Raw genomic sequence first — 144,179 nt, 5'->3', positions numbered from 1 at the left:
TTTCTTTTCCCTTTTCTGTTCGTTGGCTTTGGGGTTAGTGGTAAATTCAGCCCCCAAACAATGGCCCCTTCCCCAGGAAACCCAGAGCTGAGCCTCATGCCTCTATCAGCAGATAGCCCAGGATTGGTTAGGAAGTAAGTGTCCAGCCCCTTCTGCTAGCAGAGAACTCCACCCTAGTTTCCTAGCAATCTCTTCCTCTCCCATCCTAAGGGCTTGGGTCCATTTTACACACTGAGACTCACATTGGGCAATGGAGGAGTTCAGGCTTCAGGTTACAACTTTCAGGTTACAACCTCTCTCCCCTCTACCAAGTGAGGATATACATCAAATGAAATAATATTTGTAAATCTCTTAGCACAATGCTCGCCACATAGTAAGCTCTACATAAATGTTGTTTTATATAAATTTATATAAATCCCTTTTCTCATCTTGCAAGTTGATATAGTTTGATGGGTCTTTAGGGAGCAGATTGTGTTTGATTCCTTATGGCTTGCAGTAACATACATCCTTTCCCCTTTATTAGGAATCTGTAAACCCTCTTGCTAGTCCAGTAAGTCAGCAGATGGTGCCTTATAACCTCCAGGTCCTTAAGCCTGGAGATATTAGTCTTGGTGTTCCAGACTTTACCATGATTGGTATGTTTGGATACAAATTGGGGAACAGTGGGAACATTGCCCTTGGGAAGAGGAATAATTCACTCTGTGTAGTGCTGCCTCCCTGAAGAAGCAAATGAGCCTCCTTAGCAGCAGGGATTGTTCTACAGGACATTCATTTGCACATACTTATTTAGAACCCTCCTAAATTTCTTCCATCCTGTCTCACCCCACTTTGTTTTGTATTGCATTATACTCCTGATAGGAATCATGATCTTTCTTGGGTCTGGCTTATGACACAGAATGTGTGTGTCAGTGTTCTACATCATTAATGCTGATCAAAAGGAAACTTTTCCCTCCTCTCCTCTTGTTTCTTCTCTTTCCCCCCTTTCCTCCTTAAACCTCTCTCTCTCTCTTTTAAAACCAGTTCCTATTTACTCTTTCCCCTTTCTCTCCTTTTCATTTCCTTTCTGTCTTAATCTATATATTCCCTAATCTCTTATAGTTCTTGCATCTCTGTTCAAAGCTCTGCATAAAGGGGAAAGAAATAAGCATTTATATAATACCTTCTATATGTCAAACATTGTGCTGGTTTCCTTTTTAAAAAAATTAATTAATTAATTAATTTTTGCAAATGCTATTTCATTTGGAATATCATAATTATATATTACATTATAATCTTCATTTTCCAGTTGAGGAAAGTTCGGCAAACAGCAATTGGTGACTTGTCCAAGATCATACAACTAGTAAGTGTTTGAGGCTGGATTTGAATTTAGGTCTTTCTGACTCCAGGCCTAGTTTCTATCCACTATGCCAGCTGCCTCATATACAGGGACAATCCGCATGGGAAGATGAGTCCAGGGCCTGATAAATACATCAGTTGATCCAATTATATCCCATTATGGCTAGCAGGTTTTCTAAAGAATGTGTCCCAGTGAGCTACCATGGAGATTAGAAGTCAGAAAATATGTTTCTAGTGTCCCCTGACTGTGTGACCTTGGACAAATCATTTCAGTTTTCTGGGCCTAGCACCTACCCATTGTCTATAAAAAGTAGATTTCTTGGAGTCTTAGGTCCCTTTTGTTGCTGATGTGCTGTGATTTGATAATTATATGGTTCTCTATCTATTTTTGAGTATGTTGTCCTCTCCCTTTCCCTTTCTACACTCTCTTTCTCTGTCAGAGGCCTTCATCTGTATACCAGATTTCTGGCTGGGACAAGAGATAGAAGATAGTGACCAGCTGTCCCCCATCTCCACTGAGTCCTAAACAAGATGATAGACTGACACCCCGATGAAAAAGGAATAAGTTGGCCAACCACTTGTTAAACCCCTTAATGGGATGATCAAAGGAGGTTAATGAAACCTCTTCACCTATGGTTCACTTAAAACAAAAGGAGCTTACACCCCACCCCTTTTTGTCTGGTGAGTACAGAACTGGGGAATAGGCAGAATGACCTCTAAAGGACCCTGCCATTTGGAAAAAATCTAATACAAGCCCAAAGATTGCTCCCAAGCTAACGCCAAGACATTACTTCCTTACACTTGAGCACACATCTGGAACTACCCAAACTCTCATTTAGGAGCTATGATGGAGGGCCTGGTTACAGGGAGAAGTACGTATTCTTGGTAACCCTCTGCCTCCCATATCTACCAGTTTTCCTTCCTCCCACTCTCACACCCCGTGCAAACTTGGCCTTTGCCCATCGAGTTGTTGGGGGAGGGATCTGTGCAAGCACTTGTGGCCAAGGGAGGTGGCTCCCAGGGGGCTTGTCTCCCTCTCAGACCCAGGCCACCCTCCTGACATCTTCATCAGGCTCTTGGAGGCACTAATTTATTTTTTTAAATTCCTCTCTGAGCAGCTGCGTCTGAGTTCTTGGCTCTTGCTGCCCAGCTGTTTCTATCTTTTAACATCCCTCGACAGCACAGCTGCTACAAGAAAGTCCACGTCTCCGTGATGACTGAAGTGTGGGGTTAAGGGGAGGTGTGCGGTGTGTGATGTGTGTAGCTTTCTAGCGGCTCAGGAAAAGTCTCCCCTGCACTGTTTCTTCTCCTGGGTCTGGAATCCCGTATCTCCAGAGAGTTCTCTGATGGATTCTGAAAGAGCGCTTTAGGGAGAATGGAGGGTCCCTCCAGTCAGGGAATGAATCTCGCTTGAGTGTGCACTGTGTGCCAGGCTTGGTAAAGTAGATGAGGTCCCCCCCTCCTCCTCCAAGAACTCACAATCTAGTTAGGAGGAGATAGATACACATAAGAAGATAACTAGTCATTGAAGGCAAATTAGGATAAATGAGTTATCAGTACTAGACAGCTTGTATTGGGTAGTTAATTAGAATTAAGACAAAGACCAATACTAGACAATAAATACAAATACCAGATAACTAGTATTGTAGGTGTTCTGAACTATTAGTACTAGGATAGAAAAAGTAGGATCTAATCTGGGCCTTATAGTTCTTGAGTCTGTAGCCAGGCTGCCCCTGGGGTCCCAAGCCCAGAGCCCAGGGCCGGCAGGAGCAGAGTTGCTTATGGCCTGCTTTTTTGTTGGGAGGAGAGGGGAGGCTGTGGCCCTGGGCCTCTGGAGGCGGCCTGCTGTTCCAGAAGGCTACACTAACAGCTCCTTCCTCCCCCTCCTTGATGCCCAAGGGTTGGCTAGTTGAGACATGACCCAGTTTTGAAAGAGGGGAGTTTAGTTTCTCAGAGAGCTTCCTGAGGGAGGTCATAGCCCCACCTTCCTCCATCGGGAGGCCTGGTCTGTCTCGCCCCCCACACCCTCCACCTCCTGTCACTGCTGACAGACCCAGGCTCTCAGAACAGTCACTCATTCTCATGGGCCTCCATTCTATGTCCTCTAGTTATTGTCTCTGCCAGTCTCTGCTGCTTACAAAGGGCCTACAAGGCTCTTGAATGCCCCAGTGCTTGGACATGCTTGTGGCCATTCTCCTAGAGTCAGGTTTTCCCTTCCTTGCTGGGACACAGAGAGATTCTCTTCATCCTGGGAGAGACTCTGCCTTAGCCAGGGCAAAGGCAACTTCGAAGCAGACCCACTTCAGTCTCCCTATCACTGAGTAGTAGTCTTTGCTAATTGGAAGATGTTTTTCCTGTGACTTTGCTGGCAATGTTTTTCAAGGGTGGGGGGGGGGGGGAGTGTGTATATGTGTGTGTATGTGTAGGGGGGAGAGAATATAGTCTCTTAAATTGGCTCCATGTTCTTTGCACAACAGATTTCTACTCTTTCCTTCAGGATATGTCTCTGCAGACCCAGCCAATCTCATGGAATAGTCATCCTTTCCTGCCTCTCTGTTTTCAGACTCCTTCTAAGGCTATTTTCCCCCCTCCCTTTCTATCTTCCTTTCCTTACCATTTATTAGAATATTCCCATAAATTTGTAGTGCTCTGTAGTTTTTAAAAGTATTCCTCCCTCGTTTCATTTGGTATGCAACATTCCTGTGAGTTAGGCAGCACAGGTATAATTATCCCCATTTTATAGATGAGGAAACTGAGGCTCAGAAATTTAAGTGTTTCAGAGTGGGAAGGGACTGCTTAGAGAACATTGGAATAATTTTCCTTCCTCCCATTCTCCCCTTCCTCAGTTTTAATATATTTTTTAGGACTCTGCCCAAATTCCAGATAGTGATTTGGGAGTGATGACTGTGATGTTCTGAAGGTTTGTGGATCAGGGATCCTTGATCTGGTTTGTAGAAATGTTTTCCTGTGAGCCTCTTGGTCCCTCTGCCTTATTTTGGACTTGCTTGGAATTGGAGTTAGTAGCTCTGGGCCACTTGTGGCCAGAATCTGGGAGAGGCTGAATTCATTCTCTTCTAGTCATTTTGCTAATGAAAAACAGTTGTTTTTGCCATGAGAGAAGAGGGTGAGAGGGGAAAAAAAGGAGAATCCAGTATCTTTGACCCCTTGCCTCTGTAAAGTACCTTTGGCTTAGCCATTGGCCTCTGACCTTCAAATCTGATAATGATACATGTCCCATTCCAGAGCCTCTGTTTGACATTTCAATCTCCCCCGCTCTCCTAGCAGCCCCCTGGCCATTTCCTCTTTATTGATTTTTTTTTTTCATTCTAAAGTCCTCTAGCTAAAAGAAGGAGCAGACTGAGATTAGAAAATGGAAGTGAAAAGAAAGATTGCTAAGGAAGAGTTGGGGGTACTCTGACTTGGTGAAAGGGAAACAATTGAAATTCAGAGAAACCAGGTTCCTATCCCACTTCTGTTACTCTTTGGTGAGTTTAGAAAAATTGTTGAACTCCTCTTGGGCTTTAGTTTTCTCAACTGTAAAATTAAGGGGATTAGATTAAATCAAAGCTTTTTAGCTTGGGATCTGTGAAGTTGGGTTTTTTTCCTCCGTATATTTTGATACAATTGCTTTGGTAATCCTGTTTTTATTTTATTTTATGAGGTTAAATATAGACTCATAGACTTTACCAGACTGCTGGAGGAGTCCAGAACACAAAAAAGAGTTAAGAAGGGTTCTTAACTTCTGGATTTGATAATATCTAAGGTTCCTTCTAAAAAATTCTATAATCTCATGCATTTTTATTTTTCTTTCCTCTTTCAAGTGAGGGGGTTGAACTGATTGATCTTTTCTTTTTCTAATTTTCTGTGGCTTATGATTCTCTCTATCCTTTCTCCTTCCTCACTCAGTTTCTTGACCATTGTATATCTCCAGTAATTCCTTGGAGCTTTCTCTAACTGCTCCCCATACGTCAGGACTGTCATTTCAGCTACATGTGGTTTGGCTTAGAGAAAAAGCAGGTCTACCTCAACTTCAGTGTCCTCTGGGGACATTGTAGCTCTGGGGTCTTTCCTTGGCATTTCTGTGGACTTTCAGGCTAGCTTTCTGGTTCAGAGAGTGGACACATTTTAAGCAGGGATTGCCTTCCCTGCTGGGGCCACACAGAATTCCTGCTTTCATTAAGGCCAAGGACAGAGGTCTGGCTGTGTTCTCTTCCTTACTTCCAACCCCCTCCCCAAATCAAGCCCAATTCCTGAGGCAAGCTCAGATGGATTCCTCCACCCTTTCTCTTCTCCCTTAAATCATTCAGGCATCATTAACTCTTCAGCTATCTTTATTATGTCTAAATAACTGTGGCTATGAGGCTTATTAGGGCAGCTTGGGCAGCACAATAGAGTGCCAGGCCTGGAATCCGGAAAACTCATCTTTGTGAGTTCAAATCTGGCCTCAGACATTTACATGCTGTGGAACCCTTAAACCTGTGTGCCTCAGTTTCCTTATCTGTCAAATGAGCTAGAGAAGAAAATGGCACTCCAGCATCTTTGCCAAGAAAATCCCAAATGGGGTTACAGGGTCCAAAACAACTGAAAATGACTGAGTGAAAGTGGGGCTTATTTACTTTTTGAGACAACAGTATATAATCCCCATTTTTCAGGCCCTAAGAAGATGGTTCAAAATATACCATCTGACTCTAGATAAAAACTACATATATAAAAATAAAATACAATAGCTCTATTGCTCTAGGGACTTCAAGGTTCTGTCTCCCTCCCTGGCACAGCCAAGGGAGTCTACATATTGACAACTTTCAGATGTTCTTTTTCTCTTTCATTGAAACCTCTTTTTAATGATGATAACAATAATGATATACATCTTCCAAAGCAACAATGAAATTATAGATTCCTTCTGCACAGTACCCCCTCCCCCAGCTCACATTCCCTGCCATTACTACGACCTGAGAAAGCTGGTCTCACATCTGGCTGTATATCCCATTCTGCAAGTTTGTTGAATGGGAGAAGAATCTGTTCCTACTCCCCACCCCCAACATCCATTTAAAAGCATTGAGGTAATTTGGCTCTCTCTGGGAGTGAAAGGAACTGCATCTTTGGAGGATTATTTTTCTCCCCTTATTGTGGGGCTGGCTTGTGGGACACATTTCTTGAGATAATGTGACTATCAGGTTCTCTGCCTCCAGCCCCGACAGGCAGAATTTAGCGCAGCAGGCAGGATCTTCAAGTTCAGAACTCCTTCAGGAAAGGGGCTTGGTCTGGGTCAGGGGGAGGGGGGAGGGGGAAGAGGTGGGGAGAAAGAGGGAGAGGGGAAGTAGGAAAGGGGAGGGAGAGGGCGTTGCCATTATAGGGCTCAGGGAGGCTTGGAAGAAATCCTTGTCTCTGAAATAGGGAAGGCCCTTGGGTTGACTCCTCCCCATTGAAGCTCTCTGCCTTCCTATTGATGTGAATCAGGGCCCTGACTACAGATTTTTTTTTCCCCCTCTTACTGATAGGCCGTGGTGGTGTTCCTTTTCCTGGCTCTACCTTGTTTTTTTTTTAACCTAGCTTCCTTTTCCCTCCCTTCTTATTTTCAGTCTTTCTTCTTTCTGTGATCTGCATTTGTAGGCCATAATATGTATGGGAGAAAGAAAAAAAAAAGAGACAAAATAGATTTATAAACTGGGGTCATGAGCCTTTGAACAATTTTGAGTCAATCTCTTGTTGGCATAGCTTTAGCTGAATTGGAGAAGGATAGATGTGGGCTGGTAAATGCTTCTATTTATCTGCAAGGGGGCATTAAACCTCAGGCCAATGCTGTGAGGTCATGACATTTTCCCCTGGAATCATTTGTATTCCTAGAACAATCATAGAATGTCAGAAGTCCCTGGAAAGGGACCATGGAGATTAATTTAGGCTCTACTTTTATAAATAAACAAACTTGGACCCAGAAAAGTCAAGCTATACAATGAGTGGGTGAGGGGGAACGAGAATCCAGGCTTTCTGGCTCCCCATTCACCATTTTTTCACTATACTATTCCCTGAAGTCTTCAGTCTTCTGATTCTGGGATTTCCAGAGCAGAGAGGCTTCTTAACATGTGCAGGGAAAGGTCATGCAGGGTGAACTGGGGTGGGGGGTAGGAGTTTTGTTAAGGGCCAGGCTTTAAGCAGAGGAAGGGAACGCTGAGGTTGGGGTGTTGTAATAGAGTCAGGTTTTTCACATATTTGAGTGAAGGGCCTTGGGGGGGGGGGAGGGGAGGCTACAGAAATACAATTAGGAGTTGGAAAAGCCAGTGGTATGGGTTGAAAGACAAGCAGGCGACATCCGAGGGGAGTTGAAAGGCTTTCATAGATTTAAGACAAAGTGGACTTAATTAGGGGAAAGAAAGAATGGTCAACCCATTGTTAGCTTATCATTCCATCACATCATGGTCTTTTGTTGACTTCTCAGCTGCGGTCCTGGGAGGTGGGATTTTCTGGGATCCTTTCCTGAGTCTAACATCTTGGCTACTAAAGCTTGCTGAATCTGAGACATGGAAAGCCCTTATATATTGATTCCTCACAGCAGGATCATCCCTTTGCCTTCATATTAGGGCCAGTTGGATACCCTTTTTCTAGGACTTACCCCTATTCCTTTGATTCCTATTTCTAGTTCCTCTGTCCCACATTTTCTTTTTTCCTGTCTTATTGTCCTCATAATTTTTAGGCTATAATTTGTGTAGCAGAAAGGAAAAATAGACATTGTAAGGGACTAAGTCCATATAAATAGGGATCATGAGCCTTTGAATAATGGAAAATCAATATCAAAGAGAAAGTAAGCCTTGAATGAGATAGGGAAAGGTAGAATAGGGTAAATATATATATATATATTTTATCTTTAATAGGATTCTGAAGGGCCACTCATTTCTTAGGGAGTATTTGGGAAGAGACAGTGTGAAAGGAGCTCTCCAGTCTTGTAGGCTGATTCATTGGCTGTGATATGCAAAATATGCCCACCTCTAGGAAAGAGGGGGATACAGTTATCATTGGCTGGAACCAGTGACCTCTGTTGATTTCACATCTGTCTAGACAACCTATCTTTCCCCTTGTCCGACTATTAATCACTGTCTTACAAGGCCATCTGATGTGGGGGTGCTGAGAAATATGTGAAAATCAGACAAGACCTAAAACATCAGCAGAGCTGTTTTTTGCTAAGTCGGTGCTGAATGTAGAATCTCAATTCTTGATAATTAAAGGTCTCCAATATCATTTCAAATAAAGGAACTGAATCTCCTTTGAAATTGGTTGGATGGAGGGAATCCTTAGTGGAATTCCCTTACCTGTCACAGGTTTGCCCTGAGGGAAGGGGAGTGATCTAAGAAATGTCAGCTCCTGCATGCAGCAAGCATAGCCTGGGAAATTAGATCATCATGAGCCATTCCCTCTTGGTAACTTTTATATTGAGACTTTCTGGCAAACTTGCCAGCACAGTCACAGACACCCAAAACATACCCCAAGGAACATACATAAGACTTGACTTCTGGTTGTACTTCCCAGAGAGAAGGATTCTGAGCAGAGTTCAAGCACATGAAAAAAATGGAATCTCTAAGTTCATGTTGTTTACTATTCTCCTTAGCTTAAATATCCTGACTATATATCTTGACTAATTTGGGCTATAGGATTGTACATGATACTGTAAATATTATGTATTGCTTTTACTTTTAAGTACATGATAAATTTAATATGTAACTTTCATTGCTGCCCTGATTGTCTGTGTTTCCCTGTGATTTCTCTTCTGTTTACTTCTATGCATTTAAAAACATGCTTCAAAGATTCGCTTTTTTTCCCTTTGTCTTTTCATTTGGCAACATTATCATTAACCTCACTCTTATTCCCATTTCTGCTTCACAACCTGGAAAAGAAAAACCCTTATCACAGATATGTACAGTGACGGAAAATAAATCCCTACTTGGACCATATATAAAAATGTATGTCTCATTCTGAACCTTAAGCTCATCATATCTGTGTCAGGAGATGAGAAGCATGCTGCATCAAGAGTCCTCTGGAATTGTGTTTTGGTCAACACATTGATCAGAATGCTTTAACACTTCTTTTTAAAAACATGTTTTAAAGAGATTGGTAAAGATGATAGATTATGAGATAGTATCATAATCCAGTTCTATTCTATAGGTGCTACGGTAAAGATTTAAGAAGATTATTGGATGAAATTGTCATGGTTCAATCCAAGGAAAATCATAGTGCATCATTTTTCCAGCTCAAGTCAGCTTAGGGAGACAGCTTAAAGGTCTGAGGGCATTAGGGAGGGAATCCACTCAGGAAGGCCCTGTGAAGAACTTTTTAACACTAGAACTAGAGACTGAGATCTACAGCTATGCACCAGGAAACACAAGCCAGCCAGTAATTATGTAACTCTAACAGCTCCAGAGTGGTTAGCTCCAACTCAGATCTGATCTGAAGCTATGAAGCAGTTACTATGTGGTACTAATTGAAGTATATTGTAGATTTAGTCCACAGACCATGGCTGAGTTCTGTAGCTGAATGACCGAGGTAGTTTGACCTCCCTAACTTAGATCAGATCTAGGGAGAGCTTGTAGCTCCATTGTTATGAATTTTTAGAGCTTCTCAATTAGTTGATAGTGACTGGGGCCAGCAACAATCTACAGGGGCTCTAACCAGGGACAAGTAAATTAGTATGTCAACTGGACCAAATTTGGGTCAGGAACTTATACTAGAAGCACTTCCCCTTAAATCACAGTATTTAGGATACATTGAAAGTTTGCAAATCCTTGGCCTGAACCACCCTTGAAATCCTGAAAGAACACAACCCTTAATATCAGAGAAAGAAATAACAGTACAAATCAAGACTAAACAAGATCTTGACATTTTTCCTGAAGCATGCAGAGTCTGTCTTTTTTTAATTTTTAAAGCATTTTATTTTCAAAGCATAAGCATAGATAGTTTTTTCATCATTCAACCCTGCAAAATCTTGTGTTCTGAATTTTCCCCCTCCCCCTTTTCCTAGATGGCAAGTAATCCTATATATATAATATGTGCAATTCTTCTATACACATTTCGACAATTATCATGCAGAGCCTGTCTTTAACATAAAATCTCAATCCTGGAATTTGGGATGGAAGAATAAATAGACAAACAAACAAATAAAAAGACTCTCACAGTAAGGAGATGTTATGGTGCCAGAGTCATTCAAGACAGAAATCTAAGAGAAGAGAATAATTTGAAAACATCTTTAAGCAAAACATCAAAGAAAAATACACCTATGTGATTAAGTCAACTAGAATTTCTAGAACAATTTAATCAAGAGTTAAATCAAGAGTTTAAAATGAAATGAGATTATTAGAGGAAAGAATTAGAGTGGAATGAGATTTTTGGAAGAAAGACATAGAAAGAAAATTAACAGTATAGTACAATGAGCACAAAACTTTATCTAAACAACAGATTCCTTGAAAATTAGAATGAATCAGACAGAAGTTAATGACTCCTTGAGACAATGAGAAACATTAAATCAAAGTTAAAATACTAGGGGACAAAAGAATGTACATTATGTATCTTAATGTAAGATTTTTTCTAAAATGAACCTGGAAAATAGATCAAGGAAAAATCATTTAGGAATCTATTTGACTACTAATTATGACCCAAAATATCTAGGTTCTTGCCCGTTTATCATATTTCAAGAATCCTGAAAGAAAATTGCCCAAATCTATAGGAACAAATAGAAAGAAATTAAAAATTAATTAAAATAGAAAGAATCCACTAGTTGTTTTCTAAGTCTTAAAATGAAAAGTCTAAGGAAAATCCAGAATTAACAGGCTAAAGAAAAAACAAACTGCAAGAAGACAGAAAGTTTAGAACCAAGGAATCATAGTCAAGATTACATAAGATTTAGCAGCTACCACTTTAAGGAAGTAGAGAACTAGAAATATGATGTTCCAAAAAACTTATAACCAGGAATAACTTGCCCAATAAAACTGAAGATGATTCAACACAGGGAGAAAATGGACCTTTTAAAATGAAACTCATGAAAAGACCGGAGCTGAGTAGAAACTTTGAAATACAAACATAAAAGTTAAGAGAAACATAAAAAGGTAAGTGTGATTAGGCAATCAGAAAGGACTATGCAATGTTGTAGTGTTTACATTCTGATGGGGAAGATGATATCTGTCCCCTCAAGATTCTAATGTCATCAGAGTTGTAAAGGGGGTTAAAGACAGAACCTGTGAGTAATTTTGTAATGTTTTGTTAATCTTAAAAGAGGAAATTGAAGAGAGAGGGAAAAGAAAACACTAGAGAAGAGGGAAGGGAAATGATGAGAGAACTTATCTCATGTAATCAGAACATATACAAAGAAGGAAAAAAAATGGAAGGAGTGGGAATTGTTTGGACCTTACTTTATCTTAACTGGTCAAATTATGATAGAGCACAGTGTGTGCATTCACAAACACAAATAGTTTGATGCAGAAATACATTCAACTAAACAGGTAAACAGGAGGAAATGAAGAGAAGGAAGAGAGGAGAAGAGAGTGAAAAGAAGAGCAAATTCAGGTAGAGAATAGACGTAAACAAACATAACTGACTTTAGAGTAGATTGTGAAGAAGGATTTAAAAGAAAAAAGGGGGCAAGAACTTGTGATTGGGGTCTGGGCAAAGAAAGAGAAGATGGAAATAAGGGAGCAGAAGCAGATTGCATGAAGCAGAGAATACTGATGATGATCACAGTCCTTTTCTCTTACCATATTCTTCATCTTAAAAAAAGGGAGGTAGAAAAATGTAAGAAAAACACAAAAGAACAGGATGGAGAAAATGCACAATTAATCATCACAATTCAAAATTACAATGAGATAAACACCCATAAAAGAGGAAAGCAGAATTAATTTTTAAAAGTAGACTATGATAATATATGCCATCCAAGAAACATATTTGACACACTAAAAATCACACAGATTTCAAAATAAGGGACTAGAGCAAAATCTACCATGTTTCAGCTGAATTTAAAAAAAGCAAGGACAGTTATTATGATCTCGAACAAAGCAACAATTAAGTTAGACTTCATTGAAAGAGATAATCAAGGAAAATACATTATGTTTAAAGGTTCCATGGACAATGAATTGATACCAATTTTAATATATATTCAGAAAATGACATTGCATCAAAATAGTTTAAAATTTTTTCATTAAAGCTTTTTATTTTTAAAACATACACAAATAATTTTCAACATTCACCTTTGCAAAAACCCTGTTCCAAATTTTCCCTCTCTTCCCCCAACCCTTTCCCCTAGATGGCAAGTAATCCAGTATGTTAACCACGTGCATTTCTTCCAAATATATTTCTACAATTATGCTGCACAATAAAAATCAGGACAAAAAGGAAAAAAATAGAAAAAGAAAACAGAATGCAAGCAAACAATAAAAAAAAAAAAATGAAAACAGTATGCTGTGATCCACACCAGTCCCCACAGTCCTCTCTTTGGGTGCAGATGGCTCTCTTCATCACAAGACCATTGGAAAATTTAATTGGAGACTAAACATCTCAATCCTAAAATATTTGTGGATCAAAAAACAAGTCAGAGAAAAAGACATAATTTCACTATAATGACAACAGAGAGGAAATAACAAAAATTTGAGAACATAGCCAAGGTAGTACTTTCTATCTTTCATTTCCATTGATAAAGAGAAAAGGAACAGATCAATGAGTTAATCACATAATAAAACCAATAATTTCTTCAAAATACATTGGAACACATTAAACACATCAAAATATACATTTTAAATATCAAAGAAGAGATTAACAAAGTTGAAAATAAAGCAAACTACTTATCATTGAATGAAAAGTATTTTCTTTTATGTTTTTGCTATATAAATCCTTTTGCTCTCTCTGTTGATATAGCTCTACCTATAGCCCCTTCAATATTTGTTATTTTATGTTTTTGTCATCCTGGCCGATCTGATGAGTATGAGATGGGACCTGATAGTTGCCTTTATGTGCAATTTCTCTAATTATTAGGGATTTGGAGCATTTTTTTCCCCCTATAATAATTGATGGCTTGGATTTCTTCCATTAGAAGTTCCTGTTTCTATCATTTGACCATTTATCTAATGGGCATTAACTCTTGTCCTTATACATTTAAATCCATTTTATCTTATAAATGAAACTTTTATCCAAAAAACAAGCAAACCCCAAAACATTCTGCAAAAGGGTTTTCCTGATTAAATATTTACCTTCTAATTTTAATTGTATTGGTTTTTGTTTATGCAAAACCTTTTTAACTTTATCTAATCAAAATTGTTCATTTTAACTTCTTTAACTCCCTCTATCCCTTGTTTGGTTATGATCTTTTCTCTTATCGATAGTTTTAAAAGCAATCCTTCCTTACTCCTCTAATTTGTGTAGTGAAATTTTATATTTAAACAGTGTATTCAATTGGAGCTTATTATGGTTTATAGGAAGAATTCTTTTTCAAAACTTAGTCAGCTTTCCAGTTTTCCCTGCAATTTAGTAGTTAGCTCCTTTCCATAAACAGTTTCACATTTTCCTACCTATGTAACTTTATTTATCCTGTTACCTCTCAAAAATCCTACCCATCCTCTAAAGGAGTAGCTCCCAGGTATTTTGTTTATAATGCTTTCACTGATCTCCCCCAATAAAAGGTCTTCTCTTGGTCTTCTGAAACTTCCACAAAACTTGTAAGCTATATGGCAGTATTATGGAGTCATAACTCCTGAAACAACTTTTTTTTTGGACAAGGAAGGGGCAAACTGTTGGAGACCTTCTCACAACTTTCTTGTGCCCCTATTCAGGGAAATTTTGGGAGTACCCATATCTCTCCTGTCTCATTAAAAAACAAACAAACAAACTTCTGGTTAATTCTTCACCTAGAGAAACCCTGGCAAAATTAAGAGTCTATCCTATTTTGCTCTTTCATAAAAGATTCTCAGCTCCTTTTAAATCACTCAGGCTTACAAGATACAGAACATGGAGAAGAATGGATTTACATACCCTAATACACATGGAGAATGGATAAATACCTGAGTGCCTTAACCATCAGGAAAACAATCTTCACATTTCTGGAGGATATCATAGAATATTCCTCTCTGCTGGATCTCCTCATCCTCCCTGTTCTCTTGGTACCTCTATAGTTCATATGATTCTCATTAACAACAAATAGATAGGTCTGAGTTGTATATTATTCCACTGTGAGAATAAGAATGTATGAGATGATTTTCTTCCTTTTTGTTCCTTTCTAATTTTAATATTTTTTGTTGTTGTTTATGTAAAACCTTTTTAACTTCATGTAATCAAAATTGTCCATTTTAATTTCTTTTAACTTCCCACTCCATACTTTTTTATACACACACTATATACAAATATACTTAAGTGTATTTAATATATATGTACTATATATGTGACACATACTTTATATATAGATATAATGTAATGTATGTATGTATATCATACTCCTCCCTCTTCAGAATATATGTGAATGTGATTAAGATTATTTATCTGAAAAAAGGAGGATAATACTGCTGACAGCCTTTAGTAAATGTAGACAGCTCCCACTCCCTAGTATCATTCTTGTCCCAGGTCTTCCAAAGAAAGGTAGGTTTTTGAGTCAGGTCTCTTCTTTGCCAAATTACCAGCCATGTATGCATATTTTCCCCCATGAAGCTAGGGAATTTCCAATCATAAAAGAAAATGAAGATTTTTCAGGAAGGAAAGAGATCTTGGAGTTAAGAAATACCCTGCCTGCTGATGGGGAAAACTTCTGGCCCCCCTCTCAATGTGGGTATCTTTTTATCCTGGGGAGTGGGACCAGAGCTAGAAATCTGTCATTGGTCCTAGAGCTCTGGTATGTTTCACTCATTACTGACTATTTGGTAGAGGATGATGCTGGGATGGGTAGAGAGCTGGAGGGAAGTCTGGAGGTCTGTTGAAATAGAGCTTGAAACAATAGGTTGCCCTGTTCCTGCCCCTGTCTTCCTGGTGAAGACAGTAGCCTTATTTTTTGCTAATAATGCTTTGAAATGGTTCTTTTAATCAGTTTTCCCCTTAGGAATAGTCTGGGGCTCCACCTCCTGCCCACATTTTCACTTGTGTCTCTGCCACATAAAGTGGGACCAGGCAACAGTGAGAGCTGTGAAGTGAATTTAGCTATTACAGCTGCTGCCTTTGGGAGCTTTCCCAGAATATTAATGATCCACTATCCCTGGCCATATGTAAAAGCTTCTTCCCTAGGCCTGAGATTGACTGATCCAATGGTAGGTACTGTTTGGATGATTTTCTGACCTTCCCTTTATGTGAAAACCAAGTTTGTGCGTGTCCTTGTAGAGAGGAGAATGAAGAATCACTTCTGAAGAGTGTCTCTTCAGTCTCCACTTCTGGAGACTAGGCTGAGTTTTATGTACAGCTTGAATGAATAAATATCTCTCTGGAAAGGTCTGTCTGTACATGACTGATGAGCTGCTAGACTTGCTGTTGGATGACCCAACATCGTCAGTCTCAGTGCTCAGCTCGAGATGTAAGACTAAGATCTAATTCCTATCTTGTTAGCTTAGGGAAATGGGACTGGGACACTCAAGGATTGCTAAATTTGGATGATAGTGCTGATTTGTGTGATAGCATGAAGTAGTGAGAGAAACCCCAATTTTGGAGTCAGAACCTGGGAAACTCTCCCTAACTCTGCTACTTACTATTTGTATTAACTTGGGTGGATTATGAAATTTTTTGGACTTTAGTTTCCTTATCTATAAAATAAAAGATTTTGACTTAGATAGCTTCTAAGGTCTACTCCAGTAATAAATTAATGATCCTATGATCATTCCAATCTCTTCTACCTAGTCCTATAATTCTATGAAAATTTTCTCTTAATCTGGTACCGAGAAGGAGGGTGATCTGCTCTATTTCTTGCTACTAAATCCCTCCCTAAAATGTTGTCAGATCCCTGTCATGAACTATTTGATGTAACCTTTCTTATCCTGACCCCTCCCTCTTTCTCCACTAGAGCTAATTATGTTTCTGCACCAAATTTGTGGAGTTTAGTATATCTTTCCTAGACAATGGGCAGAGCTTTGTCAAACACTTGTACATCAAACAGATATGCCTATGGTCACAAGTAACACTCCCTTTCCTGAGGAGTTAGAAGAGAACCCTTAAATTTACGCTTTATCCAATTGCCTAGTAGTGTTTTTATATAGACTTGAGAATAGTTAGTGCTCTGACTTTTCCATAGCACAATTGTATCCTTCTCCATGAGCTCAGACTCACTGTTTAAAATACTTCCCTTTTACCTATCCAAATCCTATCCTCCTTTGAGTTCCAACTTTAAAATTCCAGATTTTCTAAAAAAGATGTCTTTCTTCTCTCAGGAATAGCACTTATTCTCTGTACTCTATAATCTAACACTCCATTCAGTACTATTATGTATTTTCACAGACATGTGACCAATCTCATAATTTAGACAGTTGATCACCATGTGGTATGGTGGATGGAGCATGAAACTTGGAGACAGGAAGAGCTGAGTGAAAATCAAGCTTCAGACACATATAAGCCATATGACTTTGGGCAAGACATTTAACTTCTGTACCCTAAGTCTCCTTATTTGTAAAATGAGGATAATAATAGCACCTACTTCACAAGGGTATTATCAGAATCAAATGTGATAACATTTACAAAGTGCTTTGTAAATCTTAAAGTGCTATATAAAAGTTATGTTAGAAGTTATTATAATTATTGTTATCATTATTACCTCTGCCCTCATTACTTAGTACAGTGCACATACTAAGTGCTAGATTTGGCGTGACAGAATTAAAGAATTTATAGAGTTTTAAGGAATCTCAGTGTCCATCTAGTCCAAGAGTTCTTGTTTTTTATTTTTTTTTGTATTGGACCATTTGGCAGTCTGGTGAAGCTTATGAATCCTTTCTCAGAGGAATTTTTTAAAATTTATAATTGAACATGATAAATATAAAAATGTTTTTAATTGAATGGTACATAGTTAACCTATATCAGATTGCTTGCTGTTTTGGGAAGGGGAGAGGTAAGAGAGGGAGGGAGAAAAATTTTGGAGCACAAAGTTTTACAACAATGAATATTGAAAACTATTTTTACTTGTACTTGGAAAAATAAAAAAAAATGGAAAAAATTTATAGTTGAAAGAAATACTAAATTTCATTTCAAGGTTAGTGAAAATAAAAGTATGTTTTCCATCCAATTTTATAGATCCCTAAAGTCTTTTCCTAGGTTAAGTCTAATTCCCAGGTTAAGAACACTTGATCTAATTCTACTTATTCCCAAAAAGATTCCCTGCCATAACATACTTGACAAGAAATATTTATATGAAACTTCCAAAGAAAGGGAACCCATTGCTTCTAGGAGTGCCCTGCCTTCATTTGGAAGGGTCTAATTGTTGAGAATTTTTTCTGACATCAAATCTAAACTCTCCTCTCTGTAATTTCTACCTACTGTTCTTAGTTCTGCCCTTGGGGATAAAGTCAAATAATTCCTATCCCTCTATATCTTTTAACAATAAATAAATGAGAAAACCTACCTCCAGTCTTTTCTTCTTTATGCTAAAAATCCCTTGCTCCTTTAATTAATTCTCGTGTAGCATAGCCCTGTAGCCTTTTACCACTCTGGTTGCTCTTCTGGGCTCTCTTTTATTCTACCTGTTAGAATAGTCTCTTACCCAAATCATGAAGATGTAATATTCTCAATAACTCAAAGTGAGCTTTAGACACTTTACTCTTGCTGGTCAATAGTATAGATACTCTGTTTCTAAATGATATTCAGATAATAGTTATTTTTTAATTGGAATTTTGATTGCATGCCTTGACTCTTTTCAACCTCTTATCTAAGAAAAGGGAGAGATGTTTAACCTGCCAGTTTTCTGTGACTTGGGCTAGCCCATGAGCTGGACCTTCTGGGTCTAGCCAAGGTTGCCTTTGGTTTTCCTGTGTTGGAAAGTGACCCTACATATACACTATGTTAGCCCACAAGCAAGCATCAAAGCAGATGGGAGAGCATCTGGAACCCAACGGGCCAAACAATTCATCCCTGGTAATAGAAGTGTACTCTGCAGATATAGAAGATGGAACCTGGGCAGGGGAAATGTTTTGGGGAAAATACACAATGCAATGTGAATCCATCTTGGGAATTTGAACTGAACCCTGACCTAATCCCTATTTCTAGAGCCTGGAATAGTAAGTTTTGTTCTCACTGTTGGAGCCTTTCACAAATATATGAAATAAATAAAAAATACTGAATCAAAAATAAATAAATAAATAAAATTGTGTATGCCCTTTAAAATAAAAAATATATATATATTATATGGTGAATCAGATCCTGGTCAAAATATTAACAAATCAATATTGTTAATTATTCTGAATAAACCACAAAATTTCAGTCAGAAAGGCTAAGTGATATCCTTCAAAGTGGGGCTATGGTATCATCACAGAAGAAGTGTGTCCTGACTCCAAGGGAAAGATGGGCTGCATTCCACTCTCTCTACCTTAGCCAATTATGGGTCTTATTTCCAACACATCTACATCTATTCATGTCTCCCAGCTCTTTTCTCCTTTCAGTATGCAAGCTATCATCCTCCCCTCTTCTGAATAGCATGTAGGTTCTTTGGACTGATAAAAATCTAACTGCTTTTTGAGTACTCATGGAAGTAACTTTCCAGTATTCATTGAGAAAATTCCATACTGTCACTGTAGTATATCAACCACTGCCTCTTAGATCACTTCATGGCTGCGGCAGGTGTCCTTTGAAAGACAGGTTGGCATTCTGGGGTATTGTATCTAAGATCCCCTTGCTTGCCTTTTCCTTTGGGTGGGGGTAGAGTGAGTCATACAGAATGAGCATACATGAGATAGATCAAAGATCAAATTATATTATCTTTCCCCTAAAACCTACCTACTTTTCTAAATTTCCTTATCATTTTCAAAGGCAGCACCATCATTCCAATAATTCATGTTCAGTATTGGTTTCATCTTCTGCTCCTATTCTCCTTCACCCTACATAGCCAATAAATTGCCAATTTTTGTCATTTTTACCTCCACAAATTTTCTTATCTGTTCCCATTTCTCTATGCACATGGGACTACTCTAATTCAGCCCCTACTATTTCACCTGTACTATTGAAATAGTCTCCTAATCAGTCTTCCTCAGGTCATGCTCTATTCCTATCTATCCTTCATACAATTGTCAAAATTATTTTTCTAAACCACAAGTCTGATTATGTCACTCCCCTCCTCAATAAAACTCAGTGGTTATATATTCAAGGATCAAATATTATTTAATTTTTAGCTCATCCATTTTTGCATAAGTTATATAATACATATAATTATTAGTATAGTAATACACATATGCAATTTATAAATTGGTAAATATATATAGGGGTACACATTTAAAAACATTTTACTAAAAGTGATGCAAACAAAATCAGCTCGTACTTAAACAAAGATCCTCTTTGAAACATATCTGACAAGTAGTCATTCATCCCTTGCTTGAAGACTTCGAGCAAGGGGAAATCTGCTACACCCCAGGATAGCCCATTCTACTTTTGGATAGCTCTGGTTATTATTAAGGAGTTTGACATCAAGTCTAAATTTTCCCTATATAATTCTGCATCTCTAGTTCTTGCTTCTAGGGCCCAGCAAAACAAATCTAATTAATCTCTTTTCCTTGGGAGAGACTATAAATATTTGTAGGTACCAGAAATGACCATGAACCTCTCTTCTAATAGTTCTGTCTTACCTTACTCAAATAGTCCAATGAATGGACCTGAATCTCATCAAAATGGATCGGAACTTATTTATACATAAAGTCATACAGCCATTTAACTTCTGTTTGCCTCAGTTTTTTTAGCTGTAAAATGAGAACAATAATAGCATTTCCTTCAAAGGGTTGCTTTTAGAATCAGTGGAGATATTTGAAAAACATTTCACATAGTGTCTAGCATATAGGAGACACTTTATATACTTATTCCCTCCTTCCCTTACTGCCTTATAAAAGTTTGGAAATCATTCATTTAAATTGGCTCATACTTAAACAACGACCCTCTTTGAAATATGTTTCACAAGCATCATCCACCCTGCTCATCCCATACAATTTTTGTCTATATCCTTCAATAAAGAGAATAGAGGAAGCAGAGTCAAGATGGCAGAGAAAAGGCAGGAAATTGCCTGGGTTCTTCCCAATTTTCCCTGAAACAACTTTAAATCATGTACAAAATGAATTCTGGAGTCACACAACCCACAAAAGGATGGGCTGAAGCAATTTTCTATCCCAAAAGAATTTAGAAGAACTGCAGGAAAGATCTGTCTCACTTGGGTAAAATGGGAGCAAAGCCCAGAACAGGCAGTGTCTGGTCAAGCTGCTAGGAGGCCCCTAGTCCCGGCACAGATTAATAATTAAGACTGGAGGTTATGGTTCAGTAGACTAGATTATACTGAGCAACCCTAGCACAACCATAAGCTGCCGTCTCCAAAGACTCTGGTGCAGATAGTGGTGAATAGAGTTCTGCCCCCTCCCCAACCTTGGGACAGTGCCCCTGGTACCCAAGGAACAGAGCTTAACTTTAAAGTCACAATACAATCTGGAAAATGAACCAAAAAACAAAACCCAAAACACCCTGACCTTGGAAAACTACTGTGGTGACAAGGAAGATCAAAGCACAAACTCAGAAGAGGACATTATTGTCCTCAAAGAGAAATATGAATTGGATTCAGGCCCAAAATAGTCTTGGAAGAGTTCAAAAAGGATTTTAAAGGTCAAATAAGAGAGGTAGAACAAAAGAAAAGAGAGTTACGCAAGAGAATCATGAAAAAAGAGTCAACAGTTTGGAAAAAGAAAACAATTGTTAAAAAGTAGGATTGGCCAATAGAAAAGGAGGTATAAAAATCCACTGAAGAAAACAACCCCTTAAAAAGTAGAATTGGCCAAATGGAAAAGGAGAAGGAGGTCCAAAAGCTAACTGAAGAAAATAATTCCTTAAAAATTAGAATTGGGCAAGTGGAAACTAATGACACTGTGAGACACCAAGAATTAATCAAACAAAGTCAAAAGAATAGAAAAAAAAATAAAATACCTCACTGGGAAAACAACTGACCTGCTAAATAGTTCCAGGTGAGATAATTTAAGAATTATCAGACCTGAAAGCAACAATGAAAGGGAAAAAAAAACAAACCTGAACAACATCTTTTAAGAAATTATCAAAGGAAATTGTCCTGATATTCTAGAATCAGTGAAAGATCCACTGATCACCTCCTGAAAGAGGACTCCCAGGAGCATAATGACCAAATCCCAGAATCTCAAGTCAAAAGGAAAGTACTATACACAATCAGAAAGTAATAATTCAAATATCAAGGAGCCATGGTCAAGATTACACCAGATTTAACAGTTTCTACATTAAAGAATCAGAGGACTTGGAATATGGTGTTCTAGAAGATAAAGGAGCTTGGATTACAACTAAGAATCAACTCTCTATAAAAACTGAGCATATGGGGGTGGGCATGAGGGAATGGAGGTGGACATTCAATGAAAGAAGAGACTTTCGAGTATTCCAGATGAAAAGACCAGAGCTAAACAGAAAATTCAGTTTTCATATACAAGTCTCAAGAGAAATATAAAAATGTAAATGGGAAATCACAAGGGACTTAATAAAGGTTAAACTGTTACATCCCTACATGGGAAGATGATTCTTGTGACTCCTAAGAACTGTATATTGGATAGTTAGAAGGAATATACTTCGAAAGAGAATGTGGGTATAAATTGATTTACATGGGATGATATAAAAACAGTTAAGAGGGTGAGAAAGAAGATTACACTAGGAGAAGAGGGAAGAGAGAGGCAAAGTGGGATAAACTATATTACATGTAGAGGCTCCAAAGACCTTTTATAATGGAGGGAATAAAGGGATGGGTTGAACATTATTTGAATTTCATTCTCATTGAATTTGGCTCAAAGAAATAATAACATATATTCCAATAAATGCACTTTAGGGCATCATCTAACATGCAAAGGGGTCTTACCCAATTTCTCTTGATAATGAGAAATGTCAGTGGAGTATATGGTCAGTCTACTGATTTCCCCTCCTTCTCAACATATGGGCTAGTCATATGACTAGTCCATTTAGCCCCTCCAATTATTCTTCTGATGCCATCCTTTATACTCTGAGAGGCTTCTTATCTGTTATATGCTTTCTTATTGACCTCTGTATAGCAGTCACTTTTAAGTCTTCCAAGCCTTTAATGTTCCATGACGCAATGTGATACAAAACCTCCAGTAGATGGCTAGAATGAAGAAAGACTGAACTTTTGTAGAAAAGTCATTAAAAGAACTTTTCAATTTCCTGAAAGCAATCCAGCCTGTTCTTCTGTTTAATTCTTCTACCCTTGGAGGGCTCAGCAGAATAAGCTTAATCCCTTTTCCACGTGGTGGCTGTTCAGATATTTTAAGACCATTCTCATGTCTCCTGGATAAGCCTCTTCTCCAAGCTAAACATCCCCTATACCTTCAGGTAAATCCCCAAAAGACATGGATTCAAGGGCTCTGCCATCCTCATTGATCTCTGGATGCTTTCAAGTCATGATAAAACTGTTGTGATGCTCAGACCTAAACACAATACATCAGTTTTGTTGTGATCAAGGCAGAAGATAGGGCCACCACCACTTTCTGGAGTCAGGAAGGCTTGAGTTCAAATCACATATCATGAATCACAAATCATGTCCTATCTGTGTGACCTTAGACAAGCAGTTGCTAGTAGCCCTAGTTTCTTCTACAGTAAAATATGAATAATAATAATTAGAGGCAACACTATTCTGAAGACTCTCAAGGATTAATTTTCAAAATATCTCAGAAAAAAAAGTAGGTAGTTGGTAGACCAGTGAATAGAATTCTGGACCAGGAGTCAGGAAGATCTGAATTCAAATATAGCCTCTGATACTTGGTTGCTTGGGCAAGTCAACTAACCTATTGATTTTGGCTTCCTCAATAGCAAAATAGAGTTGATATTAAAACCTGTCTGCCAGGATGGTTGTGAGAATTTAGTAAGATAATAATTATAAAGTGCTGTGAAGGCAAATAGTAAGCACCAAATAAATATTATCTATTCTTATTATTTTATCAAATGCTTTGCTTTTAAAATCTAGTTAAACTATATCTATTACATTCGCTCATATAGAAATCTAGTAATCCTATCCAAAAAAAAAAAAAAAAGAAATAAGATTAGTCTGGAATGACTTGTTCTTGATGGAGCCATGCTGCTATTTTAAAAATCACCATTTGTTTCCTAGAAGTTCCTTACTAACGAACCTTTTAGAATAAGGTTTCCTTTTTATATATACATTTTTATTTATTTGTTAAATATTCCCAATTACATACAAAAAATTAGCATTCATTTTTTAAAAATTTGAGTTTCAAATTCTCTCCCTACATGGAAAAGGCTAGCATATAGTTGATATCAACTATACATGTGAAATCATACAAAACATACTTTCTTATTAGCCATGTTGCCAAACACACACACACACACACACACACACACACACCCCAAGACAGAGGTCATCACTTCTCTCTGGAGGTGGATAGCATTTTTCATCCTGGGTCTTTTGGAATTGTCTTGATTCATTGAATGATCAGAGTAGCTAAGTCATTCACAATTGATAATTCTTACAATATTGCTTGTTACTGTGTACAACATTTTCCTGGTTCTGCTCATTTCACTTTGCATCCATTCATATAAGACTTCACAGTTTTTTCTGAAACCATCCAGTTCATAATTTCTTATAACAATAGTATTCCATCACAATTATATTGCAATTTGTGGAATAGGTGTTCTTTACCTGGGATCCATGGACTAATTTCAGAAATTTTGTAAATTGAGTTAGGGGGAAATAGTTACATCTTTATTTTCACTAACCTTTGATTTCCTTTGTAATTCAATGTATTTTGTTTTATTCATTTGAAAACACTATTCTGAGGAGCCCATACATTTTTCAGTGAAAAAAGAAAGGTTAAGAACTCTTGCTCTAGAAGTTTCTCAAAAATTGAAGTCCAGATCACTAACCTATAATTTTCAAATTCTATTCTCTTTCCATATTTGTGAGAATTGGGCTATTTATCTTTTTTGGTCCTATAATACCTCTCACATTTTGCTCCCCAGTTACTAATGTTCTCTCTCTGTCTGCCCCTCCCTCTCTTTCTCTGTCTCTGTTTCTTTCTCCCTCTCTTGATTGCTTCATTTTTGTCCCAGAGCAGTATCTACCTTACACTAGACCTTTTCTCTTATTTCTTATTGGATGAGACCCTATCCTTAATACTGTTCAAATAAGGGTGAAAATACATGAGAGGGTATGGGTGGGACAAGTTATTCAAATTTTAAACCACTTCTTTTTGTAATATGTGTGTGTATGTGAACATGTATGTACCTGAATATGCTCACTTTACTTTGTATCAATTCATATAAGTCTTCCCAGGTTTTTCTGAAACCATTCTGCTCATCATTTCTTATAGCACAATAGTATTCCATCATAGTCATATGGATAGCTAAATGGCATAGTGAGTAAAGCATCAGGACTGGAGTCAGTAAGACTTATCTTCCTGAGTTCAAATCTGGCTTCAGACACCTATTAACTAAGTGACCCTGGTCAAGTCACTTTTATACTGTTTGCTTCATTTTCTCCATATGTAAAATAATCTGGAGAAAGAAATAGCAAACCACTTCAATATTTTTGCCAAGAAAGCCCTAAATGGAGTCATGAAGAATTGTCCATGACTGATACAAGACTTGTAGTCTACTTAGAGTACCTAAACATGTGTATTATTGTTTAATATAATCTCCTTGAAGTCAGAAACTATTTCACTTTTTGTCTTTGCATTTCTAAGACCTAGCTCAGTATCTGTCACATAGTTGGAATTTAATGAGACCTTGATGAATGAATGAATGAGGGAAAAAGAAGAAAACCTTTTGGAGTAGGAAAAATGCTTCAGATTTCTGGAAAGCTCATTTGCAAGAATGTTAATTGAATGCCTGCAATTAATTTCACAATAACAGAAGAAGTGAGTGATGAAACTACAGTTTGTGAGCATAGGAGAAATTTTTCTTCTCTCCGATATCTTACCAACAGCTAAGCTGGGTTGGAGTGCAGCTGATATGCTGTACCTGGAAAAAGTCTTTTAGCTTGGTTTATGGTCTCCCGATGCTTTATTTTTACAGTACTATGCCAGGCTCTTATATTGATTCTTCATTACCTGCCTCTTATAAGTATCTGCATATATTAGGGTATTTGTCCATCTGTTTTCAGTTTTCCTTTCTATTATAAATTATAAAATGGAATTTTCACTTATTCCCAAGGTTTCCATCATTTTTACTATAGCAACTCATTTTTCTTTGTGGGTGAGAATCAGATTCAGAATAGAATTTTTAAAATAATAATAAATTTTCTCCTGATTGATTCTTGAAATCCTTTTTTCAAGTTCAAATCCATTCAACAGGCATTTATTTAGCACCTACAATATTCAGGGCACCTAAAGGCCTTGGGAGTGCTACAAAGATAAATGAAACTAAGTTCTTAAGTTAAAAGCCTCTTGCTTCAGACTTAATCCAGATCCTTGAGGCAGTTTCCCTTAATTTGGATCCTTCTTTGACTGAGTAGGAAGGAAAAGACCTGTTTCCTAGGTCAGTGGGAGTGTCTTCTTCTTGCAGTCTCTGTTGTCCTCAGGCAAGTGTCTGTCATTTTTCCCCATTCATAAGAGACTGGTTCCAGTGTTATTCTCCTTAATTGGTTCAGGGTCAAAAGGAGGAACGAGAACTTGGTTTGGGAAAAATCCAGAAGAGTATGGAGAAATAATGAGTAGTGGATGGGAAAAGATATTGAATAAGTTTTTCTCTGTGCTTCAATTTCCTTATCTACAAAATGAGATTATTTAACTAGATGATTTCTAAGTCCCTTACAACTCAAAATTCTGTGATTCAGGGTCGACTAAAATATATCAATATGGGGTAAGCATTGTCAGAAAGGTATAGACAATGTGCCATAAACTTCATGAAAGAAAGAGATTTGAGTTGGATTTAAAGATTAATAGGATTTTATGTTGGAGGTGTGGAAGATGACATTCCAAGTAAAAGGAACAACATAAGTAGAAGTATATTTTAGAAAGAGCACTTTAAAAATTCTTTTTAAAGGGCACTTTGACTAGAGCAAAGGTAACATGAAGGGGAGTAGGAAGAGATGAGATTATAAAGGTATCTTGAGTTGAAGTCATGGTGGCTGGAGATTGGAGTTCAGACTTTGTAATGTACTATTGTGTATTAATAGGATAGCTTAAACAAGCAGATATAATTAAGAAAACTACCATTATAATCTCCCTAAAGATTGATACTTAAACATCTAAAAATGAAGCATTTACAGGACTGCTGAATGGTATTTTACATTTCATCTCATCTTTACACTGTCAATACAATTCCCTCCAAGCACATTTCTTCTCACAAACCAGATCAGAAATTGGGCTTATTCAATAGTTGATGTTTGTCTTCCCCTCCAAGAAGCATTTTGACATATGTAGAAAGGCATCCTTCTATAGTGACTGAGGACAGAGGCTCTCTAGACTTCTTGAACTCTCAAGATGTTTTCCAAGCTAGAAAGGTACACATTGCTTGATCACCTCCAATTAGGTAGAAAGTGAGAAGAGGCAGCTATGGAGGACTCTGAGATAGTCTCAATTTCACTCAGGCAGCATGGAGCTTTTTGTTTGTGTTTTTTGTTTTGTTTTGTTTTTGCCATTTGTTTGAAGCCTTCTTGAAGTTAAGAACAGAAGAAGGGCAGCTTTGTCTCCCAACTCCTTCTAGGAGAGTTAATTGCCACACATTTTAGAGAGCTGAAAACAGATGGTGGAGTCAATCCGTTTTTAAGGTTCCTTAAGTGGCCCACTCCATTTCAGTGGCCATTTTTATCTGATGCAACTTTGATTCAATCTCTCCTCTTGGATCCTATGCCCTTCAGTGGTAATAGGTAGGGACCAAAGATTTAAAGAGCAATTACTTTGTTGTATATCTTTCTCCAGAGGTGGCCCCAACAATTTGGTACATGTTTCATGGGATGTAACCTTGATTATATTCTTTCCCAGTTAAATATTTGTTATCTTTAGCAAATAAAATGGGACACCTTCAATATATTTGTCCATCTTCCCAATGAGTTTTGGTTGTAATCCAAGCTCATTTATCCTCCAAAATATCATATTCCAAGTCCTGAAATACTTTAATATAAAAGCTGCTAAATCTTGTATGGTTCCTTGATATATGAATTATTTCTTTCTGGCTGCTTGCAATATTTTCTTCTTGATTTGGGAGTGCTGGAATTTGGCTATAATATTCCAGGGAGTTTTTACTTTGGGATCTCTTTCAGGAGTTGATCAATGGATTCTTTCAATTTCTATTTTATTCTCTGGTTCTAGAACATCAGAGCAGTTTTCCTTGATAATTTCTTAAAGAATGATGGTGAGGCTCTTTTATTGATCAAGGCTTTCAGTGTAATCCACTAATTTTTAATTGATCTCTCTTGGATCTATTTTCAGGTCAGTTGTCTTTTCAATGAGATATGTTGTCTTTTGATTTTGTTTTATTGTTTCTTGATTTCTCATAAAGCCACTAGTTTCTATTTACATAATTCTCATTTTTAAGGAATTATTTTCTATGGTGATATTTAGTACCCCCTTTTCCATTTGACCAATTTTAGTTTTTTAACAACCTAGAATATTTTATTAGAAACCAAGTATATTGAAAAAAATAAAAAATAAGTCACCCCCCATTAATGCAACACAAATGATTTCACATACAGCCTACAAAGGGAGTAACAGATCCTCCTGCCTACAGACATATTAAGACTATCAATTAGCTCCCACACCAAATGATACTTGTTATTCTGTATAGTACATAGCCCTTTTTCATGAGATAGAGTCCAAATATCTTTTCTTAAGTTTATAAAAGTCTAATACAGTAATTCTTTTTTGCAATTGAGTAAATCTAAATGTTCCTTTTTTGTGTGTGTCAAAAAGCTTTTGTTGACAAGAAATTAGGTATGTACATAATTGAGCAATGGATGCAGGAGTATCATTAGCATATGCCTTACCAGTGACATACAGGTACATTCCATAAAAGAAATAGTCATAGCCAATTCTACTTTATAAACAGTTCTTTTCTTATTGTACCTTTCTTTCCATTTGGCCAAGTCTGCTTTTTTAAAGCATTCTTCTTCTCATTATCTTTTTTGTACTTCTTTTATCATTTGGCCTAGTTTCTTTTTAAGGTGTTCTTCAGTAAGTTTTTGTGTCTCCTTTACCAAGCTGTTGACTTGTTTTTCCTTTTCTTGAATCACTTTCACTTCTCTTCCCAATTTTTCCTCTACTTCTCTTACTTGATTTTCAAAATCCTTTTTTTGAGGTCTTCCAAGGCCTGAGACCAATTGATATTTTTCTTGGAGAAGCGCTTTGGATATCGGAGCTTTGACTTAGTTATCTTCTTCTGACTGAGTATTTTGATTTTCCTTGTCACCGTAGTAACTTTCTATGGGCAGCTTTTTTTTCTTCCTGTTTTCTGGAAGCACCTGCTTCCACTGCTCATTCATTGGCTCCCAAAGTTTGTTCCTGGGACTGAGGCTGTGCTGGCACAGCTTGGACTGAACTGTGTGCCACTCTCACCCAGATGCAACAGATTTTGCTTGCTGACCTTCTGAGTTGTCTTTGGTTGGGAAATTATTTCACCTTATCCTTTTTTTGTGGCTACTCTTACTCCAGGAATTGTTTTGTGAAATTATTTAAAGGTGTTCAGAGCTTTTTGGGGAGAGCTCAGGTGAGTTGTTGCCTTTTTTTCTGACTTCCCAAAGTAATATTCTTTAGAGAGGGTCCAAGTCTACTCCAGCTGATGGACCTCGAAATTATAATCATCTCCCAATAAAAAGTTACACAGCTAACATTTTATAAAGCTTTATAAGGAAAGAAAGCTAGCATTTTATTAAGCATCTATTCTGTGTTGTCTTTAGTAATATTAACTATTAGCTATTAATAATTTTATTATTTTTTTTATTTTATTTTGTTTTATTTAGTTGATTATAATCTCATTGGATACTTACGAGGGCTTGTCCCAACTCAAGTACATAGAGAAAAAGGGAAGGGGGATAGAAAACTAGAATAAAATAAACAAAAGTGTGGGGGGGGAATAAAGAAAAAGGAAAACTGAGCTTTTTTCCTTCAGACGGAAACTTGTTTCAAATGATTTCCCAGTACATGGTGAGATTCTCTTAATAAAAATTAGATACCAACGGTTAACTGGAAATCACTGATTCACCCTCTAGTGCCAAACCAGTTGGGTCCTGTTTTGAATTGAAATTACCATTCCTGAAACATATTGGGGGAACCCCTCCTTTCTCCAATCGTATTCCTGCATTAGAATAATACAAAAGGAATTCCAAACTTACCTGATGATTGGGTAAGGAGGCTTAGATAAAAAAAGAAAGCAAACAAATTCAGATGTGCCTCAAATATAGGTGGGACTTCCAGAAAGGGATTAAGTATTTAGGATTGATTGAAGTCAATCCCTCAAATCCTGAAAGAGATTACCAAGTATATCAATAACTATGTGTTGCTGGGCCATAGGACTGGAGAATTGTGTCCTTTTCCTCTCCGTGCAGAGGCCAGTAAAGGGAATGCTTTGTCATCTCAAAGCACAAAATCTTTTCAGTGTCATGCTATGTACTCTTTTAGTATCCACAAGCTTTCCTATGAGTCCATCCCCATCTGTGTTACAAGGAGGTGCAATGTCTATTTGCACTGGGATCTGTCTTCTTCAAAGAAAATTAAGAGAGGTAGAAATTTGCATGGTGAGTGCTAAAACCAAGGAATTATGGTATTCCCTAGGGAAAATTTAGTTCGGGAATTAGAGGGGAGCATGAGCCTGGAAGAATGAGTAAAATCCATCCTGTAGGATTTAATAGGTTGTAATTTTACTAATTTTTTTCTTTTGAGCACTATCATTTAGGGGCTGCCCTAATATTGATCAAGAATGTGAACAATCTCAGACATTTAACAATAGCTGTATGACCCTGTGTGATCCACTTAACCCCAATTGCTTCACCAAATAAAGAAAAAGAAAGAAAGAAAGTAAACAGCCTTAGCCACAGTGGAGAAAAGGTTAAAGGTATTCTGGGAGGGTGGGGTTAGGGAGAATGACAGGTTTTGTGTGAATGGTGATGGGAGTTTTCAGTGTGATAGAGAAAATAGAACAGAGATGAAGCATCTGAGTCAGAGATGGAGATAAGGGAAAGTACTTCAGGGAAGAGGTATGAAAACTGCTACTATTCTAGAGTTCTAGAGGAAATAATAACCACTATCCCATTCCATGATGCCAGAAGTTACTCAAGCAAAAGTACCCTCTCTTCATATCATTATGATTGTTTTAGCTATGCTAATTGTTTTGATATTTAACACCAGAAATTTGGTGAAGGACCTGACAATTGACTACAGAGTCTGTCAGTCTTAACAGTCTGGATATATAGAACATGATGCTCTCGTAAGAACAAGGTTTCAGCTTTAAAAACTGTGTTACTCCATTAGCTTTGATCTATTCGTGTGAGTCAAGAATATGCAACTTGGAGCATTTGTCTAGGAAACAAATTAGGAAGCAGTATCTGTATATAGGCTAAACAGTTCACAAGATCTTAAGACTTCAAGCAGGATAGAATAATAATTTTTGTCCAATTATTTTGTCCAATCCAGTGAAAATATATATGATAAAATAGGAACAGGGTAGAAAAGTCACATGCTCAAGGTCACATAGCTAGTCAATATCTTAGGCAGGATTCATACCAGGTTTTCTGCTCCAAAATTCAGTGTTCTTTTATTTACTTTTCAAATGATATCAATCAAAATAGATTTTTTTTAATATTTTATTTTTCCCAGTTACATGTACTTTTTTGCATTTTTTGTATTTTTAAAAATAATAATAGCTTTTTATTTTTCAAAATATGTGCAAAGATAGTTTTCAACATTCACCCTTGCAAAATCTTATGTTCCAAAATTTCCTCCCTTCTTTCCTCCTCCCCACTCTTCTAGACAGCAAGTAATCTAAGTTAAACATATGCAATTCTTCTAAACATATTTCCACATTTATCATGCTGCACAAGAAAAATCAGATCAAAGGGGGGGAAAATGAGAAAGAAATAAACAAAAAGCAAACAACAACAACAACAACAAAAAGGTGAAAATACTGTGTTGTAATCCACATTCAGTCTCCAGAGTCCTCTTTCTGGATGCAAATGTCTCTCTCCATCACAAATCTATTAGATTTGGCCTGAATCACCTCACTGTTGAAAAGAGCCAAACCTATCACAGGCAAAACACTTTTTTTTACAATTGTTTTTAAAACTTTGAATTCCAGATTCCCTCCCTTCTTTCCTCCCCATCACATTGAGAAGGCTTATGTGAAGTTATGCAAAACATTTCTATAAAAATCACGTTGCAAAAGAAAACCTACATCTATTTCTCCCCACTCCCCCCGCCCCAAACCCTCAAGAAACCTTAAAGTTTAAAAAAAAAGTATGCTTCAATTTGTACTCAGACACAATCAGTTATTTCTCTGGGTATGGATAGCACAGAATAGACTTTAAAAGAAAGCAGATTCTCTATCCCTGGAAACTTTTAGGAACTGAACAAATTTTCATCTATTCCCTGAAACAGCTACATGATTCAGTGTATGGAATGTTAAACTTGGGGGTCAGGATGACCTGAGTTCAAAATTGGCCTCAGACACTAAGCTGTGTGACCCTGGGCAAGCCACTTAACTCCGTTTGCCTCAATTTCTTCATCTGTAAAATGAACTGGAGAAGGAAATGGCAAAATAGTATCTTTGCAAAGAAAACCCCAAAAGGGGTCATGAAGATTCAGATAAGACTGGAAAATGGCTAAATAACAACAACAAAAGCATCTAAATGCAATTATTCTTTATTATTATTTATTTTGTAATTATTATGCTTCCCTCCAGCCTTTTAATTCTGTGAAAAAAGAACAATGTGAGGGAGAATTGTGAGCATTCCATGCTGAAGGGTCCTGCCATACACCTGGGCTAGTTCCCCATTTACCAAATGCTTTGGTTAATCTTGTCTTAATAGAAGCAGTCAAGTGTAAGGGAGAGACCACAAGGAAGGGAGCCAGAATGTTTGGTTCTTACTTGTGGCGCCGTCATTTGTCTACAGCCAGCAGGGGGGAAGAGAAAGACGCACAAGCAATGGGAGCTGCCTGACCCCAGACATCCTCAGAGATCTCTCCATGTGGCTGAGGATTTGTCTGTGGGTGTGCATGTGTGTGTGTGTGTGTGCTCATGGCTCTGGATGACATCCTTCCTTGCTCCCGAGGCATCCCTCTGCTTTCTTTTGCTCTCTTGTCTGACCCAGACAGCCAACGTGCTCAACGTGCAGTGTCTGTGCAGGATAGCAGCCAGGGCAGGGATGGCAGGGCTCAACGCTGCAGACAAGTTATGGGTGCAAGCTCAGCAAAGGCTTTTCCCTGGCTCACCAGCACTTGTCAGTGCTTCTAGCACCCTAGCAGTAGGACCGACATCAGTGGCACAATTATAGTGACCTGTGTAGTGACCATTTTCCCTGTACCTGCCGTGTGTTGAGAAATGATTGGCACGGATGTGGTGACATGGAATAAGCAGATGCCCCTCTGTGATGTATCCACTTGCTTTGGTCCCTTGGCCAGACAGCTGGCCTTTCTTTAACAGGAGTTATGAGTCTGCCGGGTCTCCCCAGTTTGGAAATGATTCTTGGTGGAAACTAATTTCAGTTTGTAGACTTTAGGGATCTTGGTACTTTGGGGTACCCAGGCAGAAAGCATTTCTCTGGAGTTTGGGCTAAGGCAAAATAGGTTCTTTTGGGCAATTAGGTGATGCAGTGGATAGAGCACCTGGCCCAAAGTCAGAAAAACTCATTTTCCTGAATTCAAATCTAGTCTCAGATACTTACTCTAGACAAGTCACTTAACCCTATTTACCTCAGTTTCCTCATCTACAAAACGAACTGGAAAAGGAAATGGGAAACCAATATCTTTTCCAAGAAGACTCCAAGTGGTATCATGAAGAGCCTGAAATGACTTAATAGCAACTAAATAGGTTAGAACCAGACGCAAGTCCCAATTCCCAACTTTTAACCCATTTCTCCTGGAACCTTGGCCAGATTTCAGAAGGATGCTGCCCTTGGCATTTCTCTGAGGCAATGTCAGACTGGAAAAATTTCTTTGGGGTTGGCCCTTTCTATGACCTTCTCATTGTCATCATGTTTTTCCCAGCTTGATCTGTCGAGCCTAGGGCTGGGAACCCCACCCTTGGTTCTCCTATCACTCAGCAGTCATGAGGACATCCTGCTGCTCTGCTTCCATTGCCCCCATTCTCAGAATACTGTGCAGAGTAAACATACTTATGGCATCGGGGGAGTGGGAGTAGCTTAGTTAAACACCATCTTGGATCAAAGAATCTATCTATAAGCCAATCAATTACCAACAGATATGTGTAAGTATGAAGATTTACCTCATGCTAAGCTCTGCTGTGGGATGCAGAGAAGAATAAGCCAGAAGATCCTTCTCTAGAGAAAAATCTTAATAAAGATGCTTGAGAACACAGGACCCATAAAACAATAAATGTCTTTTCTGACCACCCCAGTTAGAAACTATACCCTTACAATGGTGCTGCTACTACTCACTTGCCACTTGTCATTTACTGCCTTGAACTGGTAGTTGTTTTGTATATATAACTTGTCTCCCAGGCTAGAGTACAAGCTTATCAAAGGTAAGGACAATATCTTATTAATCTTCCAACATTCCACAATGTCTAGTACAAATACTTGAAAAAATAGACATTCAGTAAGTATTTGTTTTTTTTTTTTAAGCAAAGAATGATAGAAGACAATAGATAATTAAGAATTAAATTGTATACTATCTACTAACATACAGACTTTTCAATCTATAGCTTCATTTAAACAATTGCAGCAATTCTCCTGACTGATAAGAATTGATCTTTATTTATTGTGTAAGAGAGAACAAATATGAATAGTATGAATAAAATGATAACAAATCCCTCTTTATCATCACTTTTTCTTCCTTATAGAGGAAGAGCATCTTATAATGCTAGAACTTGTATTACATATTTTTGGTTTGCATATCAACGTGCAAATATTATCTTTATATTTTACAGATGCAAAAACAGAGATTGTGACTTATGACTCAAAGATTGACTTAACTATTTGAATCAGGTCTCCTGACTATTTATCTGTCTTTCCATTATGTCATATTGCTTCACAGTCTTGGGAACAGAACTCTCCCCATGGCTGTCCATGACTTTCACCTTACCTAGAAACACTTTCCCTTGACTGGTATCCAGGGAATGACATTCCTACTCAGGACGGTGGGTTGATGACTGTATCTTGCAATGTCACTTGAGGCACATGTCGAGTCAAGGACAGATGTAAAGAGAGGAGGAACACATTCTTTTGTACTTAAGGTAGGTATTTCTTTAATTTTTTTTTCTCCCTAGACCCTCTGTGAGAGAGAGAAAAAGCTGGGAACTTAACCCTGTTCCATTACTTGGGGGGGAAAAAAGAAAGGTGCCAGGTGAAATATGTTCAGTATTCCCTATGGCAAAAATGTGAGGCCATGGGAAGGGAGAGAAAGAAGTGCATAGTCTGTGCCAAACCCTGTCTGCTTGGGAAAGCCTTGCTGAAAGATTCTTTCTGGAAGAGAAAGATTAGTTTATCCTCCCCAAAGAAAAGAAGTAGAGAAGAGAAGATAGAAATATTTCCTTTAAAAGGGAGCAAGAGCAGATGGAAAGAGAGTTTATATTCATGAAATCTCCGGATATTAAGGGTGAAATGCATGCCAGGGGTGGTCATTATCATTTCATTAGGACACAAAAGGAGAAACAAACACGTTATTATGTTAAACCAAGAAGTTATGAACAAGGGGATCCAGCAGGGAAGTTATTAGCTGGGTTAATTAAAACAGAACAAGCCAGTTGAGTAATTTTGTCTGTAGAACACAATAAGGAAGACATAATTCATCGCCCTTCAGAAAAATACTTGGGGTTTTTTTTCTTCTTTTTGCTCGTTTACCAGAAATTCTGCGCTTTTTACTTTGTCTCACAACCAGAGAGATTTATTCTTGTCAAAATCTGATTGATTTAGCATCAGTAACTAATGAGCTGGAGGAGAGTTCATTTCTGGGCTAAAGAGAGGAGATGAGGGTGGGATGGGGGGGAAATGTTATTAATGACGCCAAGTCCAGGAAGACTTTCCTTGGAAGATAGTCCTGTGAGTAGATTACTTTTCTGTTCCATTATAGGAACTGTGAGATATTAATTGGTAGAATATTGGTGGAAAACTACAGAAGGTAAAAGACCTTCCCTATCCTTTCCCCATTCCACCCCGTGAAAGAATTGTTCCTCTTTGTTATCCCGCTAAATCTTGCTTTCCTGCAACGTTACAGGCATCTTCCTGAAGCTGTCAGGGCCTATCTTTCTAGGTTTGTTGGCAGTCAGGATAAGTAGGAAACATGGAGAGGATTGGGGCTCTCACCATGGGTTGGCAGCACACGGGGTTGGGGGGGGGGTGCTTCCTGATCCCTTACATTTGACTATGTGTATCATGATTTTACTGGCTTTGATGTAGTAGGGGGAATTAGCATCACCAGGTAAGCATTGTGGATCACCTGGAATGAATCTCATCATTCATAGGAGCTAATTAGCCTCTGTTCTTAGGCAATGTACTCTTCTATACTCTTAGGTGATAAGGCAAAAGCAGTATCATTGATGTTAATGCAGCTCAACTTTGGCCAGTCAGTAAATGAGCACTTATATGCACCCATCATGGGCCAGCACTGGGAATTCAGAAAAATCCAAAAGAGAGTTCCTGCCCTCAAGAGCTCACAGTCTAGTGGAGTAAACAAATGATATGCTATGTACAAGATAAAAAGGAAAGAAAATTAAAGGAGGGAAAGCACTGGAATTAAGAAATTGGGAAATTCTTCCTGTAGTCATTCTTCATTGTCATTTTTCTCAGAACACTAGAATATTAGAGCTAGCAGGAACCTTGGAGGTAGTGCAACCTTCTCATTTTCCAGAGGCATCTTCCAGACTTTTCTCTCTTCTCTTCTCCTTCCCTGTCCTCTTATCCCTCTCTTCCCTCCCTTCCTCTCTTTTCCTTCCATTTCCTTTCCTCCTTTCTCTCTCTTTCCTCTCCTTTCTCTGTCTCTCTCTTTGTCTCTATCTCTGTCTGTTTCTTTCTCCTCCCTCTCTCCCTCCCTCTGTCTGTCTCTGTCCCTCTCTTTCTCTCTTCCTTTCTCCCTCCCCCCCCTCTCGCTCCCTCTCTTTCTGTCTCTCTTTTTTTTCTCTGTCTCTCTCTCTTTTTTTCTGTCTCTGTCTCTCTCTTTCCCTCTCCTTCCTCCCTTTCTTCTTCCCCCTTCCTCTCTCAATCTCTGTCTCTCTCTTCCTCTCTCCTTCCCTCATTAGTATTCATTCTTTGGCCCTTTCTCTTTCCTTTTTTTGTATGTGATTTATTCAGTCTTTTGCAATATTAAACATGAATTACTTGCCTTACCCTGGAACTTTTTCATTGTAATCATGTGTTGTGTAAACAACAACTTTATGATGCACGGATCCATTCATAATTAATAAATCTGTATTAACTTTGTATCTTATTTCCTTTAGCATCTAACAAAGTGCTTTCAGCATAATCAGAATTCAATCAAATAATATGAATCAGATTGGGGGAGTCAGGGAATGGGCATACATTAAGCACCTGCTGTGTACCCAGCTTAATGCTGGGAAGATAAAAAAAGTCTACCACATGGTATCTGCTTTGAGTAGCTTATAGGCTTGATTGGGAAGGCAGAATGTATATGCTCACATGCACACACACATATAAATACACAACTAAAGAATTCAGGACAGCAGATAATTAAGTGTCAGATTGTGTGATATTGACTATGAATGCCTTGGTTTATTGTTTATTTTAAGACAAAAATTTCTATCCTATTATCTCCCACATCACATATATTTCTATTAGCAATGATCTCCATTTTTGTGCCATAACTCACAATCCCTTTAAAGTTTCATGAGAGAGTCAAGAGATATGTGTGGGCTTGTGAAAAACATTTTGAATCTACTATCTTCATGTTGCCACCTCGTTCAGGATGAAATTGTCTACCAAATGAAGCCCAAACTTTCCAGCTGGTATTCAAGTCTCTGCATTTGGCTCTGACTGTAGATTTATCCCCTTCTGTTCTGTTCATTGTTCCCTTCATGGCCCCTGTCCTTAGCAAGGTATCTGGAACATTACAGGCACTTGATAAATGCTTATTGATTGATGAATTCTAAGTCATAGACTCCATATTCCAACTAAAATGCTTAACAAATATTTTCTGAATTGAACTTGCTTATATGAAGAACGAGGGGAAAACTATTGTGCTGTAAAGGTTGATCTGGTTACATTGAAAACAAGCCCCACAAGTGGCCATAATGGGAGGGGATCATGTAACCCATTTTACCACCCTCAAAGTGGTCGACCTGTTAGTTATGTGCCCCCCTGAGGTTAGGCTATGATCTCCATTTTGGAAACCTCTGCAGTTACCATTTAGTTGTGGGGGCCTGGAGTTTGAAGCTCATACAGAGATCTGAACATTCTCGGTGTAAATATCATTAGACCAATGGAAGCTGATAAGATCACCAAAGGAGAAAATGAGACCAAAGTGAAAGAGCTTTGGGAAATGCTTCCAATTAGGGATATGCCATAAATGGTGAACTTGCAGGAAAATGGGAAAAAGAAGTTTAAAGTTTAAAAATAGAAGGATAACCAAGAGAGAGAGGGGTCATAAAAACCCAGAGAAGAGCAGACATCCAAGTGAAAAATGTGGCCAACTGTCATGGTCATTGCTTCTGAGAAGCTGATAAAGGTGAGAATAAAGAAAAGACAATTAGATTTGTGGATCCAGAGGTGATCTTAGAGAGCAAGCTTTCAGTTGAATGAGCAAGAAACCAATTTGTAAAGGAAGTGAGAGGAAAGTAAGTAGGGAAACTGAGTATAGACAGCTTTTTCTAGGAAATGATGGTTTGAGAGACAGAAGAGGATAGATTGAGAGTACTGAAAGGTTCTTTGGACAAATTTGGTCATGTTTGTAAGCAGCTAGTAGAGGCTGAAGATTAGAGAGTAGATCACATATGATGGAAGGGGATGGACTTAGGCTGACCTTGGTGAGAAAAAAGCATTATCTTTTCATCAGAGATTGGAATAAAGGCAAAGAGAATGAGAAATGTTGACAAGGAATTTTAAAATAAAGAGAAGAAGGGGGAGACCATAGCAAATGAGCTCCATTTTCTTGATAAAATGTGAAACAAGGTTCTGAGCTGGGAAGTTTGCAAGGGAGTTGTGGTGAGGTATGGAAGTCTCTGAGAACTGTGTTAGAGAATCAATTAGGGAGGAGCAAAAGGGCCCAGGTGGGATTAAATAATATAAATTTGTAGTAGACCCTGTGGATTCAGTTGCATAATTTCCTCCAACTCTGTTCAGTTATGAAAAGGAGTTGGGAAGTAAGATAGTGGAAGCAATCCAGGTTAGAACTTGGCAAGGAATGAACATGAATGGGACAAAGCTACAAAGATGATTCCTAAGGCTTTTGGCGGGGAGGGGATTGTTGTCCAATCATGTCTGACTCCTTGTGATCCCTTTTGGGGTTTTCTTGGCAGATATTGGGGTGGTTTGCCATTTCATTTTACAGATGACTGACTGAGGCAAATGGGATTAAGTGACTTCTCCAGGGTAACAAAATTAGTAAGTGTCTGAGAGCAGATTTGAATTTACAAGGATGTGAGTATTCCTGACTCCAGGGCTGGTGTTCCAACCACTGTGCCATCTAATTTCCAGCTTTAAATCTATAATTCTGTGAGTCTCTTCTGCTACAAAACATATACTTACTCAGGAGAAAAAGGGATCTAGAGACTACAAAGTCCTACCTCCTCACATTCCCTAACTCCATCACCTTGTGAAATATTTATAGTGTGGCTCATCAAGCAATGCACACTGGATCATGCATTTCTTCTTATGTCTCTCTACTTCACTAATTATGTCTACAGGATGTACAATGAGCATGCTTCAGAAAATATTGCCTTTAAGGGAGCTAGGTGGTGCGGAAGATAAGAGTACCAGCCTAGAGTAAGGAACATTTATCTTTATGAGTTTGAATCTAACCTTAGACACATACTAGTGATCCTGGGTGGGTCACTTAGTCTTGTTTGCTTTCATTTCCTTTTCTATAAAATGAGCTAGAGAAGAAAATGGCAAGCCATTCCAGTATTTCTGCCAAGAAAACCCTAAAGGGATCACGAAGAGTTGGAAATGAATGAAAAATGACAGAACAGTAATAGGTGAGAGAGAAAACATACTTCCCTGATCTCAAATGGGCAATTATGTTGGAAGTATGTTATAATTTCATTTTCAGGCACAATCAGATGTAAACAAATCTTATGTGTAAAAATCTGCATTTATGCAAAAGACAAATTAACTATTGAAAGGGATGCCCACATCCATGAGATCAGATCCATTTAAGATCAAATTCAGCACTGGAAACACCTCCAAGTCAACCTTGGCAATGCTTATAGTAACAGGCATGGCCCCTGAAGTTTTATCTAGCACTTTGAGTGCTTTGCTTCCATTATCTCACTTAATCCACATAATAAATCTGTGAGGTAGGTGCTGTTACTTTATAAATGAGGAAACTGGGATTTAGGGAAGCTAAGTAACTTTTTTTTTTCCCCTAGAGTCCCAGAGTTAGTGTCTAAGGTAGTTTTCAAACCTAAATTTTCCCAACTCCAAACTCACTTTCCTTCTCAGAATAAGTTCCTTTTTCTGGTTTTCCTAACTTTCCGTTGAACAGTTAGCCAGGTTTAAAATCTTAGAATTATCTTTTATACTCCTTTTGTCCTAAACATTCATTTATTCAATAAATATTATTAAACAACTACTATGTATCAGGCTTTGTGCTGGGGAAACAAACAAAAAAAAAATGCAAAAGACAGTCCCTGTCATCAAGGAGCTTAATCTAATGGGGGAGAAAACATTCAAACAAATATATACAAAGCAAGGTATATACAAGACAAATAGGAAATAATCAACAGAGGGAAAGCACTAGAATTAAGAAAGGCTAGGGAAATGCCTTCTGTAGAAAGTGAGGTTTTAATTGGGACTTAAGGGAAGTCAAAGGAGAGAGAGCATTCCAGGCACAGGGAACATGCTGAGAAAATTCCTGGAGCTCAGAAATGGAATGTCTTATTCATGAAACAGCCAGGAGACTAATATCAAAGAGTTAAGTTGGGATTAAGGTATAAGAAGACCAGAAAGGTAGGAGGGAACCTTGTTCTAAAGGGTTTTGAATGCCAAATAGAGCATTTTGTGTTTTCTCCTGGAGGCTATAGGAAGCCACTGGAGTTTGAGTAGAAAGGTGATATGATCAGACCTGTATTTTAAGAAAATCACTTTAATGACTGAATGGAAAATGGATTTGGAGTAGGGAGAGACTTGAAGCAAGCGGACCTACCATCAGGCTAGTACAACAGCCTATCAGTTATTTGAATTCTGTTGATACTTGCTTTTTCCTATGTCCTTTATCATAGAATATAGAATTTCAGAAAAAAAGGGTTCTTAGCAATTGCCTAGTCTAAATATTAAACTGTGAGTTGCAACCCCATATGGGGTCAGTAACTGAATTTGGCAACAGTAAAAAATATCAAGTACTCTGCCAAGATTTAATTTTTTATGTAAAAATAAAGAAGCATTTTCTCATTAGTATGCAAATTTTCTTTTGTCTTTTATAAATGGTAAAATATTATATGTATACCAAAGAATTATTTCAAAATAAATTGTTTTATGTTATATTATCAGTGAATATTTGACTTGTATATAGATTTTAATATATCTACATTCCCAGGGTCTTATAGAAATTTCTTGGGCAAAATGGGGTTATGAGTAGGGAAAGTTTAAGAACCCTTGGCTAGTCCAACCAGTACCTAAACAAAATCAATTCTATAACATCCTCCAAAAGTGGACATCTGGCTTTTACTTGAGGCCTCTATGGAGGCACAACTTTTAACTATTCAGAAGCTTGTCCTTACATCAGATTAAATCTGCCTTTCTGCGGTTTTCACCCACTATTCCTAGTACTACCTTCTAGCACCAAGCAAAACAAATATAATCATCTTCACCGAACAGATTTTGAGGTATTTGATACAGCATAATTCTTCTTTTGTCCAAGTTGAATATCACCATTTTCTTCACCTAATCATTATGTGGCTTAATCTCAAGGCTTTTCACTATCTAGATCATCTTCCCCTAGACATGCTTCAATTATCCATTCTCTTCCTAAAATGAGACACACAGCCTGAATACAACACTCCAAATGTGGTCTGACTAAGCAAAATGTGACAAGATTATCATCTCTGGAGTTCTGGACTATATGCCTTTCTTAACTGCAGTTTAAGATTCTGTTTGCTTTCTCAGCTGCTATATTGTCCAATTGTGTCAGATGAACCTTAGAGTTCAATAAAGCTACTAGAGCTACTTCACATGAACTATTGTGTAGCCATACCTTCTTTATCATATATATATATATATATATATATATATTTTCATTTTTTTTCCAAATGTGAGACTTAATGTTTATCTCCATTAAATTTTTTATCCTTAGAGTCAACTCATTGTTCTAAATTGATGATGTCTTTTTGGATTCTGAATCTATCCCCCAGCTTCTTCTTTCCCTTTCCATTTTATATTATCTTTAAATTTGATAAGCATATCATTAATATCTTCCATCAATTCATTGATAAAAATGTCAACTAGTTCAAGGACAAATTTCTGTAGTATTCCATCTGAAGAAACCTTTGGGTCATCCAGACCAACTCATACCTAAAAGGAATTTCCATTAGAACGTACTTGGCAAGTGGTCCTCCAGCCTTTGCTTGAAGAATCCCAATGAAGGAAAATCTACTACCTCTCAAGCTAGACCATTTCCCTTTTAGAATTCTTCTAAGTGTTAGGAAGTTTTCCCTAACAATGCCTTTTTTGCAATTTCCATCCATTGCTTCTGTTTCTCTCCTCTCTAGACAAATAGAATAAATCAGATCTCTTTTCCATGTGATTGTTCTTCAAATGCCAGAAAACATGTTATGTCAACCCTTGGTATTCTCAGTATGAATTAACAAACCCCTATTAAACTATACCCAAAATTGTGATGCAGGTCAAACAATCCCAGTTCCTTCAGCTGATCCTTACCTTTCCTGAACTTGTGATGTCATTAGTCCTCTTAAAGAATGAAAAATCAACAACAACAAAGATAACAAAAAATCAGTCCCTGCTTTGGTTGTCCTCCTTTGGATGTTCTCCATCTTATCAATGGCTTTCTTAAACTGTGACATCTAGGATTGAACACATTACTCCAGATAATCTCTGATCAGAAAAGAGTACCTTGGATACTTAGATGATGCGATGGAGAGAAGCCTAGGTCTGGAATCAGGAAGACTTATCTTCCTGGGTTCCAATCTAGCCTCAAACACTTGGTAGCTGTGTAATCCTTGGGCAGATTGCTTAATCCTTAAACACACTAAGTCTGATAAACTGATGTTTGAAGGCACCATTTGCCATTTATTTCTACCTTTTCTTGCTTTATCTTTATTTTTATTGGGTTTTTTTTTTTTTTTTTGCTGATTTAAAAAAATTATTCTTTTTATCTTTTTTCTTTTTTGTAACTACTTTTTATTTAAAAAAATAAAAGAAAAAAAGAAAAACAGAAAGGGAAAACAAAACAAAATAAAACATTGTCAAGTGCCCAGCAGAACATCAGGGAGGATTCAAAATATGTAACAATAAATTATCAATTCAAGAAAAGATATAATACTAGAAGAAATTATATTCATGAGTGTCAATCTTTTTTTTTCCTTCCTTGTAGGTTATTCTTTTGTTCTCTGCTGTGCACTTTTTTTACTTTATCCTTTTCCCCACTTTCATCTCCCTCACCTCCCCCAAGTAGGCTATAGTTAAGCACAGATATATGTTAAATGCATACATACATATATAGATATATACATATACACATGTACACATATATCCCCTTATCTATCTATTTACATACACACATATATACATCCTCACTCACTCACATATATACAGACCCACTCACACATATACACACATTTATATATACATATACATACAGCAACATGCATACATATCTATATATACTCAGATACACATATATACGCATGCATCCACCCAACATCAGTATGGCTGACATATAATATAGATTTCTCTCTTAATTGAATCTTTAAGTATGGCATCTCTTTTTTTTCTGATCCCTGTTACCTCTTCTGCTGTAACTCCCCTTTGTTTTTTATTTTCAAAACATGTGCATAATTTTCAACATTTACCCTTGAAAAATCTTCTGTTTCAAATTTTTTTCTCCCTCCTTTTGTCCCACCCCCTCCACTAAATGCCAAGTAATCTAATATAAGTTAAACATGTGCAATTCTTCTATACATATTTACGCAATTATCATGATGCACAAGAAAAATCAGATCAAAAACAAAAAAAAAATGAGAAAGAAAACAAAATGTGAGGAAATAACAACAGCAAGAAAAAAGTGAAAAAACTATATTGTGATCCATATTCAGTCCCCACAGTTCTGTCTCTGTGTTCTACTATAATTTCTTAACTTGCCTTGCTGTTATTTAATTTCTCCCACCAATGGATCCCTCCCTTATCTTCTCACTCACCTTTTGCTTTTCCATCCACCCATCACTCCCCACTTATTTCTTTATAGATTTTGGAGGGTTCTATATACCCTTTGTGGTATATATAAATAGTGTTGCCTATTTAACTCATTCCTGATGTGAGTGGGTTTTCAGAACTGTAAGCCCTCCTTTCCTCTTTAATGCTTCTGTGTCCATTTTTCCTCTGCATCTCATTTATATGACATAATTACTATTTTAACTTTTTTTCTAGGTAGTTTTTTAAATAGTCTACTCAACTTTGCCCCAGACTTTATTTTGAGCTACCCTATTGCTAATGTTGGTCTTAAAGATGTAGCATATGTTTCCATATAAAATTTTAAGTTCCTTGAAATTGATCTTTGATATTGGCTCTTTTATGTTAAATTTTCTATTGGGATCAGGTTTGGTTGGAAGAAAGTCCTGAAAATCTGCAAGTTCATTGACTGTCCTTTTTTTTTTTTCATTCAATATTATGGATAATTTTGCTGGATCTGATATTTTTTGGCTACAGATCTAGGTCTTTTGATTGCTTGTATATATGATCACAGGACTTGCTGTCTTTTGTTAGGGCTGCTGATAAGTCTTGTACAATTCTAATTTTTTGTTTGTTTCTTGCAGAATTTTCTCTTTGACCTGAGGGCTTCAATATTTGGCAATAATATTCCCATGTATTTTCCACAAAGGATCTCTTTGAGGCAGTGATTGATGGTTTTTTTCTATTTTTGTTTTTCTATCATGTTTTATCATTGCAGGACAATTTTCTTGAATTGTCCTGGAATGATTCTTTTCATTATTTCTTTAATATTTCTTTTATCACAGCTTTCAGGTAGTCCAATTATTCTAATGTTTTCTCTTTTTGATTTGTTCTCCAGATCTGTTGTTTTTCTTACAAAATCATTCTGCCATTTTTTTTCATTCTTTATAGTCTGTTTTATTATTTTTTCATCTCTTATACCTTCACTGGCTTCCCCTTTCCCAATTCTAATTTTCAAGGAGTTATTTTCACCTTTAAGACTCTAGTTAGTTATCTTTTTTCATAATCTTCTTGTTTTTCTTGGATGGTTTTTATTTTTTTATTTTTCCTTTTTAATTTTTAATTTAGTTTTTAGTTTTACCTCAATGTTTCACATTTTATTCTTGAATTCTTTTTTGAGTTCTTTTATAAATTCCCTCTGAGCAGGGAACCATTTAATATTACTCTTTGGTATAGAAAAAGCTTTTTTTTTTTTTTTTACTTCAGTATTCTCCTCTGAAGATGAACTCTGGTCTTCCCTATTCTCCTAATAAGTTTCTATGGTTTGTTATTTTCTTTTCCGGTTCATTTTTTTTTTTAAATGAGAAGTATTAGTGTATGCAATTCTAATCATGGACTGGTGGGATAGTACATCTAGCTTCACTTTAGCTATCCTCTCTGACCTGGAACCCCAAACCAAAAGCTCTCCCTCCACTCCTTTAAGTACCAGCAGTCAGCAGCCAGCAGCATCTCTTCCCCACTGCTTCGGCACTCCCAGTATACTGTTTCCTTCCTGCCCAGGGCCATAGTTCTGCAGCACAGCTGGGCTCGGCACTCCTAATAAGCCAAGGTTCATGCAGTCTTCCTGAACTCAGACCCCAGCTCCTTTCATTGTTCAGGAGGTGAAAATTTCTGTGGTTCCTGCAGAGGATCCTATCAAACTCAGCCAGCCCCATGAATCCCCACTTATTGTTTCTGCAGAGCTATCCCAAGGTATTTGCACTTCACACTGGTTAATTCCCAAACCCTAAATCTTTCTTCAGATCTTGTTGTTCCAGGAGGACCCCTGTTCTTTTCCAAGTCTTCTTGATCTTTCACTAGTCTGGGTTTGCCCTGAGGCACAAATTTGATCTGTTTGCGGGAGGAAATCTGGAGAGCTTGAATTTTGCTAACTTTGCCATCTTCTCAGAATCCTTCCTCCATTTCTAACTTTCCTTTTTTTCCCCCTTTTTTTCTTTTTCTTTTTTTATTATTATAGCTTTTTATTTACAAGACATATACATAATTTTTCAGCATTGACCCTTGCAGAGCCTTCTGTTCATTTCTGACTTTTCTTACTATTTCCCTTGATATTTTTAACATTTTGATACTCCAGATAGACTATATTATTATTTTGTCTAATTCTGTAAAGTACTCATTTAGCAGTTTGATTAATGTAACACTGTATTTGGTATGATAGTTTTGTCATTTTTAATATATCGGCATGATCCAGTCATGAACATTTACTATTGCTCCAGACTTTTGTTCTAGATTTAAGTTGTTCTTTATTTCTTTAAGGAATATTTTGTAATTAAATCTAACTAGGTATTGAGAGTTCTTTGGTAGATTGACTTCACATATTAATTTTGTTATCTTGAATGGGAGTTTTGTATTATTGTCTTCTGGTTGTTATTGCATATTGTTTTTATGAGTTTATTTCATAGCCTGCAACTTTGTATTAATTGTCTCTATTAGTTTTCTTGCTGATTCCCTAAAATTTTCTGTTAACTGTCATTTCATCATCAAACAGGGATAGTTTTGTCTCCTCTTTGCCTATCTTTACGCTCTATACTTATATTGAAGCAATTTTTGTGTTATACTTACTAGATTATACGTTCCTTATGCTGAGAAACATTTCTCATTCACTTTGTCTCCAAAGTGCTTTGCTCATGGTGGCAAACATTCATTGACTAATAGAATGAATTTTATGATCAAAATATTGTTGGCATAAATAGATTTCTTAACTTTTAAAATCCTTAAGGCTAAAAGCTTTGGGGGAAGTTTATAGTAAGGATTTGGGTTTTCTTTTTTGTTCAGCAGGCATGAACGGTTTTTACTGACTACTTGAGGTCTCAAGAAATTATCACCTTCCCAGAAGGACTGTTGCATCTACTATAGAAATGCTTAGCTCAAGACATCGCTATACCTCACCTCACTCAGGGTAACTAAAGATATCCCAGAATATAGGATTTCCCTTCCATCTATATAGATTCAGACACAGGATTTCTGCTTAGATCTCAGTATAGTTTTTGGTTGTAATATTTTTTTCCCCTTAGACTAATTCCTTCTGTACTAAGTTCTTATAGACTACAGAAGCACAGATTTTGAGCTACAACCCACTCATTTTACAGATGAGGAAACTGAGACACATAGAGAGTACAAGATTTGTATTCATATCTTCTTGACTCCAAATCCAGCACTCTACTGCATAACTTACCAAACCAATGTCTCTTGTATATATGTTCTGTAAATGTACAGTTCTTTATTCAGTCTTGCCTCAAAAAATTCCCATTCTCCTAGATCAGAAACCTGGAGAATCCTGTCTCAGGAGATCCTTGGACCAAATGTCTCTAATATTTTCTCCAAGCCCATCTCTTAACTCTTCACGCATTCTCACTCAGAAACTCAATTGTGGCATGAAGGTGGCTGTGAGTTTTTGAGAAATATCACAGCACAACACAAGCTCTGGTAAATTCTTTCATAATGAAAACATGTCACCTACAATCCTATTGACTGACAGATAACTTACCAAGGACCAGACATTTAGGCTGACCAAGAATCCAAGGCAGGCTTTTATGAACTTATACAGAGTGAAGTAAGGAGAACCAGGAAAACAATTTATGCAATGACAACAATATGGAAAGACAAACAACTTTGAAAAATTTAGAAACTCTGATAAGCTTAATGATCAATTATGATTATAGAGGACTAATGCTGAAACATTCTATCTATCTCCTGATAGAGAGGTAAAGGACTTAGAGTAAAGAATGAAGCATATTTTTGGATATGGTCAATATGAAGATTTGTTTTGATTTTCAACACATGACTGTAATGGGCTTTATTTTTCTTTAGTTCTCAATTGGCAGACTTGAAGTGGGAGAATAAGAAGGTAGATTTTTTATTTTTTTACTGCTTGAAAAATATATTAAAAAAATAAGAAAGTCTGACCACTAGGTGATTAATTTTGTGGCCCATGAAACATATGAAACAAACATTACCTATGACTAGGGGTACCTCTTTCCATAAAGGTGTCTGGTTACACACCTGGCAGTGTCTGCTGTGGACTCTCACATGGACCATATTTGGTCCTTGGGGATCTGATCTCTAAAAGAAGGGGATTCAGACTCTTTTTTTGTACTCTCTGGCTCATTCATAATGCCCCTCTCTCTGAGCTAGAAACTTGGGGAAAATATTTGAAGCATATGTATGATTCGTAGTATAGTTTTCTTGTATAGGACAGCTGTTTATTTCCTTTAGCACAAAGAACTGCTTAAAATACAAAATACTAATAATTGTACATTGGGAAATACTTTAAATAAGAAAGAGTAGTTCATTACTTTTATTTTATGCTTTTAGATTATAGAAAAGACTCCTGGGAGTTAAGCCTGATTGACTCTTTCTCCTTATGTGAGAAAAGTATCATTGAAAGGAGCATATTCTGCTGACCTCCAGCACAAAATTCCATTCTCCTAATTTGAGGGTTTACCCTGTCCATTTATAGCACACTTCCAGATCCCATCCCTGTCATCTACAAAATGTCAGGTCATTTCCCCTTCTCAAGGAGCTCATTACGAGGCTCACATTCTCTCTTTATCCTAACCCCTCCCCTCAACCTTTGATACTTCAAGATTACCTTTATCTCCATTATTTTCCAGCTGCCCACAGAGACAGACTACATTACATCATTCTAAACTCTTCTTCCTCTGATTTTGAACAATGAAATTACTCTTTTTGATCATAATTATCTGTCTTATTTTCCCCTCTGTCTCCCTTTTCTTAAATTTATTATTCATTCCCCTCACACCTTCATCCCCTCCCTGTTCTCCCAGTCTATCACCCCTGCTCTGTCCTCATTTTCTTGTATTCACAGTATTAACACTCTACAGTGGCCCTACAACTCTACACTGTCTTTCACCCTTGAATCCCTCACCCTAGCAGCGTTCATACCCTGACAAGCCCCCAATCTGGATCATTCTCATGATTTGTCAGAATTCTCTGTTTCTATTCCTGAATTGTTGAGCAGTGCTGGAGGAAGTTATGCAAGCATGATGACTGGGTCCACAATAAATTCATGTTATCTCCCCTTCAGAAGTGTCTCCAACTCACAGACTTATTTCACTTGATTCCTCAAATACTCTTTGTTTCAGCCAACCTAGGTGGCCTTCTTATTGTTTACCGTGCCTGATATCCCATCTCTTGCCTCCAAGCCTTTGCAGCAGCTGTTCCCTGTCCCTGTGAATAGCCTCTCTCCCTACTTCTATATCTTGAATTCCCTTTCTTCAGGACTCAGGTCACATCTCCCCTTTTATTTTGTGTATGTGTGTGTGTATATATATATATATATATATATATATATGAGTATATGTGCATGTATATATGTTTTTATATCTATATTTTATACCTGTATATCTCTATATATGTATATGCACATTTATATATGTGTATGGATGCATGCTATGTCCTGCCAGAAGAATTTAAACTCTAGGGCACCAATTTTTAATTTTTGTCTTTGTATCCTGTGCTTTGTGCTTTACCATATTGCATATTGAATTAAATTTCTTTGAGTCGAGCCCTCACTATTACATTCTTGGGTTCATCCTGTTTTCTATTTTTGCCAGATAGACACTCTCTCACTATGGCTGAAGCAACTATTCCCAACCTTTTCAACAACCCAGACCCCTTCCCTCTCAGCAGACAAGCCGGTCTCCAACTTTATTGAGAAAACTGAGGCTTTCTGTTATAAGTTCTCTGGCCTTTCCTAATCCATGTCTCTGCCCTTGTCAGAACAATCAGGATTTATATTTCATGGCCACATTTTAGGGAAAGACATTGATAAGCTACAGAATATCTGGATGAAGGCTGCTGATGATAGAGACCTTTTGGGCATAGGATATAAGAAGAGGTAAAAGTAACTAAGGGTTGTTCACATAGATAAGGGATTTAGAGAGGATGTGATAGTTATCTTCAGATATTTAAAGAGCTGCCTTGTAGAAGAGGGATTAGCTTTGTTTTGCTTGACCTTACAGGACAGAACTGGTAGCAGTAGATGTGGAAGTTACTGGGAGTCTGATTCAGATTTGGTATAAGGAAAATCCATGGAACTGTCCCGAAGTGAAGTGGGCTGCTTGGGAGATAGCACATTCCTCTTGCTTTAACTTGGAACTGAAAGAGCTTCCTTGAAGCCCAGAAGACCTAGCTTCAAGGCCCAACTCTGATATAAACTGACTAGATGATCCTGGGCCAGTCAGTGTTCCAGGGAACTAAGATTGAGAACATTTTTTTTTTAAAGTGCTGACCTGCATTGAGAGAAGGAATTCCCTCACCCAGGGATTCCCTAAATCAGAGAAATCATGGGCTAATTCCCATTTTTAATGTAACTTGTAACAAAGAGTTACAATTTTCTAGGTTTGATAATGAAACTTCATAAATGATGTTCATGAGAACATCCTATGAATTTATATTTTTCCTATGAATTTATATTTTAATAGAGAAGAAAAATATATATAGAAATAGACCCAAAAAATATAAACAAATGCAATTATGTCTGTCTGTGTGTGTAAATATAAATCAGCTAAACATAAAATGGGAAAGTCAGGTGATACAACGGATACATTGCTGGGCTTGGAGTCAGAGAGGTTGGTCTTAATGAATTCAAATCTGGCCTCTCATATATTTGCTAGCTGTGTGACCCTAGACAAGTCACTTAACCCTGTTTGCGTTGGTTTCCTCATCTGTCAAATAAGCTGGTGAAGGAAATGGCAAATCACTATCTTTACCAAGAAAACCCTAACAGGAGTCATGGAGAGCCAGGCACAACTGAAATGACTGAACAACAACAAAACATAAAATAGTTTTCAGGGGTGCTAATGGGGCATTTTACATTTTTCCTTGGCACTATACTGTCCAAATCACTTCTAGTATGTGTCTGCTGCTAAAATAGCTAGGTTTAGACCACAGTCTTCTTATGGGTGATCGTCTTATCTGATACAAAAATTTTCCCTTCTTATGCCTGTTATAATTGTTTAATCTTCTAATTGGATATATAAAGTCCAGACCTTTAGAACTCATAAGTTGTCCCTTAGTCCCAGCATAAAAAATGCACTAAGTAGAAAAGGCCAGCAAAGACTCAGATACAAGCTCATTTTTAAATTTCATATTTGAATCCACATTCCAATAGGGAAGTCCACTTGCACATTCCACCCTTCTCCGTGGTGCCATTTTTCTCTGCTTGGAGATTTACCTTGTCTATTTAGAGCACACTTCCAGATCCCATCGCTATCATCTGCAGAATGTCAGGTTATTTTCCCTTTCTCAAGTTACTCAATACTCAGCTCACATTCTCTCTCTGCCAACAGCTTCCCCTCAGCTTTGGAAACTTTTACTATTATCTATGTCTCCATTCTTTGCCTATGGAGACAGATGTTAATGCCATCATCTTAAACTTTTCTTTCTCTTATTCTCTAGTCCAGTAGGGGAGAAATAATAAGAACAACAACAATAACTAGCATTAATATAGTGCTTTAAGGTTTAGAAGGCACTTTCCATATGTTATCATATTCAATCATCACAATCTGCCTGTGATGTGGGCATTGGTAAGTGATTTACCCAGGGTCACACACAACTACTGTGTCTGAGATAGGATTTCAACTCAGATCTTCCTGACTGCAGGTCCAAAGCTCTATCACTCTCCACCTAACTCCCCACTGCTCTGCCTAGGACAGTGGAAACAGGAAAGCTTACTACTTGCCACAGAGAAGAGTCAAAGCAAAAAGTTTATACTCTCTTGGATGCCCCTCAGTTGGAGAATGGCTGAATAAGTTATGGTATATAAATGCTATGGAATGTTATTGTTCTGTAAGAAATGACCAGCAGGATGAATACAGAGAGGCTTGGAGAGACTTACATGAACCGATGCTGAGTGAAATGAGTAGAACCAGGAGATCACTGTACACAGCAACAAGAAAATTATACAATGATCAATTCTGATGGATGTGCCTTTTTCCAACAATGAGATAGATGACTGAGTCCAGTGTAAATGATCTCATGATGAAGAGGGATCTTTTCAGAGGGATGATTGTAGGAACTGAGGGTGGATCATAAGATGACATTTTTACTGTTTTTGGTGTTGTTCATATGCATCTTGTTTTCTTATTCATTTTCTTTCCTTTTTGATCTGATCTTTCTTGTGCAGCAAGATAATTGTACAAATATGTTTACATTTATTTTAACATTGTTTAACATATATTGGATTATTTGCCACCTGGGGAGGGAGTGGGGGGAAGGAGGGGAAAATCTGGAACCCAAGGCTATGCAAGGATCAATGTTGAAAAATTATCTGTGCATATGTTGTTTTATTTTTTTTTGAATAGTGAGAAATTTATCTGATAAATAGGATAATAGCAATAGTATCCCTTGCTTTTATGGGTTACTGTTCTGTAGGCTCATAAATCTGCTTGTTAAATGTATATATATTTAAATAATTATAACTTTTTATTGACAGAACCCATGCCTAGGTAATTTTTTCCAACATTATCCCTTGCACTCACTTCTGTTGCAACTTTTTCCTTCCCTCCCTCCATCCCCTCCCCCAGATGGCAAGCAGTCTTATACATGTTAAATATGTCACAGTATATCCTAGGTACAATATATGTGTGCAGAACCGAACAGTTCTCTTGTTGTGCATATGTTTTGAAAATAAAATTTTAATAATAATAATAGCTTATACTTTATACAAAGTAACTTTGTACTAAAGTGAATACTTTTTATATATAAATTATAAGTAATATAATCATATAAATAAATAAATGAATGAATGAATGTATATAGATATAAAACCTGCACATCTTTTGATCAAGAAATATCCCTACAATCCCAAAGAGAAAAAAAAAAACACAAAAGAGAAAAGGATCCATATGTAGAGGAAATATTTATAGCAACTCTTTTTTTGATAGTAAAGAACTAGAAATCGAGGGGGGCTTTTCATCAATTGGGGAATGGCTGAATAAGTTGTTGTATATGGTTGAGGTCGAATATTATTGTGCTTTAAAAAATGACAAGCAGGATGCTCTCAGAAAAACCTAAGAACACTTACATAAATTGATGCAGAGTAAAGTGTGCAGAACCCGGAGACCACTGTACACAGTAATAGCAATATTGTATGTTCTTTCACTTTGAATGATTTAGATATTCTCAGCAATATAACAATCCAAGACAATTCTTATGACAAAAGGTACTGTTCATCTTCAGAGAAAGAACTGGTGGAGCCTGAAGGCATATTGAAGCTACTTTTTCTTTACTTCATTTATTTATCTTGGACTTTTTTGGTCTGTTTTCTTTTACAGAATTACTTACATAGAAATGTATTTTGCATGACTATACGTGTATAACCTATGTCAAATTACTTGCCTTCTCTATGAGAAGAGAGGGAAGTGAGGGAGAGAATTTGGAACTCGGCAACAAAGCATATATGTAAGAATTAGATCTAGAAAAGTTGCTCCTAATAATTCTGGGAATGGGAAGAGGTGGGACAAGGAGCAAGACAGTTCATTAAAAAATGAACTTGTTTATTTCTGGAAGTAGTGAGTTAACTAATATTCCAAGCAGGTTATATCTTCAATCCACCAAAATGGACCACTTACAAGGAATATTTAGAGAATGTATTCCTACTTCAGATATAGGTTAGACCACATGAACTCTGAGGTTCCAACCCTAAAATTTTAAGAATTCATAAATATTCATCCATCACTTTCTTCACTTTCACCTCAAAAGAATGGATAGCCTTTATTTTATTATTATTATTATTTTTTGCTAAACAAGTCCTTGTGCCTTTCATCTCATCCCCTTCCATCTCTAGGTTCCATCTCCTTCTCACTGCATTTAAACATACTCAGATCTCCCCCATTCAAAAAATAAAAGCCTCTCAAACAACAAAAGAAAACAACAAACCAACTAATCAAGAATAATGACAAAAAACCCCAAAACTTTATTTTGACCCTAGACCCTATCATCTTCTCAAAACTATTGTCCTATATAAATTGTCCCAAGCCTAGGTGACATTTTTCAAGTGAAAAACTTTTTCCAATTATGTACATAAATAATTTTTAACATTTAAAGAAATTATTCCAAATTATTTTTCCTTCTTTCTCCTTCCTCCTCCTTGAGAAGGCAAGCAATTTGATATAGATTATACATGTGCAGTCATGCAAAACATTCCCATATTAGCCATGTTGTGAAAGAAAACAGTCCAAAAAGAAAAACTCCCAAGAAAAATAAAGTCAATAAAACAGATTATGCTTTGATCTACATTCAGACTTCATCACTTCTTTCTCTAGGGGTAGATAACATTTTTTATCATAAGTCCTTCAGTCCAACTAGGACATTCAAGTTGATTATTGTATCATATTACCATTACTGTATATAATGTTCTCCTAGTTCAGTTCACTTCATTTTGCATCAGTTCAGATACTTTTATCCAAGTTTTTCCTGAAATCATCCTGCTGTCATTGAGCCATTCCTTAATTGATTGGCATCCTTTTATTTCTAATTTTTTGCCATCACAAAAAGAGCTGCTGCAAAATTTTTTGTTCATATAGGACCCTTTCCTCCTTTTCCTCCCCCTCCCCCTCCTTCTTCTCTTCCTCCTTTTTCTCCTCCTCCTCCTCTTCCTCATTTTTTAAAAAATTAAATCTCTTTGGGATACATACCTAATAGTGGTATTGTTGGGTCAAAGGATATATGTAGTTTTATAGTTCTTTGAACATAGTTCCAAATTGCTCTCCAGAATGATTAGATTAGTTCACAATTCCACCAACAATGCATTAGTTTCCCAATTTTTCCACATCCCCTCCATCATTTGTTATTTTCCTTTTATGTCATATTAGCCAATCTGATAGGTATGAGGAGGTACTTCAGAGTTGTTTTTAATTTTCATTTCTCTAATCAATAGTGATTTAGAGCATTTTTTTATTTGACTCTATAACCTTGATAATATTGATTTCTTCTTCTGAAAACTGCCCATTCATATACTTTGACTATTTATCAGTTGGGGAATGAATTGTATTCTTAGAAATTTGACTCCGTTCTCTATATATTTGAGAAATAAGGCTTTTATCAGAGAAACTTGGTGTAAAAATGAGCTCATTTTCTTCTTTTCTTCTAATAGATTTGTCTATGAAAACCCTTTTTCATTTAATATAATCGAAACTTTCCATTTCACATCCTGTAATGTTCTCTATCTTTTCATTGGTCATAAATTTTTATCTTATCCATAGATATGACAAGTAAAATGTTTCATCCTCCCTAATTTGTTTGTTCACCATTTATGTCTAAACCATGTACCCATTCTAACCTTATCTTGGTATATGGTGTGAGATATTGGTCCACTAATTTCTATCAAACTTCTTTCCAGTTTTCCCAGCAATTTTTGTCTAATACAGTGATCCCTTATAATTTGTGAGGGTTAGGGGCATAGGTACCCCATGAATGGAAAAAACTGCAAATAAATCTAGGCCCTACCCCAAACCAAATAAATAAAAAACATTATTTTTATAAATTTTGATCATATTTATTTAACACGAAAAACAAGTGAAACAACACATTGTACCCATTAAAAAATTGTAGTTTCTATGCAAGAGAAATTTGTATCTCATACACTATGCAGAGTTTTTGCAGTCATCAGTTTAGCTGCAGCAACTGCTCCATGAATTTTCTTCTCTTATGAAAAGAGCAAGATACAATAATCACTGTGGGAAAAAAAATCACATGACTGAACCTGGATGGTAAAAAGAAAACATTTCCACAACTAGTACATAACCCATCATTCTTTAGCACACTGAAATGTTTAACAAAATTAAATTATATTTTATTCACATATTTATACTTATGGTATTAAAATGACAAAATATATTACTAATTTTTGCATTTATTACTAACTACATTTTTATGTTTTTTTGACATACATGCATTATCTGTGATTTTCCATAATCCACTACAGATCTCTCAAATTCCATTTAATTTTCATTGATCAATTGTTTTGATGATTACTTCTTTATAATTCAATTTGATAACAGGTACTGCTAGACCATCTTCTTTCACAATTTTTTTAAATTGATTCCCTTGATATTCTTGACCTTTTGTTCTTCAACATGACTTTTAGTATTTTTTCTAGCCCTATAAAATTTTTTTAGGTAGTTTGATTGTCATTTTTTATTATATTGGCTTGGTCTACCTATGAACAATTAATATTTCTCCAGTTGATTGGATCTAATTTTATTTGTGTGAAGAGTATTTTGTAATTGTTCCTGAGTGTCCTTTCATATGTAGACTCCCAAGTATTTTATATTATCTATAATTGCTCTAAATGGAATTTCTCCTTCTTTTCTTCCTGTTGGATTTTATTTGTAATATATATAATTGCTAATGATTTATGTAGGTTTATTTTATATCTTGTAATTCTGCTGAAGCTATTAATTATTTCAATTGGTTTTTTAGTTGATTCTCTAGGATTCTCTAAGTATACTATCCTATAACTTGCAAAGAATGACACATTTGTTTCTCCATTGACTTTTAATTTTCTTAATTTCTCTGTTTTCTCATTTCTGGAGCTAGCATTTCTAATACAATATTTATTAATAGTGGTGATAATGGATATCCTTGTTTCACTCGTGATCTTATTGGGAAGGTTTCTAGCTTATCCCCATGGTAAATAATGCTTACTGATGGTTTTAGATAGATACTACTTTATCATTTAACAGGAATGAATATTGTATTCTGTCAAAAGCTTTTTCTGCATCTAATGACTTAGTCATGTAATTTTTTTGGTTGGATTTGTAATTAATAGGATCAATTATGTTAAAATAGTTTTTCCTTATATTGAACCAACCTTGCAAGCTTGATATTTAAATCACAAGGGTTATGTATAATCTTTGTGATATATTGCATAATTCCCTTGCTAGTATTTTATTTAAAATTTTTATATCAATATTCATTAGGAAAATTGTTCTATAGTTTTCTTTCTATATTTTTGCTTTTCCTGATTTAGGTTTCAGTACAATATTTGTGTCATCAAAGGAGTTTGTTAGGATTCCTTCATTGTCTATTTTTCCAAATTGTTCATGTAGTATTGGAAATAATTATTCTTTAGGTATTTGATAGAATTCACTGGTAAATCCATCTGGTTCTGAGGATTTTTTCCTAGGGGACTCATCAATGGCTTGTTTATTTTCTTTTTCTAAAATGAGGTTATTTAAGAATTTTATTTCCTCATCTGTCAATCTTGACAATTTATATTTTTGTAAATATTTATCCATTTCACTTAGATTGCTAGACTTATTAGTTTAGAATAAGGCAAAATAACTCCTAATAATTGCTTTAATTTTTTTCTTCATTGATGGTGAACTTACCCTTTTCATTTTTGATGCAGGTAGTTTAATTTTCTTTTTTTACTTAAAGTTAACCAGCTATTTATTTATTTTATTGGTTTCTCTGTCAAAATCAGCTCCTAGCTTTATTTATTAATTTAATGACTCCTATTTTTAATTTTACTAATCTTTCCTTTGATTTTCAGTATTTCCAACTTGGTGTTAAAATAGGGATTTTTGGTTTGTTCTTTTTCTAGTTTTGACCCAATTCATTGATCTGCACTTTTTCTATTTTATTGATGTAAGTATTTAGGGATATATATTTTCCCCCAAGTAATACTGTAGATGCTTCTCATAATTTTGGTAAACCATCTTAATGCTGTCATTCTCTTTAATGCAATTATTTATTGTTTCTAAAATTTGTTCTTTTACCTCATTGTATAGGATTAGATTACTTAGTTCCCAATTAATTCTTAATCTGTTTTTACAGCCTTTTATTAAATGTAATTTTTATTGCATTATGAAATGACAAAGATACATTTAATATTTCTGCTTTTCTGCATTTGGTTATAAGGTTTTTATGCCTTAATACATGGCCAATGTACCACTGAGAAAAAGACATTATTTTCTATCCTAATTTGATTTTCTTCAAAAGTCTATCACGGCTAACTTTTCTAAAATTCTGTGCATCTCCTTAACATCTTTCTTGCTTTTAAGTGATGTTTTGAGCTTTAAAAGTTGAATAGTGCTTTACTAAATTTTGTCATTTGAGTCTCACAACTACTTTCTAAACATGAGTACTACAAGTATTACTATCTCCACTTATACCAATAAAGCAACTGAGGCTGAGTGGTTTAAAATATATGCCCATGGATAAAAAACTTTTAAGTCACAGAGCATATATTCAAACCCAATTTCTCCTAACTCCAAGAGTAGAACCCTTTCAAGTACACCGTGTTGCTTCCCTAATAGGGTGAATCAGCATCAGTTTCCTGCTCCTTGAGTACAACTATATCCCAAGGCTCTTTTCTGGGAATTTTCCCCTTCTCTGCATTCATTCCCTTGATGGTCATATCCTATCCCATAATTTTAATTATCATCTCTAAAGAAGCAGTTCCCAAATTTATATTTAATACCAAATTCTGTCGTGAACTTCAGACCAACATCTCTAAATATTTGCTGAAGATGACATCTTCATCTGGATGTTCCCTTAACACTTACTCAAACTCAACATACTTGAAAATAAATTCAGCATCTTCCGCACTAACTTCCTCATCTCCTGAAAAGTTTGCTTAATATTCTTATCTCTGGTTGCCCTCATCCTTATGGTCAGTTAATTCTTAATTATCTTTGACACCTTCCTCTCACCTTTCATCCCCCATCATGCACCATGTCTTTTGATTCCAACACCACAAAATTTCTCCTATCCATCCCTTTCTAGCCATTCATGCTGCCATTGCCTACTTCAGAATCTCATCATTTGGTTTCTTCTGATACCTTAAATGGGTTTGAATATTCGCTCTGTGATGTAATAGTTTTATGTTTCTCTTTTCTACTATGCATTCTTTGAAGAACTACCAAATAATTTAAAATATAGGCCTGACCATGCAATTTCTCTGCTCTAAACCATTCAGTGGCTACCTATAGCATATAGGATGATGGAGGAATTTCTTGGCTTGGCATTTCAAAGGACCACAGAATTAAGGGCTAAAGAGCCCTTCAGACTTCATCCAGTCCAATCCCCAACTGACCGAGAATCACCTCTACAACCCCTCCCCCCAAAGTGATTACTTCCTGCAAGAGGAAATCCATTACCTGCCCAGGCAGCCCATCGAAAGAGAGCTCTAATTGTTAGGAACTTCTTCCTGAAATCAAGCTTAAATCTGCCTCTCTTCAACTTTCACCCATTGTTCCTGGTTCTGCCCCCTGGGGCCAGTCAAAGCAAATCTAATCCTTCTTTCAACTGACAGCCCTTCAAACACTTGAACTTGAAGACAGCTTTAATGTATCCTCTAAGTCTTCTCTTCTCCAGGCTAACCATCCCAATTCCTTCCATTATTGCTCATAGGCCACATATTCTAATGTTCTCACTTCTCATTCTTTTGGTTGCTTTCTTCTCTACGTGTCATAACTTGTTTCTGTCTTTCCTAAAATAAAGTGCCCTCAACAACACACAGTACTCTAGAAACAAAAGTGTTGTGGAATTACTCCAGTGTCCCTTTCTGTAAACTGTGCCCAGGTATCCTAGAACAATGCCATCTTTTTTTTTTTTTTTTTTAAAGCTACCATGTTGTAGCATGGATTAATACTGAGTTGACCCTAAATCTCCCAGTCTTGTTCACAAGAACTATTGGTTAGCTCCAACTACCCTGTTCTGTGAAACTGATTTTATTGAATTTTCAGTTTCTCTCCATTAAAATCTATTATATTTGATTCAGCCTTATTCTTCCAATTTGTTGGGATTATTTTTATTCTGGAATCTATAATCATGCTACTATCTCTCTAAGCTTCATGTAATCTGCATTTGGACAAGCACACTATTCATGCCTTTATCTAAATCTTACTTTTATTTATATCTAGCTAGCTAGCTATATTGAAAGACTTCCCTGAAATTGACACCAATCCATTGATGACTACTTGGGGGGGATGGGGGCATCATTCACTGGGTTCCAAATTCTCCTCTTTTTGCTATCATTTAGATTGTGTTTTTTCCATTTTATCCCCAAGCAGAAGGTAAGGAAGTTTATGAAATATTTTCTTGACATCTAAGCACTTTCTGCCTACATTTTGTCTATTGGATAATTAGATTTCAGCACAGATTTAAACAAACTCTTTTATGCAATTACCTAACTTCTCCATTTTCTATTTCTGTGTATTGAGCAAATCATTTCTGCTCTTTGGGCCTCAGTTTCCTCATGTATATATAAGGAAGTTGGCTAGATGATCTCTAAAGTACCTGCTTACTCGAAGCATATAAGATCCTGGGATCCTCCTTATTTAGTCATTTAGTCAAAAATGTAAATGACATCAGTCTAGTGTGGCCTGTGCTTTATGAAACCACAATGACTTTTTGTGACACCTTCCATAAACAAGTTCCAACCTTCTCTTCCAGTCTTATTTCACACTGTTCTTCTGCATTCATTCTACATCCCATTAAACAAGACTGTTTTCTATTCCTCAAAGTTGGCATTCCATATATACAAGCCATGCTTATAGCCTTTTATGGCTTCCTTCCTTATCTATATTTTGCGGGATCCTTATTTTCCTTCAGGGCTGATTCAGGTGCCACCTTTTCCATGTAACCTTCTTTGCACTCCATAGTTGGAAAGTGATTATTTTTTCTTTTCAGATATTTCTAAAGCATGTTTCCTGGGTCTCTTCATTGCCTTGCTTTCATTACTCACTGCACTGCATTATACCTATCTGTGTGCATATGATATAAACCATGTCTCCAAACCTTTAAAATTTAAGCTCTTTGAAGGCAAGTAGTATGTTGGTTTTATCTTCATGTCTTATATATCTTACACACGGTGGATTCTTATTAAGCTAGATGACATAATGGATAGAGCACAGGACTTGGAGTCATAAAGACCTGAATGAAATCCTGGCTTCAAATATGCACCAGTTCCACGACCCTAGACAAATCATTTAATCACCAGCTGTCTCAGTTTCCTCACTGGTCAGTGGTGATAACAATAGTACTTATCTCACAGGGTTTTTTTTTTCCTGAGAATCAGAGTAATTAACATATATAAAGTGATTTGCAAACCTTAAAACATTCTATAAATATTAGCTATTATTATTGTTATTTAATTGAATTGGGTACTTTCTTCCCGAGTACAGATAGCTATACTTTTCATTATATATGATTCTTAACTATGTCATCCCACAAATTCTCCACAGAGGAACAAACCGTCGTCTTGGCAGCCTTTCTCTAGGTCTAATAACATGTCACGGTTACCAGTAAGGCACTTGGTCTGTCCATCTGTTCTTCTTTACTCTCACTATATGATGGTCCTCATTTCTTTCCTGCACATCCCTTACAACCACGTTTTTGTCTTCAAGTCATTGTTGGTAATTTGCTGCAGCCTATTTATTATGCCCACCACATGTCTCTCCATTGCCCTTTGAGCAATTCACAATTTTCATTCTTTGAAGGTTATGTTGTTCCACGATTCCCAGACACATATGCCTAGGAGAATATGCATGTTTTAAAAATGGATTTTTTTGGTGTCAGGAAATAACTTGGAATCGTTGAAATGCTATGCAATTTCCCAAATGCATTCAAGTCCCCTTCAATTCAATTCTGGCCCCAATCTTAGTTTGTTTTCAGTGTCTAGAATATAGGCACTAATGGACTAAGCCATTGAATGTCCAGCCAACTGTACCTCAGAGTCTGGACAATAAGCATTTCTCATCCCAAGTTTATTACCTAAGAATCTTCTTTGGCTCATTATTCCATCATTATTCCACCTATCATCCAGTCAAACCTTGTCAAGTCTAACTTCTGGACATATTTTTACATCTATCCTCTTCTCTCTGGTTGTGTTACATCGACCCTAGTTCAGATTCTCGTCACTTCTCTGGCCTGGTTCCAATGTGGTTCTCTTGCTTTCAGTCTCTCCCTCTAGCCAATCTACCCTTCACTTAGCTACCAAAATAAATTGTCATAAGGCATTGGACACAGGATACTCCTCTGCTTAAATCTTTGAGTAGCTCTATTATTTCTAATATTAATACTAAATAGGCATTCAAAAAAGTAAGTACCACCTACTTTTCCAGTTTTGTTTTCTGTTATTCTCCTCCCAAATTTTCCAACCAAACCAGAGGACTGTTTCAGAAACTTGACAAACTGAGACCTGTCTTCCTTCCTGAATGGCATGTGCGCCATCCTCTCTGCCTGGAATGTACTTCCTTTTCAGGATCTTTTTATTACTTCAAGGCTCATCTCAAGCATTACCTCCTCCATGAAGCTTTTCATGATTTTCCAAGTTAGAGTTTTCTCTCTCTTCATATTGCTATGAATGGATTTACCAATATACATGTTATATCACCACCAATAAAATGTGAATTTCTTATGGTTTGTTGTTCAGTCATGTCCAATTTCTTGTGATCTCATAGATCATAACATGCCAATATTGTCTGTACGGTTTTCTTGGCAAAGATACTAGAGTGGTTTGCCATTTTCTTCCCAGTAGACTAAGGCATACAGGTTAAGTGAAAGTACCCAGGGTCACACAATAAGTGTCTAAGGTCTGATTTGAACTCAGGTCTTTCTGACTCCAGGCCCAGTGTTGTATCTACTGAGCCATTTAGTTGCTTCTTTTATCTATTTTATAATATCTTTTTATTTTTCAAAATATATGCAAAGATAGTTTTCAACATTCACCCTTATAAAACCTTGTATTTCAAAATTTTCTCCCTCCCTTCCCCTCTCTCCCTTCCCCTACACAGCAAGTAATCCAATATAGGTTAAACATGTGCAATTCTTCTAAACATATTTCCACATTTATTGTGCTGTACAAGAAAAATGTAGCTTCCTCTTTTTAAGGGATGGCAAAGACAGTGTATCTCTATTGTATCTCTTTGCATCTCTATTAGCTAGAATATAATAGGTATTTCATAAATATTTTAAAAGCTGAATTGAAAGCAATTTCATCCATTTTGTGTTTCTTATATGGATTATTAACCAGACCCGTTTAGACAATCTGGATCTCATTGAGGAAAATCTATAGAATTATAAGGATTAAAACAATTATTATGAAATCATTTACAAATAAGGGGCAGCTAGCTGATATATCTAGATAGATAGAGTGCCGGGCCTGAAGTCAGAAAGACCATCTTCATGAGTTCAAATCCAACCTCAGACACTAGCTGTGTGACTCTGGGCAAGTCACTTAATACTATTTGTTTCGGTTTCCTGATCTGTAAAATGAGCTGGAGAAGGAAATGGCAAATCACTCCAGTATCTGTGCCAAGAAAACCTCAGTCTTAGAGTTGAAAGTGACTGAAAAATATATAGACAAAAGACTCTGGAAATCCTTAAACATAGTCATTGTCCTTCTAGCGGCTAAATGTGATACAAATAGATATGTACAAATTATTGGCAACAGAGAAAGACAGGACTGAAAGAGTTATCATTAGGAAGGGAAGTCTGTGGGCGATTATGTGACAAATGAATAATACAGATAATCAATGCTTTAAAAATTCAGAAGGGGCTGAGATTGTTGTAGGGCTGCAGGATATCAAAGAAGCCTTATTGTTGTTCAGTTATTTTCAGTCATATCCAATTCGTCATGACCCCATTTAGGATTTTCTTGGCAGAGATACTACAGTAGTTTGTCATTTCCTTCTCCAGCTCATTTACAGATGAGGAAACTGAGGCAAACTGGGGGCTAATAAGTATCTTAAGGCAGATTTGAAATCTGGTCTTCTTGACTTCAGGCTTGATGCTCTATCAGCTGAGCCACCTATCTCCTCTTTAAGCATTATTTACTTCTGTTAAAAAGTTAAAACATATTAATGAACTTTAACGAATTCATTAGTTACCAAGAATTGCTTGACTTTTTAAATAGTTAACTAATTTAGTTTATTCCATTGGAGTGGGTGGAAATGAATAAAGGATGGGAATGATTTGGTGGGTGAGGATGAAGGAGGGGAAGGCCTTCTAGACTGGTGAGAGTAGGATGATGAGCAAAAGCCTAGAGGTAATAATGTTGAGGGAAAACCAGCTCATCTTGAGGGACCATATGCACCAATGGAAATTTGAGGGTGTCTTTTTAGAAGTCTACATAAGGCAATGACAGGATGCCTCCTCCTCCCCCATCCCCATCCATTACCAACATTCCACCCTATCCTTAGGCAGCTCTGCAACTGCCTGTTCTTCATAATGACTGGGAATTGCTGAGCTGAAATGAAGATTTGAGCCAGTGACCCTGAGCTGAGAGACTCCATGCTCTATTATCCTTTCTGGCTACTATTCTACTCTCTTTCCCCACCCAAAAAACTGCTTTGTCTCAAGGGGCCAGGTTTTCTCTCTGTGACAGGAGAGCTTGTAGGATGGCAATTTATGATCTTTCTTTGGTGATGAGCTCTTAAAAATAAAGTAATGATTATAAAGTAATTATTATACAATGCAGTTAGATCCCCCTTGCAATGATTTCAGTAATTAAGTTAAGCCATTTTATTTTTAAGATGCTAATGGGAAACAAACCATTAATTTGAATTCATTTTCTCCTGCCTCCCCACCAAGCCCCGAACTTTGGTTTGCATGCTCCACCAAGTCCAGGCTCCATAGTGGATGCCAGTATGCAGACAGGGAGATGGTGAGGCAACTCAAGCCAAGTTCCCCAAGAGATCCCAGCCTGTTGGCTCCAACATAGTTCAAGGTCGATGAGACTAGGTTCTCTGGAACTGAACATACAGCAGGATTGGTTCCTGTGGGGTGCAGGAGGGACTAATTCAGGGGATAGATAGGAGTCAAGTTGAACTCGAGCACATTCCCAGAGGCCTCAGAGCCACCGGGTGGGGCGGGCACCTGGGCAAACACAGCAAGGATATGGGCAGGAATGAATCAAGGGCGTTTAAATATGCAGAAATGCAGCTCATACCTTTGGGCAAAAATAATATGAGTTATATAATGGGGGAGAGGAATGTGATAGGAGGGATTGGGCAGAGTTTGTGGTGGAGGGGAGGGTTAAAAGGGGAAGAGGAGAGACAGTGGACATGTCTCCTTCTGTAGCTCACTTATCCAGAGGCTATTTTCTTTAAGGTATGACCATATGAGGGGTTTGTCATTCTCCTTTGTGAGGTCCAGAAAGTGAAACCTGGAAGGGTAAAAATGTGGGAGAGCAGGCCAAGTTGCCAGAAACAGAGGGAAGAGATCCTGCAGATAGGGAGGTGTTGAAGGCTGTTGTACTTGGACCCCCAGGTCACTTTCTTCAAACAATCTCTGTCCTAGAGAGATGTGGATAATAATGGAAAGGTTAGTGAGATGGCCTTGTAGCTATAACGGACAAAATCCTTCTGTGGTCATTTAATCCATCCCCCCTGCCCCTTCCTCCACTTTTCCTTATCCACATTCATCGAGATACATCAGTATTCCCTTACCGATACCTTTCATGTCCCTATACCTCTTTCTAGTAGTGTCACTTTATAATAAATGAAGATGTCCCTCACTTACCCAGGGCATATAGTTGAGGGGAGGAGCATTTTGTCTTATTTGTGAATGGGGAGGAGAATGGGAAAGTGGAAGATGTCTCTCCTCCCTCCTCTCCCCCAACATACACATAGGCAGAGCTGGGCTGCTGTCAGTCCCTTGAGAAGCTAGGGTGAGGCGAGGTAAGGAGACGGAGAGCTTCAGACTGATTTAAGGGGAAATGAAACTATGCAAAAGAAACTCTTGGCTGGACATCAGACAGATAGTGAACAATGATGGGTAATTAGACTGAGAGCTGTGGTAAGGATTTAATCGTTGATACATTTCAAATTCTACCACTTTGGAAAACAAGAAGGGGGTAGAAGGCAGGGTCAGTGTTTAGTAGGAATTGGCGCAATGCCTGGCACATAGTAGGTACTTACTATATACTTATTGACTGATTGATTGCTAGGGGATCCAAATCCAGAGGACTGGCTTGGAGAAAAATAGGGATCATATCAGGAGTCCTGTGTGAGCCGGAGGATAGCAAGGGAGCAGTAATCTTCTGTGCTTTGACTGATGGGTTAGAGGTCAGCTACAATCTCAGTTGTGAGCATAGGGGCCACATCAAATAGTAGCCATGAAAGGAGTGAGAGGGTTCCAGGTACTCTACCAATGTCCATATATGTAAATAAAGAACATATTCATTTATGAATGACACCTGTGTTTAGACATGTATGTGTGTCAGTGTTTGAGACTGAAAGATCAAAAGTGTTCAGGAAATACTGGGGAGGATGCTTATAGTTTGGACTGGGATACCACAAGGTGAGAAAAGCACAGAAGTCAGATTGAGGAGCAAACAACTTTTACATCCTGAACACCAACAAATGTTATTTTCTGGAGCATCAGAAAGTATCAGAAAGTATGAGAAAGGTGAATGTTGATAACATGATACAGACTCCATAACCCCCCTAAAAAAGCATAGGGTCATACAATGTTTCATAGACTACTCCATCTGAAAGAGATGTGAGAAATCACCTCAGCAACTTTCTCGTTTTACAGTTAAGAAAATAGAGGCAGAGAGAAAGTTGTACAAAGCCCCATAAAAGTTAGCCTCTGAGCTGGCTCTTGAATCAGGGCTTCTGACCCTTTTTCTATCACGTTCATTTCAGAATATACTAATAAGTTTGACAGCACCAATCCTTTCTTCAGCTTTCTCACTCTCCCAGTTTAGAGTATATCAATGGAATGCCCAGAATCAGCATCCCTTTCACTGGTTTTTGTGGTCATCAAAATTTGAGACTGAGAAATTTGGAAAAAGGAGGCAGGTAGATGGCACAGTGGATGGAGCACCAGCTCTGAAGTCAGGAGGACCTGTTCCTAGCTGTGTGACCCTGGGCAAGTCGTTTAACCCCAATGCCCTAGCAAATACATATATATATATATATATATATATATATATATATATATATATATAGAGAGAGAGAGAGAGAGAGAGAGAGAGAGAGAGAGAGAGAGCACAAACATGGTGTGTGTGGTATAAGAAAGAGACGGAGAGAGGCGCTAGAATGAATTCTGGGTTCCTCCCCAGCCATGGTCCTCATCAAAGCTCCCGTGTTTATGTCTCTATAAAACCATCCTATTCTGGGATTTCACATGGAGCAATGTCGTTAAGGTCCAGAGCCTAAAGCCAGGAAAGCAGGGATGTGGTCCTATGAGATGCCAATTCCCCGGCAGTTGGGCTGGGTTGGGCTGGGCTGGGCTTTATTCTCCTTACTCTTTTCTCAGGCGAGAATCTTCCTGCCTCCAAGGCGGGTGGATGCCTTTATTGGGCAAGGCTTCTTGTTTCCCTGGGGCTGAGGCGGTGACCAGGGACCAAGAACATGCCTCTGTAGGCCTCTCCCAATCTGCAGGCTGGATTGAATTCTGGCTTTCGTCTGATGGGGCCGGACGCTCCCAGAGGGATCTGCACCACTTCCCGCCCCCCAACCTGGACTCTGAGTCCCCTTGGAGGTGAGAGCAGAAGGCTGAGGGACCGAAGCCGAAGGCCTCCTAAGAGCATCCCCTGTGGCCCACGCCGGTCCAAAGATAGAGATAAGCCGGGCAGCAGTGGATGGCGTCCTGACAGAAGTGATGGGTCCTGGGGTAGGAGACAGCAGTAAGATCCCCCTGCCCAAACCCGGCCCTCCCCCAGGCCTGCAAACAAGTCATTATGTTGTTATATAAATAAATTATGTACTTACACAGAACTTAATGTGTAAGTGTCAGTTATTATTATAGCAGTGTAATTATGCAGTTAGTATTGGAGAGAGGAAGGGAGGCCACAGGGCTGAATCACTCTGGTGAAGGCAAGAAGGTTCCCCATGGGGGAAAGCCAATCATCTGTTGTGGGTTGGTTGCTCTGGGGCACATTCTGCTAGGTCTCAGGATGCCTGGCCGGTGTCTGTCCCCTTATGGCGGGGCTGAGGAGCCACACACTAGCAGTGAGGGGCTGGGGAGCACAGTAACAAACTTTCAGGTCAGGTTTCCTCCCAGTCAGGCTCTTTCCAGCTCCACACACCTCATCCCAGGTGCTTCATGGCCTGGGCCAAGCAGGGCTGAGAGGGCCAAATGCCCCTGAAGGCCTGAGGAGAGGTGGGAGTAAGGGGGTCTCTGACAGAGGCCAGTCATTGTTTCTTCCTTGTTTATAGGACCCATACCGACCCCTGCTTTTGCCATCAGCTCCTAATTCCCTTCATTTTTGGTATCTCCAGCTCGGAACATCTCTGTTTGCCTGCATCTTTCTGCCCCTGACCATTCTGGTTTCTCATTTCCTCCTCCTCCCCATCTGGCACACTTTGCTTTGCCCAGGCCTGCCTATCACCTCACCTCTCCCCTCGTTTCCTTCTCCCATTCTTGTCCCTTTTTCTCTGGGCCCCTGGAGCCAGGAGAGGGCTCTCCACTGCTTTTCTCCCAACTGACGCCTGATTCCTCCCGGCATCTTGCTCCATCTGTTCCTGCTGGGACAGCCCTGCCTTCCTCTCTCCCTAAGAGATAGTGGAGGAGTGTCAACAAGGGGGTGCCTTTCCCAGTGGGATCTTTGCTCTGTGGGTCCAGATGGAAATAAGCTGAGCCAGGAGCTAGGTTCTTCCTCCAGCCCACAGGAACTAGGAGTGTGGTCTGGGAAAGGCCTCTGGGAAGGACAGAAAAGGAGCCAGCTCTGCACCCTGGTCTGGTTCTGTCCACTACAACTTGGTGCAGACATTTTACCATTTTAATGGAGGTCAGCTGGAAACTCACATTTCCCATAAGATCTCTGCCAGAAAGAGACCCATTTGACAGAGGGAACATTTTACAGGAGCCTATAGTCTGAAGAGAAGCTTGAATTGGAAGTCAGAAATCCTAATTCCCAGTGTGATTTCTTGCCTATGAGCTTTAAATACTTAAATTTACAAATACTTAGGGAAATGGGAGTGGAGAAGGAACATTTTTGTATATAACTAAGTGACTGTAAGTACCCCTCTCCTAACTTCAGTATGTATAAATCCTTGGACTATTTTATCTATCACCTGAGTGAACAAACGCCTTTCTTCATCTTACTACCTTCCCGATCCTATGAGAGCCCTGAACAGACAAGAGAGAACAGCTATTATGATTATTCCCATTTTATAGAGAGACAAAACCAGAAAGTGACTCAGGGACCCACATTTCTAAGGGCAAACGTGGGCACGGAACTCAAATGCCGATTCTCAATTCAATCCCTTTTTTCTTTAACCTTGTTAGTGTAACACTAACACAAGATAATGTGTCTGCCACAATTTCTGTATCAATGTCTCTGTTTCTTTGTCTCTTTTTCTGAAAAGTATACTTTCAGTTCACCAAGAATTTATTATTTATCAAGATCTATTAGATAGATGACAAGCACTGGAGATACAAACATTAAAAACAAAGAATTAACATGTACAAAGCTCAAACTTTGTGGCAGTGAGAGGGGCAGAAACAATGCACACTTAGAACAAGGGCCTCATTTCAGTTCTGATTCTTATAGGGAACAGCCATGGTAATGCTCATAATGTAATGGAGGGAGCCTTAATCTCAGTAAGCGTTCAAATTCTGCCTTAGACACTTACAAGCTCTGTTATGGTAGACAAATTACTTCATCTTTTTTTTTTTGCCTCAGTTTCCTTATTCTGCTAAAGGAAGGAGTTGAACTCAGCCTCTGAGGTCCCTTCCGTCTCTAAATCTCCACAACCCACCAAGCTCTATCCTGGACCCCATGGCTAAAAAACCAAGACCTCCTGTGGACTGAGAGTAGATACTTCCCCCAGGACTGGGACTAAACTCAATCCAGGGAAGAGAGGCCTGGGAGTTGAAAGGAGTTTCTCTTGCTCTTTAGGAAAGTGACATAGAGCTTAGAGTGCTGGGCTTGGAGTCAGAAAGACTTGAATTTAAACGTGACTTCAGACATTTATTAGTTGTGTGAACTTGAGAAGTCATTTAACTTTTGCCTGCCTAAATTTCCTCAATTATAAAGTGGAGGTAATAATAGTACCTAACTACCATCCAGGGATGTTCTGAGGAGCAAACGAAATCATATTTGTAAAGCATTTAGCACAGTTCCTGACACGTAGGAGTTACTAGCTCTTTCCTTCCTTTCTTCAGGTTCAGAGGAATGGAGTTTCCTCATGTCTACATGCATTTCTTTGGTCCAGAAGGGAATGGAAGTTCTGCCTGTTTCCCTTTTCTGACAGCAGGATCGGGGAGAGGGTGAAGTGGGGGCAGATGAATTCTAAGGGAATTTTTTTTACAAGAAGGAGTTGTCCAGACACAGAATAAAGTAATTAACTATGGGCACTGCATCAATTTCTCTGAAGGTCTTCATACAGGAGAAAATCCCTATGATTCTAGGATGGCTTAGATGTATTTCTAACTGGAGAGTAGATGGATGGAGGGATGGACTGCTTGTCCTGCTTCAGTCTTGTCCAGTCAGAATGGCTCTCCTTTCTCTAAAGCTCTCCCGAAAGGTTTCTGCTGAACTACAGGTCAGAGGGAGGGGGCAAATCTTGAGTTTAGCCTTGATTTCCCTTTATGGGAGAGATTGAGGGATGTTTCTTTGTAAACCCTAATGTTTGTGGGGGGGGTATTGGGAGTGATTTTATTTTTCCCCTTTACACTCATAAGCATTTTGCACATGACTCAAACATGTCTAAACTTTCCTGACTTCAAAGTGTGCCCATGGCACAGCCTCAAAGTAGAAGAGTTGCTATATAAATCTAAAGAGAAAATGTTAAAAAGGAAGAAGAAAAAAGAAAAGAAAAAGGTTGCAAACCAGCAAAACATTGTTTTTGCTCCTTAAAGGAATTGAATTAACATGTTATTCTATGATTAGTGTCCCATTGTGTAACCTTAGGGGGGAGGGGAGTAGTTGCTTCTTTAGGCAATTTAGCCTTTTCTTTGTCCTTATGCTCAAAGGGCCCCCTCCCCCACGCCTATCCCCAGGACTCCCCGGCTTAGGTTGCTGAGTGAATTGCACAACCTTTAGAAAGAAAAAAAAGTTCCCATAGTGATTGTCCACATACATTGTCTTCATACAGGGAGATGTTTTTAGGACCCCCTCCCCCAGAAAGCCCCCCTCCACAGTCTATGGCACAGTCCACTAAGCTGCTCAGACCCACCAGTGCTGCCCCTCTAAAGACCCTAAGGATATAGAATAGAGAGAGCCCCAAAGAGGGAATAGATATGATTGACATTGCCCCTAAATACCATATAATCAGTCCAGAATGCCCTTCACCTGCCCATAAGGTATGGACAAAACCATAGAAGTGAATTTTAGCCAGCCTGCACTAGGAGGCGATATGGTGTAGAAGAAAGCTCTGTCCCTAATTTTTAGGGTACCAATTTATTTCTCTGAGCCTCTGTTTTTCTCATCTGTAAAATGGGTAGGTATTATAACACAACTCCTGTATACCTCAGAGCCTTAAAGTGAGAATCAAATGAGGTAAATGGATTTGTAAAGTTTTTCTTTCTTTTTTAAAAATCTCTACAACTATCTTATTTGTTATCATCCTCCCATGACTTGAGTAAGTCTGGGTCTGTTGTATGGGGGGTAGTAGGCAGGAAATCCTACTTATTAGGTCATGATTGATTAGATATTGGCAATGACAATTATCATAATAAGTCATATTTATACGGTTTTTACATGGGGCTTTCCTTACAGCAACTCTGTAAGCATTTTACAGATGAAAAAATTTTGATTCAGGTTAAGTGACATTCTTATGGTCATACACCTAAATGTTAGCAGTGGAATTTGAACTCAGATCTCGATTCCAAGTCTACCCACATTCTTCTGTACTACATTGGTGATGAAAGGGTGAGGAACAGGGACTATTCAACTCTCAGGGCCTCACTGTAGCCCATATTTCTATGAGATGGTCCTCCGACCCAGACAAGAATACTTGAAGAATGGCAAAAAACATCTCCCTTCTCATTTGCTCAGCTCCTCAATACCAGCCTTCTTTACAACCTTCTCCACTAGATTCATAGCTGAGCCGAGTGAAACTTGAGTTTTCAGGATCCCAGCCTGAGAGAGATGAGCTGAGGGCTTGATCTTAGCACCTCATAGGCAGAAAGCCTTAGTCACTGATGTCAGAGTAGGTATAAGAAGGGGGGCCCCCAACTTGCCGGGAGTCAGAGGCATGACTGGGATGATCTTTGATTCTCTGATTCCAGTGGGGATCTCTGTAAGTGGACACCTCTGGCAAACCACAGGTTAGGAGAGTGAGAGGAGAAAACCTTCCCTCTGTAACCCTTTCAGCACCATACAGGCTGTTGGGAGTCTGTTTTGCTTTCCAGGCAGCTAGATTAGGGGGAGATGAGTTTTCTTTCTTACCTTGAGTGGGAGGGGACCCTAATCCCATTTTAAACTGGGATATGATGCAGACATGTACCCCAAATTTGGAACCTATTTCTAGCTACCAGAGCAGGAATATGGTCTCATTCAACAAATAAACATCTGTTTTTCTGCTGTGCTGTAGTTTGTGGAAGGCTTTGGGGGAGGGTAGTGATGGACAGATTCATAAGCTCAAACAGCAAATGGCAATTCCACAGAGGCAGAGAGACCCCGGGAGAATCAGACTCAAGGAGTTTGGGGTGGGGGTGTGACATTCCATTTACACGTTTTACTCTTGGCTGGGGGGCTGCAGGAGCAGAAACTGGCTCTGAGGTTCTGTCCTGAGGTGGAAAGGGGATGTTTCTATGGACTGGGGATGTGCCACAATCCCTTATAATAATTGCCTAAACTATGATCCTACCATCCCATTTTGGCTCCTAGCTTTGGGCTCCCTTCCCCACACATTTCTCCTGCACACTCCCGAGAGAAGGGAACCCTTAGAGATTCTTTGCCGTCCACAAAGAAAAAAGCCAGAAACCTTCAGAGGAGGCTTCCTGAGTACCTCTCAGGCAAGAGGTTCAGGGCTTAGGAGCTGAAATAAGGTCATGAGGAACGTGACCCAAGGAGCAAAGAAATCTTGGGGGTGTCAGAAAAGACCATCCAAGTACTCTCTTTAAGCTCCCCGTGAGTTTAGCAAAGACCAAAGGTCCAGATGTGTGACTCTGGCTACCCTTCAGCCTCCCCTGGGTTATATTGGGGAAGGGCTCTCTCTCCCAGGACTTCTCATCCTTGTTCCCCTCCTGACCAGGAGGGAGCGAAGGGCTTGTCGGGACCCCCTCACACAGCCCCAAGGCCCCTGCCGAGAGCAGGGGAGGGATTAGGATAGTGGCAGGCAGGCGGGCCGGCCCAACCGCAGGCGAGGAAGAGTTAAAGGCTCTCTGCAGCTCCCCTCCCCGCGGTGGGTGTGACCCGCCTGCTGGGGCCTCTGCTATAAGAAGGCCCGCAGCCGCGGCGGGCGAGCAGGCAGCTGGAGGCGACGGAGCTCTGGGTCTTGCCAGTCCGTGCCTCCCTCCCAGACCCATGGGCCTGGGACTGTTGACCCTAGCGCCAAGCAGCATGTCGGAGACCAAGAGGCGAGGGAGAGGCCGGGGCAAAAAGCACAGGGAGGGGAGAAAGCGAGAGAGAGACAGAGCTCCTGAGCTCGGCGATGAAGGTACACGACTTTGGCTTTTTCTTTAAAAAAAAAAAAAAAAACATTATTAATAATAATACACTCTTGACCACGTGTGAAACCAGCCGGCCAGACCCTGTCCTTGGGAGGCGTGTGAGGGTATCTATGTAGGTCCCAGTGAGGGGAAGCTGCTGAGACTGAGGCGAGGAATCAGGGAGACAGGCGAGGGTCTCCTGGCTTCCCTGGAGGAAAATCTGAGAAATGGGCACAGTTAGGCCCCACACACAGCTGAGGTTAGAATCCTTCTTCCCCATCCTCCTCTGCACCCCTCCCCCAGGCAAAGGCAGGCGACTTTCTGCAGAGTCCTGAGCTGGGCAGGTGGGAGCACTGGGACCCTGCACCGACCAGGTGACCCAGGACTCTCTTGGGGGATCAGAGCCCTCTTTGCCTTGGTCCAACTTGTCTGGCCCCGGGTCTGTATCCTCCCCACTCCCCTCCACCCCCTTTGCTGGCTGGGCTGGACAATGGTGTCAGGTTGCCAGGACAAGACACTGGAGATGAAGCAAACCGCTAGCTACCTCTCAGGCAGGCTGAGCTGGGGGCATGGGGGTGGAGTGAGGGGAGTGGTACACCTTGGACTCCGCTGGGGCAGACACCTAGAGTTCTATCTAAAGTTTTTCCTTCAAAGTTAGTGGGATGGGGAAAGTAGGGGAAAGCTCCCTTCCCTAAACCCATGCCTCAGGTGGAAAGTTAAGAAGGCAACTTGGGCTAGGACTTCCCCTAGAGATGAGGGGAGGTGGTGGAGGGAGCTCCAGTGGGGCCAAGAAGGGATTCATGTAGCAACAGGTTGGTCTCTAAGCTCCATGATAGGGGAGGCTCAGTGGGTTCTAAGGTTTCTTGTGTCCACATCTCACTTCCCATCCATTCCTGATTGTTCTGGGGAGCTACGTGCTGCTGTGGATAGAGTCTGCAGTTGAGAATTCCTAATTAAGCCCTCAGAGTGTCTGATGCTTGCTAATAGGTGCTTGCTAATAAATGCCAGAGTCCTTCCCTAGCCCCTCTTTTTAGATGCTGCTAGAAATAACATTTCCTTATTCATGAGGGGATAATGATGGAAATTGATTTCTGATTTTATCATCGCCTCATGGTGCAAACACAGGCAGATCACTGTCTTCATTGTCCCCAAGGGAGAGATCACGAGTGTGCTTGAATCAGCTCATACCTCATCCAGAGTTGATTGTTAAATTTTCAGTATGGGTATTAACACCTCAAAAATGGGCAAACACTACACTTATGAACTTGATTTGTTTTGTTGATTATCTGGACCTATAAAAATGATAGAGAAAATGTTAGTGATGTAGATTGAACTGAAGCATGTTGTATGGCTATACTTTTTTCTCCCTGGAGAGCTAGTTGTTAAACATTTACCAGCACACCCCAAAGCAATTACTTCTAGTCTAGGATGTTATATCTGTGTTTGCATCCATATCTAGGTGTGCAAGATTTCTTAGGAAGAAGATTCTATGTGAGTATGAAGTTTACGTGTTATCACTTTAAAAAAATATCCATCTTTTCATCAGTGGATGGGTATTTCTGAAAATTCCCTGGTCTTGGAGAAATTCCCCCAGGTTACCAGTTTTGATAAACATCACATTATGTTGTATGTAACAGAAGTCATGGAGCATGTGGACTGGGCATTGGAAGCCTCAACAGGGCCAGCAGAACAAGCACTGAGATTCACTTAATTGTTGTGACCTGTCTAGCTCTGGCATCTAATATGTCAGGCCAGCCAGTGCAGTTCATAAATAAGAATTGTCTAGAATTCAGTGGTTTTCAAACTTTTGTTTTCAGTATCTTTATCCTATTAAAAATTATTGAGGATCTCTCCAAAGTGTTTTTGTTTATCTGGGTTATATTTATAGACATTAACCATATTGGAAATAAAAAAACTATTTTTGAATTTGTAGACCCTCTAAAAGGGTTTCAGAGATCCCCAGGATTCTCTAGACCATACTTTGAGAACCACTGGTCTAGAGACTCTCCTAGCTAAAGGTTCAGTCCTCCCCTTCATGGGTAAAAGTTCATTACTTGGAGACCATGTGTCCCAGAGCAGGCTGGGTACTAGCCTAGACTTAGTAGATCTGGGTTCTAGTTCTTGTTTTGCCACTAACTGAGTGACCTTGGACAAATTCTGAGCCTCAGTTTCCTCATCTGTAAAATGAGAGAATTGCATTTAGTCAGGAATTCTTTACCTTTTTTTGTATGTCAAAACCTCTCTGGAAGTTTGCTAAAGCCTATGAACTCCTCAGAATAATGTTTTTGAATGCATACAATAATATAGGATTAAAGAGGAAAATGATGATTGAAAATACCTAAAAACCAATTAAAGGGAAACTGAGTAAGAATCCTAGACCAGGAGATCTCAAAGGACCCTACCAACTCTCCTTAAAAAAATATTTTTTAAGGCTCTACCTAGTTTAAATAGGATTAGGATTTTGCCATGTTAAAGAATGGGTAAATTAGAAGAGTAGCATGGAAATGGGGATGGGAGAATGATAATGCTTTCCAGGGAAATAGATATCATAGTTTATCTTGGTCATTGAGGTAGCTTCCTCTAATCATGTCAGAAAGTCCTTTCTGTTACACTTTCAGCTTTGTTGTTCTATGTCTTTCCTCTGTAAATATCATTATAATATCTATAGTAACTCCCAGAAATCAGGTAATTATGAATATCCATCCTTCCTTGTGGGAAGAGAGCATACTAGCCTGAGATTAGGTCTGAGGTATATAATTCTCAATTCTAATGTGATCCGGAATATGAGGAGCCCTTATTGCCTTTAGCAATGAGAATTTGGCAAGTCAGAGTTCAGCAAAAACAGTCACAAATCAAATACTATTCCTGGAGAATAAGATTTCTACCCAAACAGAACAGGTTAATAAATGCTAATAATGGTTCCTAGCTGTTGAGAAAACATCCCCTGTCGCGTCAGTTCTACTGATTATACTACTAAAAAATGTTTTTTTGATTGATTGCTTTTGCTTTTATATCATTTTTTCCCAAATATATCCCTTCCCCCTTTCCTCTCCAGAGAGCTATCACTTGTGGTGGTGTTCAGTCGTTTCAGTTGTGCCCAATTCTCCATGTAATCCCATTTAGGATTTTCTTGGCAAAGATGCTAGAAGCATTTGCCATTTCCTTCTCCAGCTCATTTTACAGATGAGGAACTGAGGCAAACAGGGTTAACTGACTTGCCCAGGGTCTTATAGCTGGTAAGTGTCTGAGGTTGGATTAGAACTCTTATCCTCCTGATTCCAGGTCTGGCACTTTATATACTGCACTACCTAGCTGCCCCTATCATTGTAATAGAAAATTTTTAAAAAGCTTGGGGGGGTTGGGTGGGGGAAGAGTTAAAATTAGCCACATCAGTTATTTGTAACAGAAAGTAAAAAGGGAGTGCAGTTTAAAACTAGCCCCATATATCTCGAATCTGACAGTGCTTGCAGTAGCACATCCATTGTTCCCTGTGTCTATAAGAAGAAAAAGAGGTACATTTTCTTCTTTCTTCTTTGGGACCAAGCTTGTCACAATTAGACAGCATTCAGATTTATTTTTGGTTTTGGTTTATTTTTTCTATTGTTGGGATCATTATATATAGTTTTCCTGGTTCTACCTGCTTAACTTTCTATCCGTTTGTGTAAGTCTTTCAATGTTTCTCTATATCCTTCCCTGTCATTGTTACCTCTCAGTTTGGCTGCTTGGTTGTGACAGTATAAAGGGAAGAGATGACTTGAAGAGGGAAGAAGGAGTTTGGGCTCAGGAACCAAAACCTGAGTACAAAGGTTCGTGCCTGAGGTTCATGAGCCTTCAAGGGTCCCATGTAAAGATTTCAGGTGGTCTATGAATTTGGATGGAAAAACATTCACATCTTTAATTTTATTAATCTCTATCTGAAATTTAGCATTTCTTTCTATCAAGGTTTAAAAGCAAAAAACAAAAAACAAAAACAAAAACCAAACTATTTTGAGAAAGGCTCCATGGACTTCATTAGACTGCCAAAAAGGTCTATGACCCCCAAAGAGGTTAAGGACCCATGTTTTGGAGTCTTATCTGTACTTCTTCTAGGGTGAGAGTAGAGATGGCTGCTGCCTCGCTGTGCTGTGAAACTTAGAGAAGAGAGGGAAGAGCCAAACTGGGAGGAGGCAGGCAGTCTGTGAGAGGGTCAGGTTCCAGGGGGGACCTAGGGGTGAGAAGTGAAGGCGTGGCCCATCCTATGTGAAGAGGGGATCTCAGGGGAGTTATTGGCTTATCCCAGCCCCTGATCATAGAGCTTGTCATTCTTCACTCAAGTTCTTGATTGGCAAACAGGTTCCTCTGTTTCTCTGACAGCCCCCAGAGCCTCGCTTCCTTATCCCCATGTGGGGGAAAAGTTCTTTCCTACCTCACCAGCAGTGGGGGCATGGACGCCTGAGGCCTGGGTGGGGCAAGCTGCAGGTGTGGGCTCTGTGGAATGACTCACTAGGAGTTCATGGGGCTGACGCCTGGGATCCTACCCTGGATCCCTTAGGAATTTGGGGGTTGCGGGGAGAGATGGTATTATGGGAGCCCTAGCTCTCACTCCCCTGAGATTTCCTATAAACATGTTATCCAGCCTGGGAAAGTGAGTGCAAAGAACATTGCATCTGGGTCAGAAGATCTCATTCTAAGCCTTGCTCTGCCATTTTCAGACTGTGTCCTTGGATGAGTCCCAGGATCATGAAAATAGAGTTGGAAGGTACCTTAGAGGGCATCCAACTCGATCCCCTCAATTTATAGATGAGCATATTGAGGCCCAGAAAAATGAATTGATTTGCCTCATATGACATAGGTAATAAGTAACTGAGGCAGAATTTAAACTCAGATTTGCTGACTCCAGATCTGGCACTTGTTCCTCTGAACATGATCATTTGCCCTTTCAATGCATCCATTTCCTCATCTATAAAATGAATATTAGATGGATCCCTTCCAGCATTAATATCTTCTGGGCCTTTATGCTGTATCAGTGATACTTCTATGACTGAGGCTGTGGTTCTTCAAGCTAGAATAGGTCTTTCAAGGTCATCTTATCCATCCTACATCAAACATCACAGACATTTGCCCTAAAATTGTCCCAGGGATCAAACAAATCCGTGGGCATGGGATTTCCCTGTGGGGTGGGGGCAGCAGTATATAGGGTTACTCAGGACCTTTTTAGGAGGGGATAGCATTATTAATTTTAATCTTAGGTCTCAGTTATTGTTCCTCCTTTAATAGCTTGTATGTCTGCTCTGGGTTTGGAGCAAGTGCCGTGTCTTCAGCTCCAACTCACTGGCACCCTGGACATCATTAGAAACAATAACAAGAAGAAGGTGACGACTTTGTACTTTCTGGATGCCTTTCATCTGAGCAGCTCAAAGTATTTTACAGATGGAGACTCATCCATCCTCAGGATACCTCCCTGGGGAAGGAGGGAAGCTATATACCTGCTCAGATCCTTGGCCCATCAGACAGGTACATCAGCCTGGAAAGAGGGGAGGGGACAAAGTGAGTCAAGTACGAGGAAGCCAGGCTCAGGGAATGCAGAGGGGTGGTCATGGGGCTAAAGAGAGAGGCAAGAGATTGGAGAAACTGAGTCTTGACTTTAGGCTGCAGGGTTTAAAAAGCCCTTAGGTGATAAGATTTCTTCCCCAAAATATGTGACAACTACTGTTTGCATGGAGGCCAATTCTGAGCTCCGTGAAATCATAAATCTTAGATTGAGGGGAATCTTGGAAGTCATCTAACCTAACTCTCCTTTGTGAGAAAGATTTAAAGAGGTGAAATGATGTGTCCAAGATCCCACACAGCTAGTAAGTGGCAGAGTATGGCTTCTAACTGAGATTGTGGGACTCCAAAACTGGAGGCTGCTTCTATGAGTTGTTCAGAAGTAGGGGCCTACTTTTGGGCCAGGTGTTGTCTGGTAGTCCCAAATACATCCATGAAGAATAGTAACCAGTTTCTCAAAGACCCTGAAACCATTTCAGAACAACACTAAACTCTGGGCACTCTCAAAGTGTGAGATACACATACAGATAAAATGCAGAAATAAGGTAATGAGACCCTACCTCTTCTCTGACAATCTTCTGCCTTCTGCCTCCAGACCTGAACTGTACTTTTATAAGCTAACTGGCTAGAGAAGTGTAGGGCAGCATAAGGTAGCTGGCTTTTGAGTGAAATGACCTGGGTTCAAATTCTGCCTTTGGCACTCATTACCCAAATGACTGGACATGTCTCAACATCTTGACATCTCTCCCAGATCTGTTTCCTCCTTCACAATATGATCAATTTGTACTAGACAAGTTGGCTTTTTGGTTTCCCCCATTCTCCCATACCCATGCAAATCTTATCAATTCTGTATTCTCAACATTTCTCAAATGTATGTCCTTCTCTCATCACAACCACCCTAATCCAGGCCCTCCTCATTACATCCTACCTAAACTTAGGGAAAAACGTCCTTCTTGGTCTCCTCGTCTCTGGTCTCACCTTTATTTCAGTCCATCCTCAATACAGCTATCAAATTAATATTTCCATGGCACAGGGATGGCTATGTCATTCCCTGGCTTAGAAAATCTGGGAGCTCCCTATTGGCATTTCAAATCCTTCCCTCTGGGACCATTCTCACCTTTCCAGATTGAGGTGACTGCTCACTACTTTCCCTCATATACTCCATGCTCCAGCCAAACTGGGCAGCTTGCTTTTCCCTACATACAACATGTCCCCTTCCATCTCTGTCCCTTTGACAAGCTGTCCCTCATTCCTGGAATGCTATGCCTTGAGCTCTGCTTCTTGGGATTCTGGGTTCCCTTTCACTCTTAAATCAAGACAACCTCCTTCAAGAGGCTTTTTCTGATTCCCTCAGTTAGTGGTGCCCTCCTCCAAATCATTGTGCATTCATATTATGTTTATCCTGCACTTATCTGTATGTAAACCTAAGCGGTAGCTGGGTGAATAGAGAGCCAGGCTGGGAGTCAGAAAGAGTCATCTTCCTGAGTTCAAATCTGGCCTCAGCAATCATACCTAAACTCCTCGAGGGCAGGGACTATCTTACTTTTGTATTTGTAACCCTAGTTTCTTGACACCTGGGAGGCATTTATTAAATGCCTATTCACCATTTGATTTTTTCCATCCCTTTCTGGACTAAATCTCTGAGACTACCCAGGAAATGGAGTTTTTTCTAGGTAAAGCTGCCTGCTCTATACATAAAGTTGGGCCTGTGACTTTGGCCTTATTAAATCCATATTTTATCTGAACTCTTGATATTGATAAACTTGTTGGAATATACATGAATGGGAATGGGGAAAAGGAGTGGACTTTTGTTTTTATCTGTTGCCTCTTCCTTCTTCTGTCATCCAAGCAGCCATTGATCTAACCATCCAGACCAATAATCCCTCACATATAAATAGAATTTGAATGTTTATAGTGGACTCTCACATTATTTGTTCCTCCTACAGCAGAACTGTGAAGTAGGTGGGGCAAAAATTCTTTTAAAAAATAATAATAGCTTTTTATTTTTCAAAATACATGCAAAGATAGTTTTCAATATCCACCCTTGCACCCTTATATTCCAAATTTTTCTCCCTTCCTCCTCACTTCTCTCTCTCCCCTAGATATCAAGTAATCCAATATAGTTTAAACATGTATAATTCTTCTACACATATTTCCACATTTATCATGCTATGCAAGAAAAATCAGATCAAAATGGAAAAAAAAATGAGAAAAAAACTAAGCAAACAAATAACCACAGCAAAAAAGATGAAAATATGATGTTATGATCTACATTCAGTCTTCATAGTTCTCTCTCTGGATGCACATGGCCCTTTCCATTACAAGTCTATTGGAATTTGAGGCAAGAATTCTTATAACCATTTTACAGATTAAGGCTTTGTAAGACTAAGTGCCTTGCCAAAGATCATATAGCTAATAAGTATCAGAAACAGGACTAACAAGAACTCAGATTTCCTGACTCCTAGACTAGTATTTTTCCTGCTCTTTCTGCTCATGATCAAAGTAGCTTGTCAACTGTACAGATCATTATATAAGTATAAAACGAAACTCTATTTACAGAACCCTAAGAGACATTGTGGCATAGTAATAGAGAGCCAGTCTTGAAGACCAAATTCCACCTTTGGAACCTGCTCTCTCAATGACCCCGGATAAGTTCCTTTTGTTTCTCAGTGTTCTAGGCAACTCTTAAGTCTATAAATTATATTTTTTGCTGATAGAAGGATTTTCCTATATTCATGAAATCCCTCAGGTCCAGTCCCTATTCCCATCCCTGTACGGAATATCCTTCCCTATGAGTTTTAAATGGATGCTGCTGCTAGAATGATGAATGTGTAATCTGGAGTAGCCCAGCCAGGACTAAAAGGATGAACCAGAGGGATAAGTGGGTGGAAGAGGCAAAAAGAAAAGGAACGATGGGCCTAGCAGAGAAGTACAGAGGAGATTACCAGGTGAGTCAGGAAGCTTCTAAGGAACCTAGCTAGGATTTTCCCTCTTAATTAGGGACTTGTATGAGAAGATATTTCAGATAGATTCAAGTTTGGGCATCTTGTGTAGTGCCCCCTGGTGGCCAAAAGTCAAGTCCTGGCCCTCTCAGAAGGAATAAAGTGGAGGTGGGGGATGGAAGTGGGAAATGGGAAACCTTTGGAGGTAACAGAATTTGGAAAGATGGGTCTTAGTCCAAGTCCCCTCTTTTTATAAATGAGTAACTGAGGCCCCCAAATGGAGGTGACTTGGACAAGATCCCATTGTCAGTTAATGACAGAGCTGGTACTAGAACCCATACCTTCTTTCTTAGTGGGTACTTACTCTTCTGTACTGCCATATTATCAGCATCCAGACTGTTCATAGCCACTGCCAACAGAGCCTGAGTGACAAGCCAAAAGAAAATTTGGGAAGTATTCTCAGTCTCTGTAGCACGGGAGCCATTTCCCCCTATATCCTGTTCATCTCCTTATGGTTTCCCTCTGCCCTTCTCTAGTTATCCCAGGCCTTTGAAGGGGAAAGGGTCTCTCTTGCCTTAGGCCTAGGAATGTGGGAGGGGGGGCTCATTCTTGAAGGAGATGGGGCAGGAAGGAGTACTGCAATTTAAGAGAATGTTGGAAACACTTCTTGAGTTGACTCAATCCTTGTTCATATTGATTTTCTTGAACTATACCCCATTTTGGGGAGAATGGGAACAGAGCCAAAGTGTGCTCATCTGTCAGTCATAGGGGGAGGATATGGTACCCAGAATCTGTGGCCATATTTGAGGGTTCCTTGCTGTCCCTGTCCATCTCATCCCCACTGGAAAAAAAAAAAAAAGGAAAGAAAGAAATTCCTAGCTCTAACTACTAAGCTTCCTGGCATTGTAACCTAAATGATGTTTGAGAGCAGCCTTCTGCAGAGAATCCAGTGTTTCAAGGGAAAGCCCGGTATTTCATCAAGTTGAGAATGTATTAGACTTAAAAGATTCTAGTCTTTCTCTCTCCTATCCTTCTGCACACATATACCTATAACTTAGGGAGTCTTCATTCAGAAGTAGGGATATATCCTTCTTAAGACAAATAGTGAATGAAATTTTTTTTCTTTTTTCTTTTACTTCACTCTCCATGTTAAACAACCCATCTCACTCCTGCCTTTGAGCAGGAATTTGCTGGTCAGTAGTTGTTTCATGGAATTGTCCACTCATTCTGCCTTTCCCTGGATGAAACTCATACTGCTTCCCTTTATTTCCCCATGCTACATAGTCCAAAGTTCTTATGGGCCTCAGTACCCAGCTAACAATCTTCTGGTATCAGGGGATACGGTGCCTCACCCTCCCAAGCACTTTAAGTCTCCCCAACTAACCTTTGCTGGCCTCTCCTCCTATTTTTCTACCTGCAGCCTCTGCTCCAGAAGAATAATTCTGAAACACAATATGTACCTCCCTCCCTCCCTCATCTTATCTCTTTACTGCTTCCACATCCTACCTATATTTTATGTTATTTGTCTTCCATAAATCCTTTCTTGACTGCTGCTGCTGAAGACAACTTTTCTCTTGGTGTTTCCCTAGATCATTTTGCCTGTATGGCATCTATCCTGTTCTGTCTTGTATTCTAGTTACTTATCAACAAATCTAGCAAGGAAGCTAGTTAGACTTTAAGCTTCCTGAGGGGATTCATTTCTTTATCATTCCAGTCTATCTCACAGACTGATGTCTGTTGAATTGAATAAAGAGAAAGGCATTATGTTAGGAGAACACTTGGATAGGTAGAGGGTTAATATGGTACTAACTAAACCATATGAACCTCCAGACCTGATGGTCTCTGGTAGAGTAAAGCTGACCCTCCTGGGGTAGGTGAGAGAAAATCGAGAAAGATAGGGCCCAGCCTAAGGTTAGCTCTGATCATCTGACTTCCTTGAGAGGGAGAAAAAGCATTTGAGTGGGCAGAGTTTGAAGGGTGGTTGTTGGCACCCAAGAAAAGGAGACATCTCTGGCAAAGGGTGAAGAGAAAGGACTTCTTCCACAAGAGGAAAATCTTCTCTCCTTTTAATCTATCCCATCCCTGGGGCCTTGGTAAATTGTTTTCTATTTGTTTGTGGGTGATTTTTTTTTTAAGGCACTGATTTGATTTTATTTCTTTAGCCTTTTATGGGAGGTAGAGACCTGACTGGCTGAAACTTTGTTTAGGGATTGTTTGAAGTGGCTGGTGAACATGTTCTTCTTTGGTATTTGGGACAGAGAAGTTCAAGATACTCATAAATGTAGAATGTCAGTCCCACAATCCCACCTATCCAGTATTGTGCCTTTGGTGGAAGGGGGGTAGAGAAAGTGTGTGTGTGTGTGTGTGTGTGTGTGTGTGTGTGTGTGTAACCAGTTGTTATGGAAGGATGGATTAAGGGAGGTTATGATTTTCTCCCTATAGGTTAGAAAGTTTGATTTCCAATTTGTAAGAAACGTTTCTAATATAGTGACAAAATAACCACAATCACCAACCTAAATAAGTTTTTCATAAGCTTGACTCTGTGAACAGATTTCTCCCCACTTTTTTAAACCTTTATAGAAGAAAGTACAGAAAGACCTGATTTGGAGTCCCTTAGAATGGAGATGCTGATACCTTCCCTGCCTTCCTTTTGGGGATTGTTCTGGGGAGAAAGGGAGATCATTGATGCGAAAGTACTCAAAAAAAAAAAAAAAACCAAGGGGAAAGGGCATTCAATTCTGTTTCTAATCTATATCATTTTTTAGGGAAATGAGTTCCCTTTAGGTAAAGTAGGGATCCCTTTCATTTTTTTAAAGGACCCTTTAAGGACAAGGTGCCTTGTTCTAGTATCTTAGGTTTGAAGGTTAATTTTATGTTCTTCATTTCAATATTCTTTGTCATTCTAAGACAGATCCCCAAATCATGGTAACAAAGTTAGAAAAAACGCTTCTACATGGAGCTGAAGCTCCAGACGGCATTCCATCCCTAAGTCCATGGGCCAAGGCCCCTGAACTTCCCCTTTCTAGTCCCTGACTAATCAGAAGGCATTAAGGAAGTTCATTAGGGTTCTGAGCCCCCAGACAGTCACTATCCTGGGTGTAGGCAGATATTGAGAGTGACTTGGGGTTTCCCTTTTGTTCTGGGGCTCAGGATGCCCTCAGATGCAGAAACTGGCCAAACTTTGGAAAAAGGCAAACATGAAGAGAGTTGTCAGTGAATAGTCACTTCAAGGGGCTCCTGGGGCTTCAAATAGACAAGTAACTTAAAAAGTTGGACAATCTGACTTTCCTGTCCCTACCCCCTACCTTCCATTCCCTCAGTAGGGACAGGGAAGAATTAAAGAGCAGAATTGTCCATCTGAAGGTAGAGTGGCCTTGTTTCCTACAACTAAAGCACCAGGTATCTCCCATCTCCCACCCTTAATGAGGTAAAAACCAGCCCTCTGGAGGTAGGAGGTGCAGACCTAGATGTAGGACTGGGAAGGACTGTAATTCCTGTGCTGAGGCTGGTAGAGAGTGAGCTTGGGAGTTCTGAAATGCAGTCGGGCTAAACCCAATCCGTTGTCGGCACTAAGTCAAACATCAATGGGGTGGGACCCTGGGAGGGTGCAAACTTTGTGCTGCTCAGCAGTGGGATCAGTTTGAGTGGTGGCTGAAGTCAAGGTTCAGGGGCAGAAAAAAACAAGCCTGGTGAGATGGCAAGGATAACCCATTCCTGCCATGAATGGGGTCTGTATCTGACTCACATTGTTGTAGTGTTCTGCAACAGCTGGGTGACTGTTGTTCCTGTCCCGTGTATCTGTGTGATTCTCCCCTCCCTTCCCCATCTTTCTGCCCTGTGTGCCTATGTTAACTTTGTGTAATTTGAGTTCCTGCCTATGTAAACCCCAAGACACTATCATTTCTTGCTCATCTCTAAATTTGAAATCCTCAAGAGCCGGGGATCTACCCTGCCATAAGTTGTAACTCCCTTATGACCAAACCTCAGGATTGGGTTCTGTATGCAATGATGGGTAGAGAGGAAAAATGCTGGAGGAAGTAGGGATGCTGGCCTTGGCTCCATTGGCTCCTTCCTGCACAGCCCTCCCCCCCTTCAACTTTCTCTCCTTTCCTTTGCCTCCTTTGTCCCTTTCCAATCTTGGTCCTAGCTCGCTTTCCTTCTCTCCCTCCCTGGCTCCCTCAGCCTGTTCTCCACCAAAAAACATGGCGGAGGACACATAATGAATTCAATCGAGACTTCCACAGTCTGCAAACATATATGTAATTATGGGTTAAGGTTTTTTTTTTCAAGTTTTAAGGTTTGCAAAGAACTTTGCATATATTATCTCATTGTGATCCTGTGGGGTCAATGCTATTATTATCCCCATTTTAGAAATGAGGCCCAAAGAGGTTAGTGATTTGTTGGGTCCCACAGGTGGGACAGAATTGGAAGTTACAGCTTCCAGATCCCAGGACACTGATAGACCGCCGAAGCTGGGCAGGGGCAGACCTAACCGCCTGCTAGGCCCATGCCAGGCTGCCATTGGAAACCTTGCCCCTGGGGGATGCAAACTGGCTCAGCTGGGAGTCTCCGTGCCAAGGCCCCTCGGTGGTGTGCCCGTGCGCACCTGAGGGCGGAGCCACTGCAGACCAATCAGAGGTAGGCCATGAGAGCGTCCGGCTGTCCCTTTCACAGCGCAGGGGAAAGGGACCCGAACCTCTTACTACTGCTGCATTTTTTTTTTAAATTTCCATTTCTTTTCTTTTCCATTTGAACTCAGAGTCTATAATTAGCAGCCTATGGGTTACAGCAGGATTGGGGGTGGGAAGAGGGGAGTTGGAGACAACACCTCCATCTGGGCTGGGGTGCAGGTGGAAGCTCCCCGGGAAGGTGGAGGGGGGCTGTTGCGATGCTGGGGCCTAGTTGACAGATGAGAAGTGGGAGACTTTGATGTTTTGGGGTGTTTCCCAGCAAAGGGGCTGGCTCAGCATTAGTCAGGAGGGTGAGGATCATTAGTCCTTTCAAGAACCCGCTGGCCCTGCCCACCTATCCCCTTGTTGTTGATGGGCGGAGCCTGGAAGGGAGGGTGCTGGGGGAGAGGGAGGGGGTCTGTGCTTTCCCTGGGTGGTGAAGCTGGGCCTCCGGTGTCAGATCTCTGAAGGCCTGGTGCCCGCCTCAGATTAACGAGGTTAGGCTGTCAGCATCAGAGGCGCCTCCCAGAATGCTAAAAATGAAAATAACTTGTTGATGTTGTTTTTTTATGCTGGTACCGGACAGGAGAGCGACGCCTGGGTGCAGGGTGGGGGGGGGTGTTGAACCCCAGAGGAAGGCAGTGGACTCCCAGGCTCCCCACTCCCGTGGGCCTTGAGATCTTTGACCTTTGTGGTGTGGCCTGTTTTCCTTGGGTTTTGTAGAATTCAGCCTCGAGGAAAAGAGTTTCCTGGTGACTTAAGGCTTCTATGAGGCATTTCCCCTTTATTCTATGTAGCACAACCCCCTCCAGATGTCCACAGCCTGTGGAGATGTCACCCAGGTCCTTCTCTGAGGAATGAACTAGGTAACTTTGTGAAGTCCTTCCTGACTCAAGAAATCCACGAAAAGTGAGGTTCTAGAGATGGAAGTCCAGAAAGAGGCACAGATGCATTCTGATTAACTGAGATGGAAAGTGACCTTGATGGCGGGGAGGCTTCCCGAGATTCACGCTTTCCTGCCCCCCCCCAGCTCCAGGTTGGGGGGTGAGTCACCCCAGGATTTTCAGAGCGAGGCATCAATGCTGCTCCATGGGGAAGTTCCGTTCCCACTGCTAGTTATATAGCTCTTCCTCTTTCTGCCAGTGGCCTCCATGTGACTGTCCACCGGCTGTACCATTTACCTCCATTATAGGACCCGGACTCCCGGGCACACAGTTAATCTCTCATTAGGGCTGGAGCTGCTTTTAGCTCATTGTTTTAAGAGCTCCCTCTCTCTGGTGCGAAGGGGAACAATGAGAATACAATTAGAGGTACATTTCTCCCTTGGCTGAGGTTTCAGTCTCGCCGTGTGGGTGCTGTGTCCTTTGTGTTATCTCACTGACTCTCCAGTGCAGACAGGCTCCAGAGTGACTCCCGAAAGGTAGATTCTTCCACTTTGCTAGGACCTCAAGGACTGTTCCTGAGACCAACTTCTAAGCAGTGAATGGAAAGGACCCTAGAGCTTCCTTATCCTGAGGTCGCCTTCTAGTTCCAACTTCCCTCCTTAGATTCCTGCTTAAAGCCTAGTCTAAGCATCTGGAAGCAGTCAGTTCTCAAGGGACAACATCGATGCTTTTTTGTCTTCTTCCCATCAAATAGAAAAAAGCCTGACTCCCATTTTGTCCCTATAGGACACACAGCAATCAGAGAAGGAAACAAAGTTCTACAAAGCACTACACACCTGTATTATTGACCACTAATTATTGGGGAAGTTCTATGCATTCCCTACCCCTCAGACCTTGAGCATTGGTCCAGGTTCATTCTCGGACAGGAACACAAAAAACACAAACCCAATATCTTTTTCCTTTAAACAAACCAGATGGACTCCAGGAGATCAGCCCTGTTGTACTCTCTTGTTATGGAGTCCCAATACTCAATCCCCAGTGCTTCCTATTCCTGGGTTCTGAGTAGGATACTTCCTACAGAATGGGATTTTATAGTTACCAGAAAGGTCCCCTCTTATCATCTCCTATCTCACCTAAACCTTTAATAGGAGCTAACAGCTTTGAAGATGCAGTTACCATAAAGGCAAACTATGATATAGTCAGAAAACTAGTTCCAGCCTTGCCATGTCCATTGGGCTTTAGGGAAGAGTACTGGATTTCAATTAGGAGGCCTGGATTTAAATTTCATCTCTGCCACTTTCTGGGACCTTATATAAAGTCACCTAATTTCTTGGCTTCATCCAAGTTCACCATTCTTAAAATAAGGAGTCATTTTTTGTGTTGGCAAAAAATTGGAAAGTGAGTAAATGCTCAGTGGTTGAAAAATGGATGAATAAGTGATAGTATATGAGAATAATGGAATATTATTTTTCTATAAAAAATGACAAACAGGTTGATTTTAGAAAAGCCTAGAAAGATTCACACAAACTGATGCTGAGTAAAGCAGGTTGTAAATAGCAACAATAAAATTGTATGATGATCAATTATAACATACTTGGGTCTTCTCAGTAATTCAGTGATCCAAGGCAATCCCAATAAACTTTGGATGAAAAATGTCATTGGCATAGAAGGAGAGAATGATGGAAACTGAAGGTAGATCAATGGATACTATTTTCAACTTTTTTTCCCCTTTTGCTTTTTTTTTTTGTTCCGATTTTTCTCTCCCAACATGACTCATATGGGAAATATATAAAAAATGAATGTACATGTATAACCTAAAAAAAAAAAAAGTAAAAAAAAGGAGTCAATCTATTAGCAAGCATTCATAAGTGCTTAATGTATGCTAGATTCATTGCTAAGCACTGAAGATATAAAGAAAAAGCCCTTTAAAATTCTTTCTAACTCTAAAAATATTATTAGTCACTCCATTGTTTTTTTCATCTGCAAAATGAGGACACAGACCACAATCCACTAGATTGTGGTAAGGATCAAAGAAATAGAATTGAAAGGAATTCAGGGAGTTAGTATACCTGAAATAGCCTATTGAGATGTTAAATTCTTCTAAGAGAGACAACATGGAAAGACAGCATGATATAATGGAAAGAGTAGTGGAACTTAGAGTTAAGATCAGGAATCGAATCTGGAATCTAAATATTCATTAGCTGTATGATCATGGGCAAATTACAACCTTAATTTTTTTTTTTTTATTAAAAATCCATTTTCTTTCCTTCTCACCAGGAAAAACAAAAACAAAATGAAGTCCTATCAAAACAAATCCTGTATTGGCTATATCTATATATATCTTAGTCTAAATTATCAGTCTGTTAGAGGGGGTTAGTTTGGTAATCATGGGTCTTCTGGAATCCTGAATGGCCATTACATTGATCTGAGATCTTCACCCTTTCAAAGTTGTTTTTACAATGTTGTTATTGTATAAATCATTCTCTGGGTTCTGCTTACTTCTCCTGTATCATTAATAGGTCTTCCTAGGTTTCTTTGAAACTATCCTTTTCATTATTTTTATAGCATAAAGGTATTCCATAATCTATTCAACCATTTTCCAATTGATGGGTGTTCCCCTAGTTCCCAGCTCTTTGCTATATAAAACAGCTGCTGTAAATACATACAAACATACATACATATATAAATCTTTTTCTCTCTAGTAATGCTATATATGTGTGTGTGTGTATAGGTTCTTTTTCTTTTTCTTTCTAGTAATGCTATATAGTTGGGTCAAAGAGTATACAGCTTAATGCCTGGGGACAAAGTTCCAAGTTGCTCTCCAGAATGGCTAGAGCAATTCTCAGCATCATCAACAATGCATTAGTGTGTGTCTGTTTTTCCACTGCCCCTCAAATATTATCATTTTATTTTTTGTCATCTTTGCCTCATGACATAATCATCAGATGATTGAGATGGAACCTCAAAATTGCTTTAATTTGCCTCACTTAACATCTTTTAAAACTTTTAAGTTTCCTTTACTGTAAAATGGGGTTAATAATACCAGTAGTACTTACCTCATAAGATTGTTGTGAGACACAAATGAGATAATGTAGCTAAAGTGCTTCATAAACCTTAAAGTGCTCATATAAATGTCAGCTAATATTATTACAATTATTTATGCTCACACTTTGGTGTGAATTGTTGATAGCTGATCCTTTTCTGAGAACAGGTTTGGAAAAATGAAGAAAAAAGGAAAGTTCCTGGTTATTGAAAGATTTAAGATGCTCTAAGAAAAAGGGAAAGAACAAAGAAAAAGAAGCCTGGGGGCACCTGAGATAAACTTTGCCAAAATAACAATTTGGCCGGCTGCGGGCCAAGCCTCACCAGGCTCATGCACACCCTGTTGCCTTCTGGGGAATCCCCATCTGCTATGCCCTATCCCAGAGCTAGGATTGATGGCTTCCTCTGTCTTGTGTTTTTTCAGCTGTCCCACCTAAGTTGAAGAAAATGAAGAGCCAGACTGCCCAGGTGGGGGAAAAGCAGTCCCTAAAATGTGAGGCAGCTGCCGGCTATCCCCTGCCCACCTACCGTTGGTACAAAGATGGGAAGGAACTCAACAGGAGCAAGGATATCCGAATTAAGTATGGGAATGGCAAGTAAGTACCCGCTTTCCTAGACAATGGCGGCCTGCCCTGCACCTCTGGGTGACCTCCAGGAAGCAGAGCGCTGGGAACCCCAGTTCTGAAACCCCAGTTGGCCTTGTGGGAAAGGGTGGCCTCTAGAAGCAAGAGACAAAGTGGACAGTTGGGGGTTGCACTAGCCCTAAGGTTAGCTAGTGGCACCCCAGTGTCCATTTTACCCAATCTCCTTCCTACTATTCTTTAGTAGTTCCCTCCCAAAGCCTTGCCTTCTGAGCTTTGAATATAGCCCCAACATGTAGTGCCAGCATGATCACGAGTACCTTTAAATGCTCAGGCAGTTTTTATGATTCTCTGAAGTCACCCTTAAGTCATAGGTAAAAGAAGCTAACTATATAATTTGATTTCAGGGGCCGGAGACCACCTTTCCCATTTCCTCGGATCTTACCATATGCCTCAAGTCCTCACCCTTAGTCAGGGCTTTAGATTGAAGTGTCATCCTTTTAATGCTTCTGTGTCTCTGAGAGGTACCATGTGTACCCATTAGAGATGGTTAAGTTATATGAGATTTTTGGCTGTCATTTTACAGGTGACAAAGTCCCAAAGGAAAGGGATATGATTGGAAAGAGAAGCACCAGATATATTCTTGGGAAGGGCCACTAAAACCATGTAGGAGAGAGAGGGAGAATAGCAAGACAAATCACCCACTTTACAGTTCTGCCTTATTGTCAGGGATACAGCCATCCTGTCCTCCCTAAAAGTGGCTGCATTTATGTGTTTGCAGGGAGGGAGGAATTAGGAAGAGAGGATCTGGATGTACTGTCTGTTCCTTGGTCAGCCACTGTTCTGTGGTAATAGCCAGTTTGAAGAGGATGAAAAAGTATCTCTCCTCAGGAAAATGTTTGTCTGTCCCTATCTTCTCTGGTGAGAACAAGAAGCCCAGGGTCAAGATACCAGACTAGTTCTTTCTTTTGACTTCCTTCCAAGTCCCTGGGTTCCCATTACTTCTCTGTCCTGAGAGCTTAACCTCTTAACCATATCTATTTGATGACCTAAGGGAAGTAACTTAGAGGCTTTTTGAAATCTTGGATTGGGTTGGCCTCTATCATCTTGCTTCCACTCTGGGTAAATGTGTATATGAGGCAGGCTCTGGGGAAAACCAGCTGCAGTATTTAGAAGACCCCAGGAACAAGTCCCTTTCTGTCTATTCCTCCTACCAGAAAAGGTAATAACTCAGAATTTACCTGTATCCATAGCAGCCATGAACCAAAGGGGTTGTGTGGGTGGGTGGGGAGAGAGAATGAGGATGCTATTAATGAAAAGCTCCTTACTACCAGCAAAATAAAAGTCCTCCTGGATTCATCCTGTATACCAGACTCATTTTTTTTTGTCCTTTTCAATTGGCTAGTACATGTTGCCACTTGACTACCATTTATCCCAACCAAGACCCCTTTTAATTCCCTGTCCTTTTCACTCACATAAAGTTAATGGTGGGCAATATCATATCACTCCTTCTTTCCCTCCCACCACTACCAGAGGCTTACATAAAATCAGTTCCCTTGATTCCCCCTCTCTTTCTGTTCCTAAATCTATACCATCCCTTCAGAGAAAAACCTAGAGCTCAAAGAGATCATGAGATTAATAATGCTGAGGGCACGTTTCTGATGTTTCAGTTCTTCCCTTCTGTGGTCAGTGCCACTTGGAGTAGCTAGGGGGTGGGTAGCTAGGGGCTGCCTTTATGGTATGGGTTTTGCTGTGAGTCATTTAAATCTCTGGACATGGGAGACATGAACATAGATCCTAATGAATGGAAAGCCAGTGGGTAGTATCAATAGAGGTAAACGCTCCCCACTGATCTAAAATTGCTCCTCCTCCACCCCATTTTAGCAGGATCCCCAAAGTGAAATTGAGGAAAGGAATTCTCCAGTCTGACCCTGACCCTTTCCTTGACTGAGTTTTGGGGTGATGATGTCATTGTATGACTGAACTCTCTGGACAAAATAGCTCTTTTTCCCCTTAGTCTGAGATGCTTGAATTGGGGATCAGACCCCTCTCTATTCCACTTTTCTTCCTGAGACAGTTACTACCTTGATTTCTCCCTCTGTCAAGTAACGCTCCCCACTGATCTAAAATTGCTCCTCCTCCACCCCATTTTAGCAGGATCCCCAAAGTGAAATTGAGGAAAGGAATTCTCCAGTCTGACCCTGACCCTTTCCTTGACTGAGTTTTGGGGTGATGATGTCATTGTATGACTGAACTCTCTGGACAAAATAACTCTTTTTCCCCTTAGTCTGAGATGCTTGAATTGGGGATCAGACCCCTCTCTATTCCACTTTTCTTCCTGAGACAGTTACTACCTTGATTTCTCCCTCTGTCAAGTTGCTCTATAGAGCTGAAGTGGGGTCTCCCTTGATCTTTCTTTCCTGGGCACTCTTTTATATTAAGAGACTTCCTTAAACCACATCATGATATTTGTCACTGTTTTCCCATAGTGAAACTCCTCTCTTCACCCCCTCCCCATTCTAGTCCTGTTTGAAGGAGATGGAAGCAACACAATGATGAATAAACATCGATGTGTAGCTTATACCCGCCATGGAAGTAGCTCAACTGGATCCTTGGGCCTGTAACACTGAGGAGTTCAGACAAATCTGAGACCCTTAGAGTCAGGCTTTCACATGTGTATTTGTACAACTTACCTCTCCCTAACTCTGTAGCTGACATTATGGAAGAAGGATCAAGTATTGATTACCTTCCAATGGAAGAACAATAGAGACCTTCTTCCATAACAAATACTTTGTTCTGCTTCAGTTACTGGATCTTTCTTTCCTTTTCCCTCTCTCCCTCCCTTCCTTCCCCTCTTTCCTTCCTTATCTCTCTCTCTCTCTCTCTCTCCCCTCCTTTCTCCCCCCTCTCTCTTTCTGTCTCTTTCTCTGTCTCTATCTGTCTCTTGTTATGTTCTCTCTATTCTCTCCATCTGTAAGCCTGTGTACTGAATTTTTCTGCCTCTCTTCTGTCACAGTCTGTCTTCCAATATTCACTATAGTCTCTCCTTCCTTCTTAGGAACAGTTTTTAAAAATCTCTACCTCCTCTTCTCCTCCTCCCTTGCCCTCCCTTCCCCCTCCCCCCTCCCCGCCCCCCCCCCCCCCCCCCAGTTCAGGATCCAGGTCCCTCCCCTGGAGAACTACATGTTCCATCATTAATGAGAAGCAGGCTAGGACAGGCCCTGCAGGCGGGCGGGCAGCTCGGAGAGGAAGTGTAGGGATTGGAGGGGGGTGGGTGGGGAGAGGTGGAGCATTCCTACCAGAGTCACTATGTGGGAATGGGGGTGCCAGGTCACATAGGGAAATAAAAACTGAAAACTAAGGGGGCACAACATGTGAAGCTACAGCCTGAGCCACCCAGAGGAGAGGATGTTAAATCTAGGAAGGAGGAGAGTGTGGAAAACAGGACTCCAGTGTGATGGGCTATAGGAAGAACAATTAGAAAGCAGAATTGCTGAGACTATGGGGAAACAGGAGCCCTACTCCAAAGACTTCTCAGGGTGCCTTAATCTCTCTCCATGTTCTGTTCTGCAGAACTGGGACCATACTGTGTGACTCAGTTGTTCCCTTCTAGTGAGAAACCAATAGGATGGGTCCTATTTTTCAAATGCCTGATAATCTAAACCTGCTGGAATAAAGATTCTTAACCTTTTTTGTTGTTATAGATCCCTTTGGCTGTCTAATGAAACCTATAAACCACCTCTCTGATGTTTTAAATAAAATACATAAAATTACAAAGGAAACCAAATATGTTGGTCCATTTACAAAAACACATTTTTTTTAAACAAGTCATGGGCCTCTGGTTAAGAACTACTGTCCTAGAACTAAAAGGAGTCTCCTGAGGGCATCACATATAACTTCCCTATATCAGAGCAGAACAGGCTTAATGTAGCTATACTGAAGATTTCCTTGGAAGATTCCTTGAGTGCATATTTGCATATTTCCCTTGCTGCAAGTAAGGTCTTTCCCCCATCTACCCACCATTCCTCTAGTTGAAGTAAGCTTCTCTTCCCCCTTACCATGCCCTTCAGCCATGGTGAAGTTTGAAAGAAATTTGCAAGTGGGATATGGAGAAAAGGGGGTAGCAAAACTTTTAAGTCATCTGAGTTCAAGATTTACATAGTCTGACTCCCTTTTCTGGGGTGAGGCTTCTGAGGAGGAATGGCAAGGGCAGACTCCTGATAAAAGGGGACTACAGTTTCCGATTAAGCTAGGGCCAAGAAGGAAAGGATAGGATGGTCAAAGGGACCTGAGCAACTATTTTTAATGATAAAGAGAAGGAGCCCCAAGGCTGTGGGCAGAAACTGGGCCAAGAAGCTGAAAATGTGCTTTGGGGTAGGAGTAATAACTGTGGCATCACTAGGGATATCTCCATAGCAACAGAAAATGTTGACAACTGTAGGAAGCTGTCCCCTGAGGTCCCAGAAGGAGTATGGTCCCCAGAGGCCCCTGGTCTCACTGAAAGGGAAAAGATTTCTTTGGAAGAGAAGCAAGTGGTGCTTGTCAATTTGATTTGTTTGATATGGTCCTCTCATCCCCATGCCAGTGCCCCTCTCTTTCCTGCTATCCCACAGGGCTCTGGCCCTGCCTGGCTCCCGGTGTTGCCCTGCTCTCCACTTCTGCTTCTCTTGCCACCTCCCTCCCTCACTGCTCACAGTTAAGGGCCTCTGGGCAAGGTATATTCTGGGAAGTTGGTAATTAGTTTTGCTGTTCAATAATGAAATGAAGAAGTCATGTTGTGTAAGGAGATTTTCCTGCTTTGTCTCGTTTCTCTCAAGAGACTGGCTACTGTCCTCTGTTTTTATCCAGAAGACTGGCCAGGCTGGGGTCAGGGGGTGGGCAGGCTCAGCAGTTATTCTCTAGGTAGGGCAAAGGGGTTCCCAGGGATTTAGGATATTAAAGGAATCATTCCAAAGGAAGTGGAGATGAAAGGGAAAGGCATCCTGAAAGAAAAAGTGAATGTCTGCGCCATCACTGTGGCCCATTTTGGTGCTGGGGAGAAGGTGAGGTTGTGCCAAGGAGGACATTGGAGGCAAATGATCAGGAGCTAGGATCGACCACTGGCGTATTTTCTTTATATTTTTGTATTGACAAAAACATCTAATTAATAGAACGGCTACACCCCATCCCCCTAATACACACACACATACAGTCAGAATTACTGCTTTTGAGTTAGCCTTTTAGAGGCTGTATTTCCAGACACTAAAGAGATTCCAAAGACAGGGGCAAACCCCTACCTTTCCTGTGAGTGTGGAAGTGATTATATCAGGGTAAGATCACCATGTGCACCCTTCCTTTGATCAGACTTGGAATCTCAAGCAGGGACCCCTGAGAGGGAGAAGGGTCACTTTTATTTCCTACCAAGATACAGCATGTAGCATCCCCTAGCTCCTAGTAATGGTCCTCACAAGGGGCATATACTCCCTAGCTCACTAATATGGAAAAGGAAGTGCAGTTTGCTTAGCCTAGAAGTCAAGGTGGAGCCTCTAGGCTCAGTTCTACCATTAACATTCTAGATAACTTTGGGCAAGTCATGTCATCCCCTTTGGGTCTCAATTACTTCTTCATCTGTAAAATGGGGATAATTATTCATTACCCCTCCCTTCTTCCCCTTCTTCAGAGGAATGAGGGAATGCATGTAGGGGGAAAAATGTTCAAAGTGCTTATACAAATACATAGTGGTGGTGATGGTCACGCTGGTGTTGTTATTCAAATCCAAACCCACCTGACCAGAAAGCCTGGGAGTTGGATGGATGAAAAACAATATTCCAGGTTTGGTGTTGTCAACTCAGCAGCTCTGAAAATAGTCATCAAGGTAGCTGCTCTCCGAGGTGCTGGGGAGCAACTGGTCCCATCTTAATCTCATGAATCCTCAAGGTTCATTTCACCCCAATAGTCTGCCTTTCAGAGTGCTACCACCAACACTCCCCAAGCTAGGGTCTCAGTGGGACTCACATTCATCTCTTCTGGAGTAGGTCACGGGAGCTGATAAGCAGTGTCAGATTTTTTTCTTTCTAAGTTCAGTTTTCTTCATTTTTCTGATAGGCTCCTTTCTTCTCCATTCCCTCTTGAGTTGACCTTGTCCCTACCCTCTGGAGTTTATGAACAGCAGACTAAAGGAACAAAAGGGGAGGCTCTTGGTGTATGGATGGAGGGGGGGGGATTTAATCTACTTCTGGGGCCCCAACCTAGAAAGCATTTGCAGGTCCCTTGACCAGTTTAGGATCTCTCAAGTCAAGAGCTTCCACCCCCCAAAACAGTAGCATCTCTCCATCCCCTTACAGCCACATTCAGTCCTTAGGCTGTACACTCCCTCCTCTTCCATCGCTGGAAGATAGGCTGTCTGGGGCAGTCAGGGGAAGAATAATTCACCTTCAATCAAAACTTCTTTCCTTTCTCCCTACCCCTCCACCCTCTGCCTCCCCCAAACAGAAGAAACTCCAGGCTGCAGTTCAATAAGGTGAAGGTGGAAGACGCTGGGGAGTATGTCTGTGAGGCAGAAAACATTCTCGGAAAGGACACAGCCAAAGGCAAACTGATTGTGAACAGCGGTACGTCTCTGGGAGCGTCAGGGAGGTGGGGGCTGGGCTGGGAGGACTCGGGGGGCTTCCAGTCACTGTGCATTGCTGGGGAGCCTCCTGGCACATGATTCATCTTGCACTCAGGTTCTCACTCCCTTTCCCTATCAAGCACAACGATCTCAGCAGATTAAGAGAAATGCAGTTAAAGCATAAATGTTTAGCTTTGTTATCTAGACCTGGCAAATCTGCTGGCTCACATTTTAAATACCCCGAAAACTAAATATTTTGAAATCTATAGGTGGGGGAGGGATATTTTTAGAAGGCAATTATGGGTGGCTCGACTGCCAGGAGCCGGAGCTGGGGGAGTCAGGGCTGGGCCCCCTGGGTTGGAGTGTGAGCTGATTGTTCTATCCCTGTGTTTGTTTTATCACTTACTGGGGAACAGTCCTCTGACAGATACCCTCCTACATTCTCCTCTCAGATCACTGGAGGAGGCAAGTGAGAGCGGGAATCATAGAATTGGGAGGACAATCCCTTGGCACCTACATTTGGGGTAGATGTTAACTTTCTGGTCTTTTGGGCATTAAGATGGTAATGGGTAGAAGGGTCCAAGAATCTCTGTCTTCAGTCAATGTCCCACTATATACACAACTTTTTGTATCTTCTTTGGAGGGGATCTCTCCTACCCATTCACATCCTAGTATTTCTTGCAAGCTCAACTCAAGTCCTATATCTTTCCTAAGGCTTTCTCTTCACCCCATCTTCTTGACAATACACAGATCTGAAGACACTGAACCACACTGTGGTTCCAACCTCTTTTGTGAGTTCCCTCTTTCCAGCTCCTTGTTGGACATCTCCACTTGAATGTATTTGTACTTCCAAATCAATGTGTCTAAAACAGAATTCTTCATCATCTTGCCCAAGCCAGCTCCATCTTCTGGCTTTTCTTCTGTTTCTATTCTCCCAGTCATCCAGGCTGAAAATCTTGGCATTAACTTTGACTCTACCCTGTCTCTTGTGAATTATTTAAATTGTCCCCAGATTCCATTAATTTGTCTTTTAAAACCCGCCTTCTTTTCCTATCCTTTTCATTCCCACTGCAACCACCTCCTTTCATTCCCACTGCAACTTGATCCTCCTATACTAATGCAATAGCTTTCTAACTCCAGTGTTTCCTCTCTTTAATCCATTCTGCTCATCACCACCATCAGTAACCATTGCCTAAAAAGCATCAGTGCCTGTAGGATTAAGGATGAACTCCTCAGCCTGGCTTTTAAGGCCCTCTCAGTTTTATACTTCCCAGTTTTATCTCCACCTTTGTATCCTACTACAATAAGCCTGTGTCCCAATCTAACTGTTGTTCTTAACTGTATCTCAAAACAGGTCTATCACTTACCCACATTTATGAGCCTTTGCTGATTCTCTGTTCCCCTAAAATGCCATCCCTGATCCTCCTTGCCTGTTTCACACTGTGTACATCCTTTAAGTCCTATCTTAAGCCCTATTTCCTTCTTAAGCCTTCCCTGACTATCTTAGCCCACACCGATCACTCATTTCCCTAAATTTTGTATAGAACCAGGTCTTTTTGGCAATTAATCACTGCCTGACATTGTTGGTATTGTCTTCTTGTATTGTTACTTAGTTAAGCAAATGTTTCCACTCTTCCCATCTAAACTGTGAGGTTTGCATAGACAGGGACTTTGTTTTCTTCTGTCTCCTCTTATCACCATCACTCTGCCTTCTGGATATACAGTAAGTATCTGGAATTCTGAGGGCAAATCATTGAGAGAATTTCAACTCTGGGACCCAGGGCTTATGGAATGTATCACCCACTCTAAGAAGGAAGGAAGAGAGAAGGAAGGAAGGAAGGAAGGGAAGAATGAATTGAGGGAGGGAAAAAAGAAAGGGACAGAGGGAAAAAGAGAGAAGGGGGTAGGGAGGGAAAGAAGAAGAGAAGAAGGAGGGAGAAAAGAAGGAAGAAAGAAAAGTTTTATTAAATATATCTGCTATGCCATACTATGCTAATTACAAATAATATTTCATTTGAACCTCACAACAAATCTGTGAGGTAAGTCCAGTTATTATCCTTATTTTACAGTTGAGGAAACTAAAGCTGAGAAATGCTAAGTGATTACTCAACTATTAAGTCTCTGAGGTCAGATTTGAACTCAGGTTCCCAACTCCAGGTCCAGCACTTTATCTTCTGCACTACTTAGCCGCCTCTTGGGGATTAGTCTGTAATAACCCCAGATTGGCCAAAAAAATAAAATAGTCAGAATCTAATTCCCACCCACTCTAGGTCCCCTTACCAGATCTGTGCCCAGCAGTCTAATCCCAGGTATTCTTTTTAGTCATAGTGAATTGACCTACCCCAGTGGGCTGCCAGTTTCTATTTTGGATTCAGAGAATGAGACTGGAGATGATCCTTCATCAGCTGGTGGGACTCTCCAGGCTTTCTCTCCTTCCTACTTTTCCAAGTCTACAGGTTCAACTGCCAGTTACCTCGAAAGGACCCAATGTGTTTGGGTCCCAAGTGGCATAATTACTGCATCCAGGGCTAGGAATAGAAGCCTCATGTATTCCAGGGAAGCCCTTCTCCTTGTCCCCTGACAGCTGTGCAGCATGATTAAGTAAAGAATGCATCAGACTGGGAGTTAAAGAGACCCGAGTTCTAATCCTACTCAAGATGAATGACCTTGAGCACCACTTCTTTTTCTTTTTTCTTTTCCCCCCAAACATGAACATTAATTTTAATCATGAAACAGAGTTTTAACACTATGATATTTGAAATGTACAAAGAGATTGAATTTGAATAACAGTAAGAGTAAAAATAATAAATGATGAGAGGCTGTATGACTTAATGGTGAGTGCCAGCTTGGTAATCAAGATCTAGGTCCCATTTTTATCTGTGACACGATACAGAGCACTTGTGCAATCATGGAAAGGTCACTTAATGCCTCAGACATCTTTTTTTATTCTTTTAAAGTACCATTTCTGAGCCTCAGTTCTGTCCTTGTCCTTCTCAGCTCTGTTGGGCAGTGAGAAAATGTAAACTCCTTAAGGGCAGGAGCTGTTTCAGTTTTGGTCTCTGTATTTCCAGCACCTGGCACTCAGTACCTAGCACATAATAAGTACCTAATAAATACTTGTTAAATTGAACTACTAGCTTCGAAGTCCTCGGGCTCCTTGGCCCAGCCTCCCTTCCTGGCCCAATGAGGGAAAAAAGCTGTGATCCATCTGCTGGGGGGAGTGAAGGAAGAGCCTCCTGGCTCAACCCTTTGCCTGGGCATAGATGCATCAGGAACCTTGTTTACCCATGGAACCTGGGAGACCTGCAGCAACAGGAGCTGGGAGGGAGAGGGGAGAGGGGGCGGGCTGGGCTCAATGCCTTCTGACTCATCTTCACCACTCAACTCCACCCCAGTGGGGTTTGGCCTGACCCCATCACATTGGGAAGTTGGAAAGGAGGGGGTCGCAGGGAAAAGTGTGGAGGTACTTCTTCCCCTGTTGTAGGTTTGGGGGCCAGGGAGTGGGCTGGCAGGGGCTACAGTAGAGCCTGGCCTTGCTGTTCAGTTTGTAATGTAATCTTTAGGTTTTCCTCTTTAGTATTTGAAATGCTTATTCTGGCCTCTTTGCTTATCATTGCTGATGCACTTCCCCTGCCCTCCTCCACCCCTGAAATCAGAGCTTTCTCTCCCTCCAGATGTAGCCTTGATAGCCAGGTCTGAAGAAGTCTGGAGGAAGGCCTTCTCTTATAACAGAGCAGTTGGTTTAAGCTGGCTCTACGTAGTCTAGGCTTTAGAAATATGATGCTTCCAACCCAGGTGAAGGAGAATCTGGGAATGTCCCAGAGCACCTGAGCTCATGCCAGAATCTCAGAATTAGGGCAGGTTCCACCCTGGGGGAGCAGCCATGCACTCATTCCCCTCTGAAGCATGCACTCATTCCCCATTTTCCCTCTGCCATCAGGGCTTTGTGCGATCAATCATTGCATTTCCCTTTTTCATATTATATCTCTCATGATCCACTCTTCTTTCTCTATTATCTTCCAATGTATGCTGATCTACCTTGTCCTTAAAAAAAAAAAAAAATCCTCCACTTGGTAGAAGTTAACTATGGTATAGAAGGTAGAGAGCCAGGATTAAAGTCAGGAAGATCTGACTTCAAATCTTGCTTTTTATAATATTCTGGGCAAGCCACTTCATATCTCAATTTGCTAAGACATTAAATTACAAAACAGCGGATGATCTGCATTAATGGAATGATTTTCCTCACCAGGAATTCCTTATATCAATGAAATCACAGGTTAGGTTCAAAATTCCAAAAATAAGCAAAAACCAAAAAAACCTTTCACTTAATTCTGCCTTCCCAATAAACTGCCATTTCTTATCTCCTTGCCTTTGTAACTAATAAACTTCCATAAAGAGTTGTCTATACTCAGTATTTGAGAGACAACTAGGTGGCACAATAGCTAGAACTCCAGAACCAGAATAAAGTTGACATGAGTTCAAATTCAGCCTCTGGCACCTAATTTTATGTCCCTAGGCAAGTCATCCTCTGTTTAAAATGTAAGATAGAAATTATAATAACACCTACCTCTCAGAATTGCTCTGAGGATCAAATGAGATAATATTTGTCAAATGCTTAGTATAGTGCCTGGCGTACAACAGACACTATGTAAATGCTTATTTCTATTTCTCTATACTAGCTACTCACTTTTCAGTCCTCTATTCTCTTGTCTTCTAACCCCTGTTGAAATTTCTCTCTCAAAGGTTACCAGTGATTTCTTAATTGCTAAATCTGATGGACTTTTCTCAATCCTCACCCTCCCTGACCTTACTGCAGCTTTTGACACTATTAATCACTCCCAGCTTTTGGACACTCCTTCCTAGCTTCTGTGATAATGCTCTACCTGTCTGATCACTCCTTCTCAAGCTCCTTTGTTACATCATCATTCACTTCCCACCCCCAGAGCATGACTGAAGCTCAGGCCTTTTCTTCTTTCTACACTCTCTTCCTAGGTGACCTTATCTGTTCCCACTGATACAAGCTTAATCGATTCTCAAAATAGAGACATACACACAGACACACCCTCTCCATCCCACTCTTCCCCACCCCTCCATCCCTTCACCCCACTTTGTGAACACATGCATGTATATGTATATGTATGTCTAGCCATAACATTTCCTCAACTCTAGTCCTACATCCCCAATGCCTTAAGTGCTTAATATATGTCAAACATTGTTCTAAGTGCTGGAGATATTAAAAAAAGGTGAAAACAGCCCCTGGAATTCACAGTTTAGTTGGGGAGCCAATATATAAACAGTTATATCCACAGAACATATACATATATACATACATATATATAGGATACCTTGGAATACTATCAGAAGAAAGGTACTACATGTATTACCTATATCAGATTGCTTGCTGTCTTGGGGAGGGGAGAGATAAGAGGGAGAGAAAAAAATTTGAAACTCAAAAATCTTACAAAAATGAATGTTGAAAACTTTTACATGTAATTAGAAAAATAAAATACTATGAATTTAAGAAAAAAAGGAGAAAGATACTAGCATTAAGTGAGACTGGGAAAGGCCTTCCCTTGTAGGTGGGATTTTATCTGATACTTGAAGGTAACCAGGTGGAGATGAGGAAGTCAAGAGTTCCAGCCATGAGGGAAAGATGTGAAAATGTCGAAGGAGATGGAGTATAGAGTTCAACCACAGCAAGAGAGCCACTGTCCCTGGATTGTGGATGGGAGTTAAGTGTAAGAGAACTGGAAAGGTAGGAAGGGGTCAGGTTGTAAAGGGCTTTAAATGCCAAACAGGATTTTCTATTTAATCCTGGAGGTATTAGGAAGCCACTGGAGTTTGACATCTCCACCCGGAAGTTCTGTCAGCACTTCAGACTCAACATATATAAAACCAAACTAATCTTTCCCATCAAACTTAACCTTCCTCCAAGAGTTTCCTTCTCTCTGGGGAATGCATCATTATCTTCAGTCCCCTGGTTTGTAACTTGGAGATATCTGACTTTTCTCTCTCTGTCTCATCCTCATTTCCAGTCAGTTGCCAAATCTTGTCCACAACATCTCTTTTATCTATCCACTTCTCTCCATTCTTTCTCCCTCTTCCCTTAGTCTGTAACACCATGATAGCATTCTAACTTTTCTCTCTGCCACCAGTCTATCACTCCTTTGGTCTTTCCTTTGCACAGATGGCAAAATACAATCTCAAAGTCACATGTCTACTCCCTAATTCAAAAACTCTAAATGGCTCTCCATTTCCAGGAGTAGAAAATAAAAGCTCTTTAGAGTAGAATTTAAGGCACTCCCCCCCCCACTATTTTTCAACCTACTTTTCCATCTCTATTTTTTATTCTTCTTCCAAAATTCCATATTCCAATTAAGAATTCCTTGCTGATTCCCAAACTTGACTTTTCAATTCTTGTCTCAGCGATTCACAGGAGCTATCTGCCATGTCCAAAAGACCAAACCTCTTCAGCCACATCTTTCAGAATCCCTCTCTTCCTTCAAGTCTGAACCCCTATGCTGTTTCTCCCATGAAGTTTCCTTTAATCTCTTCTCCTCTATCTTTAGTTTGTAATGTTTCCTTTCCCAAATATTTCTGGAACTCTTTGTCCCCTTCAATCCCAGCTGTGTTCATCGTAGCTCTTGGAAGTTACTGTTCTTTTTATTCCCAGTGCCTTGTGCATAGTAGATCTATAATATTCACTTAATATAATTTCATTTTATCAGGCCTGTATGCGGAACTAGGGACAGAAGGAAAACATGACCGAATATAGAGTGTAAGGACCAGAGTGTCAAGGGAGCTCATCTAGCCTGCCTGTGGAAGGAACAGATATATTTTTTTTTAATCCAGAGTTCATTCTAAAGTGTCCTTAGTCATCTAGTAGGGCTGGAATAACGTTAACTTGTTTTAATGTTTGCTGCAGGCAGAGTCTGTCGTGCCCAAAATATGGCCCTGGATGTTATAATCAGGGTTCCTTAGCCTAATGTCTAGCCACCAGCATTTATTTTCCCAAAGGGAATAACTCTTTACTTCTGTCTCCAAGGGAAATCAGGCCAGATCAACATCCATTTAATTGGTATCCACTGTTTTCTCATGCTGAATTTATTCTAAGGTAAATCATCATTTCATCTGTAAAGCAGTAATTTTGTTTCCTCTTTGCCTCTGTTTATTCTCTCAATTTCTTATTGCTATAGCTAGCATTTTTAGATCTTAGTTTAAAAAGGCCAAGATCTTTCACTGTATCCAAAGCCATCTCTAGTCATCCTGATCTGTATCTTGCCCAGAATGTCCCCCTCCTCATTTCAGTCTCATAGGCTTCTCTGGCTTCTTTCAAGTCTTATCTAGGCTCCCACTGCATCTGGACCTCATCTATATCTGGCCACTGGACGCAGATGGCTCTGGAGAAGAAAGTGAGGTTGGTGACTTTGCATAACCCTGCTTCACTTAAACCCAATTCACTTACAAGTCATGACATCACCTTCCTGATATTTTAGTCCTCTTCAAGAACAAAGCACAAACAGCAATCTAATCTGTAGACATGACTCCAGAAAAAGGAGATTGTTGTTGGTTTAAGATCTGAAAGTATCTGGATCCTGTGTCATTGTTCCCCAAAGATCCCAGATTCCTTCGACAGATAGATTTGGCCCTTGGGCCATAATTTGCTGACCCCTAATATAAACATGCTGCTGAAATGGATCTAGATCTTAGAGAAGGTTGATCAAAATTCTACTGAATTAGACCATGGGGCTAGCCTAACATATGTTCTGTCTTTTCTGGGAGGAACCACCCCAGACCTTTGAACAAAAGCCAAGACTCTCCGTGTAGCCCCAAATCACCTTCAAGTTCAGATTCCCTATTCCTTTCTGTGTTTGTAGCTGGGTCTTCCCTGAGACCATCTAATTCTCTGTGACCTAAGACCTATATCTCATCTAGCCACCTCTTTTCAGCTGGATCCCTATACCTCCCTTCCCTACTTTAATAGTAAGGTCATCAGTGACTGTGGAGCTCCCCTAATGCCCCTTTATATGATGTGTTCACTATAGGGTTACAAACAGATATATGTGTCTGAAGCAGGTCTTGTTGTATGCTTAGATTTTCAGGACTGTGAGAGATGTAGGTTATTGAGTCTCCCTTATTAACAACAACAACAACAAAAAATTATTTTCAGTTCCAAATTCTTTCCCTCCCTCTAGCCTTTCCTCCACCCATTGAGAAGCCAATGCCCTTATCTGATAGATGAGGAAACTGAGGCAAAAAGAGGGTAAATGATTTACCCAGAATCCTATAGTTATTGTCTGAAGCTGTATTCAACTTTAGCACTTAGTCCAATGTCTGGCACATAATAGGTACCTAATAAATGTTTATTGTTTATTGACTGTGTATTGAACTCAGATTTTCCTGCCTCTGACTTAGTCTGCTCCTTGCAAGTTTGACATTCATCTCCTACAAGAAGCAGATGCTACTCTGGATGCCTCTGTGTTGTAGCAGACACTTCTCTGATTGCCATCTTGTAAACTTTGTAGAGTAGAGCCAAGGGGTCCAGCTGGGAGCCATAGTAGACTTTTGGATTTCAGGGAGGGAAAACAGCAGGTTCTGCTGTTTATGTGACTCACAAAAGAGGTGTTGCAGAGACACTTCCTCATAAATCTGACTAGCAAATTGGGTGTGGCTATAAGTGGAAGAGGAGGGGAGGAGTTTGTATTTGTTTGTACTTTGCATATAATTTGCATATACCAACCTAGATTATGCCATTAAGATGTTTCAAATGATATTTGTCTTGAAGCCCATAACCCTAGACAAGAATTTTGGGAAATCTGGGCTCTAGTGCCCTATTTTTTGCCTCATTTGGGCAAGTCACTTCAACTCTCCATGCTGAATTTCCCCATCTATAAGATAAGGAAATTGTATCAGAAAAATACTAGAATCTCTTCCATTTCTAAAATCCTATAAATCTGGGGGAAAAAAAAGAAAGGACATTGCATTTGGAGTCAATTTTTTTTCTTATTAGTCAGTACTTATTGCCTGTGTGAATATTGGCAAATCACCTAACTTTAGTTTCCTCATCTATATAACAAAGGGAATAAACAAGATAGATTTTGAAGTCTTTTCTCTCCCTGAGTTTATGATCCATAATTCTTGGGTGAACTATTCTAACTATTTCTTTTTCTTTGTCTTTTTGTCACCACTCCTTGGCTCTCACTGACTTAGATTCCTTTGACCAGAGCCTAGCAGGGCAAAGGGCTCCTTCAAATTGATGTGCCCAGGCAAGCTTCTGATACAGGAGTTTGGTCTGAGAAGTATTGTAGAGTGCCAGAGATGGGCGGGGAAATCCCTGAATCTCAGGGATGGCAGTTAGAAACATATCCAGGTTTGGGATCCTCTGTGGGGCTGAGGAAGAGTTTTAAAAGCTGGAGAGTGACAAGCTGAGTTTTATCCATGAGTATGTTAGACATATACAGACTGAAGACAATGTATATACTCCCAGGCTCACTCGGTCCATCCATCTCCCCGAATGTCTAAACATTAAAGAACCAAGGATTGCATCCTATGGAGAAATCTAGCACCCTCTAGCTGACTGAAAGTGGCCAAGCCAAGTGGAGTTAAGCTGCAGGGACCAGGTGCCGTCAGAGCACCTGAAAGCTGGATAGAAAACGAGCTTATTTCTTAACTGCCCTTTCTCAGCTTATTCCTTGTCAATTCTTCCACTGTTGACAGTGATGAGAGTGTGTTTTTGTATATATGGGGAAGGAGGAAAGCAAGAGAGAAATCAAGAGGAGAGAGAGACAGTGGAGAGGGAGACAGGGAGAGATGAAGGAGGAAAAGAAAAGGGAGAGAGGGAAGGAGAAAGAGAACAGGAAAAAGGGAGGGGGCGAGAAAGACAGAGGGAGGAAGGAAGGGAGTAAAGGGAGAGACAAAGAGAGAGAAATGGAGAAAGAGAAGGAAAGACAAAGAGAGGGAGAAACAGAGAGAGAAAGTGAAAGAGAGATTGAGAGATTCTAGCTGCATGTTGACTTTCTGGATGCTCTCTAACCTCAGTTTCAAGCATCTTGGGACGATGCTTTAGTTTTAGTTTGGAAAGCTATTTCTCTACATCCTTCTGTTAAAGTAAGATGTATATCCTGGACAAAGATGCATTAAAAAACCAAATCTTCCCTTCAGCCTGTTTTCATATCACAGCTGGCCCCTTCTCCCTCCCCTTTGAGTTCCTGTCTCTGCTCTGGGCCTCCCTGGAGCCTCATGATTTATGGCCGAGGCTGGTGTAGACCTATATCAAATAATGCTGGAGGGCCAAGGATGATTGGGCCAGGGGAGAGGGAGAAGGATGTGCCAAATATAAAAACCCCTTAGAAGAAGAGGTACTGATAAGAAAGTAGTTTCTTTTATTGGTAAACAATCTCTGTTTGTGGAGAGAGGAAGATGTTCTTAAGCATCTCCCCACACTTTTCTGAAGAATTTGGCTCTAGCAAGTGGATTGCTATTCCCAGATTTTGGTGATGTTGATTGAGTGAGTAGAATTCCTGGACCTTTGACTTCTTCGAGCACCCCTATCCATATCATCTAATTAAGCTCCTGTTTCTCTAGTGACCCTGGTCCCCTTTGATTAGAAGAACCTTGATAGGCTTTGCTGAGATTTGTTCTTAAGATATCCATCTCTCTCTCTCTCTCTCTCTCTCTCTCTCTCTCTCTCGCCCAGGGTCACACAGCTAGGACGTGTTAAGTGTCTGAGGACAGATTTGAACTCAGGTCCTCCTAACTTCAGGGCCAGTGTTCTATCCACTCTAGCCACCTAGCTGCCCCAAGACGTCCATCTCTTGTATTGTGAGATAACCTCATTTTACTATGTCTGACTCTATCTAAGGAGCTCACCTGGATACTTTGTAGGCCTTGAAGAGTTAGACCTCAGAGGCAACAGTTTCATTACAAAAGGTTGTTTCCAGTGTTTCCTTAAAGGCACCCTAAGGAAACTTTCCACAGAACTCAGTAGGGGTCTGAGTGTGAGAACAAGAAAGAAAAAGGTCACTTTAGCCCGGAGGGCCACCAACCTGGGCCTTCTTCCCTAGATAGTACCACAAAGCCCTGTTGGGGTTGGACTAGAGGAGGAGGATGATAATAAAGTAACAACCTGGGGTGAGAGTGGGAGGAGGATGAGATACATGGTATCCTTGCAGGTAATCTGAGAACTTCCTCCCCTACCATAAAAAATAAAGCATAGGAAGGCCCTATTTATGCATTTGGGGCCCCTTGGGAGTGGTGAAGAGCTAAGGTGTTTTTGGTTGGGAAAACTAGTTGCAGGTCAAACCTGCTAGTTCTGCCCAGTTATAGGATTAGCAAGAGGCAGCATGGTGCACTGGGTTTGGAGTCAGGGTCTGAGGCTGATTCTTGCTTCTGTCATGGACTTTCTTTGAATGAGTCTTTTCACTTCACTGGGAAGCAGTTTTCTACTATGCAAAATGAATGGGTTGGACTAGGTAAGGATGACAATAATAAAGTAATAACAGCAATGGGGTGGATAGAGCACCAGGTCTGGAGTCAGGAAGATTCATCTTTGTGAGTTCAAATATGGCCTCAGACACTTACCATATGATCCTGGGCAAGTCACTTAACCCTGTTTGCCTTATCTGTAGAATGAGCTGGATAAGGAAATGGCAAACCACTCAAGTATCTCTACCAAGAAAACTCCAAATGGGGTCATAGTCAGACGTGATTCAAACAGATCATGATAATAGCTAGAATTTCTATAGCATTTTAAGGTTTGCAAAGCACTCTACAGCTTTTAATCTTTTATACCAATGCTGGAAGATAGGTGCTAGCCTTATCTTCATGGTACAGATGAAGAAACTGAGGCAGACAGACCATAAGTGACTAGACCAGAATTGTACAACTAAGTGTTTGAGGTTAGATTCAAACTGAGATCTTCTTGACTGTAGGACCAATAAATAACTGCACTGGAGGGACACTCCCAGGGTTATTGGGAAGCTCTAAGGAGATTTTTATAAAGTGTTTTGCATAGTATCTAGCACATAATGGGTGTTTATTAAATGTTTTTTCCCCTTTCCTTCTCCCGCTATTCTTAGCTAACTCCTGAAGTTATACATTCTGAAGGGGAGCTACAGTAACAATGTGTCATTCTCTGTATTTTTCTTTCCAGTGGCCACCACCCTCTCATCATGGTCTGGCCATGCTCGGAAATGCAATGAGTCCGCCAAGTCATACTGTGTCAACGGTGGCGTCTGCTACTACATTGAGGGCATTAATCAGCTGTCTTGCAAGTAAGTGAGCAATGCTGCCTGGGCACTAAGGGAGGAGGTGGGGGGAGGGAAAGGGAGGCCAGGAGCTTGTGTAGTGGGTATTGAAGGGAGGGTCTCCAGAAGTAGTGCTGGGCAAGCCCTAAGGGCTTTCTCACCCTCCTTGTTGAGGGTCAGCTCAAAGCAGTTGTTGGTATGTCCATGGTGGGGATTCAGAGGTAGGTTGGGTTCCTCCCTTGGTCCCTTTGCATCCAGCCAAAGATTCCTCCTGGAAGCTTGGGGAGATGTCTGTGTCACATGTGGGTCTCAGGGCTCCTGGAGTCCCTGTTTCCCTTTCCTTCCCTCCCTCCTCAAATTCCTTTCCCACTGGTTTCTATTTAATAAGTCGTCCCCTATAGAGCTGCCCCTTGGTTCCCAATGTGGGCAATGTCTTCTTTCTCTATATAGCTCTCTTTCTCTTTCTGTCTCTATCTCAGCATCTCTGTTGCCTTTTGCTCTTGCTGAGTGTTTGATAAATCCTAGGGTGTCTTTCTCCCTAGAGTGAAGAGGGAATCATTAGCATAGAAGCGAATGAGCAGAAAGAGTTCTGGGAGCCAGTCTGCATGTCCTGGGAGCTTCCCTGATTGAGGATGGGTCCCTCACCCTGAATTCACTGCTAAGGGAGGGAGAGTGGCCTAATAATCACACTGCCACTTGACCCTTATTGATGCCCCCCATCCCCCATCCCAGTCTGTACACTGTGGACAAAAAGCACCAAGGGTCAGAACAGTCATCCTCCTGCCAGGACATGATTCATATTGGAAACTGACCTGGATATTTCCTGAAAGAAAAAAAGGGGCTACATTTTGAAAGGGAAAAAAGGGATGCTGAGAAAGGGGAAAAGGAAAAGGACTTTCGTCCATGACCTGAGCCTTGCCCCTCCCTAGTTTCATCCTCATCTGGCTTTTCTGGCTAGTGTCCTTTTTTCTAGCCTTGGCAACACTAGCTCCAGAACAGAGGGTGTCTCTCAAACACTGATCTCCAAGGAGCTCAAAGCACAAGTCAGCCCAGGGATAGACTGGGAAGTCACCAAGGCCCAGAAGCAGGGAGGACTTTTATTTTTTGGTGGGGCAGGGGTATGGTGTCAATCAGTACATCAAGGAAAGCTTTTGGCTAAGAAGCTAGTCCTCCACACTTTACTTAGTAGTTTTATCTACTGACATCTTGGTTAAGGCTCATAACCAAGAGTTAAGGCTCTCGCTACCCAGAGAGTAAGTAAGAAAGGCCTGAGTTTTGGAGCAACAGAGTGCACATTTAGTCCTAGCCTTTGGTAGCTAGTCAGGATTCAAAATTGTCACTTACCACATTTGGAACATCTGGGCAGGGGCATCTAGAATGTGGTAAGAAAGAGAGAAATATGGAACATGATTTAAATTCATGCCACCAAGGCCTCTGATAAAAAATTTAAGGGTGTGTCTTTGCTTTGCTTATATCAGCCTTAGATTTTAGCCTTAGCTCTAAATTGATCTATATTCCCCAAAGACAAATGACCACCATTTAAGAAAAATGATATTTTGCCTGGGGCAGAGCCTGGCAGGGCAAGTACACAAAGAAGTCAGGTTTTTAAGGGTGCCCTTCCATCTCCATGTCTCAGTAAGAAGTTTTGTTTCATACTCATACATCCACACTTCCCCCCATCCCCACGTAGACACACACACACACACACACACACACACACACACACACACACTCTACTAGAAAGGCAGCTAGATGGCACAGTGAACAGACCCAGGTGTCAGGAAGGCTTGAGTTCCATCTAGCCTTTGATATATACTATCTGTGTGACATTGGGCGAGTCACTTAATTTCTGTTAACTTCAATTTCCTCAACTGCAAAATGGGGATGATAATAGTGTTCCTACCTCCTAGGATTGTTATGAGGATCAAATGAAATAATATTTGTAAAGTGCTTAGCACTTTAGTCACCATGTAGCACATAATAGTCACCATGTAGATGCTAGCTATTCTTATTAGAACCCAGCTGCCCACACATGGAGTGATTGAACAAACAACTACTCAAGAGAGATCCTTGGCCTGTTGGAGATGTGCACTGTGGAATGATTTCTCAAACCAGAGGTTCTCTGAAGTGAATTTTGACTCTGATATCCTAAGGTTTTCAAAGCAAGGCCCATTCTGATATCTCTTCCCTTTCCCATTTCATGTACCCAATTGATGGTCAGAAGAAAACAAGTTGACCTGATCTTTAGGAACCCACGGTCCCAGTCTTCTAGAACAGAGAACTCCTTGGTTATAACATTCTCTGGAATATTCTTTTCCATTAGGAATAGAAAGACAACATAGAGAGAGGGACTAAAACTTCCAATCCCAAGATTATCAGGACATCTTGGAAAGGAGAAACCCAGCCAAAGTGGGTGAGCACTGGAACCAGCTCTGATCTCAGACTATGCGTAAAATTAGGAGTAGGTTAGGAGTTGAACAAGAAAGTTAAACTCTGGAAGATGGTTTGGGGGCAAGGAAGCTTGGCTTCTCTACCTGAACCAGCTTTAGGAGACTCTTTAGAGCACTTACCTATCCCTTGAAGGTCATGATCCAAACAGGCTGACTGAGCCTTTCCTTGAAATATCAGCATCACAGAAATCTGTTTTCTTCTCTACGCTTAGGCAGAGAGAGAAGTTCCAAGTCCTGAACCCAGGTTCTACCTTTTTTCCTTCCTCCAAGATAGACGATATATACAGTAATAGTGATAGTATTGATAGAGTGTTTTGGAGAAGCAGGGAGGCTTCCTGGCTAAAAACATTCAACTTGTACAATACTCTGAGCTCTTTGGAGTGAATGTGATAGAGACACCCACCAGGATGGTTAGCCTGGGGGCCAAGAAACTTAGCAAAAAAAAAAAAAATCTATCAAAAAGATAAAACATTGAGCAACAAGAGTGTATAAAAAGCAGTCCCACTCCTCTAATGCCTTGTCCTTGTGACATTTAAACTCAAGCTGGAAGGTACCTGGAAAAGTCATAGAGACCAAATCCTTACCCTTACATAGGTGAGGCCACCTGAGACAGGTAGATTCTTTCTTTCTCACTTTCCCCAACTCGCCAGTACTAAAGTCTAGGGAGACCCAGGGGACAAGATGAGTCCCTTTGATTTTGTCCATCAGTTGGAATGACCAAAGCTGTGGAAAAGAGTTGGTCCAAGAGGTGAAGGACATGTAGTCAATAGGGATTCTAACACTAAGACCACATTCCCTATTCAGTCTAAGACAAAGTGGTTTGGAGACCAGGAATTTTTCCTTATCCCATGGCAGCATTCCCTCTCCTCCTTCTTACCTCTAGGCCATGGACAGTATTTTAGAGGCCAGATTTTGGAGAATTAGGATTTCTACCCTATTGAATTTCAAGACCTCAGTTCCCTCCACCCTATGCCACCTTATAGATAAAGGCAAGCTCATATTCTTCTCACCTTACACTCAGCCCCACCAAAATGCATGATTTGGAATAAGCAGATTTTTCAAACACCTCCCAGCCAAGTCCAGCCAAATCGGCCATTCACTGTATACAACCAGGCTGGCTCCCTCTCTGACCTAACCCTGGCCTGCCCTAACTGGGGGTGGGGAGCATGGGCTATTTACTTGGTTGGAAGGAATACTTGAACATCAAAATCCATCCTTAGGACTATGCTGTTCATAGAGTCAGTCCTCTGGGTGGAGGAATGAGGAGGCCACACTGCTCTACTTGGGGGTTTGGGTGGAGGTGGTCATAGGGCAGAGCCCAGAGACCATTCTGGGAGTGGAGGGAGGAGGAGGGATGTTTGGGAGGGAAGGATGAGCAGTCTCTGGGATGATTAATGATACCTGGATGTGACTTAGATTTGAAGAATTCAGGAAATTGAACTCACGTCTTGCCATTTGTGCTGTTTGTTTACTTTTGTTTTTTGCATTTTGCTCAGCTTGGAAACTAGAGAGGTCATTTTCATTTGTGTTGATATGGCAGTCAGGTTTCCATTCTGGTTCTCTTACCTGAGTTTTATATTGGTTCTGAGTACATTGGGGAATTCTGGAGTGCACACATGCTCCACCCCACCAGTTTTTAGTAGAATTTAGAACCTACCCCCAATCACCACCACCCCCCCCACCAAAAAAAAAAAAAAGTCTGATGGAAAGAAACAATTGTCACTGGTATTAAATTTTGCTTTAAAAATCCAGAATTAGGGAAATTTGCAAATGTGGGTTCAGACTAGTTCCTTGTATCCCTTTTGAATTAGAAGAGGGCCTCTGCACTTGCTCTTGCTGCTTTCTCCTCTTCTCTCCGTGTTTTTTTTTTTTTTTTGTTGTTTTTTTTTTTTTTTTTTTGTAGAGCACAGTTGGTGCATGCATCTTGGGGACTGGTTCAGGGGATGATGACAGAACAAGGCTCTTTTCTCAGCCCTGTGCACATACTAGCAGCATGTCCCCACCACTACCATCAGCTCATTCCTGCCTTTTCCATAGTTTGTGTCTATTCTTCCTAACCTATCTCCCAACCCTAGTACTCCCCTACTGTGTTATTCTTATCTGCCTGCTCAGCTGTCATGGATCACCTCTCTAAAAAACATACCCTCCTGTTCACCCATCCCCTCATTACTGGCTTTCCATTTATCATTCCTGTAGTGGGCCCTCATTAATCCATCCTTCCACTCTATTCCTCTCTCCTCAAGGGGAGAGCGGCACATGTGGCATTATCCCCAGGCTACCAAAAGGAGAAACTGAGGCATGGGAAGGTTGGGGGCGGGGAAGAAGGGTTTGGAGCCAGACCATGGGGGATCAGAACTCAGGTCCTCCATTTCCTCGCTCCATTAAACCCCAGTAAATAAAATAGCAGTCTCTCTGTCACTATAGATTTGCAGCACCTGGATCCTTCCTAACTAATCCCCAACACACACCCACATTCCCCAACTCAGGTAGGCATTTATTTGATCAGCTGACACCCACTTCAATGAATTGATCTTTATATCCTTAGAACTGATGCCCTTGGGAGGAAGGGGGTGGTTGCTATAAATTTCTGCTATACTATAAGATACTCCATGGCCCCCAAACTTGAAAGTAGAAATCCATGTTTGAATAGAAGTTGCATAGGAATCTCCTCTCCCCTTCCCCATGCAGGGCTTATTTCTTAGTATTATTAATATTATTGTTATGAGCCTGGCATGCCCTGTTCTTGGCTTAGGTAAAGGTAAGGCCACAGACATATTTCCCCATCCTGCCCCTCATCCCCTAGCCCAGTTCTAATAAAATATTCCAGCTCTTCATTTGGGGTCTGGTGAACATTTAAATACTGTTGTTGGTATAGATTGTCCAAGAAAAACAGCCGATGATCATGCTCCATGTCTGAAGTCAGATTAGAGTCAGTGTTCCGGAATGGATCAGCTATCCTTTCTCTTCCTTGTTTTCATGTTAGGGTCATTTGAAGTCACTAGTAATATTTAGCTTCAAGAAGGAGAAGGAAGATTTAATTGAGCCATGATAGCTATCTTCAGCTATTATTATGTAGAAGGGTATTATGTAGAAGAGGGATGCTATTTGACTCCAGAGGGCAGAACTAGGTAAAATCAATTGGCAAAATTTCCTTATGAAAAGGCAGATTTGAGTTCAATATGTGGAATGCTAAGACAACCTTGTGAGGGGTTCAAGCAGAGGCTTGATTAATGATCACTCTTTAATTATGTCAGAAGGAGTCATGTTTCAGGTGGAAGTTGTGCAAGAAAGCACTCCAAAGCTCTTTGCAACTCTCATGTTCAGTGATACAGCTGTAGATACCAGACCAGATCTTCCTTCCTCAAAATTTCTGATCCATTCCCATGACCATGAGAAATCCTTGATTATTACTCTTAGGTGGTAAGGGGGATATCCCCATCACTGAATAGCTCCCCAGTCAATTCCTGAGGCAAAGGAGAGGATTGTGGAATTGGGGCCACAAAAACAAAGTGTTTTGAAGCCTCAGGTTTAGTAGGATTGAAGATTCAAATACAAAGAATCATAATTGATCCCATATACTCTGACTCTTTCTACTCATTCCTCTATTTCCCCTATCCATAAGTCTAGGGCTAACAGCAAATGATTAAACTCCTGTGCAGTTGGCATCCTGAAGGTACCCAATAGGTTTCTTCTCTAGCCTTATTACTTCCACTGACTTCTTTTTATTGTGCAGAGGAGCCTCATTTTTTTAGCTGGGCTGGATTGAAGGCTGCCTATTGGCTCTATGTCATAGCCTAAAGGGCTAGATAATTGGATAATGGTTTGAATAAACCAAAACGCTAGAATATCCTTAGTGTATCTTACCCTGCCTGCCACAAAATCAAAGGTATACTCACCCCTTTAAGGCTTTCTTGTTTGAAACTAGACATTTTCCAGGCCCTCTGGCTAATGTTGGACTAATAGCCTGTTACTATTAACATAAACATGAACTAAAACATGAAGACTGTAATCCTATGGGGCTCAGGTTCCAGAGCAAAGTTGGGTGGCTGATCCAAGATGAAAGGATATAAAACCAATTTAGTCAGGGGGGAAGTACTAAGACTCCCAGAATGCTCCCAGACTTTCTGAGAGTCAAGGAATAGGAATCAGAGGAATGTGACCATTCCTTTAAAACCTGCAAGGATGGAATCTCCTGCCAGAGGGATAGGAAGCAGCAGGCAGAGAACAGAAAAACAGGCAAGGATATAGGTAAGTGAGGAAAGGAAAGGCAGGGTTTCTAAGGAGGTCAGTGACCCTCTATCATTGCAAGCCTAGGACAAACCTATTCCCATTCCCCATCGGCCAGCCAGCTCTCCAAACAGTTACAGATCACTAAGTGAACACTCCAAGGAAGCACAAGGTGACTGTATTTGGGCTGACCAACTGAGGGAGTTTTCCATCAGTTCTTCGACTTCTTTTCTCCCAGACTCAACTTTTCCTATAGCCCCTGGCTCTGGAAATTTGTTCTAAAAGCCATTCCGAATAAAGAGACTCCTAATCTTAGAACAGTTTTATAAGGAGGGTGACAAAACAGGAGACAAAAGGGGTTCTGCCTCCACACTACTGGCATTTCCTGAGACTCCTGCCCCTGATATACCTACCAGTTCACAAGCGAGTCTCCCTATCCATCCTCAACTCCAGTCTGGGGTTTTTCCCCAGGAAAATTTCAGGAAATCCCAGAGCATCAATCTCTTCAGTTATTTCCCTAGGACAACACAGAGATCTCTCTTAGCAGGATGGAAAATGAAATTTCAAATACCCACCAGATCCCCCCCTCCCCAACACCCTTCCTCCCCCTTCCCCTCCTCCCTGCCCCCTTTGCTGCAGGTGTGACACCGAGTGCCTAACTTGATTTTTCTCATTCATCACTATGCACTTTGATTTCTAACCTTAGCCTCGTGGATGATTCCGGTTTGTTCTGTGATTTGTCCCCTTTTCCTTCTCCAGATGTCCAAATGGATTCTTCGGACAGAGATGTTTGGAGAAACTGCCTTTGCGATTGTACATGCCAGATCCTAAGCAAAGTATGTTTGAAGACACAAACAAAAGTCCCCCCTCCCTTAGAAAGTTCCTGGGTGCAGCTCCACCCCTCCTCCACCCCCAAATAGGGTTCTAGGACCAGGGGTGTTGGTTGTTATGATCTTTGGCTGTTTTTGTTGTTGAATTTTTTTTGTTTGTTTCTGTTTCTGTTTTTGCCTTGTTTTTGGTTTTTTGTTTGTTTTGTTTTTGTTTTTGTTTTTGTTTTTCATTTTTGGCCTAATTCTCGGGTTGAAAGGTCAGGGTTGCAGGTAAGGGGATAGAGTGTCGAGGCCAGGACAAGTGGTAACATTGGCAAGGATTGGAGCTGGCATGGGCAGGAGCCGTTGCAGGGCTGCTGAGATGCCCATGTCTTGCTATCCTGGTTCTCTCTTTCTGGTTTTCTTTCTTTTGTTAGGTGTCCTGTGGGATACACCGGGGACAGGTGTCAGCAGTTCGCAATGGTCAACTTCTCCAGTATGTCTCTCTTCTATTTCTTTTCTTCCCTGGTGACTGTCGCCCTTGTGGGAGGGAGGGGACCTTATTTAGGAAGTCAGAGGCATACTTTTATGGGGAGAGGGGAGGGAGCAGGCAAGTATCTTGGGCTCCTGTAAATGCTCAGAACCAATAGGAATTCTTTTAAGAAGAGACCAAAACATGCCTCTTACCATCACTCTCACTCCTTCCTCCTAATGGTACTGTTCCCTCCTCCTAATGGTACTTCCTGTCTCAAATTGGGGGATAACATCATTCTCTTCATAGTACTCACAGAGATCAACCTCACTCACTCACTTGTGACCCCAACACTTCACTGAAATTAGTGGTTCTGCCTAGATAAGAAAAAGACAAACCTTTCTCCAGATCCTAGGGAGGAGCAGCTCAGAGGCTATGAAGCTGGTGGGCAGGGAGGGCTGAGTGTGGAAGGACTGTTTGAAAGCCTCCACTCCACTGGCCTGGAGATAATTTATGAAAAAAGAAGACCTGGGGAATGGGACAGGAACTAGAGCAGAGTTTTTCATATAAGCCAGAGACTTTTCACAGAAGTTACCTCAGTGGGAATACAGGGGAAGGAATAGAACTGGAAGTTGAGGGAGGTACATTTTATGGGTTAGATCAGGAGTTCTGAACTTGGGAAATAGTTTTCTGGGAACTTTGAACTTGAATGGGGGAAAAGCAATAATTTATTTTCACTTACCTCCAACTGAAATTTAGCATTTTGTTCAATGGTTTAAAAATATTACTCTAAGAAGGGGTCCAAAGTCTTGCCCAGATTATCAGAGGTTAAAAAAGATAATACGGTAAAAAAAAAGGTTTAGAATCCCTTAGCTGGATAACAAATCTCTAGCAGTGTCTCTGGAGAGAAACCCCATCAGGATTCTCTTCTGTTTCCTTTCTTTCAAATGAAAAAAATTTTATTCTTTCCATGATTTGCAGAAAACTTGAATCCAAAGACCAACAGTGCTTAACAGTATGTGTGTCAATTCTGTCTTCTACCACCAGATGGAGATGGACTAAAAGCAGAAAAACAATTTTTCTGTAATGAAGAGAGAGGAGAAAGGAGACTTGCCTTTTTGCAAAATCAGTAGTGCCCTCTCTTCTCTTAGTGCCCCTTACCAAACACTTTCTTAGCTTTACCCTCCATCCCTCACCTCAAACCCAGTGTGCTTTGGTCTCTCCAATCATAGATAGAAAATTGCTAATGAATTCATTTATCAAAAGGGATAAGTGAACTTAATGTTACCTCTCCAAGGACTGTGTATTTTAAGAAAGGAATCAGTCCCGAAAAGATATTGATGAGATTTCAGACACTGTAATAGCACTGTGGGAGAAACTGAGGTACCAGGTGTCCTTGGCACCTTGGCATAAGAGTAGGGCTGAACGCAGGAAATAGAATTGATGAAGAAGTGATGAGCCTCTCTCTAAAGAGCCTGCCTTGGTTCAGAGGAAGATCCTAGCAACAACTAGGCAGGACTATCTGGTGGGAAAAAATGTCCTAGAATCCTTCAGGATAGAAAGCCAGGAATATAAAGGAAATTAGAGAAGGAGGACTGGGGAAAATACTCTCCCCTGACCATGAGACAAGGAAAAGAAAGCCATATTTGTTTTTTATTCCTTGGAATCCAGAGTCTCTCTAGCTTGGGAACTTTTTATAACAACATCTCTTAGACCAAGTCAGTAAGCAGCAATTCTTAGGGTCAGGGTAAAGGCATAGAAGTCAAGGCCTCTCCATTATAGAACAACTCTATGTGGATTGATCCAAAGAATTAATAATGGAAACATGATCTTGGAGGGAGGTCTCCAGTGTAATACCTTAGGGATTTGTCCTTAGTTCAGTGTTATTTAACATTTTTATCAATGAGTTGAATAAAGCCCAAAATGACTTATCATATTTGCAGATGTTTTCAGTCTGACAGGGAGAAAGGGCAATCAGGATCCAAAAATATCTCAATAGGCTTAATGATGGAGCAACTCTAATAATAATGAAATTTAATGAATTTAACAACTAAGAGAATGATTAAATGTCATATATTGTTTATTACATGTTACTTATATTTGTAATATTAAATTTAATAGAAACAAATAATTTCATTTCATAGAGATAAAGTTTTCCACTTGAAAGATGATTTTTTTTTAATCCAAGTACAAAACAGGAAGGACAAAGGTAGACTGGTCATGCTATATGAAAATAATCTTAGGGTTTTAAGGGACTGATAATTCAGTACGAGTCTATAATAGAACATGGCAATCAAAAAAAATAATGCAATATTTGGCTGCCCTTTGAGAGGCATCAAGTCCAGAACTCTGGGCTATATATAAAGCTGTAGGGTCATTTGTTCAGTTCTGGGTTGCACAGGTTGGGAAGTACATGGACAAGTTGGGGCATTCAGAGGAGAGCAGTCAGGATGATAAAGGTCTTCAAGATGATGCTATTTGAAGCTCTGTTAAGAGATGAATGTTTAACCTAGAAATGACTCAGAGGGGATTTGATTGACATGGATTAGATGTCAAGAGCAGAACTAGAAATCACTAGGGAATGGATAGGGGGGAAAAAAAGAAAATTGGGTTTGATGTTGGGGAAATCTTCCCAATGATTAGAGCTGTCCCAAAGTGGGTTGGGTTATGAATTCTTCCCTAATACTCTTTATAATACTCCGAGTGATCACTCAAGGAGATATCCATGAAGAGATTCTTTGTCAGAACCGGGCTGCTATCAACTGAGCCAATTGAGCTCAATTATCTGTTGCCTGGAACAATGTTCATCACTAGAGAGCATTTTTTAGGGAGCTGGTGTCACCTGAAGTTGGGTGAGGTCCTTCAACAAAACCCCGAGCTTCTTATTTTTTTTTCCCCTCTAAGTCTCAGCTCCAATTAAAACAAAACAACAACAAAACATTGGGACACTCTTCACCATTGCCCCATTTATCCATCCTTCCTTCAATAAATGCTCATTTCCAGAATAAAAACAAGAGCATTAGGAACTGAAGCTTATCATTTATGTTGCTTATAGGAAGTAAAGTTAATTCATAATAGATAATTCTGTTCTACATATATAGTTTCTTATAGCTTTTCAAAATGTTGTCACTAACTCAGTTAATTATCAGTTACATTTTTGAATTATGCAAATAGCATAATTGCAAATTGTACTTAGGCATGTTACCTTTAGGTAAGCAGTTAATTAAGGTGCCCAATATCCTTATCTTTCTTTTAATAATGTAGTAGAATGGACAGGAAAACCCGAGTTTAAATTCTGGCAGATACTAGCTATGTGATCCTGGGCAAGTCACCTGACCTCTCTAAATTTCAGTTTCCTCATCTGTAAATTAAGGGATTGAATTATTGATTTATAAGGCCCCTACCAGATCTAAAATCTATGATTTATGATCTTATGATTTTTCTGAGCCTTCATTCCTCATGTGAAAAATGGAGGGGTTGGACCAGATAATTTTGTTCCTATGCCCCCAAATCTCTGCCAGCTCTTAATCTGAGAACCTATGACTCTGGAAGGCTAGAGTGAAAAGTGATGCCCAGTTTGTTCTTAGAGAAAAGTTATCTCCTTTGATTGACTTTGCTTCTTAAAAAGTTTATACAGGTCTAAAGGTTTAAAAAAAAAAAAAAAGGAACTGATGCTTCTAAAGCTCCTTAGGTATAGTGACCACCTCATTCCTCAAATCCTTTATCCACTCCAGAGGAACAAACAGGAACCATTCCCATCCAGGCAGTGTTCATCATACAGTTCTCAGGAACAGCTTCCTGGTTCTCATGCTTTTGTCCCTAAGGACATGAGCAAATGGTTCATTTGCATGTTATCTGTGTGCCCTTGTATTCTGAGTTGCTCTGGTCAATATGAAAATTCACTGCTCAAAACAGTTTTCGTGCCACTTGCATGCCATGGCCTATATATAGGTAGATACTAACCAGGGAAGACCAAGCAGTGAACCCAGGGCCATGTTTAAAATGCAGTGTGTGATTTAAGGTTTGGAGGCTTTTTTGGATTTGGGGTTTTTTTGTTATTTTTTTTAAATTTGTTATTTAAAAATATTTTTTTTTTTTACCAAAATGGCAAACATGACTACTCTGTAAAAATCAGCTTGTTCTGAGTTTGTGAAGTGATGTCACCTGTATGACAGTTGGCTAAGTCCACTGTGACATTATAGTTTTACATGCACTCAGACTTCTGCCTTAGACTACCACTCTATCCTGGAAGAGACCTAGGAGGCTTAGATCTCCAGCATGGCCCTTTCAGATCTTAAAAGGCATATCTGGATATATTGTAGTGTAAGGGATAACCCAGCCTTGAGTTATAAGTCTTCATCAATCCTTGTTCCTGTGGACACAGCCTTGTCCAGAGCTCAGAGACTACTGGGTCCCTGGATGTTTTCAGGATTGAGTATTAAGGCTTCTTCCCCTCTCAGCTCATGTTCTAGTTGCTTTCTCAAGGGAGTCACCTGTTATGATGGGGAGAGATCTAGCTAAAGAGGCAGGTGACTTAAACTCTGTTTGCTCCTCTTTCCACTTGACTTTAACTAAGAAGCTTTTCTATGTCTCACTTATTTCCATCTGTAAAATGAAGATTGATAATTCAATAACTATTTGAAAGCAAGGGTTTTATACCAGAGAAGTTCTTAAGATGCTCTAAAATCCTATGAGTTTATGTATCCCCTGTCTTGTGCATTGTCTACCAGTGTTTCAAAGTTCCTTATTTCCTCTGAAGTCAACCCCCCCAATTCCTTTCAATGTTCAAAGAGAATGGGAGCTTTGAGGATACTTGAACACTTCATTTCCCATTAGATAATGCTCTAAAATGGAGCAGCAAGGAATTTTCAGTGTCCTACACTGGATTCTTCAGGGGCACGAGAGTCCTTCCCATCCCATCCCCATCCAGCTGTAGAAGCAATCATTTGGGCAACCAAAATCATGAGGGTTGCTGGATTTCTTGCTTGTGCTTAGCAATGTAAAGCACAAGATAATGGAGTTTAGGGCAGGGGAAGGAGAGGAATAAGGAAGCTCCTGAGCTGTTGGACATGAGAAGTCAGTGCTGGCAAAAGAAGAAATGTTCTAAATTCCAAAGAACCATGTACCAAAAAAACAAAAACAAAAACAAAAACAAAAACCAAACCCAATCTTTTCACTTTGTATAGAGCAGATCCTTGCCCAGATTCTTATAAGGATTCTTAGAACAGCTAATTCTCTTGCTATACATCTTTGATCAGATTGTAAGCCCATACGATTTTATGAGGCAGCTTCCTGAGGTAGACTTCAGGGGTGATTCTTGATTGCTCCCTGTTGGAACCTGATCCCAACCAGGCAATGTTCCTTGTGACTTCATGTCTGGTTCTTGAGCAGAAGAGCTGGGGAAAGCAGGAAGACCAAAAAAGATTAAGGAACTAGATTTGTGGTTAGAAGTTTAATCCAATCTTCAAATGGGACAATGGGTATTAACCCCCTTGCCTCACTCCCACTAGAACTTCAGTGTTCTGAAGATAGCCCAGTCCTGTCATTTATATTGTTAAGCATTCTCAGTCACAGAAATTCTTCTTGATCAGTCCAGACTATGTCCTCCTCCCAATTCACCTCAGAGCCTTTTTTCTTTTAATAGTTATATTCTTTATTCCCAGTCCCCTCATCTATCACAAAAACAGAGTCTCCCTTACTTCCACCCTAAAATCTATATTCAAAGCATCATGGGAGAAATAGGAAGGGCCAGAATAACTCTGATTCCCCTAAGACTTAATTTCTTGGTGGACATATAGACCAGGATCCCTTTAGATGTTTAGATAAAGAATAGTAGATTAACCCTTATCTGGTACACCCAGAATTTAATCTGGAGAAAAGAGGATATGAAATATCTCTCAACCATTGTATCTACCCTGATCTCCCATTGATGGAGCTGATCCAGAAAGGAAAGTTGAGGGACCACAAAAACATTCCTAACTCATCTTCACCCCTCCAGAAATGGGTGGGTTGAAACTGAGAGTCTTTGAGGATGGCATAGAATTGCTGTTTTCAGAAAATCTGGAGAATCTGTGTTTTCCCCATATTTTTTCTTCATGGTTCTGAAGTTCCAAACACTGGCATTCCATTATGGAGGGCCAGTCTACGTCTAGAGATACTACCACAGTGAAACTTGGCTGTATCCCTACCCCACCCCTCAGAAGAGTACTATGTAGCAACTGAAAGACTCATTTTCAGAGATCCGTTACCATTAGAGACTAGCATCTTATTTTGGAGCTGAAGGAATGAGTTTCAGGGACCAAATCCTTCCACATTGCAGTAAAAACCTGTTCTCAACTCAGCTTATCTTAGTCTGTGACCATTCAGGTCAAACTTCCTCAGCTGAAGCCACAGAATCCATCAGCTTATAGCTCCAGTCGGGTTCTTCAGTAGATTTTGCCCCTAGATAGACACAGACCCTGAGAACAAAGTAGAGGACCTATCATTTAAGCCCTCACCTTCCTGAAATAACAACTTGCCTTGTTCCTCTACAGACTGACTCTTTGTAACAGTCGCTGATGATTTCAAATTCCCTCTCCTTTGTGGAGAAGATATTATGTAGGCAGCTCAGTCCAGTGGGAAGCTACAGCTTCGGTAGGAAGAATTGGAGCTGAGTCTGGAGCAGGAACCCACACTGAACTTAGATTCACAGTTTCTCAGCATAGGAAAAGAGCTTAAAAGTCATGAAAGCTAGACTTATTCAATGATTTGGGGAGTGTGAAGGAGAGAGGAAGGGAATACGTATTTCTATAGGGTCTACTATGTGCCATACTCTCTCAACAATCTTCACAACTCTATGAGATAAATGGTATTATCAACTTTTTTATGTTTGAGGAAAATGAAGCAAACAGAGGTTAAATGCCTTGTCAAATTTGGGTCACACAGCTAGTAAGTGTCTGAGGCTGCACTGGAACTCAAGTCCTAACTCTAAGCTCAATGCTCTATTCACTGCACCACCTAGCTACTTCCATTTTGGTATGCTTAATCAGCAAGACTGACAAAATACCTGATGAAGTCTTGCGTTACATTGAAAGCAACAGAAAATATTTTCCCCTGATAAGACTACATCCTGTAGATCAAGGCTTCTTCAACTTTTTCATTTGTGACCCCTTTTCACCAGAGAAATTTTTATATCATCCCAGGTATATAATTATATAGCTATATAAAGCAGGCATGCAAACCCAATATTTACTTATAATAAATCATTTCATGACCCCCTCATCCAGTTATAAGACCCCATATGAGGCCATAAACCACAGTTTAAGAAGCGGACTATAGATAATGCTATGTTCACTTTTTAACATCACATTTTAAGAAGCACATTAATAAACAGAGAAAGGCAAACAATATGGTAAAGGGCCCCCAATTTTTTTCTACCAGAATATTTGTTGAAAAAGTTGGATGTGTTTAGTCTGGAAAATAAAAGATGGCAGGTGATCGTGACAGCTCCCTCCTTAAGATCTTAAGGGTCTTCGTGGGGAAAAAAAGAATAGATGACTTCTGCTTTGCCACAAAAGGAATAAAGAAGCTGGAATGGTGGGCCTAAGCTCCAAAGTTAAACTTAAGTTAATGTAAAGAAAAACTAATAATTGCAATAATCCAAAAGGGGAATGGATTGTCTAGAGAGGTGTAACAGGAGCCTTGTCATGGGAGGTCTCCAAGCAATAGCTGGATTAGCACTTTGTTACATAAATTATAGAAGGGATTCCTATCCAGACGCAGGTAGAACTAGGTGGTCTAGGTTTCCCCCTCCCCCAACTTTGCAGATGAAGGAATCTCCCCTGTAAGCTCCCTAACAGTGTACCTCTGCAGCCTTGGATCTTTACTATAAACCTAAGTGATTAGGAAATGTCTTGTCTGTTAGAAATCCAGCTACTGCTGCTGATTCACTGCCACATCAAGTTGGCAAAGTTCTTAGGGCTTGTAAAGAACAGGATGCCCCCAATAAGCCTGAACATGATTAGAGAGAGGCAGGATGGTTCTGTGAATGAAAGAACTGGTTTCAGAGTCCAGAAGACCTGGCTGTGGGACCTCTTTAACCTTTCAGTGTTCTAGATAACCTAGAACTTGCATTGGTAAAGGGAGTTTCCTCATCGGGGAGTTATCTATATCAATGAAGTCACAGATGCAATCCTTATTCCTCTAATTGGGGAATGAGGTACCTTTCTTGCCACCAGCTGATTCTGGATGTGGGAAGAGCAAGACAGCTAGTTAGAGAATTTCAGACCCCTTAAGGAAATTCTTTACAATGTAGTATGCTTTTCTTTTTTCTTTTTTTAAATTCTCTTGTGGCTCCGATTTAGCTTGGTCCTCATTTTTAAAGATGGGGATAATAATACTTGTCTTGTTTACTTCATTGGGTTGATATAAGGAAAGTGCTTTTGTTAACTTAAAAAGTGATTCTAATGGACAGACTAGTGATATTTAACATGGTCAGGAAGATTATCAAACTTTACCACTGGTGATACATTCAAGATATTTCTGTGTCCCAGTTCCTTTATTCAAAAGGTATATTTTGACAAATGTAAAAAATGCCTTTTCTGGTTAAAAAAAATTGGACTCATCCTTTTGAAGATGAGTCTCATTTGCCTATTAATTAGAGGGCAGGGGGATCTGAAGGAGAGAAGAACACTCCTTGCATACACACAAGTGTGAGGGAGTGCACATGAGAGTGGGAGAGGGAAAAGTGTTAAGTGCTCTTTACATGCTTAGTTCAGAAGATAAGGGAGTTTGGGTTCTAGCATCAGGGAGAAGGTAAAGGAAGAAAAGCTGACTCCACACACCTGTCCATGTCCAGAGCTGCTACTGCTGAGGCATGATTCCCTTCGCCTCCTGATTTCCCTTCCTAAGGCAGGCATCCTCTCTGAGTCCCTTTCTGTCTCCAAGAAACACCCCTCCCAACATTCACCAACTTACTTTTCTGCCTCCTCTGCCTCCCCACCAGGTACTAACCAACATGGCTCATCTATAAAGAATCTGGCCTGCCTGCTGACTCTAACCTCTCCTCTCTCCAGCCCCCTCAGGGGCTTTTGGGGGGCAGGGGGTGGTCAAAGGGAGGGAGCTAAGGGAGCAGGGAGGGGATGCTACTAACTTGCTTCCACCTCACAGGCTGGCTGCCCAGTATGTCTGAAGAACCCTGACCAATGTCTGTCTCTTTCTCTTTCTCTCTCTCCCTCTCTCTCTCTCTCTTTCTTTCCCCCACCTTTTGCCTTCCCCTACATTTCCTGGCCCTTCTCTCTTCTGAACTGTCAGAGCACCTTGGATTTGAATTAAAGGGTACGAAAACTCCATTATTGCTCAGACCCCATTCCCACTTACCCACAGTTCCTGACATTGTGTGTGCTGAATTGATTTTTTTTCTTTCCAAAAGAAAAAAAAAGGGGGGATGATTCCAAAAATCAGTTACCCTATCTCTTAACCGTGGGTTTGGGAGGGGAAAGACTAGAAGGGAAAGGAAGTCCAACATTATCATCCTGATTAATTAATGGAAAAGAAAGGTCCTCACCAGAGCATGTATGTGCATGTATGTGTAGGTATGTGTGTATGTGTATACATGTACACACTCCCAAACAATCTATAATTCCCTTTGGGATGCTGAGGGAAAACATGCTTGTTGTGGCATTTTCTTCCTAGCATCCCTAAGGCCGTTATAGTGAGGACGAGAAAGAAAAAGGTACTTTCTCTTGCTAAGCATAGGGCATCCACCCCACCTCAGTGCCTGAGGTGTGAAGCATCAGAGGCATACAAGGAGAGAGAGGCAATGCATTGGGCCATTCCTGAGAGGAGGGCCACCCTTGCCCTCCGCCCTCCACCCATACTCCTGCCTTAGCATGGCTTTCTGCAGCTAGGATTGGTCTCATAGTTCAGAGAAAGATGTGCAAATACAGACACTTTGGGGAGTGGTGTTTGGAATCCACAAAAGGTGGACATCCCCTTAAAATGGACTTTAATCTCCCTCTTTACTTTATTCCCTCTCACTTTCCCATTGCTTCTCATCCTGTGTCAGGTCATGGCTGAATCATTCTATCTCTTTCATCTTCCCTCTGCCCCGATTCTATAAGATTCATCTCACCCATTGCGTCGTGTGTGCTAATGATTAGCAGCCATGTGGCCTTAGTTTGGGATGACTAACAACTGTTTAGCAATTATCCAGAGGATCTGGCTCAGCTCAGTACTACCCCCTTTTCACCATTCACCCATCCTTCCTACTGAGGTTAGGCCTGAATTTCTGTTCTCTGAGGAAATAAATCCTTTGGTTGGACAGGACTTTTGAAGGTCATCTCAACTGGTTGAAAAGCCTCCTTTCCCTAAGGAAAATCTTGTGTATAAGATTCACTTTACCCTAAGTGTCCAAGAATCCAATACCACAACCATTGAAAAAGATGAAAAATTGGGTGGTTGAAGTTTTTTTTTATTAAAATGAATTCATCCTAAGGAGTCATTTTGGTTGCAGAAAACGTATCTGTGAGCATGAAAAGGATCTCTTGATAGCTGATCAAGGGAGATAGTTATTCCCCTGTTGCCATCCTCAGGCACTCACATATGTGGAAATGTATGTACTTTCATACATTCCTGTCCATGTTACTGTGTGTACCCCTACCTCCACTATATTCTTAGTTTTGCATGTATTTATATGTTGTATAAATGTTTATGTATGTATGTATGTATGACCTTGTGTGCAGGATCATTTTAGTGAGGATCTGTCATCCTAGGTTTGCTTTAACATGTATCTGTATACATCAGATTTTCTCTGTGTGTTGAAATATCTCAGCATATCTGTGTGTCTAGATGTAGGTTTGAATGTATATATGTACTACTATACATATATATCACATATACTCCATGGTCTCCTATGAATGTCCTGAGAGTTTGAGGGCTGAACTTTGCTATATTTTTAAATTTATATCTCTCCCAGAACTAGTGGAGAAACATAGAGAACAAAATCTTCCCTTCTTTTCCCTCAGCCTTCAGGGAGACCAAATGGGACATTTGATCCTAGAATTCTAGGACCAGAATCTTCCCCATATAGCCAAAAGCTGTGTCTAATTTTTTCTTCTCTTCCATCAAGAATGTATACAGACTTGTGTGAGAGATAGTAGGAAAGTCAGATTTGTGTTCGGGTTTGAGCAGTGGTAGGGTGAAGCTTAGAATCCAGGAAACATAGGATATGGTGTCTTCTCCATCAGGGTAGGAGTTATTAAGAACACTACCTCATTAGGACCCTGAATTTGGTGAGAAGACTTGGTGTTTGGATGTCCATTAGGTGTGTCCTAGCTCAGTTCTCAGGGACAGATGGCAGGCTCCATGTGAGCATGGAGGAAGCTCTAGCTCCCACTGCCAGACTAGGACAGGGTGGGCTAGTACATTCAGAGTCCTTCCAAGGTCCTTGGGACTAATGGACTTACAGGCCAGAACCCTATCAATCTGGCTATACTTTAGCGATTGATGACTTCTGACTTAGCCTCTAAGTCTTTCCTGACTTCCTAGAGATTCTTTACTCATTACTCATACCCCAACCCCTTCATGTGAACAGAACTAAAAAGTTGTGGTTTATTATTTGGGGGAGGAGGAGGTGACTAACGGAATGAACCAAACTTCTCCTTCAGAGCTATAACCAAAAAGGGAAGACAGAACAATTATGAGCCCTGCTCGAACCCCTTCTAGGATAGTAGAGGTCAAGGACCCAGAGGGTTTTGGTTGGTCTATGTTGTGCTACTAAATGAACTGTGATGGGGTACAGGTTATGGATTTGGAAGCATCACTCCAGGCATCCTGATTAGCCCATGGCTTCTTCTGAGTCCATCTCTGGTCATTGTATCCATCTTCTTTCCTTTCATCCCCCTTACATCTCCTCCTTGGCTTCCTGGCTGCATCATTGCCTTTATACTCTGGACTGTTCTTCTTTCCCTTCCCTCTCCTCATAAATCAGGGTGCTGGGGTCAAAAGAGGAGATGCTGGAATGGCTGAGGTGGAGGGAGAGGGGCTGTGTCAGACTGGTGGGTGGGCTATAGGAGGAGTGATGTGAGGGGACATGAAATGCTTGGGGCATACTCTAGAAAGAAGAGCATAGCATTTGTAGAAGGGATCCAAGAAAGAGCAGAATTCAATAGAGAACCCTGACTTTGGGAGGTTTTTATGGCATCTCCCCTAGGCCAGGGGCTCAGTGTGGCAGCTTCCCCTTGACTCCAAAAGTCAGTAGCTAGGGTCCTGTTCTGCTCATCCCCATACCAACTCTCACTCCTAGTAATCGGCCTCCTTCCTGCCCCTCCTTGCAGAAGCTGAGGAGCTGTATCAGAAGAGGGTCCTAACTATCACAGGAATCTGCGTGGCTCTGCTTGTTGTTGGAATCGTCTGCGTGGTGGCCTATTGCAAAACCAAGTGAGTGAGAACCAAGCAGACAGACGGACAGATGGAGGATCTGAGGACTGACAACCTTGGGGTGATCCTTCCAGCAGAGCTACCTGCTGAGTAGAAGGAAATGATCCTCTGAAAACTGAAGACACACATACATGCCTATTTGGTCTCTGCTTCAAGCCCCCAGTGACAAAATCTATAACCACAGGCAGGAGAATACTACTTTAAGGGCCCAGATGAAGACTCTCTCTGTATCATCCACTCGGATGGCCTCTGCTCTGTGTTATCCAGCCTTGCTAGTTAGGGATGGAGCTCAGAGATCTAAGGCCATGACTTCCCACATAGTGCTGCTGGTCCAGCCCATGGTTCTCTTTCACTGAGAAAGGTTTCTTCCTTTCCCTTTGGGTGTCCTAGGCTTCTTTTGTCCTGAAAGAAAAGAGCTTAGTGATTTAAGGTACAGGGCAGGGGAGGAGAGGGATATCCAGGATGAGATTAGAGTTTGGATGGTTCCTGATACACAATGTTAGCGTAGAGTCCAAGCATTATGATATCAAAGGGAGAGAAAAATGATTAAGACATAATCACTACCCTCAAGCACCTTATAATGTACCTAGAGAAACAAAACTCAAAACACATAAAAAGTTAACAAATAATAAAAATATAAACAGTCCGAAAAGAAGGAGAGAGAGAGAGATCACCATGGATCCTGGAGTGGTCTAAGAAGTATCCATAAAGGAGTTTGGAATTGAGATGGCCCTTGAAGGATAATAAGATTTAAAAAGAGAATGGTTCAATGCCAATAAAGGTTTTGGGGTGAGAAGACACTCACCATGTTTGAGAAATAGGTCAGTTTAGCCAAATTTGGGGTACAGAGCCAAATTTTGCAGGGTTTTGCATGTCAGTTGTTGGAAACACTCTACAGTGGAAGTCCTCTGAACATTTTGAGTAGAAGACTAATATGGAGAATGTACTGGTTTAGAATGATTTGTCCATCATATCATATTACATTTTGATGGGGGTACAGAGAACCTGGTGGTGCATAGAATGACATTTTGGGAATCTATTGCCCTGAGCAGGAGAACATTGCTATAAGAACCTTGAATCCAGCTGTTGCTCCCTTACCTTTCTGCAGGAGTCAAGTGGGAGAAGATATCTGGAAGGGAAGGATCATAGAAATAAATCATGGAAAAGTAACAATAGATTGTTAAAGCTAGAAAAGATCTTGGAAATTATTTAGTCCACCCTCCTCATTTTCTAGATGAGAAAATTGAGACCCAGAGAAAAGTAAGCTATTATTCAAGGCCACATAGCTGGGTAGTGGCAGTTGGCACTAGAGTTGCTCTCCTGGTTTTCAAACCAGTACTTTTCCCACTACACTACACTTCATGGAGAGGGAAGGTAAGAAGATGTCGAGGTTCCATGTAAAATCCTTCCTCCTTACAGAAAACAGAGGAAACAGATGCACAATCACCTTCGACAGAACATGTGTCCAGCCCATCAGAATCGGAGCTTGGCCAATGGACCCAGCCACCCTCGACTAGATCCTGAGGAGATTCAGATGGCAGATGTAAGTGGCTTGTGGGGCTTTCCTCCTCTTTGTGTCCAAGAAGGTACCATTCACCAGAGGCAACACTCTTGTGTGGGATTGGCATCTCCATACCCACAGAGCAAGAAGTGAGACTGAGAGATGTCAATGATGTAGTGACCTTGTGGCTATTCAGCCCTTCAGAGTGTTTATTGACTGGGTTCCTTGTTGGCACTTAAAGTTAACTCTCTTTGCATAGCTGCTGAGTCAGGAGTGCCTTTCTAATTTAAGTTATTATTTAATATTTTAATTAAATGTTTTATTAAATTATTATTTAAATTAAGTTCATCCTGCCCTGCAAAAGCATACACATACGCACTCACACACTCTGGCACATAGTAGGCACTTATAAAATGCTTATTGACTGTGATTGACTTTAATGAGTCAGAATAGTCCCACTTACTTACACTCTTCACTAGCAGGTCAAGACAGGTTCAGAGCAGCCAAATCAGGGTTCTTTTGTCCCTGATTTCCTCAATTCTCATGTTACTCAGTTCATGTGTCACCCATTTGCCTTTCTTTCTCTGTTCCAGTACATCTCCAAAAATGTCCCTGCCACTGACCACGTCATCCGGAGGGAAACTGAGACTACATTCTCTGGGAGCCACTCCTGTTCGCCGTCCCATCACTGCTCCACAGCCACACCCACCTCCAGCCACAGGTGGGGATACTTGCTTCATTCCCCCAAAGGACTCCCAACTTCTCTCTAAGAATTCATGATGGATTTGACCAAGTCCTTTCTGAAGAGGTTTCTGATTTGTCCCAAAACGTCATCCTTCAATTATCAAAGAGGAAACTCTTTGTTCTGGGCTCTGTGGCTTGGGAAACAAGACTGTGTTTTCCCTCCCTATTCCCTTCATGAGATTATGGACTAGAATTAATATATCATCTCAGCCTTTCTCTTTCAAGACTTTTCATACACACAGATCTACAACTATCCACATGTACACACATGCTCATTCTCATTCTCTCTCTGTTGATCTGTCAGTTTGTCTCCTTTTCTCTCTGTCATATATGCATACACAACATTTACACTTTGAAAAATGAAAGAAATTTAACAGATAGTAGTATTCTTCCTTGAGTACCTCAGTTTTAAGAACACTGTGGTCAGAAAGAAGCAGCTGGTCTAGGGAAGAGGGTGAAATAAGGATGTAGTCAGATGTTGGTGTGATGGAGCAGAGAAGACAGCAACCAGCATTGGTCAGTGCACAGACCACGAGAAGATGCAAGGGAAATGGCAAAGGAAGAAATCTGCACACTGTTCTCATTGACTCAGAGGTCATGCATTGGTAGAGAAGGGTGATTACTTTTGCTCATTGTGTTTGTTGGATGTTGACAACATAATAATTTGAATGCTGAAAACCTATTGGTTGAATTGACATGACAGTTGTATTCAAATATAAGAAGACTCTCTTATGTCCTTCAAGAAGGATTATTATTCTCCTTGAGCCCCAGAGCACAGACTGAAAACCAGTTCACCATAGATTTACTATAGGAAAGAACTCCCTGACAATTAATGCTGGGCATGTACTTGTTAGGGAACCTATAGAAAAAAAAAACTTATTCATGAATATGAATGGGTTAAACTAAATTATCCATGATTACTTTTTCAACTCTGAGATTCTAAGATGCCTGGAGGACATAGAGTGTCAGACCAATCTAGATTGGTGACTATATGGGAGATAAGATAGAGAGATAGATACTTGTCATCTTGTCAAGGATCTTGAATGTCATGTAGACCAGTGGTGTCAAACTCAAATAGAAATAAGGACCATATAGAAGTAGCCCTACAGGCTGGTGCATATTGACTTAGGAAACCCCGCATGTCAATATGATCTCTGCATTCTATTGTATTTTTATTTGTTTTGTTAAATATTTCTCGATTTCATTTTTATCTACTTGGGGCCATATTTCAGAATGTTAGTGTTGTAGGCTACATGTCTGGTGGACCATGCTTTTAACACCTTTGATGTAGGTGATTGGAAGCCATTGAAGTATGATTTATCATTTTTTAATTGATAAAGTATGAAATGAGAGAGGGAAACTTAGTCATGGTTCTATGTTATTTAGACCTTTGACAAAATGAGAAGCCCAGGTTCTAGAAGTAGAGAGGCTTTATTGGTGTTACTGATGGTAGAGAAAGAATACAAACTGCCTAATTCAATTCAACAAATATTTATTAAGTGCTTATTTTAAAACTATACACATGGGCCAGGGATTACAATGACAGAAGCAAAATAGTAACTGCCAACAGAGATAAATGTTCTACTGAGGGGAGTTACAGCATTTATATAGATAAATTAATAAAAGATGATTGGAACTGGGGATCAGAGGAGAGATCTGTCAGGAAAGTTTTCATTTCACATAGGATGTCACAATGAGCTGAGTCATGAAGAAAATGATAGAGTGAGAAGTGAAGATAGAAAAAGAGTGTTGAGTTTGGGGAACAACTAATAAGACTGGTTCAACTGGACATACCGAGTGTGAAGGGAAATAACCTGACATGAGTCTGGAAAGGTTGGCAAAAAACCAGATTGTAGAAAGATTTAAAAGCCAGATGGGGGTAATAAGCATTTATATAGTGCCTACTACCATGTGCCAGGCACTCTGCTAAACACTTTTTTAGGAAAAAATAAATATCATATTTAATTCTCACAAAAACCTTGCAAAGTAGTTGTTATTATTATCTTCAATTTACAGTTGAAGAAACTAAGGCAAACCAAGATGTTTTGCCAGGTTGAGGAGTTTGCATTTTATTCTAAGATAATGAAAAACTACTGAAGGTTTTTGTTTTTTTGTTTTGTTTTGTTTTTTGGTGGTAGTTTTTTTTTTTAAGTACTTAAGTACAAAAAAAGGTACTTTTTTTTAAGTAGAAGAGAAATATGGTAAAGCCTATGTTTTAGAAAGATTAATTTCCCAGCTGTGTGGAAAATGAATTGGAGAGGGGGAGAGTTGAATCAGGGAGGCCTACTGGAAAGCAAAATAAGTCCAGGTGAGAGGTGAACAAAGACCTAACCTGGGCAAGAAGCCATGTGAATGGAGAGAAAATAAGAGAGATACAAAAGATATAGCAGAGAGTGATTCAACAAGTCTTGACAACTGACTGGTTAGAGTCAGGTTGTGAACCTGAATAACTTGGAACCATCCACTGAAATGGAGACCTATATAGGAAGGTTGAGGTTTGGGGGGAAGATAAGGAATTCTGTTTTGGACTGCTGAGATGCTGAAGAAGATAGCCTATTGACCACAATGGGAAGACTGCAATTTCAGGAAGGAGATTTGTGCTGTCATCTAGATACATAGATCTCAGAGTAATCTATGGGAGAGATGTTAATTGAAAGAAACCCTGTGGGAACTGATAAGATTATCCAAGGAGAAGGGAGCCCAGCATAGTCTTGTGTTGTAACCATTAAACAAGCAGGAAATGGTTGGTGATCCAGCAAAGGAAGCTAAGGAGATGAACCAGGAGGAAATAGAAACAAGGGAACAAACAGTTGAGAATCTCTCAAAATTCTCTCTCTCCATCTTCATATTACCTTCATATTACCTCAGGCACATAGATTTAGAATTGGAAAAGACCAATTCCCTCACTATATATATAAGGAACTTCAGCTCAGGGAATTTAAGTGACTTGATTAAGGTCATACCAACAGTGTCAGAAGTGGGACTAATCCCAGATCCTCTGATTTAAAAGCATATGTATTTGTCAACTGTCAACCTACCTTGCACTGACTTGCCTGTATATTATGCACATTTTCTATCTCTCCAGTAGGAAGGAAGCTCTTTAAAAGAAAGGATGTTTAGGGTTTTATTTTATTGTTGTTGTTTATCTTTGTATTCTCAATGCCTTGCATGGTTCATCATTTCATAAATGCTGAATTTTAATTAGGTTTCCTCATCCAGACCTTAAATATCTTCTTTTGCTGTTCCTCCCCAGACATGAAAGCCATACATGGAGCTTGGAGCAGACAGAGAGCTTGACTTCAGATTCCCAGTCAGGTATCATGATGTCATCTGTGGGTACCAGCAAGTGTAACAGCCCAGCCTGCATTGAGGCTCGTGCCCGGCGTGAAGCAGCCTGCAACATGGAGGATGAAAGGCGGCCAGCCATGCCATACCATGATTCAGTGGACTCCCTCCGGGACTCACCACACAGTGAGAGGTCAGCCTTGCCTCCAACTAGTCTCCCATTTTTTATCCCACCCTTCTTCATAGCTGTCTGGCCCAGGGTAACAGCTGCTTAAATATAATTATAACAGCAAAACTTTATTGCATCTGGTGTTTTAGCAAATAAAATCTCAATCCATTTCTAAACACCTTGTGGAGAAAGTACCCCTGCAAGATAGGCAGATTGCCATCCCCATTTTATAACTGGGCATAATAAGTCCCAAGGAGATTAAGTGATTTATCTAAGCTTATGGAAAAAGTTAGGCATCATGCTTCAACTCTGAGATTTTCTGGTCAGCATAGTGAACTACTGTTCAAAGCTAAAAAGGAAGATATATGGAACATAGTTGGGAGCATTGTGATTGTTGAGACAAAAGTATAGCACAAAATGATCGGGGGGATTTTGCAAGTCCTAAAACTAATTGTTAAGGTCCCTTCCAGCTCTAAAATTATGTGATTAGAAAATGATGGTGTGGCTCATTACTTTAAAAATGCTCTTGAGCCCCTGGCTAACAGGAGAACAAGGAAACCATCCTTCCTTTTCCCTACTTGGCTTTTAGACATTTGTATTTGAGATTTGCCATGGGCTTAATTAGCCTCTTCTTCTACCAGATGTGTCCAGTAACAGGTTCCCACCTGTCTAGGGGAAGGGTGTGCAAAGTGAAGCACTGGGAAAAAAAAAGAAACTGATTTCTACTTTTGTGGGGTATGCATAAAGGTTAAATTCTGGGCATTGTACTTTAAATGAGATTTGACAAGCTGGAGTATGTCCAAACTCTTGTCATGCTGTTATGGCTTATATCATGTTCTACCTTCCAGGGAGGACATGATACCTGGCTTCAAAATGTTTCAATAAAGGCTTTGAACTTTGAGGGGCTGCAGAAGTTGGAGTGAGGCATAATTGGAGAAAGTTATGGGAGTGGGAAGAAGGGGCAGGTTCAGGCTCAGTGGGATCAAAAATTTTCTAATAACAGGAAAATACACTGACCCTTTATAGTAGTGAATTCTCTAGCAGTAGCTCTTGGAGATCTTATAGAGCATTGGATGGGGAATCAGAATAAATTACTTCTAAAAGTTTTTCCAACTCTGAGATGCTACTTTAAAGTAGGAACCTTTTCCCCAGGAGCTTCTCCGCTGGTGTACCCAGTCCCCACCCTACTTAGTTTCTGCCCAGGATCCTCAATATGAATTTAGGGAAGGGTTAGGTTGTCTCCTGAAGACCCCAGCTGCCTCTTGTCTCTCTCCTCAGGTATGTGTCAGCCCTTACCACGCCTGCCCGCCTCTCGCCTGTCGACTTCCACTATTCCCTGGCCACGCAGGTGCCTACCTTCGAGATCACCTCACCAAACTCTGCCCATGCTGTCTCACTCCCCCCAGCTGCACCCATCAGCTTCCGTCTCGCTGAGCAGCAACCTCTCCTTCGGCACTCGCCCGCCACCATGGCCCCCGCCTCTGACATGCAGCGCAGCTATGACAGCTACTATCCACCCCGACGGGGCTGCTCCCACGACAGCATGGGAAGTTTGCCTGCCAGCCCCTTCCGAATCACCGAGGATGATGAATATGAGACTACACAGGAGTGTGCACCCACCCTTGAACCGCCCAAGAGAACATCTACAGGTCATCGGCGGTGGAGGAAATCCAGACTGAACGGGCACATGGCCCAGCGGGCGCGGGCCGTCCGGGACTCCTTCTCTCTCAGCAGTGCCTCCTACAGTGAATCAGATGAGGAGCTGGTGGCCGAGTGTACCCCTTTTCTCAGCATCCACACCTCGGACATGCTGGGCACAGACTCCCCCCCGCTGTACCAGCCAGTGGACAGCAGGACTTATTACTCCTTAGACAGACACAGCACCCAAGAGAGCAGACACAGCCGTATCACACACCCACGGGGGAAACAAGACTCCGCTCCCCTCTAGGACCCATTATTCCTCCCCTTCCCCACCTTGTCCTCCTTCTTCCCTCACCCCTTCTCATTTCCCTCCTTCTGCTCCCTGTATCTTTAAGGAGAACAAAAACCACACACTTGGAAAGAAAAAAAAAAAGAAATAAAAATATTTTTATTTTATATAAAAGGAAAAATATAACAAAATGTTTTATTTTCATTTTAGCAAAAGTTGTCTTATAATAGCTAATAGCAAAGACTTTTTTATAGGAAACTCTATTTATATGTAACATCTTGATTTACAGCTTCGGAAAAAAAAAAGAAACAAAAAAAAAAGGAGAGATGGGCCAATTTTTTGACTATTTAATAGAAACCTATATGTGGTGCCTTTTTGCTGTACGCTAATATGGAGCTCCTGGAGAGAAGGCTGTAGCCACCTCCGTTGTCCAACAGGTTAGTGATCGGCTCTGGCCACCCCAACCCCACCATCTTGCCTCCCCCTTTCCTTCCCCGTTCCACTCAGAGATGATGCCCACCCTACCCCTAGACTAGGCACAAAGAGAAACAGGAACTAGCCACAGTGAAAAGAACCAGAGAAAAGATTCCGAGGTGGTCTTATACTCATCCTTCTTGGAACCTAATTTTGGCACTTGGAAAGAAGAAACCTAGGGGAGATGGGGAAGCAATCAAACCATTCCTCTCCCCCGCCAAGCTCCCTTGCCTCAATAGTGGATAGGAAATTCTATGTCTCCTGGGATCCCTTCCCAGAAAATGAGGACTTGGATCCTACAAATTGGAAGAACAAAAGCTAAGATACCCATTTTTGAGACATTGAGAAGTTGGGTGTGACAGGATTAGGAGACAGACTAGGGTCCCACTGGCCAAAGTGGGCAGGGCTTCCTCCCATCCCTCTCCACCCCTGCCAGGGGTGGGCTCAAAAAAGAGGATACCCTTCCCCACCTCCGGTGTCCAGGGCCCAGAGGGTTAGCCCAGCAATGCATCCCAGGTCAGGGAGAGCCAGAGCTGCGGTGAGATGAGGGATACACCCACTTCCCTCCTGTCCCAGGGAGGTCTCTCCAGAGCTCCCCTCAGTTCTCTGCAGCACCTCGTTTACATGGTTCGCCTTTTCTCTTTTACGCCTGCATGTCCTGCATTTCAGATACTGTAGAATGGATGCATGGTGAGGCTGTGATTGAGAAGACACAATTGACAGTGTATTTGATTTTACCTTTTAGCAATAAAGTAACTAACCAATCCCCCTTCCCCACCCCAATCCCTTCTCCAAGCCCCCCCAATCCATCCTTCCAACCTCTCCTCCCTCACAAAAAAAAATAATCGGGTCTGATCAAAAAAAAAAAAAATCAGCTAATTCCTCGTAAAGGTATTGTAAAAACACAAATGAACATAAACCAAGGAGAAATCTGCCCCAGATTGTCTGAATGTCTGAACTCTTGACTGTTGAACACTTGAATTTTTTTATATTATAAATAAAAATCAAAATAACTTACCGGCCCAGTGTGTTTATCCAGTTTCCAGGTTGGGGAGTGGGAGAGGAGGGGAAGTTGGAGGGGAAGGAGGCCTAGGTGGGTGCTAGGGTTAAGGAAGCACTCTAAAGAAGCCACATGTACAAGCTAACACACAAACACACTCCAGGGGGCCAGAGAACACTCTCTGCTTCTTCCCCCCACACTCCCACCCCTACTTCCAGTGCCTGCCTTTGGCAATAGCCTCAGTGAGAAGGTATTTACAAGATGTCCCTTGTGGTGCAGAGGAACAGGGCCAATGTGCTGACGCAGATCCCTCCACTTGGAACTTGGGCCCGTAGAGCATGGAATGGTTCCCAGGATGGGGCAAGGATGAAGGGAAAGTTCCTGGCATTGCAGGGACAGGAGGAGGAGGTGGGGGGGGGGGTAGTAGAATTGATACTGAGACATATAGAGTCTCCCAGGGCTGCTGTCACAGGGTGGACAAGCAAAGTGGCTCTGCAGAACTTCCCCTTCCTGCCAGGACTACTTCTGCTCTGACAACTATTGGTGACCATACAATCTGTGGGTTAGCTTTGCTCCACCACCATCCCTTTCCCCCCAGAATTCTCCCATCTTCCTTCCCTGCCACTCAAACATCTACAAGGACCGGTTTCAATCTGTTGTAGCTCTTGTTTCCTTGTCTCTGATTATGGACACAGAGGAAGCAAAAGAACTCAGATTCAGCTCTTACTTTCCTCCAATGCACAGACTTTAATGTGGTTAAGATATAACAAAAAACCAAAACAATGAGTTGGAAGTCAGGAGACCCTAGTATTGATTCTACCCGTGACCTATGTAAAATGACATCCTAACTCCTACCCAGTTCTAACATTCTAAGAGTTCAAAAAAGTTTGTAGATTTTAGTCATATATATATATATATATATATATATATATATATATACATATATATATGTATGTATATGTATGCATGTATGTATATGTATGCATACACACTCATACATATACACATGGCAAGGCATATGCATGTGATTGACTGATGGATCAATTTTCTTCATTTATAAAGGCCAGCAAAGGCAGGACTGACAGCACTAGGTTTAATAGGAGAACTGAGGAAAATGCTCCAATAACCACTATAATGGCAGTGAAATCATTAGCATCTTGGTGATTCAGCTCTGTCCTTATTTGACTATTCCCCTTGCATGAAAATATCTGAATAGCAACAGCTGAAGGTCAAGAAATCCCTACATGCCTTAGTTTGGATTTAGAGAAAACCCTCTGACCTCTGGACCTATCAACTCAGTTCTTTGGTCATTTTGTGATCTTATTTGTTCCTTCATTTGACACTTCTGTTTAAAACAAGTTCTATCAGAAGCCACAATTTAACCTCAAATGACCAAGCTCCAAAATGACCTCAATTGGTTCTGAGAAATTTTTTAATATATGCCACTTATATCTTAACTTCATTTTGGCTCGCCTGTGACCTTTTGTTTTCTAGAAATTTGAAGGGCAGGAGAAAACTAGAAAATGTATCAGTTTGAACTCAAATATTTAATTCTGAATAAACCCACTTGGCCTCTCTATATCTGCATTTTCATTTGGCTTTTTGCTTTCTAGAATTGCAGTGGGTAGTCAAAGAAAGTTTGAGAAAGGGAAGTTTAATTTTTAAATATACTAACCCACAAGTGACCTATCTCCATTTTGTTCAGTTGATGTTACAGTGGAAAGACCACAGACTTTGGAGTTAAGAGAATTTTCAAGTTCAAAAATCCCACCTCAAACCCACTCCATTTTGCCTGGATAAGTTAGTTTCCCTGGGCCTTGTTTTTTTCATCTGAATGAGAAGGTTGAACTAGGTGGCCACTGGGATTCTTTCTCACCCTGCATCTATGATATTCCATTCATGTGCTTTAAATGCCTGCTTCACTTGCTAGCAGATTTTGAAGTTTATATGTATGATAGTAAAGACCTAATATCTAGGATATACAGGGAAATGATACATATTTAAGAACAAGAGACAGCCATAGATTATAGAATTGTTTAGAAGAGATCTCAGAGGCCATCTTGTCCAACAATCTTATTTTATAAAGAAACTGTAATCCAGAGAAGTCGTGACTTGCTCCATTTCTATAGTCAGTAAGCATCAGAGGGCTCCAACATCAATGATCATTCTCTCTCCACTGACTCCAAAAAAATTCAACCATTTCTGGGGATGGGATATGCAGAGGATTTGGTCAACGTGGTATATTCTTGGTGCAGAATATTTCTGGCCTTTCTTAGTCATGGCTGATAGTGTCACCATCACCTTCACGCTTCATTTTTGTGTCAGTAAGGGAAGCAGTCTTTTAAAGGAGAGCCCTGAAAATAGGGACCCCCTATCCTGTTCCCTTTTGTGAATAATGCTATTATATAGTTCTACCCAAAGTGCTTTACACATACTAACTGGATCTATACAACAACCCTGTGAGGGAGGTGCTATTCTTATCCCCATTTGACAAATGAGGAAAACTGAGGCAATGGAGAAGTCAAATGACTTGTCAGGGCCACAGCGCTAGGAAGTATGGGAAACTAGGGAAGCTCAGGGCAGTAGTTGTTTCTCTCTACTCTTCCTCTCTTCAATATCCAGGCCTTGTGGAACAGTTTATCTGTCCTCTTTCCCCAATTCCATGTTTTTCTCTCTGAAATGTTCAACATCCCTCCCACACTGCTTATTTTAGTTTCTCTTTTGCTAGTCTGATAGTGCAAACTTCAGGGCACCCTTGAATAGTTAAAATTAATGGTTTCAAGGATCAGTTTCCAATATGCCTTTTCCCATGATGAATTGATTGATAGACAATATAGTATTTAGCCCTTTTCTTCCCTCCTTGATTCCCTCCCTACAGCTTTAAGAGCTATTATTGGGCAGTATTTCTCGCTTGTCCAATTATCTGCTGGATATCTGTTGCTGCCCTGAGGATGTCCTTAGACTAGACAATTTTAGAAACTGTCACTAACTTGAAAGTCCCCAGGACAACCTACTGGCAAAGGTCATTACTGTCTATGTAGATTTGTATGAAAAAATGAAACTGTTTGATTCATTCTCATAACCCTCAGTTTGTGTGTACAGTTTATCTTAGTTGCAAAGTATATTGAGGCAGTAAAATGGGTAGTACCTAGAACACAAAATTTGTAATCAAGAAGGCCAAAATTCAAATACTGCTTCAAGATACTTCCTAGCTCTGTAATACTAGAAAAGTTACTTAACCTGTCTGCATCTCAGGTTCCTCTTATGTGAATTGAGGATAATATCACCTCCCCTCGGTGTTTCTATGAAGATCAAATGAATCAACATAGGAAGCACTTGTTGCAATATATAAATGCTGGTGGCTTTAAATTATTCCCATAATTTTTACTATCAACACTTGATCATTTTTTATTTGTTCCCAACTCTTAATGAAAATTTGGCAGAGAGACTGCAGTGATTTGCATTTCCTTCTCCAGCTCATTTTACAGATGAGGAGACTAAGGCATACAAAGCTAAATGATTTGCCCAGGATCACACAGCTAGTGTCTGAGGTCCGACTTGAACTGACAAAAATCAATCTACCTGACTCCAGACGGGGAGCTCTCTGTGCACTATGGCGCCACCTAGTTGCCCTGACAATAACACTAACAGAAGGGAACCAGAGCGCTCTGGAGCGTATAAAAGAATACAATATTTCAAATCCACTTCTGTCTTTGTAGATACTATTTATCTTTTTGATTATGTTTGGGTCTAGAGATCATGACCAATTTATATAAGCACAGTACGCTCACCAAAAGGACTGACCAGAATTGCCTGAGATGAAAAAGCAGCTGTGGATAATTTCAAAGTGGATAACCAAAAACTGACACTTTGTACACTTCTACAAACACATGTGTGAATACATAAAACATTGATGGGCTGGTAAACTATCAGAACTTATTTGCAGTTGCAAGGTTGGCTCATTCTCTTTCTTTCTACAGATAACACATATGTTATAGCTGAATGGAGTCCAATCTCTGTTTTAGTTTAACATGAGCCAGATTATATTATTAGTCAGTTACCAAAGAGGAAAAAAAAAACCACAGAGAAAGGGCTTGCTCGTTAACTGAACTTAGAGAGCAGCTATCACCCACCCACTTGAGGTGCTAATAATTGCAGGTCTTGAAGAGTGCTAATTTAGTGATCACATATGTTGCAAATTTCTTTTTTGTTTTTTTTTCCCTGAGACTGAATGTTAGCCAGGCCTCCCTTGTTCAAATTTGGACTCCAGCCATAACATTTGAATAGGATACCTAGATTGCCATTTTCTAGCTGCATGACCTTGGAAAAGCCATTCATTTTACTCTCTCTGGGCCTGTTTTCCTCATTTGTAAAATAAAAAAGGTGAATTTGACAGTTTCTAAATCCTATGAAAGAGGCAGTCTTACAGTTAGGTATGTCCCCCACCTTCACCCCAAGAACAGGCTTATTCTTACCTCCCCCTCCCC

The 144,179-nt window shown here is 40.3% G+C and overlaps 1 protein-coding gene across 1 annotated transcript; it reads left to right on the top strand.

The window, feature by feature from the left end:
• The first annotated feature begins 73,558 nt into the window (after window positions 1–73,558).
• Window positions 73,559–139,709, top strand: NRG2 (neuregulin 2). The gene is made up of 10 exons (XM_031953387.1): window positions 73,559–73,743; window positions 91,224–91,395; window positions 97,852–97,970; window positions 110,121–110,241; window positions 118,138–118,196; window positions 130,487–130,589; window positions 132,009–132,132; window positions 132,684–132,811; window positions 136,088–136,312; window positions 137,567–139,709. Exons 1-10 carry the CDS (start codon window positions 73,611–73,613, stop codon window positions 138,234–138,236), a joined length of 1,854 nt encoding a protein of 617 aa, XP_031809247.1. The 5' UTR covers window positions 73,559–73,610; the 3' UTR covers window positions 138,237–139,709.
• The last annotated feature ends 4,470 nt before the right edge of the window (window positions 139,710–144,179 follow it).

This window comes from Sarcophilus harrisii, chromosome 2, assembly GCF_902635505.1.
Source record: "Sarcophilus harrisii chromosome 2, mSarHar1.11, whole genome shotgun sequence".
NCBI classification, from domain to species: domain Eukaryota; kingdom Metazoa; phylum Chordata; class Mammalia; order Dasyuromorphia; family Dasyuridae; genus Sarcophilus; species Sarcophilus harrisii.
The sequence above is the reverse complement of the archived record's forward strand: the minus strand, read 5'-3'. Positions and strand labels throughout refer to the sequence as shown.

What these genes read in the sequence shown, in the direction of transcription:
- NRG2 (XM_031953387.1), top strand. Translation starts at nt 73,611, where the DNA reads ATGGGCCTGGGACTGTTGACCCTAGCGCCAAGCAGCATGTCGGAGACC. An exon ending in CGCAATGGTCAACTTCTCCA is followed by an intron (nt 118,197 to 130,486) that starts GTATGTCTCTCT and finishes CCCTCCTTGCAG; the next exon opens with AAGCTGAGGAGCTGTATCAG. An exon ending in AGGAGATTCAGATGGCAGAT is followed by an intron (nt 132,133 to 132,683) that starts GTAAGTGGCTTG and finishes TCTCTGTTCCAG; the next exon opens with TACATCTCCAAAAATGTCCC.